At 50.3% G+C, this 141426-nt stretch overlaps 5 protein-coding genes and 1 long non-coding RNA gene across 10 annotated transcripts; 2 read left to right on the top strand and 4 right to left on the bottom strand.

Annotated features, from left to right (window-relative positions):
• Positions 1-3015: 3015 nt before the first annotated feature.
• LOC115642060 (C-type lectin domain family 10 member A-like) lies at positions 3016-14477 on the bottom strand. Of its 3 annotated transcripts, XM_030545435.1 has the most exons (7): positions 14301-14477; positions 13700-13798; positions 12815-12883; positions 11654-11799; positions 8470-8576; positions 7200-7316; positions 3016-3150 (listed from the first exon to the last, which is right to left on the bottom strand). In XM_030545435.1, exons 1-7 carry the CDS (start codon positions 14326-14328, stop codon positions 3120-3122), a joined length of 597 nt encoding a protein of 198 aa, XP_030401295.1. In that variant the 5' UTR covers positions 14329-14477; the 3' UTR covers positions 3016-3119. The 3 variants fall into 3 exon arrangements, with proteins under 3 accessions (XP_030401295.1, XP_030401298.1, XP_030401296.1); XM_030545438.1 differs by lacking the exon at positions 13700-13798; XM_030545436.1 differs by lacking the exon at positions 13700-13798 and having other exon boundaries at positions 12815-12875.
• Positions 14478-39654: 25177 nt separating this feature from the next.
• LOC115642080 (hepatic lectin-like) lies at positions 39655-50181 on the bottom strand. The gene is made up of 5 exons (XM_030545468.1): positions 50165-50181; positions 49401-49500; positions 47484-47629; positions 42735-42841; positions 39655-40036 (listed from the first exon to the last, which is right to left on the bottom strand). Exons 2-5 carry the CDS (start codon positions 49450-49452, stop codon positions 39889-39891), a joined length of 453 nt encoding a protein of 150 aa, XP_030401328.1. The 5' UTR covers positions 49453-49500; positions 50165-50181; the 3' UTR covers positions 39655-39888.
• Positions 50182-54774: 4593 nt separating this feature from the next.
• Positions 54775-75755, bottom strand: LOC115642079 (CD209 antigen-like protein A). Of its 3 annotated transcripts, XM_030545465.1 has the most exons (11): positions 75592-75754; positions 73924-74058; positions 73500-73535; positions 72605-72658; positions 71268-71393; positions 66033-66095; positions 60260-60325; positions 58323-58418; positions 57115-57266; positions 55993-56102; positions 54775-55885 (listed from the first exon to the last, which is right to left on the bottom strand). In XM_030545465.1, the coding sequence occupies exons 1-11, from the start codon at positions 75665-75667 to the stop codon at positions 55753-55755; spliced, it is 1047 nt and encodes a 348-aa protein (XP_030401325.1). In that variant the 5' UTR covers positions 75668-75754; the 3' UTR covers positions 54775-55752. The 3 variants fall into 3 exon arrangements, with proteins under 3 accessions (XP_030401325.1, XP_030401326.1, XP_030401327.1); XM_030545466.1 differs by lacking the exon at positions 60260-60325 and having other exon boundaries at positions 75592-75755; XM_030545467.1 differs by lacking the exon at positions 57115-57266 and having other exon boundaries at positions 58327-58418.
• An 8509-nt stretch (positions 75756-84264) lies between these two features.
• On the top strand, positions 84265-87514 carry NDUFB7 (NADH:ubiquinone oxidoreductase subunit B7). Its single transcript, XM_030545516.1, is given in 5 exon segments — positions 84265-84385; positions 86303-86397; positions 86399-86434; positions 86436-86473; positions 87339-87514. Coding segments are annotated over 5 exon segments (372 nt in total). The 5' UTR covers positions 84265-84273; the 3' UTR covers positions 87430-87514.
• Positions 87515-89878: 2364 nt separating this feature from the next.
• On the bottom strand, positions 89879-135327 carry TECR (trans-2,3-enoyl-CoA reductase). The gene is given in 14 exon segments (XM_030545416.1): positions 89879-91115; positions 91118-91162; positions 92271-92316; positions 94254-94342; positions 95262-95319; positions 95701-95744; positions 97349-97421; positions 97582-97687; positions 98338-98453; positions 98539-98642; positions 99151-99195; positions 100114-100165; positions 110832-110882; positions 135245-135327. Coding segments are annotated over 14 exon segments (924 nt in total). The 5' UTR covers positions 135260-135327; the 3' UTR covers positions 89879-91035.
• LOC115642047 lies at positions 115980-131693 on the top strand. The gene is made up of 3 exons (XR_003998143.1): positions 115980-116406; positions 129720-129808; positions 130163-131693. It is a non-coding gene; the product is annotated as an uncharacterized LOC115642047 (long non-coding RNA).
• Positions 135328-141426: the final 6099 nt, after the last annotated feature.

Raw genomic sequence — 141426 nt, 5'->3', positions numbered from 1 at the left:
AAACACCACCAAAACGAAGAGCACAAACAAAAGCCTCCCCCACCAAGATTTGAAAGTATTTTGTTCCCTTATTGGTCCTTTGGGTCAGGTGTCAGCCAGGTTACCTGAGCTTCTTAACCCTTTATAGGTAAAAGGATTTTGGTGCCTCTGGCCAGGAAGGCTTTTATAGCATTGTACGCAGGAGGGTTGTTACCCTTCCCTTCTAGTTATGACAAGAACCCTCTAGCAAAATCAGTACCTTAGTAAGCTATAACATCCTTTGTTATCCCTAAAATCTTTGGAAACATATTTTTTAAAGTTGAAGAAATTTCATAAACATGCCTATTGTTATGGAGATCACACACAGTAAATTAGTGTTCCCTTTTTCTAAAAGCAATGAACATTGTTATGAACACACTAAACCTCTGTGACTGATTAATTTAAAATAATGTCTTTGTTTCAGTGTGTTAAATATATAGTAATCTGGAATGATTACTTCATGAAGGTTTAAGAGTACATTTAAAATATAAAATCAACTTAGAAATACTGATTAAGAAAATGTAAAACAGAGAAGAACTAAATCATGTATTCCATAATATTTAATGTTGTATTCAGCAAGACAGCTGACTCACCCTTACTACAAAGTTTTTGCAAATAAATGTCTGACAAACTTCAGGGCATATAAAAAAGCTGTAACTGACATTTTATATTCCAAAGTTTAGTGCTTTTAATTAGGTACCTTCTGCATGTCCATTCTGCGTGAGGGAGAGGGTACAGGGGTCTCTGCGGGGAACTGTCACTCTCTGCCATTGTGACGCAGGCTGGGCATCTTGTTATTCTTTCTGCCTTGTCCCTCTGCCCCTGCCCCCGCTCCCGTCGGGCTGCAAGCTCAGGGTGCCATCAGGCATAGGAGCACCAGTTTAATAATACTGCACAGGGCTCCATAAATCCTAAAGACGGCCCTGGGGGCGCCAAAAAGAGGTGCCCTGGCTCGACAGGGAGGAGCCACCTTCTGAAGGCACTGGAAAGCCGGAGCATTGGCTTGTGAGGGCAGCAAGCCCCAGCCATGCAGGAGCCAGCATGGCACAGGGAGGCAGCAGCTCTGCAAAGGCAGTGGTGCCATTAGCGGGGAGCAGCCACACCCCCAACCCCTTCTGCCCAAGCTGCGGCCTTGCAGCCCCGCGGGGGAGTTCAGGGGGGAATCTGGTCTTGGCCCCTGCGGTCTATAAAGGTTCATTGGGATTTGCCCCTCAATGAACCGATGTTACCGGAGGGGGGCGGGGGCGCAAGGTGGAAGTTTGGCCTAGGATACAAAATATCATTGCACTGGCCCTGAATCCTGCTCCCCCCAGGTGACTATGGAGGACCAGGTACTCAAGACCCACTCCACGGTAACCACTAGATCTCACTCCCCTGCCAGAGCCAGGGATAGAACCCAAGAGTCCTGGCTCCGAGCCCATCTTTGCTCTAACCACTAGCCTCCACTCCCTTCCCAGGGCTGGGATAGACCCCAGGAGTCCTGACTCCTAGCCCTTTGTGTACACCACTAGCCCCTTCAGAGCAAGGGACCAGCTCCCAGCACTCTCCTCCCCTAGGGACACCTACACTGGTGTAGCTTTGTTATCTCCATGACAGAGGGGAGAAAGGAGTTGTAGTGTTGGATTTGGAAAGCGATGAGGGTTCAGTGAGGCTGGGAGATGGTAGGAGCCTGACACAGGCACCGGGGAATGATGGGGGAAGGCACTTTCCCTGGGAGCAGCAAATGGGGAGAGGAGCCGGGATACCTCAGCAGAGCTAGGATGTGGGTGAGATTCAGCCCTGGCAAAGGGCCAGCACAAGAGCCCTGTGACAGGTTTAGTCACAGAAATCCCCTTGGGACTGTCACCTGATGTGCTGAGATTATCTCTGAGCACGTTTTCCCTGCCAGTTTGGGACTCCATAACCCTGTCTTGTTGAGCCAGACATGCTAACGTGCTGCAACGCAGACCCAGGGTCTGGGCCACACCCCCATAGCTGCAGACTTTAACCAAAAACTGCTCAGCAGATCACCTATCTCCCGCACTTAGTCTAGGTTTATCAATAAACAAAAGTGATTTTATTATGTATAAAACAGGGGTAGGTAACCTATGGCACGCATGCTGAAGGCGGCATGTGATCTCATTTTCAGTGGCACTCACACTGTCCAGGTCCTGGCCATTGGTCTGGGGGACTCTGCATTTTAATTTAATTTTAAATGAAGCTTCTGTGACATTTTAAAAGCCTTATTTTCTTTACATACAGCAATAGTTTAGTTATATATTATAGACTTATAGAAAGAGAGCTTCTAAAATGTTAAAATGTATTACTAGCACGCAAAACCTTAAATTAAAGTGAATGAATGAAGATTCAGCACAGCACTTCTGAAAGGTTGCCAACCCCTGGTATAAAAAGTAGGATTTAAGTAGTTCCAAGTAATAGACAGAACAAAGTAAGTTACCAAGTAAAATAAAACAAAACATGCAAGTCTCAGCCTAATACATTAAGAAACTGGTTACAGGTAAATCTCACCCTCAGAGATGTTCCAATAAGCTTCTTTCACAGACTAGACTCCTTCCTAGTCTGGGCCAATCCTTTTCCCTGGTACTGTCCTTATTAGTTCCAGCAGGCATCTTATGTGAAAAGTCAGGGCTTTCTCAAGACTGGGAACCCACTTTGTTCTGTTCCACCCCCTTTTATAGCTTTGGCACAAAGTGGGAATCTTTTGTCTCTCTGGTTCCCCACCCGTCTTTCTAAATGGAAAAGCACCAGTTTTAAGATGGATTCCAGTATCAGGTGACATGTTCATATGTCCTGTGAGACTTCTAGTCTTCACTCTTCCAGGGCTGGCCCGCATGTACCCCGGAAGGTTTGCAAGTAAACAGAGCCATTTACAACCAATTGTTTTAGTCAATGGGAGCCATCAAGATTCTAAACCACCATTAACGGCCCACTCTTTGCATAATTACAATATATTCACACTTATAAACATATTTTTATAAAGCATATGGAGTGCAACATCACAAGCCTGACAGGATTATGTGCAGGCCATGAATGGCGCCCAGGAATAGCAGCAGGAGGATGAATTTCAGCCTGTGTTCGCAGCCAGGGGAAGATGGGGCTGTTTACACAGTGGCAGCCCTTTCACAGATCCACCTTGTCACGGAGTCACCGGGCGATGCTCTGGAACTACTCCCCACCAAGCCAGTCAGCACTTTGGGGAACCTCCTCTCCCTTGGAGCAGACTTGTTCAGGGCAAGAAGCTCACACAGCTTCACCTCCTGGGTCTCTCCTTGGAGCATTCAGCATCCTCTGCCCCTCCGTGCGCTTCCCACAGCAAGTCCACCCCAGCGGGGTCCTGGGGAAGCCACCGGGTTCTGCACCCCCACTTTGCAGTCAGACGTGACTCTCAGCCAGCCAGTAAAACAGAGGTTTATTCGATGACAGGAACAGGGTCTAAAACAGAGCTTGTAGATACAGCGAACCGGACCCCTCGGCTGGGTCCATTCTGGGGGGCAGTGAGCCAGACCCTCAGGTCTGCCCTCCACCCTCGACCCCAGCCAGCTCCAGACTAACAACCGCTCCCAGCCCCTCCTCTCTCCTCAGCCCCTTTCCCGGGCCAGGAGGTCACCTGATCCCTTTGTCTCCAACACCTTCAGCTGGCACCTTTGCAGAGGAGGGGCCCAGGCCATCAGTTGCTAGGAGACAGAGTGTCAGGCATTTAGGTGCACTGGCCCTTTGCTCTGCCACATACTTAAGAACTGCCATGGGGACACTGAGGCACCAACACAGTATTCAGAGAAAACATTAAGAACTTTCCTAGTTCGCCACATCTCTCCCCCCTTCGAGACCGAACTGAGCGAGGTCACTTTAGCCAGTGACCTGGGGAAGTTCGAACCCACCAAGGTTCCCATGGATGCCCCAGCATCTCTCCCATCCCTTGGTGTGAGTTACACCAGGACAGTCCAGTCTTACGCCCTCCCTTAGGTCGGGTGTGCTTGATGGCACTTGCAGGCCGCATGTGGGAAGGTTTATGTAGCCCACACCCTTTGCCACCCCAGTAGCCCTGGGGTTCAAGCTGGGATTGGGTCTTTTCCCAGCCCTCCGGTCTGTGATTCGGGCTCCCTTGTTTAAGAGCCCCCATCTTGGCTTTTGCCAGCTCTGGGCTTGGGCAGCCGCTTCCCACTTTGTGGCCCAGACACAACACCTCTGCCGTCCCCCCTTGCACTTTCCAGCTTTTACCGTCAGTCCCACCTCCTCGAGGCAGCCCAGCCCCCTCTTCACCTGGGACACCTGTTCCTCCCAGGTCTGGCTAAAGATGCACATGTTATCAGTGTCTGCCAGGGCCAAGTTCTCCATCCCTCTCAGCTTGTCTAGAATCTCCCCAGGCCTAGGCATGGGGTCAGCATCGGACACAGTGATGGCTTTAAGCTTCTGATAGCCCCCATAAAACCAGATCATCCTGTCTCGCTTGGGGATCAGCCCCACGGGTGAGGCCCATGGGCTGTAAAATGGCTGGATCCCATCTAAAACCAGCATGTCCCTGACCTCTCTCTCCAGGTTCTGGGCTGCTTTGCCAGTGACTCTGAATGGGGAACACCTGATGGGGAGATTGTCTCCCACCTCAGGGAAGAGATCCCCCCGGGGGTCTTACCCCTTCTTCATCCAATCCTCCCTCTTCAGGTTCAGGGGTCCCCTCACTCTCCTTCCATCCAGCAGCTCAAATGGGAAGAACCCTGTGGATTCCTGGGGCACCACCAGCCGTCTCCCGATTCCCCCCAGTTCTACTTCCCCTTGGGGAGCCCATTCCCGGTACAGGAATCCCTCCTCCTGCAGGACTCTGTCCCTGCAGCCTTCCCCAAGGGGGTTTGCAGCGCTGTGGCCAGCAAGTTCTCTCAGCTTCTCCAAGGAGGGATCCTTCTGCAGCTCGGTCTGGGATTCAGCTGCTGGGGCAGGGAGTGGGACCTGCTCCCTCTCGCTGGCTGGGCCTGGGGTCACAGCCCCCGAGCCCTGTCCCTGGTAGCTCCCTTCCTGCTGTGTAATCACTTCCCAGCAGCACGTCTGGACCAGGCAAACCGGTTTGGCAGCTGACCTGCCCTGCCCGGGTGTTCCCCCACTCAGCTGGGCTCTCAGCTCCCCCCGTGCTCAGCGCTGCCCTTGCTGTCCCAGTGGGGCCAGGCAGCGAGCTCTCTGCTCTGGTCACAGCATCAGAGCCAGTGTGAGCCCCCTCTCCGGTGTGCAGGGGGGCGGGGAGCATCTCTCCCTCCCACTCAGCCCCAGGGGGCTGGTTACAGGTAGGCAGGTATCCTGAGCCCAGCAGCCCCTCCCCCCTGCCAGCCAGGTTATTTGCATTTTCACTGACCATTTCCATCCTAGCCAATTGGTTCCCTGGATTTGAATTCAAACCCTCGGCCGTTACAGGAGTGGGGCCTGGATCCTGTCCCATGGGGAGACAGTCACCCCCCAACAGGGCCTCCCAGCCGATATCCTGGAGAACCCCAACTACCAGCCAGCCCAACCCCTTCTGGGTCTGCACAGGGATCTGGGCCATAGGCAGGGCGAGAGGCTTCACCCAGGACCTTCATCCAGGTCCCACAGTCCTCAGCATCTGGGCTGCACCACCACAGTTCTCTCTGTCCCAGGGTCTCGCCCCTGCAGGCATGTTTCCCAACTGACCCCTGAGCAGCCCCCTATGTCTCTCTGCTCCACCATCACCAGTCCACGCTGCTGCTGCTTCTCATGCAGCTTTTCCTCGGGCTCTTGCTTTCTCTCACAGTCCTCTCGCTCTCTCGGGGTCTGCTCCCACCCCATCCGTCTCCAATCTCCTGATGGGGAACCCAATCATGAAGACCCTCGTCTGAATGGGGACCAGACTCCCGGGGATGCCTGGCTGATGCTCCAGCTGCTCTCAGATCCTCTTGTAGCCCCATCTGGGCCAGGAATCTGCTCCTCAGAGCGGTGCTTCTCCTCCAACTGCACGATTAACTGTGCCTTGGTGAATTTCCCCATGTGTAACCCTCTCTTTGTGCACAGGATCACAATGTCCTTCTCAAGGAGATGGTGATAGGCCATCACTTCACCGTTCCCAAGTGGTTCTGGACTCACAGGCCTGTGTGCTCTTGGCTCCCCCATGGTTTCCAGGAAGAACCCCTGGTGTACCAGCCCTTCTTGTGATCACCACCTCTTTGCCAGGGTCGAGCTGCAGACTCCTCCGCCCCGGGACTGCTCCTGCAATCCCCCGGGGAACCCTGCTACTGCAAAAATCCTTCTCTCTCCCAGGGTCGAGCGGCAAGCTCCTCCGCCCCTGAGACTGCTCGCTGCAGTCCTCAGGGGGACCCTGTTACTCCAACAGTCCTTCTCGCTGGTCACACGCTCCCAGAGGTTAACTGCCCCCTGAAACCATCCCTCTCTGAGCCTTCAGCACGCCTGGTCCTCATTATCCCTCCTTTGTTTTACTGCTCCCCAGTCACTTACTGCAAGCAGCGCCATTCACGGGGTGCAGTACGTCCCGCCGCTGCCACCAGTTGTCACGGAGTCACCGGGCGATGCTCTGGAACAGCTCCCCACCAAGCCAGTCAGGACTTTGGGGAGCCTCCTCTCCCTTGGAGCAGACTTGTTCAGGGCAAGAAGCTCACACAGCTTCACCTCCTGGGTCTCTCCTTGGAGCATTCAGCATCCTCTGCCCCTCCATGCGCTTCCCACAGCAAGTCCACCCCAGCGGGGTCCTGGAGAAGCCACCGGGTTCTGCACCCCCACTTTGCAGTCAGACGTGACTCTCAGCCAGCCAGTAAAACAGAGGTTTATTCGATGACAGGAACAGGGTCTAAAACAGAGCTTGTAGATACAGCGAACCGGACCCCTCGGCTGGTTCCATTCTGGGGGGGCAGTGAGCCAGACCCTCAGGTCTGCCCTCCACCCTCGACCCCCAGCCAGCTCCAGACTACAAACCGCTCCCAGCCCCTCCTCTCTTCCTCAGCCCCTTTCCCGGGCCAGGAGGTCACCTGATCCCTTTGTCTCCAACACCTTCAGCTGGCACCTTTGCAGAGGAGGGGCCCAGGCCATCAGTTGCTAGGAGACAGAGTGTCAGGCATTTAGGTGCACTGGCCCTTTGCTCTGCCACATACTTAAGAACTGCCATGGGGACACTGAGGCACCAACACAGTATTCAGAGAAAACATTAAGAACTTTCCTAGTTCGCCACACACCTGTAAGAGTTACTACAGTGTTCATCATTCCATAGGCCAGTCTCCAGCAGGTGGGCGCAATCCTCGTCACTGATTCCATTCCTGAGCACGTTATTAGGCTCCCCTTTGTTCCAGTTCCTGAACGAGAAGAGAGAGATGAGCCCTCAGAGCCCTTGGCCCGCTGACTCCCTGTCCAAGAGGAGATACACCTACCTGTAAACTGGGACCCACTCTCAGAGTAACCTAGAGCAGCCCTGGGGTTCATTGAACTTATGCTCAGGCCCAGTGAAGTTCTGGAAAGCTTAGAACAGCCAGAGCCCGGCAGGGCTCGAGCCCCGCCCCTGCACCAGGGCTGTTGTGCCAGCTCTTCTCCAGCCCCTTTATGCTGGTTATATCCTGAGCGAGGGTGAGGGAGGAGATTAAATCTTCTTTAGAATCCCTCGATGCTGCCAGAGCAACGTAAAGAGCCCTGGAGCAATGGAGTATTGGGCTCATTCCATTGACTTTGGCAAGAGCTAGGGGGGATTAAAGTAAGTAGAGGGAACAATATGGCTGCCCATGATGCCAGGCTGAATACTCTCTGCATGGAGGGGAGGGGGGGGGGGGTTGAACAATTTGCACCCCAGTCTCAAGGGTTTGTGACATTCCCCCTAGAGGAGACAGAACTTTTATTCTGAAGTATCCAAATGAACATGGGGCCAGAGATAGCATTACCTGATCACAGGGCAGGCGTCTTGATTGGCCTACTAGAGGATAACAACCTGCTACCAACTAATGGCATAAGTGGGGGTGGGCTGTGCTGTTGAAGGCCCTGCTGCAGGGGTAGAGGCTGCTACCCACACAGGCCATGGTAGCACAAGCTTCCCCTCATCACAATGTCTCAGACCAGACCAGCCTTGGAGATACCATTCTGTAGCTTGAGAGGGGCACTTTGTCCCTGTGACCCATTTCATCCTCAGTCCATTGGCTGGGATGGCCAATGAGCACCCAGTGCGATCTGTGGATGCTTTACCCACTGGGAACTGGGCTGAGACCTGTCAAGCTCGTTTCATACAGAGGGCATCCAGCAGCAATGCCATTTGGTCACTAGAGACCTGGGCCAGATTGCAAACAGTGATCTGCGGGGGACCGATAAAACCTCAAGTCGTTCAGTCCTCAGGGCATGAAATCAAACCCGAGTGACTCCATCCCTGGCCTCAGCCTTGCAGCTCCTGAGGTAGAAAGTGCCCGCAGGGGCAGCTGGGGCAGGCCAGGACAGGAATGGGAGAGCAGAGGATCGCCCCATGCTTACGTAAATACCGCAGAAGTGTTGTCCACCCAGCGCCAGATGCCTTCAGTCCCTTGGTCGGTCAAGCCAATCCAGTGACGTACAGATACAGCTCTATGGACCAAGTAATTCTAGAGAGGATGACACACAAAATTGTGTGTTTAGAACTGAAGCCAGATCCTGAGGTGTCTCCCATGGCAGGAACTTACCCCAAGGGATGACCTGGGCACTCATGCTGCATATGCTAGAGGAGGAGGCAAGGAGCCCGATTCTCTTCTCCCTCCAGTAAGGGTGTGGGGGATGGAGAGACGTCAGTGGAGGAGCAGGGGTTGGTGATGGTCTCGGCCTGGGGTGGGGAGAGGAGGCCCCGGGCCTGGGGGATGGATGGTGTTGAAAGGAGGAAGGAGGGCATTGGGTCCTGCAGTGGGACAGAGGGGGCTGCGGCATAGATCACCCACACACAAAGCCAAACAGATCCCAACCCTACAGTCAAACTTGGGCACAACCCAGCAGGGAGGATAATGCACAGGGAGTCCAGGAGGGCTTGTTGTATTAATTTAGCTGGAATATACGGGACTAAGGTGTTATCAGAACTCAGCCATTGGCCGACATTAAACAGCGCTAACCCGGCCTGCTTAGTTCCCTTAAAAAACCCTTTTAACCTTGATCAAAGACAAAGAGGAAAGGGAAAAACCAGGGAAAGCCTTTGAACGGTAAAGCACTGAGCCAGGCTTTCAGTCCGCCAGTCTCCCTTGGGCCTGTCCTGTTGAGCTGCAGAGTTTTTACAAGGAACCCACCCCCCCTTGTGTGACAGGCTCTTCCCTGAGCCAGATTAATCATTTGTGGGCCCTGGCACCTGGACTGTGGCCCTGCCCCCTGCTCTGCCCATGCTTTGCTGCAAGGCCCCGCCCCTGCTCAGCCTTTTCCCCTCCAAGGCCCTACCCACCACTCGCACGGTTGGGAGGGAGCGGAGAGGAATCAGCAGCAGGCCGGGCCTCGGTAGGGAGAGGCCAAGTGGGGGTGGGTCACTGGCGCAAAGCGTTGGCAGAATGCAGGGGGCAGGGCTAAAGTCTGGGCACCAGGGCCCCTTCTCAGTGTGGGCCCGGCACCATTGGCACCATTGTAAATGAATTTGTTGGTCTCTGGGGTGCCACAAGGACTCCTCGTTGTTTTTGCTGATACAGACTAACATGGCTGCTACTCTGAACCTGAAAAATTTGGGTTTGTTTAGTCTGGAGAAGAGAAGACTGAGAGGGGCCATAACAGTTTTCAAGTACAAAAAAAATTGTTACAAGGAGGAAGGAGCAAAATTGTTGTTCTTAACCTCTGAGGATAGAACAAGAATCAATGGCTTAAATTGCAGCAAAGGCAGTTTAGGTTGGGAATTAGGAAAAGCTTCCTGTCAGGGTGGTTAAGCACTGGAATAAATTGGCCAGGGAGGTTGTGGAATCTCCATCATTGGGGATTTTTAAGAGCAGGTTGGACAAACACTGTCAGGGATGGTCTAGATAATGCTTAGTCCTGCCTTGAGTGCAGGGGACTGGACTAGATGATATCAGAGCTGGTAACAACCATCCTGCAGCTGAGACAGGCTGGAGCGGCTGTTGTTGTTACAGTCCGATCCGTTTCATCCCAGCTGGTGGTTGGGATTGGCTGGACCCGGTAGAGGCGACGCCATCTGGGTCCCTCTCTCTGACCTCATCTGGTCAGGACATTTCAGGCTCAGGATGACAAAGGTCTCGGGTCCCAGAAGATGCCGGGGATGGGGGAGATTTGATGGTGAAGTTCATTCCGGTAGTCTATTTTTCTCTTCCAGGGCCCCAAAAGGGAGCAATGAGTGGAACAGCCCATCGTTTCTGTGGCCACCAAGTAGGTTTAATCTCCAGCACTGGATTCACTCCTTTCTGGTCCCATGCGTTTCTTGTTAGCCAGGCATGATCTGAACCCAGTCGTTGAGTTACAGCAGGAGGCTCTTTCGTTTGGACTAACTCCGTCTGTCTCCCATTTGGGATCTTTTCCCATCAATCCTGGTTACTCTCAGTCATTGTACCATCTCAGGAATGCTCACAAACTTTTACAGCTGCGTTCACAGTGAGGGTAAATTTGTCAGGCCAGTTATTATGACCGGGTGCAACAGGAGATAAGGGTGAGCGTTACGAATGCACCGTCCGAGTTCCTCTTTCCAAAGGGCTCTTCCACTTTGAAAATGACTGTAAAAAGCCTGCCCCCAGATGGGCTCCCTCATCCCTGTGTCTATGAGCCAGAGCTGCTGGCCACAGGAACTAACCTAAGTTGTTCCTGCTTTTCCCTCCCATACGCCCAGCAGAACAAGCCAGGGCCTGATCGGGTTCAAGCCTCATTAGAATTGTCACCCAAGTTCTTGTTGCAGGATGTTTGGGCCGAATCCCCAGCTGATGTCAATCAGGATCATGCCGATGACAGCTGCTGTGCACCAGCCAGGCTGCTGGCCCATTCCTGGCACTGGAAAGCACCGACCAAAGGAAATACATTCACTACCATAGGCGCCGACGCTGTGGGTGCCCTGGGGCTCTCAGCACCCACCAGCTACCCGCCCATCAGTTGTTTGGCCACCCAGCCGCTGATCAGCTGTTCGGCAGCCAGTGGGAGGTGCTTGGTGGAGGGGAGAGAGCAGGTGTGGGACAAGGCAGGGCAAGGGCAGGGTCTTGCGAGAAGGGTGTAGTGTTGGCAGGGCTGAAGGGGGGTGGAGCACCCACCCGGAAAAATTAAAGTCAGCGCCTGTGGTACTGCAGTCGAGTCCTGGCTCTTCTCTCCCAGCAGATACCCCTGGCCTCTGCAGTCTGGTGGGAATCTTCCTCTGGCAAGACAGTTTCGTATTCCCAGCCCCCCAGGGAGTCTGGCTACCCTGCCCGGAAACCTCCTCTCTTATCTGCCGAGCAGCTCTGCTTTCCTAGCCCTCCTCAAACCTCCCCACCGTTTGCTCCACATTGTCCCCTGTGCTGCTGCCCCAAGCCCCTCCTTCCCCCGCCGAGGCAAAATTCACCCCAGGGGAGGGGGGCGGGGGGACAGGTCTAGCCCTTGTCACTGCTGGAATCCTGCTTCAGTCCTGCACCGGGAACTCCCACTGTTGCTTTCTTCCCATCAGGCCCAAACAGCACCGAAGCCTCATGCCGGCCCTCTGCCCAGGGGTCATTACACCCCAGGGAAGGGTGGGGCCGAGGGCTCGTACCTGCTCCCTTTGGTCATTGATCACCACCAGATCAGCATTCTGGGCTAAGCAGGAGTTTCTCGCTGCCTCCCAGGTCTGGTTAGTCTGGGAGAAAAGGTAGCACCTCCCTTGTTCCTGGCACCAGCCTAACTGGCACCTGGGAATGCCTGCAGGAGAAAATGCAGCTGTGAGCCCCTCCCCCCTAAGCACCAATGAGAGGCAGCTCCCCCCCATGTGCCAACGAGGCATGAATCCCCCCGACCTGCCAATGAGGGGCCGATCCCCACCCACACACCAATGGGGGTTCGATCTCCACCCCTCACGCCGATGAGGACCCAATCCCTCCCTTCCCATGAGAAGCTGATCCCTGACCCCTCTCATGCTGATTTAGGGGGCAATCGTTCCCCCCACGCACCGACAAGGAGCGGTTCCCCCAACCTCATGTGCCAAAGAGGGGCCAATCTCTCCCTCTCACGTGCCGACATGGGACTGATCCCCTCCCACATGCCGACTAGGGGCCAATGCCCCACACACATACCACCGATGGGTTGATCCCTCCCTCTTCAGGTGCCGATGGGGGACCGATCCCTGCCCCCCCACGTGCCAACGCTTCTCCCCACATGCCGACTAGGGGCCAATCCTCCCACCCCACATGCCAACAGAAGGCAGATCCCTCCCCCCAGCATGCCAACGAGGGGCTGATTAGACCCTCCTCACATGCTGACGCGGGACCGATATCTCCCCCACATGCTCCACTGAGGGGTCAATCCCTGCCCCCACACACACACATGCTGACAGAAGGCCAATCCGTCCCGTCACCACCACCCCATGCGCTGATGGAGCTCCAATCCCTCCCCTCATGTGCTGCCGAGGGGCTGATACCTCCTCCCCACAGACACAGAGCATAGGCCAAACCACAGCAGGTGTGGGTACTCCACGGGAAACCTAAGCCACAAGTGAGAGCAGAAGCTACAGGCAGAGACATGGGGCACAGGCAGCCCCTCCATCTATCCTTATGGACTCTGCTTTCACAGGGCAAGTGGCAGGGCCCCATTCCCAGGTTCCAGCCTCCACCCCTGGCACTAATGGGGGATTCTGCAGCCACACACCCCAACTAGGGGGGACTCCCCACCCCAGCTAGAACGTAACACTGCATTTGGATTCTCCCCACTCTGCTCTCACCTGCTGTGCTCCTCTGGGTTGTGAGGCCAGGGTCTCCTGGCTTGGTGGGAGAAGGAGCAGCCTGTGAAACTGAGCACGGCCTGTGTTAGTCTCAGGGCCATTGATAGGATACACCCCCCACCCTCGCAGGGTGCTGATCACCCCACCTCCCTGCACCCCAGAGGGTGATGCTGCAGCACCCCAACTCTGCCTAATGCCTGATCCCCTCCTCCCTGCACCCCTAAACCAGATCAAGACTTCCAGCATCTTTCTCCTCCACCTCATCTGCAGGCTGAACCACCCCTGATCCCAGAACCCCTAAATTGGAAGGAGACACTGCAACACCACCGACCCCTGTCCCTGCTGGGTGCTCATCCCCCTCCCTAAGCCCCATGTGGTGCCATCCCTGTTCTCAGTGCACAGGCTGGGACATTAAAGAAAGGAAAACTAGCAACATTCAAGAGGAGCTCAGAGAGCACCTCCCATTTACCCCTGTCCTCCAGCCCTGATCTTACCAGTCGCATGTGGGGAGCAGGAATCCCAGCGACGGGCCCCCTGGCCAATTGGGGCTCTCACCTCCTCCGTGTATGGATGAGCAGGATTTGGGGAGGGGGGAATCTCAAACCCTAATAATAATAATAACACCTCCCCCTTCTCATCCGTAGAGCACATGAAGCACTTTGAGAAGGGGGTCAGGCTCATGAGCACCATTTTATAGATGGGGGGAACTGAGGCATGGGGCACTGATGTGACTTGCCCAAGGTCACGCAGCTGGAATAGCACCCTGGTCACCTAAGGCTTAGTCCCATTCTGTCTCTACTAGTCCATGTTGTCTCAGAAGGTGCCGAGCCCTCACCAGACCAGGTCTGGTGGGGGTAGGGGGCCCAGGTCATAGTAAATACTCACAGTAGAGGAGATAGTGGAGGACCAGGGTCATCAGGAGCAGCTTGACGGCAATAATGATCATGGTGGTGATCACCAGCTGCCGGTTTGTGAAGGGGAGATCTGGAAAGGGGGGAAATGGCTCTGATAACCCTGTCCTGGCCACTTGCTGGCTCTTATTCTCACCACCACCGCAAGCCCTGAGTGGGACACACTTTGGATCAAGCCTGACAGTAATTGAAGGGACAGGGATCTGTGTGTAGCATCTTTAGCTGAAAGAGCTTTTCTCCCCGCTGCTTCTCAAGCATTTGAGTTAAATGGGCACCCGCAAAAATGAAAAGCATGAAACCAAAGGGCCAAACTCAGTTCCCCTGTGCACGGTGTGACTCTGTCAGTCCTGCCAGCTCCCCAGTCATCCCCAAGGCTTCCAGGGATGGCAGAGTAAGTGAGACCATCATTTCTGATCTGTTTTTGAAAAGAGGAAAAGCCAAACTTCTTTTTGAGCTTTCTTCTAGCACCATGAAGAAGCAAAAAGGAAAGGACACCGACTGCCACCCCCAGGAAATGAGCAACACTCAGAGCAGCAGGTTCCTCATCAGCCAGCAAACGAGCTTGCTTGTCTCACCGTGGGGAGGGGACAGACCCCAGCCCATGTTCCTGGGTCCTTCCAGTCCCACTGAGGTTCTCCAGGCGGGTTGGGCATCTGCTCTGCATCCCCTCAGATCTCTCAGTCGTGCAGGCGTCTTCTCCTTTGGGGCCAAGGGTAGTGGGCTGGGTGGGTTCCCCGTGTGCTCTGCTGTTATCTCCTTCTGGGCTTCTTATACATGCAGTGACTCAGACACTCCCGTGGTACAGCCTGCGTGGGCAATGTCAGAGCATCGCCCATCACCCTGCCTCCTGTGGGGGGCGGTGGTGACCCTGAGTGAGTCACAGCTTCAAAAAGGGAACAGCCCTGCTAGGTCCCATCTGGTCCATCGTCCCAGAGCAGCTTTGTTCTCCCCAGGCTAGTTTTAAAGATATCATAACAGGGTGGGTAGTTGGGATCAAACCCTGGACCTGAGGCAGTAATACTCAGACCTCAGGCGCCAAATTAGCACTCAGCATTACCCAATAGGGTCACAGTAGAGTGAATTCATGGCTTTGTTTACTAGAGGACTCTATGATGATATTTAAGCAGTATGTCAGTTTTATACATATATGTATTCTCAGCACACAATGACTGACCAAGTATCACTATTTTATTAACTGCAACTGGTTAATTACATAGTAAAAGCATCCTGGTAAGTTAATAACTTAGACTGGTTAATAATTATGGAAGCAAGGTCTGAAGCAGCTAGTGATGAGCTGCAAGGGGTGGGGGAGGTTTCAGGGCCAGACGATCTTTACATAGACACACCTGCTTGGCCTGGGTATCCAGCAGACAGAGCTGCTTTGCCCACATGATTAGTTTTGGTTGGTGCTGGGTTACAAATCACTTTAGAATGCAGGGGACTGAAATGTTTTTATCCTGATTGTGGGAGGAATGGGCAGCAGAACTGTGCTTAGCCGGCCCTGAATGACAGGGTCTCCCTCAGCTGAACGGAGCTCACAAAGCAGGGGATTGGATGCCAAAGCCCAATGTTGAGGGAGAAGGGCCATGGTGTCAAAGTGTTAGGTCAGTTTAACTACATTGCTCAGGGTGGTGGATTATTCACCCACATAGGTGGATCAGTCTGATTTTCTAGTGCAGACCAGCCCTTAATTTGGTGCAAGGTGACTCTGTCCCTGAGAAAACTCCCCTGGGTGTCCCTTTCTAAACTGCTGCTTCTTTTGTTCTGCCTTGTAGTAACTTTCCATTACTTCCAAGCCTCCCTCACCTTGGACAAGAGCAGAAAGCAGTATCTCCCACGCAGAGGAAACTCACTATCCCACGGTGCTTAATGTAATGTTGCATGCTGGTCCGTGCCCATTGTATCTGGCCTAGCAGAGACATTCTGACCCTGCTACCTCCTGGGGCATCCACACACACATAGGCATTCCATGGTACAGTATCATACAATCATCCAGATTTCAGAAGTAATACAACCTGATCCCTTACAAGGGAAAGCTGAGGCATGGGGAACTTGTTGCAGATGGCAATGGAAGGCAAGTTGTTGAGTAATTCAGTATTTTCTTGGTATGTGTATGTGCTGTGGGGCACTGGATAATCTAGTACACTCCGTGTGTGTGTGTGTGTGTGTGTGTGCACGCGCTCTTTCTAGAGCAAGTTTTTCGTTTCCTATTTAAAAAAAACACTAAGATGAATTGATTTAAATCACAGATTGTAATCATGATTTAAATCAGCAAGCAGAAATCCCTGATTTAAATCACGTTTTAATTGTTGTTTTGCATTTGTACTTACGTTCTTTTCCTAAAGAAAGATTGATTCTCATTTGTTGGTAACCATTAAAACATGTTGACTTAAAAACTCAGTACAGTCTTTATGCTAAGTTTGATACTCTTTTTTTTTTTTGCTAATCAGGAGGATACGCTATATCTCTATACATTTACTTAAGCAGTTTATATAACTTAATTTACATTTATTCAGATTCTTGATTTTTAGACATTAGAAAATTGTGAATAATGCATTTCTTATTTACTAGATAAGGATTAATTTTTTACTTGTGATTTGTGTCAAGTTCTGTTTGATTGGTAATTCAAATTCAATTAAAAATGCACAACAGCACCTTTTTTATTAAATAAAACTACTGTAAGTGCTGGAAACATAAGAAAAAATGATCAAATATATTAAAACACATTTTTCTTTCAAAGCTAACTGATTTATTAAAGAAAGGAAGTATTGTCTGTAGTTAGTTAATTAAGCTGATTGTTTCTGCATCACCATGTCCATCAAGGCTTTAGAACTAGTAGATCTCAGCCTCTCACATTTAGTTTTTATTCATAGATTGGAAGACGAATACAAGATCTCCTTTTTAAACTCCCAATTAGTTTAATAACTTTGAAGAGTAATTGAACTGTGTTAGTTGAGTGAACTGAAATGACAGGTTTTTTCCTGCACCTGCAAAAGGGAGGCAACTGCTGTCAAAAGCTTGTCTAGCACTTTGGCAGACTCTGGTTCTAGGTGCTCAGCAGTGATGTTCACCAGTTAATGGTTTGCCTTTCTTTAAAACTTGGCAACAAACATGTACAGCTTAATATTATTTTTTTGTATTTAATATAAATCATTTAATAGCTTATTGAAGTTATTATAATAAGGTTAGGCCTCCTCAGCATAGGTTGTCAATATGAAATGTAAATTTAAGTAGATTTATTTAAAAAAAAACCTGTATTTAATTTGAATTAAAAAGACATTTAATGTAATTAATTTTACACTTAATGTAAATCTTGGGATAGCTCAGTGGTTTGAGCATTGGCTTGCTAAATCCAGGGTTGTGAGTTCAGTCTTTCAGGGGGTCACTTAGGGATCTGGGGCAAAATCACTATTTGGTCCTGCTAGTGAAGGCAGGGGCTGAACTTGATGACAGTTCAGGGTCCCTTCCAGCTCTATGAGATTTGTATATCTCCATGTATTATTATTAATGTAACCCCGGTCTGCTGTGCTCCAGTCTGATGCCCTACCCACTAGGACACACTGCAGAAATATCATCCCCCCTAGGGATTCGGAACAACTCCTAGCTCCCAGAAAGAACTGCGTGATAGGGAGCATCACCAATAGAACATAGCTTGGGGAGACTGTTGATCTGGAGGAGGCAGGGCCTGGTCCCGCCAGTCAGCCCGTGGCTCAGGAAGAGCGTGGGCTGGCAGCTGAGCCAGGCTGTAGCAGAACCAGGGCTTTTTGCAGATCCAGTAGTCGGTCATGTAGCAGTTTATGTCATTCCAGCACCCGTCGATCGCCATGGTGCCATAGTCCTCGTTGCTGGAGTCATTGGGCTCCCCGGTGCTCAAGAAGCTGTGAAGAAGAGTAAAGCCCCATGAAGACCACAGCGAAGAGCAAGGGGTGGGGCAGGAGGGCATGGAGCCTTTCACCCCACTTACCTGAGTTTCAGAGGGGAGCCATCCACCCAGAGCCATTGACTTTCCACTTTCTGGTCACTCAGCCCCAGCCAGTACACCCGGGACATCGTGCGGTTCTTCACCAAGAACGCCTGCAATAGACAAAAACAGACTAAGGGGGTGAATGGGTGGGGGACAGGCCACACACTCTGCCAATGCCAAGAAGGATGGCCTGGTGAGCAGGCTGCTGGCCGGAGACCCAGGTTCAAGTCCAAGCTCTGCTACTGACTCCCAGCTCCCTGTATGGCCCTGGCCAAGTCCCTGCATCTCTCTATGCCTCAGTTCCCCCAACTGAACAATAGCTCTGCCCCTGAGGGTGCTAGCAGGATAACAAGATTGAAGAGTGTGACATGCTGGGTGAGTGGGGAAAGGAGCTTAAATGCCCTAGATGTATCACCACCTGAAATCCAGCAGCAACTGAGGGCTGTTCCTGGCTGGTGGGTGAAATGAGTGGGTGTGGTCTCAATCCAGCTCTCATCCTTGAGCACTAAGAGGCCTGAAGGGGGGGGGTGTGGGGCCTGAGCTCCTGGGGAGAAGTGGAGGGATGGTTGCCTGGAGGAAACATGAGCTGATGATGGGGGAAAATACAGTTGCTGAGGGTGGAGCCATGCTAGGTTTGTCTAGCTGATCACTTAGAAAACATCCCAGTAATTCCCCTCCCAACAGAAATGATAAAAACTCCAGGGGGAGCCCTAGAACTGTGGGGCTGGAAGGGACCCTGAGAGGTCACCTAGCCCCTCCCCCAGGACCAAGGAAACTGATCCCATTCCTGCTGGGTGCTTGTCCAACCTGTTCTTACAGATCCTCCCAGGTCCTGTGTAGGCATATGGAGACCAATCCACAGGGAATGGCTGTAGCCAGCAGCCTCAGTGGGCCTGAGGTTGGCTCATTGAATGCCCTGCCCTGCAGCTCCCACTGAGAACAACAGAGAATCCTGCAATGGGAGCTGCTGTGTGCTGAGAGCTCCCTTGAGCATCTGGCCCTGCGAGCCCATGTCTGCTGCCACCTCCCTCTGATTGCAGCCCTAGCATGGACATGGCAGCTGGCTCTGTGCTCCTCACCTACTCTTTTCTGTAATGCCGTGATCTGCTCTTGCATTTTATTGTGAGACTCCTTCACTGCGGCCAGCTCCCCAGACACCGAAAGATGGACAGCACCTGGATTGGTGGAGGAAAGGAAGTTAGCAGCCAAGGTGCAGCATAGTCATCTCAGAGCTTCTTGCACGGCTCCCAACATTGGGCCGCTTACAGGCGACATGGGCCCTTCTTGAAGTCTCTTCTGCAATGCCTGGAACCTGGGCTTCTGGCAACAGTCAGAGCAGCCTTTGGGCTGCTCTAACTCCCTCTCTGCCAGCTCTGGGAAGCAGAGAATAACCATGGTGCAGCACGCTCCAGCCAAGCCCCTGATCCATCCCTTACACCAGGGGCTGGGAGCCAAGCGGGTGCAGGGCTCTGACGCGAGCTCCACACTAACCTGTGATTCCCCCGCCCAGGGCAGGGGCAATTTCCATCCCCTTCACAATGTCAGTGTGGCGCAGTGTGACACAGGATCAGTCCCTTTAGGCGACTGCAGAGGGACAGTACCAGGCCGCTTCAGTCCTACTTAAAGACCCCAAATAGGGCTTTGGCAGCCTGGGCAGACAAACCAGCTACTCGAGAATTGGTAACAAAATGATTTTCTGTTCGTGTTTCTTTAAAAATAGATCTCTCTGAAGGGTTTTTAATTGCTTCAGCACTAATTAAACCATCAAATCTCTCCCCTAAAAGTTCATCTAAAATGCTTCAGGGCAGACACTGCTCAGCAGAACCCCACCAGAGGTGAGTGGGCACCAAACCTACAGAACTGAGCAATATGTGAAGGAGGCAGGGTCGGCCAGTGGATCAAGTACTGGCCTGAGGCTCAGTACCTCTGAGTTTGATTCCCAGCTCTGTTACTAACCTGCTGCGGGACCTGGGGCAAGTCATTTCCTCACCCCGTGCTTCAGTTTCCCCATCTGTCAAATGGGGATAATGATACTGCCCTCCTTGCAAAGTGTTTTGAGATCCACGGATGAACAGCACTATAGAAGCGCTAGGGATTCTGATATCTTCCTTGCCCTCTACTGTTTAGCTTTGTGTTGTTGTGACGTTGCACACCAGCCTGATGGATGCTGTTAGAGCTGCCACCTTTCTAATTGCTGATAACTGAACCCCTATGGAACCACTCCCTGCCCTGCCTCTTCCCCAAGGCCCCATCTCTATCACTTGCTCCTCTCCCTCCCTTCCCCTGCCCCCCATCGTGCGCTGGATCCTCTCAAGGAGCCTGCCTGCAGATAGGAGGCTGCCCAGCTGAGCAGGAGCTGGTGCTGGCTGAGCAGGGACTGGTCACAGTTAATGACCCGGTGCCTCCCCCTGCCCTGCGGTAACCAGGCATTTGGTTTGGGTGCCATTTAGGGTTGCCAAATCCCCAAAACCAGTCACCTGACAACCTTTAATAGCCCCCTGACAGAGAAGCCAAAAACCAGACTGTCCAGGTAAAAACCAGACAGGTGCTAACCCTAAACTACATGCCATGAGATTCAGCATAAGGATTGATTCATAGCTCCCAGCTACAAATGACCGGCAAATCTACTGCAAATGGGAGCAGCTCATGGTATAGTGGGTGACCCTTTAAGAGAGGCTTCAGGTCCAGCACTGCCCCATTCCTGCTTGCTGCCCAGAGTAGAGAGATTCTGGGAGTTCTAGTCTAGAGAGATGCATGGGAGTTAGAGGCTGACAAGGCATGCTGGGTAAAGTGCCGTGGGGATCGTGATGCATGGCAAGAAAGGGTTAAACATTCTGCAAAATAAATAACCCTCCAAAGACATGTGGGGAGATAATGTTTGTGGTTTTATGTATTTACAGATGTAAGCAGAGTCTGAATGAGCTCTCCCCTGACATCTAATGGTGAGCTATGGAAAAAGACTTCAGAAGCTGATTTCGTTTGCATGGACTATCCACCCACCCACCCAGCTTGGTGTGATGGGATTGCTTGCTCAAATGATCACTTCTAGCTGCTGTTGGATCCTCAGTCTCCTTGTTATTGGGGCAGGAGTAATAAAGGGTTGTTATCTTTGCTGTGTGAACCAAGGGCAGCAGAACTGTACCTGATATACCCCAATGGAGGGACTCACTCTCAACCGAATAATACTCACTAGGCAGGGGACATGGGTTCCAACTGCCAATGGGAGTAGGGTGGAGGGGTTTGTCTTATTTAATGCTCTAGATGGCCTTTGACTCATCTGTTCTTTTTAGTGTAATAAAAGTTTATTTAGACCCAATTGAAGGTTTTGTTACATGCTACAGAGTAGAAGTCACTGATACTTTGGTCTAAGCATTAGACTTAGGGTATGGCTACACTTGAAATTTCAAAGTGCTGCTGTGGGAGCGCTTTGAAGTGTGAGTGTGGTTGGAGCGCCAGTGCTGGGAGAGAGCTCTCCCAGCGCTGCACGTAAACCACATCCCTTATGGGTGTAGCTTGCGGCATTGATTACACTGAGGCTTTACATCGCTGTATCTTGCAGCACTCGGGGGGGTGTTTTTTCACACCCCCGAGCGTGAAAGTTGCAGCACTGTAAAGTGCCAGTGTAGCCAAGCCCTTACTTTAGGACAGTGTCTCTATTGTAGAAGATTGCCTAGTATGCACCAGCAGTGAGAATCTCATACTAACAGCTGAAATCACTGAGAGCTGTGGGAGAGGGTCTTGAAGATATCTTGGTGAGTGGGCATCTGGTGGAGAGGTGTGGCAAGAAGCCAGTATAAATGCTGGTGGAGAGGGTCAGAGCAGAGCCCCACAGATGCATGGCAATTGACCATTGGGGTGATGAGCAAGTGCCTGAGCACTGTGGCATTTCAGGTGCCTTCTTGCCCACCCCTGCATTCCACACAGGGTGAGAGATTAACTCTGCAGATGAACCTCTGAACTTGGAGGCTACACTGGCCAAAGACAGCAACTGTGAATAGGGTATGGAGAAGGGATGAGCACATTAAAGAGACTTTGGGGTTGCTGAATTTAAGACCCTGAGGGGAAAAGGACACTGCCCAGCTTACTTGAGGGTGGGTCTTTTGCTCATGGCTTGTGTTTATGAACCCTAGTTGTGGTGTTTTCCAAAATTAATGCTGAGTTAATTCCCTTCTTTTATTAAAAGCTGTTTGTTACCGTCAGACTCTGTGCTTGCAAGAGGGGCTGGTGTGTAACTGCCCCAGGTCACTGGGTGGGGGCTCGAGCCGGTTTTGTGTTGTATTGTTGAAAAGGAACTCCTAGATACCGAACCCGGTCCTTGTAGCTGCTGGCTCCACTTGGCAGAAGGCTGCTTGCTCCACCTGGCACAACTACTTGCAGTGAGAAACCAGCAGCTAGAACTTGAACAAAAGCAAAAAACAGCTGATATGGAAGGAGAAGCTGCTGAAAGACAAGCCTGTGTTTTGAACGTGAACAAAGAATGGCAGATATTCGATTGCAGGAACCAGAAGCTAAGGCAAAAGTGGACAGACTGAAGCTCCAACTCATGAGAATAAAGGAACAACAGGAACTGTATCATCCTGGAAAGCCAGCTCCTCTCAACAGCAAAGATGGGGATAAAATCTATCCAGTTTGTAACAATGTTGGTATTTTGTTTGACTCTAAGCAGTTCTCTGTGTGTATCCAAATTTACCCCATTTCCGCCTTTTATGTAAATGCTTTTACTGTGACCTCAGCTGAAGATAACCCTATAACGGAGAATGTGCAGAGAACGTAGAAGTCAATGGTAAAAGCTGTTTAGAGTAAATTACAGCTTCTAACATCACTCTTATTAAAGCCGGTCAAAGAGGAAGATTACTTACAAAATAAGAGTGTGAATATTGTGATCCTCTATGCGTTTACTGTACATGTGCCTTTAGCCAGAATCGCTCTTGAATGGAATGATGTTAAACATGAAGTTATAGCTGATGTAAGGAAGCTGTTGCCTAAGGATCTTTTGATTGGGGATGATATTAAAACATTGTTCAGTCAAGTTGATGACATAAACCAGTCACAGGAAAGACATAATCCTGAACCTGTGTCTACTAGGGGCAAGGATTTGCCTGTGGAGAGTTTCTCCAAATGTTTGTCTGAGGAAGATGGCTGCTTGTCTGTGCAAAGAAGCAGTGCATATATGGAAAAAAATTCTGAGTGTCTGTCTGGTATCTCAGATGTAAATCTGGCATTAGATAAGGCTCAGGAAGATGTTTCTCTGGAGCAAATTCAAATTGGTGGTCAGGTTAAAGCCCTAATAGAGGAAGAATGGCAACATTTGTTGTGTGTGATAAATTGTTGGCTAGTAAAGCTTGGGGAAGTAAGTCTGACCCAGGTAAAAGTGATGTGCTTAAAGTAACTCAGTATAATAAGACACTATTTGTGGAAAACAGCAGTTTATCTGTTAAGGGAGGGAAAGGCAAAGAGAGTTTAAATGAGCATAGGCAGCCTTTGTCTAATCAGCAGTTTGGGAAGGTAAGGTTAGTGCAACATGAGTATCCCTACACCTTACCTGTTACCAGAATGGAAAATTGTAAGAGTGAAGGCAATGTTCCTGTGTCTGTTAAGGGTAATGGCTTGCCTATGAAGGGAGCTACCCCAATCTCCAAGCAATCGTCCACGAACAGCCATGTGTGCTGGGACAAGAGAAATGATATCCCAAGCTGTGTGTCTGGTAAAGGGGAATGTTTCTCTGGCACGTTTCTGTCTGTAAAGCAGACAGAAGAAGCCTGTCAGCCTATGATGGTTAAAAATGTATCAGTTGACCCAGATTCTGGATACAACTAAAGCCCAAGAAGGAAGTAGTCCTGAATTTGTGTCTGCTAGGGATGATGATATTGTAACTACATTGCATCCAGTTAATGTCATAAATAACTCCCAGAGACAAGCAATTCTGATGCTTCTATTTTGCCTGTTGCTAGTGCGTTGCTGGGTAAAGATATGACAACCTTGTCTGATCAGGGCACAAGGAAAGCAAGAAGGTGATTTTACTATGTTACCCACTGACAGTGTGGAAACTTGTAACAAGGAAAAGAATGCTTCTAATCTTGTGACTATGAAGTCTAGCAGTTTACCTGAAAGGGGAGGGTTGTGAAAATCCTCCTGATGGGACAGAGGTGATTCTGGATTTAAATGAAACCCAGAAAGAGTCTGTTGTTGCTCAGGAAAATGTTCCTTTAGAGCAAGCCCTAGGTGAAAAGGGTAAAGGCAGAAATTCTGTGAAAAATAGGTTGTTGCTAAGAAAGATTCCTGAAGAGAAAAATCTTCAAGGTAGTTTTTGCAAACAGTTTGCTGCAACTGATGGATGTGGAAGGGATTGATTGAGTTAACTCAGGGTGAATCACTGAATAGAGAAAGCAACAGTTTATTTGGGAGACTAGTTCCAGTGCCTAACTGCCAGAGTCTGTCTGAGGTGTATAGAGCCACTGACTTTGCTTTAGAAAGACCCACTGTGGATAGCTTTGAAAAGGTTTCAAATGAAATAAAAATTGTTAGGGAATTTAAACAGCCCTATAGGCTTAACCAGCTTGTTGGGGAGACAGTGTTGTTGGAACATGAATGTCTCTGTGTTGATACTTTAAGTAAACAGTCTGTGACTCAGGTACAGAGGAAAGAGCGGGATACTGGTTACCGGGTTACAAGGATGCAGGGGAGAGCAGGCAAACTCTCATCTCTAGATATTTTGGATATGACCTGTAGTCTCTTAGTGGGCTTGACATCTGATTCCATGTGGAAGCAGAGGTCAGTCAGGGAAGACAAAAGAACCTTGAGTCTAACGTGCCAATGAAAACGGACAGAATCTCTTTAAGACAGAGTCCAGACTTGGAACTGGTAACACTTGAGCATCTGAAAAATGGTAAACAGGTGAGTGTTTGTGTTGATGCAAATTTCCTGACTGACTGTGGGGAGAAAGACATGCCTGTAGCTGTTAGCAAAAGGACACACCCAGCTGGCCAATGGATTCTGTTAAGCAAAAGAGCTCAGATTTTGACCCTCCGGACATGGAGAAAGGGGGACACGTTTATCATGCAGATAAAAGCCACAGATTAACCCTAAAATACCAAAACCCCAAAGAAGTGGTTAAACTGAAAGCCTATCTTAAGGAAGACCCTGAGGTAGAGGTGGATTTACAGTAAAACCCAGGGTGCCCTGGCACGGGGCCCGGAAACGACAGGGGGTTCCTGGGGCTCCTGCTACAGGCTCCGCATCCACCTGAAGCCAAGCTCCTCCCTTCCCCGCCTCTTCTCAGCCTCCTCCCCCGAGCGTGCCGCGTTCCCGCCCCTCTCAACCCCTCCCTACCATGGAACAGCTGTTGCTGGAGGAGCGGGGCAGGAGTGTGCAGGGAAGGGTCAGAGAAGAGGTGGGGCTGGGCTTGAGGAAGGGGGTGGAATCAGGGCAGGGCAGACCAAAGAAAGGGCCCCCACACTCTCCCTACACAACCCCCCCCCCCAGCCTCCTGCCATGAGCCGCTCAGGGCAGGGGGCTGGGGTAAGGCAGGGGGCTGGGAGCACCCCGATTGACCCCAGGCCACACTTCCAGCCCTCTGCCCTGACTTCTTAACCCCGTCACACACACAGCCCCCCTGCCCTCCCTGAATCCTGCACCCCCACCACATCCCCACCTGCACCCGTCGCACCAAACAGGAGCTGCCCTGGGTAAGCGTTCCATACCCCAAACCCCTTGCCCCAGCTCTTGAGCCCCCTCCTACACCCTAACTCCTGACCAGACCCTGCACCCAACCCCAGCCTGCTCCTGCACCCAAACTTCCTCCCAGACCCTGCAACCCCAGCCCTGAGCCCCCTCCCACCCATGAGTCATGGCAAGACCCCACACCCCAATGCTTTACATTTTTTTAATAAAACGCTCTTATCCAAAGCGCTTAACAATAGTTAGCTAACGGTACAAACAATATTGGAAAGTTCATTAAGTGGTCTGCCGAGCCCCTCTGCGATCTTCAGTGGTCTGTGGAAAAATAAGTTAGACTACAAAAACAATCAAAGTACCTCACTTTATTTTCATTTACTTCCTATTACTTAAAGGAGGAGGATGAAGAAAAAAAGAATGAAAAAACAGGAGGCGGGGGAGAGATAAGAGAGAATGTTCTTTTTCTTGGCTGGCGTTCCAAGGAGGGGCCCCAAAAGTGAAGCTGAGCACAAGGCCCCACTAACTCTAAATCCACCACTGCCAAGGTCCATTGTCAGTTAAGTGTTTCTTGATTTGGCACTTAATCTGAAACAGCCCTCTTTTCAATAAGAACTGGCCAAATGCTTCACTGATGCTACTTAGAATCAAACCCATTGAGATACAAGTACATAGCTAATATTCACAACCTCAAATACAAAAATGATACATATATAGACAGCATAATCATAACGAGAAAATTACAACCTTTTCATAGACACCTTGCTTGACCTCCTTTGTACACGATTTGGTGTAACTATAGGACCTTGGTTGCAACAGTGATCTATGCGGTCATAATTCATGTCAATAAACTTCACACCTCCAATGCAAAATTGATGCAGGAAGGGATGACACAAACATTGCTGACTGCATCCCAAGAGCTCCTCATTCTTGGTTCTGTTTTACTACAGCTAGTATTAGGTTAGAAGCTGTATCAGTGTATAACTGAAATGGTATATCAAAGTCATGTTTAATAACCTAACTGAATCTCTTTACAAACTGAAGGTAAAACTTGGTTAGAACAATAGTGGATTGGATCTGCTTTTGCAGTATGGTTCCTGTATGTCTCATGTGATTTTGCCAAGAGCTAAAGAACATAGCTACTTTATCCATACAAGCTCTGGCAAATATTTGGAACCCAATTAATATCAAGACAATGTAAATATTAATGTTGCCCATAGTATAGGAATCCTGGCATTTTGCCATGAAAGCAATCTAGTAGTGTGCCTTAGTTTCCCTTTTCATACAGCACATCAAGTCTGGAATGTCTTTTCTCCTGTGAAATGTTCCAAGACTGTTTACAGGCACTAACTGTGCAGCATCCATATCACAGTGTCTTTTAACACAAAGTGTGTTCTTATGTATCACTCTTAACATGTTCAAAGAATTAGGCACACTGTACATTTTTACAGTTCTTGGTACCAGCAACACATTAGTTACAAAAATTGCCATAATTTTTGTTATGCCACACCTTTGGCTCAATACCATTTGGATTTTGGCATTTTAGGGCTACCCTGTGGCTTCCTTTTGCAAAATTAATTTATCTTTTTTCTTCTTGTCCTGTAGGATCAAACCCTGATTTCTCTTGCTTATCATAATCCATTAGCTGGCTGGGCTTGTCCTCTTTGCTAATAACCACCAGCAAGTCTTTCTTCCCTCTGTCAGCCAGGTAATGTGCATCAACCCAGACACTAGCTTGTATATTAGTTTTAGATTCTCAACTGTTACCAATTTCAGGCTAGATCTTCTTAAAGAGATACCACACAAATTCAAAGATTGGGAGGTTGTATGCTTGCGCTCCCTGCATCCTTAAGCATTCATCCATAAAACTGTTCTGCTCTGAAACATCAGTAACCAAATCTGTCCTCACACCCTGAAGTGCAGACTGCTCACTTAAAAAATCATCATGGCTACATTCCTTTCCCAACACCCAACAAGCTGGCCAACACAGCCACTTGGTCATAGGGTTTTCAAATTCCCTGACAATTTTCATTTCATCTGATATATTCTCTCAGGGTTTGGCTACACTGGCAAGTTTAGAGCGCATTAAAGCAGCCCCAGGCACCCTAACCCCAACCCATCCACACTGGCAAGGCACTTAGACCGGCCGGACTCTACAGCTGAGTGCTCCTGGTAATCCACCTCCACGAGAAGCATAAAGCTTGCTGCACCTCAGCTGGAGCACCCAGGCATCAGTGTGAAAGAGTTGTTGCATTACTGCACTGTGATTGGCCTCCAGAAACGTCCCATAATCCCCTGAAGTCAAGTGGCCACTCCTGTCATTGTTTTGAACTTGGCTGTAGGAATACGATATCCCCTTCAAAGCTCCTTTCTGACAGCCAACTGCTTATCTGTGGAATGCTGCTTGCTCTGTGTGTGTGAGAGAGAGGCTGGGGGGGAGCGAGGGGGGTCTGAACTTGCAAAGACAGCATTCTGACACGCTCTCGGCACCCCAAAAAACCAACTCTCCTCTCCTCCCACATACACACAACACACTCCCTGTCACCCTCCACCACCCCCCATTTTGAAAAGCACATTGCAGCCACTTGAATGCTGGGATAGCTACCACAAATGCACTGCTCTCTGTGGCGTTGCAAGGGCTGCTAATGTGGTCACACCAGTGCGCTTGAATCTGACAGGTGTAACACGGCAGCGTTTTCCCTGCTGTGGGTCTCCGAAGGCTGGTTTAATGCCCCGCGCATCTAACATCTGCAAGAGTAACGCAAGCCCTAAGCAATCCACTCTGGATCTTTCCAAAGTAAAGTCATGTGATCCATTCACAACAGAAAACTTCTGGCTGTTAGGAGCAGGGCCGGCTCCAGGCCCCAGCGGGCCAAGCACATGCTTGGGTCAGCATGCCGCGGGGGGTGCTCTGCTGGTTGCCGGGAGGGCGGCAGGCAGCTCCGGCGGACCTCCCTCCTCTGGTCCTGCGGCTCCGCTGGAGCATCTGCAGGCACGCCTGTGGGAGGTCCACCGGAGCCATGGGACCAGCAGACCCTCCACAGGCACGCCTGCGGGAGGTCCACTGAAACCGCGCGACCGGCCAATGGCAGAGCGCTCCCCGCTGCGTGCCGCCATGCTTGGGGCAGCGAAATGGCTAGACCCGGCCTTGGTTAGGAGCTGAAACTTCCTCAATTAAATCACTTCCACACCCTTCAGTTGCAGCAAACTGCTTGCAAAGACTAGCCTGAAAATATTTCTCTTCTGGAATCTTTCAAAGCCCCAGTTCATCTTTACCTTGCTCCACAGGAAGCATTGCTCTCCTGAGCCACTACCAACTCCTGAGTTTCACTTACATCCAAAATCACCTTTTGCTTATCAGGCGGGGATTCCTACAACAATCCCCTTTCAGGCAAACTGCTAGATTTCATAGGTTAAAAGTTAGAAGCATTCTCCTTCCCTTTGCCACACACACAAGCGCAGGAATCTTTTCCTTCTTCCTACAAGTTTTCCAAATTGTCAGTAGTAACACAATGAAATTACCTTCATGCTGTTCCTTGTACCCTGGCTAGTAGGATATCACCCTGATTAGACAGCGTTGCTACAACCCATTTCCAGCACCACATTAGCAACAGGCAAAATACAAGCACCAAATTTGGTGTCTCTGGGATTTGCTAGGACACTAATAGGAGCAACCTAGTTACGTGCCATTCTCCCTAGCAGACACAAACGTAGGACCATTCCCCTTCCTGAATTTAAGTTGAATTCAGACCCAACTGCACTACCCTCAACCATCACAGCCTGAAAGTCACCTTCTATCTGCTCCACAGACAAAGAAGAGCTGGAGAAACCTTCCCCTCTACCAGACACACAGCTTGGGATCTCATTTCCCCTGTCCCAGCAGACAGGCTGTTCACAGACAACTGCTTGGAGACTGAGCTCCCTCCATGGGCCAGTGTGCTTCAAAGCTCTCCTTTTCAGTTCCTTTGAGAGAAGCTCAGGTGAAAGGAGCCAGAGGAGAGGAAGCATTGCTGAATCCTGAGGTAAGGGCGAAGCTTGGAAAAGGGAACTATTGGGGCAGTGGCCCAGGGAATAAGCAGTGTCAGTGGTGAGGAAAGCCACCAACAGCTGCTACCATTAGGGTCTCTGTGCTGGAACCCAGAGTACAGGGCAGGCCCGGGTTCCTCCCTTCCCCCCATGCTCTACAGAGAGCCCTTCGAGAGGGGAAGTAGACCTTGGTCCAGGCAGGAGGTCAAACTGCACCTTCTGAACTCTAAGGAGCAACAAAGACAGTGGATATTCCACCTTCCCACCTCCCATACTGGCTTGTGATGAAAATAGCTTCAATGAGCCGTGATCTTTGTCGCTAAACTGGGAAAGGGAGGGTCATGTTGAGGGCCTTAGCAAGTTTCTGAGGCCACTGAATCCACCTGGAAGTGCGGGACCCACCAATACAGGCTTGGAGCTTTGTCACAGCAGCTGGAAACATTAAACGATTCTTACGGCACAATCCTTCATATAACTCCAAGGGAAGAGCACCCCTGTAGGATCGTGCTGGGGGATTGCACTCAGCACTGATTGTGAGGGAAGAGTGCCCCCTACAGGCCCCCCCCTCCCTATGGCTTCAATGAATATGGCAGCCCTCAATGTTCGTGAAGGGAGGAGAGTTATTCAGTTGTTATCTGTATTACCGTAGCCCCCCTGATCAGGCCCCGTTGTGCCAGGCGCTGCACAGACGCAGAACAGAAAACGGTCCCCCTGTCACGAAGAGTGAGCCAAGGCTGGCGTGTATCTCACCGTTCCCTTTCTGCGCGGCATCCAGGATCTTGTAAGTCTCAGCCTTGATGTCATCTCTGTCATATTTCACTTTGGCCAGATCCCTGGACACTGGAAATAAAACTCTCCATCGTCATTGGGAATGGGGTCACATCCCTGTAAATTAGGGGTGGGCAGAACTACTGCCCGTTTAAAAAGCCAGCCTGTTTAAACTGGCCCATGAGCTCCTGCTGGGAGCAGGGTTGGCGTCTACACCACACAGCTCAGCCCTGCTCCGACCGAGGCGCTGGGTCATGGGCCGCACCACATGGCTCCTGGAAGCCACAGCATGGCTCCACTCCAGCTCCTATGTGCTCCAATGACCCCCTCCAGGGCTCCAATGGGAGCTTCAGTGGCGGTACCTGCAGATGGGGCAGCCCGCAGAGCCACCTGGCAGCACCTCTGCATAAGAACCGGAGAAGGGATATGCCATTGGTTTCCAGGAGTCACTTGAGGTAAGCACTGCTCGGTGCCTGCACGCCCTCAGCCTCTCCCCATGCCCCAAACCCCCTGCCCCAGCCGTGATCCACATCCCGCTCACCAAACCCCTCGATCCCAGCCCAGAGCACCCTCCTGAAACCTAAACCTTTCATCCCCAGCCCTACCCCAAAGCCCGCACCCTCAGCCAGAACCTGCACCCCTTCCTGCACCCTTGCCCCAGTCCTGATCCTCTGAACCCCTCTGTCACAGCCCAGAGCATCCTCCTACACCCCAAACTCTTCATCACCAGCCCCACCCTAGAGTCTGCTGCCCCAACCAGAGCCCTCACCCCCTCCCACACCCCAACCCCAATTTGTGAGCACTCATGCCCCGTCATACAGTTTCTATTCCTGATGTGGCCCTTGGGCCAAAATGTTTGCCCACCTCTGCTTTAGTTTAGGAGCCTCGAGTGGTGCTCACCATGTTCTGTGTGTCCGAAGCTGCCAGAAGCTAGCCAGGGCGCAGATGTGTGCAGCTCAGGCTGGCATGTCTGTGTACGGACTGTAAACACCAGGATTTGGGGCCTGACTGTGACACTGAAACGGGGCCCCTTTCTCAGCAGCGGGAGGCACCAAGCTTGTTACAGTCAGTCCGATACAGTCATTAGGGACTGGAGACCCAGCTGAACACTCCAGCAGGACTCCAACCTTTCACCAGGGTCAAATTTCTTCAGCTCAACCCAGCCTAGCCCAGCCTCACAGGAACAAAGGAAACTGGCCTAGGCAATCTCAAAGAATCTGTTGGACTCTTGAGTGAGTCAACCCCCTTCCTTGGTCAGTTTAGGACTGCGATGAGGTAATGCTCACCTGACTTGGGGGCTGGGTGGGGTGGGAGGGAGGCAAAGCCAAGAGGAAAGAAAGAACATGATACAAGGGAGATACTTTGTCAGGCTCTTCCTCTCTCTTCCACCTCCATCTACAGACATTGCCACTGTCAGGGACTCTAACCCAGACGGCAAAGTTCTTGTCTGACCGCAAGAGAGACAGGCAACACCAGCAAGGTCCGATCAAAAGCTCTTATTTGACAAGTGCACACATCAATAGAGCAGCTCGTCTCCAGAGAGAACCAGCCTGCCTCTTTACATCTTAGTATAGCCTAGATAGACAGTTCCATCGCGTCATAAATTATTCACTGGAGCAACCCCCCCCTTCTTCTAACAACTAGAAACTAGACACCTTTAGTATACATGCATGCCTAAGTTAGAAATGTAGGGATTAAAAACAAACAAAGAACAAAACCAGGGAGTGAAAACAAGGAGGCTGGGAAACTAGGGCTCTTATCAGTTCTTCGAAGGAGCTGCCCGAACACAGCACATCTGGTACTATGCCAGGAGTGCAGCTTCTCTCTTATCTCACTTTTTCCCAGCGCTTATGAGACATGCTGCTGCTTCTCAGTGTTTTCCACTCAGGGATTACCCACAAACCTCTGTTAGCCTGACTTTGGTCAGGTTGGCATACCTGGTTTTGTCTGCTATAATCTTTATTCAGGCCTAACAATCCCCTTTGTCCCTAGAGGACATAATGGGACTCTTGGGACACATATCCATTTAACAATGGTACGGGGGAGGCTAGTAAACCGTGACCCAAGGTCTGAGTGGAGGTCCTTAAAACTAAAAGTGTGATCAAGAGATTAAGCATGGAAAACAGACAGCAACAGTCTTAATAGCTTGTAAATCTTTGTCCAATTAAGCCAGAGTGATTAACAGCAAAGCAACATTTTCCCCGATGAGAGCACAAGCCCCTCCTAATTTAGCATTCATGGCATGTATCACACTCTATTTGCAAAGGTTACTTCTGCTACTTCATCAGTCTTTGTTGCAGACTTTTGGAAAGCGTCTATTAATGCATTCGCTGTTTTTTTTCAAGCTCTGCAGAAATATTTACAACTGCTCTCTTGGGCTTAGCCACCCACAATCCAGGAATGAGTGCACGGACAAAAGAGTGGAATCCTGTTTGTCTGACAACTAAGGGATTGGGGCACTGACTATAAATCAGTTAGGTATACCAAGTGGTCTAATTTCCCAGATGTTTCAGTGAATAATCCAGTCCCATGTGCATCCTTCCCATGGACCAGTCAGGATTCGGTATGTGGAAGCCCACACTCCCCAGTCCAAATGCTTGGAAGGAGCACTGTAAATGTTTACACTTCCACCCAGAAAGTCTTTAGTATATCTCCATGACCACAGATCAGATGGTACTCCTGATGTGTCTGTAAGGGCAGTGGGCCAAGTCTAGTACTCAAGATCACTCCGAATGGCCATCAGCTGGTCATTCAGGAAATTCTGAATCTCCAAACATATTAGATCCCACTGCAATGCCTTCCCAGCCTCAGTGATATTTAATACCATCTTTCCTTGCTGTAGTACTATATTACATTTGTTATTTAACTATTTTCAGGTACTTTTAAAAGGCATTGACATTAATAGCATAGGAGGGGGTTACATTATTAGTCACTGGAATGGTTTTAATACAGGTAAAATTTCCAGTGGCAGAACAAACTCTTCAGGTACTTGTTACTTAAAATCCAATTAGAGAGAGCAATACATGCTGAAGAATTTATTCAGAACACAGGGCACAGCCTGTAGAATAAACCCCAAAATCCAATCAATACCACATTCCCAAGCATGGGTCCCCACAAATTTTTCTGCCAGTGTATAATTCTTTGTTTCTTCTCAGGGTCAGTTCTTAATGTTCTTTCTAGTCAGGAATTCCTGGACTTTAGCAATTTCAGTGGAGTGAGTGTTCCTTCTTCTTTCCCAAAACAGTCGTGATGCAGCATCATATAGGGGAGAGGTTACTAGCACATCACCCTGTAATGGTTTTGCTTTTTCTAGAAACATTCAAAGGCACAGTAGATCTGTCAGTGGATAAGGGAGAGGTTACTAGCACTTCACCTTGTACTTTTTCCCTACTGTCCAGAAGGCACAGTGGAGCTAGAAGGTGAAATAGGCTAATCATCAGTAGGAGAATTCTCCCAGTGTGGAGGGGTCTTTTTGCAGTGAGAATCTTGGGTCCAAGCAGTCAGTCTTTGGCACCTCACAGCGGTGTTGGTAGTCATCAGGACTTAAGGGCCTTTCCAGCATGGAGCCAAGGCAGTCTTTCGTTGGTGGACCTTTACATCAATCCCGTCTCCTGGTTCCAAAGAGTGGCAGGGCTGCTAGGGTCTTTGGGTAGCGCTTCCTTACCTGTGAGAAAGAAAACTTAACACATTTCATTAGTGCCTGGCAGTGTTTTTCAGATCTCATAGCTGCATGGGCAAATTCAAGCCCTCCTTTTCCTGGTTGTTAACCAAGTCTTAACTGTGAGCAGTGTCCTTGAATGGAGTCAGTGTCTTATCTATAGCCTGAGCTTGCTATTTTATTTTATTTTATTTTTTCAGTTAATTCATTTTGTTCTTTGTCCTTCTTCCCTTCTTGGCTTCTTTTAACCTGCAAAGGAAACTTTCACTTTTTACTTATACACCTTTTTTCCAACAATGAACACCTACACATTGTCATTATACAGTACATTAGTCTTATTATTCAATATATGCCACACACACCCTTTTACTAAAATAACCTTATTACAGAGCTTTCGAGCAGCAAGCCAGGACAAGCACACCCACTTTGAGGAGTTCACTCAATACAACCTCTAGTCCAATAGCCTTCCACCATCCCCAGCCCTCTGGCTAGAAACCTGAGGTAACCAGAAAGATCCTATGTACAATATGGGGAGTGGGTTAACTTTTCATGTCCTTGCTTTCAAAGACTGTTGGTATGCAAATTTTAACAACAATTTTTGCAATTAACAATTTGACCAATAAAGTTTCTTTTCCTTACTTAAGGAAATGCATTAGACTTTAGTATATCACATTCTCCTGATTTATCTAAACACTTTGTATTCCAAGTTGAACAAACAAGTATCTGCATTTTAATTTAACCTTTTTGTTTGATTTTAAACTAGACTATTTATAAAATATTAAACACAAAAATTCCGGCCACAAGACAAACACCACAAGACAGAACATAGAACACAAAACATAATTTCTATTGTGCAGTAAATGCATGGTACGTTGAATGCTGTTTAGCTGGCATCAGTTTTCTCTGATTATCTGAAAGACAAAAAACAGAGGTCTACCCCTTCTGGGCAGACAATCATTGCTTAAAATAGACAAATACCCTTGTTGATTTCAGGAAAAACAGAGGAATTATCCCATATTTTATGTGTTTCATAGGCAGCCCAGGTTTCAGTGGCTCCTACCTTATCAGTTAGATAATTTGCATGAATACAGATGCTTTCTGGCTTGCTTTTTACTTTTAACTCTTGCTTTCAAACACTGAAAGAAAACATCACTACTTATAGTGCCCTTACAGCCTAATAGAATTTCAATTACCTAGCACTATATACATTCTTCAGCTAATTTAACTAAATTCTAAATGATTGCAATTAACAATTTCTTTGCCTCAATTTATTTACAAACATTTCAAAGACATCAAGAACTTTCCTCTTTAGCATTTTTACAAAGTTCAACTGCTGTTTCCTCCAGCAACTACAGAGTTAACTTCTCACTCTCCCTTAAATCACTTGCTTGTCTCCCAACAGCCACTTTTATCAACTCAAATCACCATTCCAAGTAAGTTCTGGGTATTTGAAATCCCCATACTTACACTTACTTACTCCTTCCTTCCACTACACCCTTAAAGTTTTCCAACCTGTTTTCCAATCTCTCTGTCTGTTGCCTGCCCGCCTGGGCCCGATCCTGCTTTTTTCACTGAACCGTCCCTTCCATAGGCACCAGCTTGTTCCACTACCAGTTTAGCTAGGAGGCTGGGCTTCTCAACTAGCCCCCCACCCCTCCTGGTCTCTTCCCTTAAACATTCTTACTCACAAGACTACCCGAGTCCTCCTTCATGAGGCTTGCCACCTAGATGAAGACACATGGCCCATTGGGCAAAGGCCATTTACTTAACATATAATTTGAAGGACTATTCTTAGAGGGTTTACCCAGAGACTCATTCATCTGTTTGACACTTAAACAGAAAAGAGAATTACACGGAGAGCAGAGGGAATTACAGTCTAAGCCAGACTTTCCCACTTCTGTACACTGACCGCTACAGGGGACAGGACAGAAGGATCTCAATTTAACCTCAGAGCTGTCTCGCACACATGGCTTCCACTCCGAGGAATTACGAACGAGAGGTTCAGTTCCGCCCACACTCCTAACACCCAAATGAACAGAGGGAAAAAAACGACAACAGTAACTGGTTAAATAGAACAGAACCAGAACCAAATAGTGTTTCCTTATCCTATTAGGACTCACTTTTACTCATGCAGTTCTCAGCATATAACACCAACAGTACCAAGCAAAGCAAACACAAAATAACAAGGGTAAAACAAATAGATGGTGTAAATTCTGCAGGGCTCCCCCCTTCTTAATTGCTCACCAAACTGTGACAAATTTCTGTTACCAATCTATCCCTCATGTCAGATGATCAGGCTGACACTACAGGATCGTTGGGGGAAGATAAAGAAAACACACCATATAACTGAATTTTAAAGCTTTATTAATAAAATAATAAAACAACAACGGAGAGTGTTGGGAACGCTCTCACATCACTCAGGAAAATATTAATGCCCCAAGCCCGAAGCTCCTTTCATACTTACACACGTACGTCCAGACTGGCCACTTCTGTGTATAATGTTCAGAGGAGGGGGAGAGGTGGAAGGGAGATTATCCTGTATACAGCTTGTCCAGAATTTCCAACATGCTTCTGCTCTTGGGAGGGCTGTTCTTTTACACCCTGGAATCTCCTGCGGCGTCTCTTTCAGAGATTCCAGTCCAGGTCGGCTGCCTGTGGCTTCTTTGGTGTCACCAAGCCACACCAACTCCAGGGTCACAAAGGCACACTGTTGGATCTTACTGGACAGTTAAGCTTTGCAAATGTAATTTCAGTTCTGTAACTTGTATTTCCTTTGCTTCGCCTCTGTCTATATTTTTTCCTTCACAGCCAGCTGGGGCCGAAAGCAGCCCCTCCCTGCACCAAGCACAGTCCGCGCCGATTCCTGACCCTGAACGCAAAGCACCCCCCTCCTTTCATCCCGGGGCCAAGATGATTTTTAAATTAACCCGTTCCTTATGTCTTTTTCTTTCTTTTTCTCTTTCCCATTAAACATTCTAGTAGCAATGCTAACTACTTCAGACAAACTTTTCCTTTGCGTACCATCTGGATGCTTTCTAAATCTTTTTGCAATATCCTTTGCACATTGTGACATGAAAACCATTTTAACCATCTCCTTTCCATGATCAGTTTCAGGATTTAAATTCCCATGCTTTTTAACTTCACAAATCAGTCGAGCACAAAAGTCAGAGAGGTGCTTATCTGGATGCTGAACACAAGCAGTCACCTTGCTCCAATTTGGAGTAGTCTCCCCTGCATCTCTAATACCATTCAAAACAGCTTTTAAAAATCCATCCAACTTTGTCTTTTGAGCTGGATTATTGGGATTCCAGTTAGGGTCAGTAATTAGCCAATGTGCATTCAAATGAGCTGCAGATTTTTCTTTTACTTTTTGTCTTTCATCTTCTGTCATGAGAGTATCTAATAACTGATTTACATTTGCCCAAGTGGGCACATGAGTGAAAAAGATTGTGCAGAACATTCTTTCCACTGCCTCAGGATTGTCTCATAAGTGAGGCATAGTGCACTGCCAGTTAAACAAATTTGAAGTTGCAAACAGGGTATGGGTAAAACCATCTCATGTTCCCCAGCAACCAGTAGAACCAGATAAGTTCTCAATGAGGCTTGTAATATCAGAGGTGTCTCAGAAACATTCTCCCTCATGGAGTTAAGTAACCTAGTGGGGGGGCCACAAGGGCAAGGACAAGGGCTGCTGTAATATTGGGGGTGTTTGAAAAGCAGTCCCTGACCAAGTTTGCAAAAGGCTGGCTGGAGGCTGCACAGAGGGAGTGAGGCTGCCTGATTCCTCTGAAGATGAGGGAACATCACTCTTAGCTCCCCCTTGATTCTCCTCTGTCCCTGAACTGTCCCTAACCTGCTTTTGAATCCTTGCACTCCATCAGACGGGGAAGAACAGGAACAAAATTGTCCTCCTCCCAGTGCGGCTCTTGTGCATATGGTGGGTGATTTTTTTACAAGAGCTCTCCATACAAACAGCTTCAAAAGCTACCCATCCCTCCATGGGTTTATAATTATACCATACAAACAAGTAATCCATTTGTCCCGGCCTAAGATCAACCAAAATATCCCTTAAGGAGTTCATCCTATCTGTGGAAAAGGTTTCACCCTCCGGCCAGTCTCTAGTTGGGGACAAATGAAAGGTAAATGATGGCCATTGGATCCAACACAGATTTCTCATCTTAAATTTAACTAGATCAGCTGTCTCAGAAATCTCTTTCCAATCTCTAAGTATCAGAGACAACGGGGCATCCCCCAGGCACTTACTGCCAACTTGTCCCATTTTAATGAAGGGACTCTAACCCCTCCTCCCCGAGTTGAGGTAAAGGGACTCTAACCCCCACGTCGAGTGCTCACTTACCTCTCCAGGGACTTGAACACCTGGACTGGGACTCAAACCCAGGCTGGGACTCTAACCCAGACAACTTGGATCCTGTGCAAACTTGGACTGGGACTCTAACCCAGACCTAAGTAGTCAGGGACTCTAACCCCGACAACCTGGACCCTACTCAACGGATAGGTGGATGTTGCTGGATTTCTAAGAGTTTCAGCTGGTTCACAGAACACGCCTTATCGCCAACGCAGAGATCAGATCACCAGGCAAGGCTCCTCTAAACTGGAGGATGCACGCTGCATTGCCTCAGGGTCCGATCCCCCTCCAGAGAGTCAGACGGGTCCCGGCGGAGTCGCCAAAGATGTCAGGGACTCTAACCCAGACGGCAAAGTTCGTTATCTGACCGCGAGAGAGACAGGCAACGCCAGCAAGGTCCGATCAAAAGCTCTTTATTGACAAGTGCACGCATCAATAGAGAGCAGCTCGTCTCCAGAGAGAACCAGCCTGCTCTTTACATCTTAGTATAAGCCTATATAGACAGTTCCGTTGCGTCATAAATTATTCACTGGAGCAACCCATCCCCTTCTTCTAACAACTAGAAACTAGACACCTTTAGTATACATGCATGCCTAAAGTTAGAAATGTAGGGGAGTTAAAAACAAACAAAGAACAAAACCAGGGAGCAAAAACAAGGAGGCTGGGAAACTAGGACTCTTATCAGTTCTTCGAAGGAGCTGCCCGAACACAGCATATCTGGTACTATGCCAGGAGTGCAGCTTCTCTCTTATCTCACTTTTTCCCAGCGCTTGTGAGACATGCTGCTGCTTCTCAGTGTTTTCCACTCAGGGATTACCCACAAATCTCTGTTAGCCTGACTTTGGTCAGGCTGGCATACCTGGTTTTGTCTGCTATATCTTTATTCAGGCCTAACACCACCAAGTGACTGAAGCACTGATCAAAGGGGAGAGCCTGGCTGAAGGGCAACCAGCCAGCCTGTGGTGAGACGCATCTAAGTTTGTAAGGGAACTGGAAGTGTTAAGATCAGCTTAGAATATGTTTTGCTTTTGTTTCATTTGACCAAATCTGACTTTTTCTGCTTTGACTTATAAATCCACTTAAATCTATCTTTGTAGTTAATAAATTTGTTGGTTTATTTTACCGGAAGCAGTGTGTTTGCTCTGAAGCATGTCAGAGACTCCCCTTGGGATAACAAGCCTGGTACACAACAATTTCTTTATTAAATTGACACACTCATATAAGCTTGCAGCATTCAGCAAGCATAACTGGACATTGCAAGAGGGAGATTCCTAGGGCTGTGTCTGGGACTGGAGATATTGGCTAGTGTCATTCGGTTGTGAAATCCAAGCAGCTTACATGCTGGAGGCTGTGCATGAAAAGCCCAGGAGTGGGGGTTCTCACAGCAGAGCAGGATAAGGCTGGCTCTCAGAGTCAAGGACTGGAGTGACCTAGCAGATCACCGGTCCAGATAACACCAGGGGAATGTCACAGGGGGCCCGTCCCAGGCACCGGGAAATGCAGGGGGAAGGTGTTTTCACTGGGAGCAACAAATGGGGAGAGAAGCCAGGATACCTCAGGCAGAGTTAGGATGTGTGTGAGATTCAGCCCTGGGCAACGGGTCAGCATAAGAGCACAACGAGCTGATGCACAGGCCTTGAGCTGTGCTCAGGCCTCCTGGCGGAGGGATGAATTTCAGCCTGTGTTCAGAGCGGGGGGAGAAAGGACTGTTTATACAGTGGCGGCCCTTTCACAGATCCACCTGTAAGTGAAACTACAGGGTCCATCATTCCACAGGCCGTTGTTCAACAGGTGGGCACAGTTCTCATCACCATTTTTGCTTGTTAACAGGTTATTGGGCTCCCCTTCATTCCAGTTCCTGAACGAGAAGAGAGAGATGAGCTCTTAACCCACTGACTCCCTGTCCCAGAGGAGAAACACCCCCAGTAAGCTGGGCCCCACCTTCAGTGTAACCTAGAGCAGCCTTGGGGTTCATTTAACTTATGTTCAGGCTCTGGTGGGGTTCTGGGAAGCTTAGAACAGCCAGAGCCCAGCAGGGCTCCAGCCCCTGCACCAGGGGCTGTTGTGCCAGCTCTTCTCCGGCTTCGTTATGCTGGTTATATCCTGGGCGAGGGTCGGGGAGGAAATTAAGGCTCCTTCAAAATCCCTTGATGCTGCCAGAGCAGTGTAAATGGGCCAAAAGCAATGGAATATTGGGCCCATTGTGACGTTGCACCCATATGATTTAATGAAAACATGCTAATGAGTGTGAATATAATGTAACTGGAATATGCTTCATGCAAAATATCTCTTGTAAGGATCATTACAAAGCTTATAACCTACTGAGTGTAATCATCCTATTTGTATAAATCTATCATTCTTGTACCTGAAACTAGAAATATGAAATATAACTCTGAGGGTTATTGTAATTATGCAAAGTGTGGGCCATTAATGGTGGTTTGGAATCTTGATGGCTCCCATCAATTAGGACAACTGGTTGTAAATGGCTCTGTTTACTTGCAAGCCTTCCTGTGAGTCAGGCCAGGCAGAATGAAGGCTTGGGGGATCTCGCAGGACATGTGACTATGTCACCTGGTACTGGCATCCATCTTAACCCTGGGGCTTTTCCATTTGGAAGGAGGGCTAGGGTCCCAGAGAGACAAAAGATTCCTGCCATGTGCCAAAGCCATATAAGGGAGTGAAACAGAACAAAGGATTTTCCAGTCATTAGAAATTGCCTAGTTACCACCTGAGCTGGAGCTAACAAGAACTGTACCAGGGGAAAGGATTGGCCCAGACAAGGAAGGAGTCCAGTCTGTGAAAGAAGCTTATTGAAACATCGCTGAGGGTGAGATTTTATCTGTACTCAGTTTCTTATTGTCTTAGGCTTAGACTTGCGTGTTTTGTTTTATTTTGCTTGGTAACTTACTGTGTTCTGTCGGTTATTACTTGGAACCACTTAAATCCTACTTTTTATACTTAAGAAAATCACTTTTGCTTATTAATTCATACCTGGGGGAGCAAATAGCTGTGCAGATCTCTCTATCAGAGTTATAAAGGGTGACAATTTATGAATTTACCCTGTATAAGCTTTATACAGAGTAAAACGGATTCATCTGGGGTTTGGATCCCATTGGGAGCTGGATGTCTGGGTGCTGGAGACAGATAAACTGTTTTCAGTTAAGTCTGCATCTTTGTGGCATGTGGTTCAGATCCTGGGACTGTTGGAGCAGACTGGCATGTCTGGCTGAACAATGCAGGGTTCTGGAGGCCCAACCTTACAGAGAAAATGGGCTCAGAGGTAGTCTCAGCACATCAGGTGACAGTCCCAAGGGGGTTTCTGTGACCGAACCCATTACACCCATTCCATTACTTTAATCCAGTGCTAGCGGGGATTAAAGCAAGTAGAGGGACCAATATGGCTGCCCATGATGGTCTTTGACTACTAGCAGTAAATATGCCCAATGGCCTGTGATGGGATGGTAGATGGGGTGGGATCTGAGTTCCTACAGAGAATTCTTTCCTGGGTGTTTGGCTGGTGAGTCTTGCCCACATGCTCAGGGTTTAACTAATCGCCCTAGTTGGAGTTGGGAAGGAATTTTCCTCCAGGGCAGATTGGCAGAGGCCCTGGAGATTTTTTGCCTTCCTCTGCAGCGTGGGGCATGGGTCACTTGCTGGAAGGTTCTCTGCACCTTGAGGTCTTTAAACCATGATTTGAGGACTTCAATAGCTCAGACATAGGTTAGGGGTTTGTTACAGGAGTGGGGGGTGAGATTCTGTGGCCTGCTTTGTGCAGGAAGTCAGACTAGATGATCGTAATGGTCCCTTCTGACCTTAAAGTCTATGATTCTATGATGCCAGGCTGAATACTCTCTGCATGGGAAGTGGGGGGGTTGAAAAATGTGCACCCCAGTCTCAAGAGTTTGTGACATTCCTCCTAGAGGAGACAGATCTTTTATTCTGAAGTATCCAAATGAACGTGGGGCCAGAGACAGCATTACCTGCTCACAGGGCAGGCATCATGATTGGACCACTAGAGGATAACAACCTACTACTAGTTAATGGCATAAGTGGGGGAGGGCTGCGCTGTTGAAGGCGCTGCTGCAGGGGTAGAGGCTGCTACCCACACAGGCCATGGCAGCACAAGCTTCCCCTCACCACAATGTCTCAGACCAGACCAGCCTTGGAGATACCATTCTGTAGCTTGAGAGGGGCGCTTTGTCCCTGTGACCCATTCCGTCCTCAGTCCATTGGCTGGGATGGCCAACGAGCACCCAGTGCGATCTGTGGATGCTTTTCCCATTGGGAACTGGACTGAGACCCGTCAAGCTCGTTTCATACAGAGGGCACCCAGCAGCAATGCCATTTGGTCACTAGAGACCTGGGCCAGATTGCAAACAGTGACCTGCGGGGACCGATAATGCCTCGAGTTGTTCAGTCCTCAAGGCATGAAATCAAACCCGAGTGACTCCATCCCTGGCCTCAGCCTTAGAGCTACTGAGGTAAAAAGATCCTGCTGGGGCTGCTGGGGAAGGCCAGGGCAGGAATGAGAGAGAAGAGGATCGCCCCATGCTTACGCAAATACCGCAGAAGTGTTGTCCACCCAGCGCCAGATGCCTTCAGTCCCTTGGTCGGTGAAGCCAATCCAGTGACGAATAGAATGAGCTTTAATAGCTAAGTAATTCTGGAGAGAATGACAAAGAGAATTGGGTGGTTACAACTGGAGCCAGATCCTGAGGCATCTCCCGTGGCAGGAACTAACCCCAGGGATGGGATGGGCACTCGGTGCTGCCTACACCAGAGGAGGAGGCAAGGAGCCCGATTCTCCTCTCCCTCCAGGAAGGGTGTGGGGGATGGAGAGACGTCAGTGGAGGAACAGGGGTTGGTGATGGTCTCAGCCTGGGGTGGGGAGAGGAGGCCCCGAGCCGGGGGATGAATGGTGTTGGAACCAGGGAGGAGGATATTGGGTCCTGCAGTGGGACAGAGGGGGCTGTGGCATAGATCACCTACGCACCGCACCAAACAGATCCCAATCCTGCAGTCAAACTTGGGCACAACCCAGCAGGGGAGGTGTCCAGGAGGGCTTGTTGTATTAATTTAGCTGGAATATACGGGACTAAGATGTTACCAGAACCCAGCCGTTGGCTGACATTAAACAGCGCTAACCCAGCCTGCTCAGTTTCCTTAAAAACCCTTTTAACCTTTGATCAAAGACAAAAAGAAGGTGGAAAAAACCAGGGAAAGCCTTTGAACGGTAAAGCACTGAGCCAGGCTTTCAGTCCGCCAGTCTCCCTTGGGCCCGTCCCCTTTGAGATGCAGATTTTTTAGAAGGAACCTGCCCCCCTTGTGTGACAGACTCTTAGCAGGGACAAATTAATCATTTGTGAGTCCTTGCACTAGGATTGTGGCCCCGCTCCCTGCTCCGTCCATGCTTTGCTGAAAGGCCCCACCCTGATCAATCTCTTCCCCTCCAAGGCCCCACTCGCCACTCACATGGTTGGGAGAGAGCAGAGTCAGCGGCAGGCAGGGTCTTGGTGAGAGGTCAAGTGGGGATGGGGCGTTGGCACAAAGCGTGGGCGGAACACAGGGGGCAGGTGTGATGAAGTGGGAGGTTTCTTGTTTTTTCCAATGGTTTGCCTGCAGAGGGAGTGGGACTCAGTTTCCTGGGTGTTACTGGTTTAACGAGGTGATGGAAGAGGGATTTTGTTGTTATAGAGGACCGGTGACTGAACTTGGGACCCTGGCCAATAGCCTGGAGAATGGATACCCCAGCAACTGGGGACCTGGGGTTGTGGTCACCAGGAGGCCCAGCTCAGAAGTCGCAGCTAGTTCTGGCCAGTGGGAGGACAATGGGCTGTGAAGAGAGGACACCGGTGACCTGACCAGGTGGTTCCGGGCAGAGGACAGGAGAGGAGAGGAGGCCCAGGCGACCCTGTTTTCCTGGAGATAAGACAATGGACAGAGGCGAGGCTTGGGGCCCGGTATATCCGATGCCCAGCTGGGAAGCAGGGGGGCTCTGGGCTGGAGAGAGAGAGCAGGCAGAGCCCACCTGGATGCAGGGGGGACTTGGATTTGCTGTGCTGAGGGAGGCCAGGCCTGAGGGCCATGAGAGTTTCCTAGGCTGTGTTCAGACGCTCAATAAACCCTCCTTTTTTACGCTGGCTGAGAGTCACTCTGGTCTAGAGAACAGGGTTGCATTATTCCCTCTGGGAGTGGAGGCCCTGGGGGTCCAGAGCGAGTGGACTCCCTAAGGGGGCCCACGGTGAGAAACAAGTGTGCTAAGCCTCAAAGAGGTGCGGTTCCAGGAGGTGGAGAGGCTTAATCCCTGAGAGAGACTGGACCCCCGAGAAGGGCAGTCACACTGAAGGGGGTTCCCCCAGGGACAGCATGGAGCCAAGAGAGGGCACAACCTGTGAGTCCGTGACAGCAAGACCACAGTCCGGGTGCCATGACCCCTTCTAAGTGTGGGCCCAGCGCCATTGTAAACCCGGCACTGTCTCTTAGATGATATCAGAGCTGGTAACAACCATCCTGCTGCTGAGACAGGCTGGAGCAGTGGTTGTTGTTACAGTCCGACCCGTTTCATCCCAGCTGGTGGCTGGGATCAACTGGAGCCGGTAGAGGTGACGCCGTCTGGGTCCTTTTCTCTGGCCCCATCTGGTCAGGATGTCTCAGGCTCAGGATGACAAAGGTCTCGGGTCCCAGGAGATGTGGAGGAGGGGAGAACCATGATGGTGAAGCTCGTTCTAGTGGCCTACTTTTCTCCCCAAAGTCTCTTTCAGGGCCCAAAAGGGAGCGAAGGGTGGAACAGTCCATCCCCTCATTCCTTTGGCCACCGAGTAGGTTTAATCTCCAGCACTGGATTCACTCCTTTCTGGTTCCACATGTTTCTTGTTTGCCAGGCGTGATCTGAATCCAGTCGTTGAGTTACAGCAGGAGGCTCTTTCGTTTGGACTAACTCTGTCTGTCTCCTGTTTGGAACCTTTTCCCATCAGTCCTGGTTACTCTCGGTCATACTATCATTTTAGGAACGCTCACAAATTTTTACAGCTGCATTCACAGTGAGGGTAAATTTGTCGGGCCAGTTATTACGACCGGATGCAGCAGGAGATAAAGGTGAACGTTACAAAAGCACCATCTTGAGTTCTTCTTTCCAAAGGGCTCTTCCACTTCGAGAATGACTGTAAAAAGCCTGCCCCCAAATGGGCTCCCTCATCCTTTGGGTATCAGAGCCAGGGCTGCTGGTTGCAGGGACTAAGCAGTTCCTGCTTTTCCCTCCCATACACCCAGTAGAGCCAGCCAGGGCCTGGTGTGACATTATTGATATAAACTGGGACCATATAGAACATGGGTTGCAACCAAGGTCCTGTAGTGGCACCAGATCTTAGGTAAAGGGGGTAATATAAGGTGTCTAAGACCAAGTTATGAGTTACTGGTTATGATTATGCTGTATGTATGTCTGTATCATTATGTAGTTGATGTTATAAGTATTGGCTGTATACTGTCTGTATTTCAAATTGGTGCTGCAGTTTTGGGAAACGCCCCAGACAAGTTGGTGTTAGCTCTGCTTAGCCTGCTTGATGGCCCATTAACGACCATCAGCTACACAATTGACCCATTGAGAGGAGGCAGATACGCCTTGTGACTCAGCAGGGTGTGCAGAAACTGGCCCATGTGACTGCAAACTCCATTTTGCTGTAATTTTCCACAGTAAGAACAAAGAAGTGTTCTTACACCTGGAAGTGCCTATAAAAGGCTGATGCCTCATCTCCATCTTGTCTTCAATCCTGCTTCTTACCTCTGGAGGGACTTTGCTACAACCTGAAGCTCTGTACAAAGGACTGAATGCCCCATCCCAGCTGGGGATGTTCTCCAGAGACTTGATTTGAACCTGCAGTTTACTCCATCACTGCTACAAGCCTGAACTAAGAACTTTGCCATTACTGTATGTAGTTGATTCCATTTAACCAATTCTAGCTCTCATCTCTATCTTTTTACTTTTATGAATAAACCTTTAGATTTTAGATTCTAAAGGATTGGCAACAGTGTGATTTGTGGGTAAGATCTGATGTGTATATTGACCTGGGTCTGGGGCTTGGTCCTTTGGGATTGAGAGAACCTTTTCTTTTACTGGGGTGTTGGTTTTCATAACCATTCATCCCCAGGACAAGTGGGACTGGTGGGGATACTGGGAGACTGGAGTGTCTAAGGAAATTGCTTGTGTGACTTGTGGTTAGCCAGTGGGGTGAAACCGAAGTCATTTTTGTCTGGCTGGTTTGGTTTGCCTTAGAGGTGGAAAAACCCCAGCCTTGGGCTGTGACTGCCCTGTTTGAGCAATTGGTCCTGATTTGACACTCTCAGTTGGGTCCCACCAGAACCACATCGTCACACCTGGTCTGGTTCAGGCCTCAGCAGAATTGTTCCTGTTGCAGGATCTTTGGGCTGGATCCCCAGCTGATATCAACCAGGATCACATGGATGACAGCTGCTGTGCACCAGCCAAGTTGCTGGCCCATTCCTGGCACTGGAAATCACTGACCTAAGAAATACATTCACTACTACAGGTGCCGACTCTGGGTGCTCTGGGGCTGGAGCATCCATGGGGAAAACTCAGTGGGTGCTAAGCACCCACCAGCCACCCATCCATCAGTTGTTTGGCCACCCTGCTGCTGATCAGCTGTTTGGCAGCTGGTGGGAGGTGGTTAGGGGATGGAGCGGAGCAGGGGTGGGATGAGGTGGGACAATGGCAGAGTCTTGGGGAAAGGTGTGGGGCAAGGGAGAAAATAGGCAGGGGGAAAGGCAGGGCCTTGGGAGAAGGGGTGGAGTTGAGGCAGGGCCGAGGTGGGGTGGGGCACCCACCTGGAAAAATTAAAATCATCACCTGTGGCAATACAGTCGAGTCCTGGCTCTTTTCTCCCAGCAGACACCCCTGGGCTCTGCAGTCCAGTGGGAATCTACCTCTGGCAAGATAGTTTCGTGTTCCCAGCCCCCCAGGGAGTCTGGCTACCCTGCCGAGTAACCATCTCTCTTATCTGCCGAGCAGCTCTGCTTTCCGAGCCCTCCTCAAGCCTCCCCACCGTTTGCTCCACATCGTCCCTTCTCTGTGCTGCTGCCCCAAGCCCCTCCTGCCCCCGCTGAGGCAAAATTCACCCCGGGGGTGGGGCAGGGCTAGCCCATGTCACTGCTGGAGACCTGGAGTCCTGCTCCAGCCCTGCACCAGGAACTCCCACCCTTCCTGTCAGGCCCAAACAGCGCTGAAGCCCCATGCCGGCCCTCTGCCCAGGGTTCATTACACCCCAGGGAGGGGTGGGGCCGAGGGCTCGTACCTGCTCCATTTGGTCGTTGATCACCACCAGATCAGCATTCTGGGCTAAGCAGGAGTTTCTCGCTGCCTCCCAGGTCTGGTTAGCCCTGGAGAAAAGGTAGCACCTCCCTTGGTCCTGGTCCCAGCCCGACTGGCACCAGGGAACGCCTGCCGCAGACAACACAGCTGTGAGCCCCTCCCCGGTTACTCGCCAATGAGGGGACAATCCCCTCTCTCACACGCTGACAAGGGGATGATCCCTCTGCCCCACGTGCCATGAGGGGCCGATCCCTCCATCACACGCACCGATCAGGAGCCTATCCACCTCATCTCACGTGCCAACAAGGGGCTGATCCCCCAACCCCAGGTACTGACGAAGAGCAGATCCCTCTCCCTCACGTGCCGATGCGGGGGCCAATTCCTGCCACACCAGGTGCCGACGAGGGGCTCATCCCTCCCTGCTACATGGCGATGACGGGCCAAACCCCCCACCCAACGTGCCAAGGAGGGACTAACCCCCCACTATGTGCCGACAAGGGCCTTATCCCACCCTCCGTACGTGCCGACCAGCAACCGATCCCTCGCCCCACACGCACTGCTGAGGGGCCAATCCTTCCCCCTGCAGACACAGAGCACAGGCCAAACCACAGCAGATGTGGGTACTCCACAGGAAACCTAAGCCACAGGTGAAAGCAGAAGCTACAGGCGGAGACATGGGGCACAGGCAGCCCCTCCATCCATCCTTATGGGCTCTGCTCTCACAGGGCGAGTGGCAGGGCCCCATTCCCAGGTCCCAGCCCCAACCCCTGGCACTAATGGGAGATTCCTCAGCCCCACACCCCACCCAAGGGGAGCCCCAACCCCAGCTAGAACGTGACACTGCATTTGGATTCTCCCCACTCTGCTCTGCTCCCCCGGGTTGTGGGGCCAGGGTCTCCTGGCTTGGTGGGAGAAGGGGGGGGCCTGTGCAACTGAGCATGGCCTATGATTGTCTCACGGCCATTGATAGGACACAACCCCCCCATCCCCGCGGGGTGCTGATCACCCCACCTCCCTGCACCCCATAGGGTGATGCTGCAGCACCCCAACTCTGCCTAGTGCCTGATCCCCACCTCCCTGCACCCCTAAACCAGATCAAGACTTTCCATCATCTTTCTCCCCCACTTCATCTACAGGCTGAACCACCCCTGATCCCTACATTCCTAAATTGGAAGGAGACACTGCAGCACCCCCAACCCCTGTCCCTGCTGGGTGCTCATCCCCCTCCCTATATCCCATGTGGTGCCATCCCTGTTCTCAGTGCACAGGCTGGGACATTATGGAAGGGAAAACTAAGCACATTCAAGAGGAGCCCAGAGAGCACCTCCCATTTACCCTGTCCTCCAGCCCTGATCTTACCTGCCAGGCTTCTCTTGGTTGTGGGCCTGGGGTCCCCGGCCATGTCTGAAGATGGGACCATCTAAGAAACTGAGCAGAGCCCCAGTGTGAGCCTCAAGGACATCACATGCCTCTCCCAGTGGGTGGGTTGGCAGCTTCTCAGTCCGGTCTGTCAACTCTGTAGTTGGGTGGGGCGGGAATCCCAGCAAGGGGCTCCCCCAGCCCATTGGGGCTCTCACCTCCTTGGGGCAGGGATGAGCAGGATTTGGGGAGGAGAGAATCTCAAACCCTAATAATAATGCCTCCCCCTTCTCATCAGTAGAGCATACAAAGCAGTTTGTGAAGGGGGTCAGGCTCATGAGCACCATTTTATAGATGGGGAAACTGAGGCACAGGGCATTTATGTGACTTGCCTAAGGTCACACAGCTGGAATAGAACCCTAGTCTCCTCAGACTTAGTCCCGGTCTGTCTCTACTAATCCATGCTGTCTCAGAAGGTGCCTAGCTCTCACCAGACCAGCTCTGGTGGGGATAGGAGGCCCAGGTCATGATGGCTACTCACGGTAGAGGAGGTAGAGGAGGACTAGGGTCATCAGGAGCAGTTTGATGACCATGATGATCAGGGTAGGGATCACCAGCTGCCAGTTCGTGAGAGGGGGGATCTGGAAAGGGGGGACATGGCTCAGATAATCCTGCCCTGGCCACACCCTAGATTTTACCCCACCCCAGCACTGAATGGGACACACTTTGGATCAAGCCTGACAATAATTAAAGGGCCAGGGATCAGTGTGTAGCATCTTTAGCTAAAAGAGCTTTTCTCCCCACTGTGTCTCAGGCATTTGAGTTAAATGTGCACCCACAAAAATGAAAAGGATGAAGCCAAAGGGACAAACTCTGCTCCCAGTTACACCAGTGTAAATCTAGCCTGAAGGCAACAATGTGACTCAGGATTTACACTGGTGTAAATGGGAGCAGACATTGAGTCAAATAGTTTCCAAACCTTTGGAGGAAAATAATCACGTCACTTGCCAGGCAGTGACGTTTCCCCAGATGTGACCCTGTCAGTCCTGCCAGCTCCCCAGTAACCCTCGGGGCTTCCAGGGATGGCAGGGTAGATGAGACCCTCATTTCTGATCTGGTTTTGAAAAGAGGAAAAAAACAAACTGCTTTTTGAATTTTCTTCCAGCACCACAAAGGAGCAAAAAGGGAAGGAACTCAACTGCCACCCCCAGGAAATGAGCAACACACAGAGCAGCAGGTTCCTAATCTCCTAGAACTGGAAGGGACCTTGATCAGCCAGCCAGCAAAGGAGCTGGTTTGTCTCACCACAGAGAGGGGACAGACCCTAGCCCATGTTCCTGGGTCCTCATGGACGTGCTGAGATTCTCCACGAGGGTTCAGCATCTGCTCTGGGTCCCCTCAGATCTCTCAGTCATGCAGGCGTCTTCCCTTCTGGGGCCAGGGGTACCGGGCTGGGTGGGTGCCCCGTGTGTTCTGCTGTTATCGCCCGCTGGGCTTCCTGCCCCATAAGGGAGTGTCTTATACACGCATGACTCAAGTACTCCCGTGGTGCGGCCTGCGTGGGCAATGTCAGAGCACCACCCATCACCCTGCCTCCTGCACAGGGCAGTGGTGACCCTGAGTGAGTCACGGCTTCAAAGAGGGAAGAGCCTTGCTAGGTCCCATCTGGTCCATCGTCCCAGAGCAGGACTGTTCTCCCCAGGCTAGTGTTAAAGATAACATAACTGGGTGGGTTGTTGGGATCAAACCCTGGACCTGAGGCAGTGATACTCAGACCTCAGGGGTTCAGGAGCCAAATTCGCACTCAGCATTACCCAAGAGAGCCACAGTAGGGTGAATTCATGGCTTTGTTTACTATAGGACTCTATGATGATATTTAAGCAGTATGTCAGTTTTATACATATATGTATTCTCAGCGCACAATAACTGACCAAGTATCACTATTTTATCAACTACAATTGGTTAATTACATAGTAAAAGCATCCTGGTAAGTTAATAACTTAGACCGATTAATAATTATGGAAGCAAGGTCTGAAGGAGCTAGTGATGAGCTGCAAGGGGTGGGGGGAGGTTTCAGGGCCAGACGGTCTTTACATAGACACACCTGCTTGGCCTGGGTATCCAGCAGACAGAGCTGCTTTGCCCACGTGATTAGTTTTGGTTGGTGCTGGGTTACAAATCACCTTAGAATGCAGGGGACTGAAATGTTTTTATCCTGATTGTGGGAGGAACAGGCAGCAGAACTGTGCTTAGCCGTCCCTGACCGACGGGGTCCCCCTCTGCCAAACTGAGCTCACAAAGCAGGGGGTTGGATGCCAGAGCCCAGTGGTGAGGGAGAAGGGCCAGGGCTGGGCCAGGCCAGTTTAAAAATAGAAGTACCTAGACTTCATCAGGTCCAAGGGCTGCTTAGATCTGTTGTGGGGCAGCATTTCTGCGGAATAGGTGGCTCGGCCTGCACTCGTGGTGAGGCTCCCCCGCTGAGGTCACAGTAGAGAGGCAGGAGACAGCAGAAGGGGACGGCACAGGGCCAGCAGCGACGGAGCAGAGGATGGCACAGTGTGGTGAACGATGATACGAACAACAGCAGCAGAGTGAACGACGCAGCAGCAGCAGCAGGCAGTGAAGGCATTGCTCAATTCCCCCGCCCCCGTGTGAACTCACATGAAGCCAGCGCTGGGCTCTGGGTCTCCACAGACCAAGGACAGCAGCTGTGACTGGGGTGTGACAGAGGGAGCGAGGAGTGCATGGTAGAGGAACATTCATTTGTTGGATTTTCACACCATGGTGAAAAACAGAGGCAAAGGACATGGCCCAGTGTCCTCTGGGGTGGGAGTTTTGCTCATGGTCAGATGTGTTTGAACCATGGTTGTGGTGTTTCCCCCAGTTAATGCCAGGTTCCTTCCCTCTTTTTATTAGATGTTCTCTGCCACGCATAGACTCAGTGTGTGTGAAAGGGGAAGTGTTGCCTCTTACAGGCACCCTGCAGAGTTTGATTTTCCCAGATTACTGGGTGCGGGCTGTGGATATTAAACCTGGCCCTGGTGGCTGCCGACTCCAGCTGGCAGAAGGGCACAGTTCAATCACACCCTGTTTTTCTGAGTAAGGGTTGCCAGGTGTCTAGTTTTCAACCGGAAAGTCTGATCGAAAAGGGAACCTGGCAGTGTCCGGCCAGCAGTGCTGAGTAGCCCCAGACACTCCAGTTAATGGCAATAAGCAGCCTCCGCCACTGGGGGCAGGATGAGCAGAAGCTGCTGGAACCTGAAGGCGCATGCGGGAACGGGGGAGCGGGGTACTGGCAGCTCCCCTGTCCTGCCCATTCACTCCCTGACCGCAACTTCCCTGTCCCCATCCTGCTCTACTCACCCCCAACCCCAGAATGCAGCTCCTCCTCCCCCGTCTTACCCCACTCAGCCCCCGATCCCCAGAGTGTGACTCCCCCTCCCTCATCCTGTCCCACTCACCCCCAACTCCAGAGTGCAACTCCCCCTCCCCGGCCCTACCCTACTCAGCCCCCGACCCCCAGAGCATGGATTCCGCTCCCTCATCCTGCCCCACTCACCCCTAACTCCAGAGTGCAACTCCCCCTCCCCGGCCCTACCCTACTCAGCCCCCGATCCCCAGAGTGTGGCTCCCCCTCCCTCATCCTGTCCCACTCACCCCTAACTCCAGAGTGCAACTCCCCCTCCCCGGCCCTACCGCACTCAGCCCCCGACCCCCAGAGCATGGATTCCCCTCCCTCATCCTGCCCCGCTCACCCCCCAATCCCCGAAGCATGGATTCCCCTGCCCTGTCCTTCCCACTCACCCCCCAACCCCAGAGCGCAGGTCCACTTTCCCCATCCTGCCCCTCTCACCCTCAACCATGGGGCAAGGCTCCCCCTCCCCCATCTTGCCCGACTCACCTCTTCACCCCTGGAGCGTGGCTCCTCCTCCCCCATCCAGTCCCAATCACCCCCCATCCCTGGAGCAGCGCTCTCTTTGCCCCGTGCTGCCCCACTGACCCCCACCCCGCAGCCCTGGAGCATAGCTCTTTGTGCCCTGTCCTGCCCCACTACACCCCCTGATCCCTGGAGCATGGTTCCCCCTCCCCCATCCTGCCCCCTCTCACACCCCCCGACCCCTGGAGCATGGCTTCACCTCCCCACTCCCAGAGTGCAGCTCCCCCTCCCCTGTACTGCCCCACTAACCCCCCACCCCTGGAGCATGGCTTCACCTCCCCACTCCCAGAGTGCAGCTCCCCCTCCCCTGTACTGCCCCACTAATCCCCCACCCCTGGAGCGTGGTTGCCCCTCCCCTGTACTGCCTCACTCACCCCACCCGCCCGGCCTCCAGAGCATGGCTCCCCCTCCCCCACTCACTCCCTACCCATGGAGTGCAGCTCGCCCTGCCCCATTCACCATACACCGCTGGAGCACAACTTGAACGATGTATTGCCAGGTGTACGGGGCAGGGGTGGAAGGCAGCAAAGTCCGGGTCCACCCTTGCCCGAGGGCTGGGCGAGCGGAAGTCACCCACGTGCAGATGGTGAGCGCTGCCACTCGAGGAAAGGGCCACCCACTGGGACTGCTCTGAGGGGAATCCAAGCCTCTGCACCTGCATCTCCGAAGGGTTTCAAGCTCCGGAAGTCTGAACAGACACCAGCCACTGCCCCAAGCCTGGGGTGCCTGGGCTCACTCTCAGGGCATGGATGTTCCCTGTAGCTCCCCCTTCTGAGCGTTGGACCCTGCTGTCCAGCTGTCTGCCCCCCTCTGGCCACAGCGCTGACCCTTCAGACTCCTCTGTACTTAAATCCAGCCTCCCCCAGAACGGCGCCCAAAAGGTGTCATGCTTCTGACCTACAGTTTAACCCTCTCAGGGACACGCCTCTGTTGAGAAGCAGTTACACACACACACACTCTCTCTCTCTCTCTCTCTTTGTTCAGTCTATCAGCTTTATGTTCATTATATTTAATCATGTAAAGCCCAGGAGAGCACAACTCACACAAAGCAATGAGAAACGGGGGGGCGAGGTTAATATCTTTGACTGGACCAACTTCTGGTACAAGCTTTCGTGCAACTCTGAGCCCTTCTTCAGCTCTGGGGAAGGAGGCAGACTGAGTAAAATACAAGCTGGCACAGATCGTTAAGCAGAAGGGGTGATACGCGGTGGGGGTGGTCACTGGAAATGAAGTGGGCAATTGGGGGTAGAGTGTTATGCATAAAGGGTTTGAGGCGGGCAGCACGATGTGTTACAAACTGTTGTAATGAGCCATAAAACCAGTGTCCCTGGTAAGTGCATGGCTTTTGATGTCTAGCAGACCTGCCTTTTGAAAGTGTTGTGCCGTTTGCCTTTGAGGACAAGTATGGAAAGGTCAGCTCTGGAGCGATTGCTTGGAGAAAAGCATTCCCACACGGGTGATATGGTGGTTTTGCCTTTGATCATTTGTCTGTGTGAGTTCATTGGCGAAAACGAACAATACACATATAAAACAGCTTAAAAGCAGATGCTAAATAGTATAGTCAATTGCTTGCCCACACTTTGGCTCGTTATGAAATATATTCAAGAGACCAAACAATCATTACCAGTCAAGTTTATTGCTAAAAGCCAATAATCATATAGACGGGTTTCAGAGTAGCAGCCGCGTTAGTCTGTATCTGCAAAAAGAACAGGAGTGGCACCTTGTGGCACCTTAGAGATTAACACATTTATTTGGGCATAAGCTTTTGTGGGCTATAACCCACTTCATGGGATGCATAGAATGGAACATCTAGTGAGGAGATATATATACACATACAGAGAGCATGAAAAGGTGGGAGTTAATTGGCCTCTCAGAGTTGGTAAGACAACTCCCACCTTTTCATGCTCTCTGTATGTGTATATATATCTCCTCACTAGATGTTCCATTCTATGCATCCAGTGAAGTGGGCTGTAGCCCATGAAAGCTTATGCTCAAATACATTTGTTAGTCTCTAAGGGGACACAAGGTCTCCTGTTCTTTTTGAGTAATCATATACTACAGGAAGAAAGGTTGAACAGTATTACCAGTTTCTGGACAGCCATATAATACAGCACCGGGATGGGTTATCCCATCACTAGAGGAAATCCACCTCCCCGAGACAGGTAGCGCTAAATCAGTGGAAGAATTATTCCACCGACCGAGCCCTCCACACTGAGTGTTAGGTCAGCTTAACTACATTGCTCAAGGCAGTGGATTATTCACCCACGTAGGTGGATCAGTCTGATTTTCTAGTGTAGCACAGCCCTTTGTCTGGTGCAAGGTGGCTCTGTCCCCGAGAAAGCTCCACTGGGTGTCCCTTTCTAAACTGCTGCTTCTTTTGTTCTGCCTTGTGGTAACTTTCCATTACTTCCAAGCCTCCCTCACCTTGGACAAGAGCAGAAAGCAGCGTCTCCCAGGCAGAGGAAACTCATTGTCCCACGGTGTTTAATGTAATGTTGCATGCTGGTCCGTCTCCGTTGTGTCTGGTCTGGCAGAGACATGCCAACCCTGCTACCTCCTGGGGCATCCACACACATGTAGGCATTCCATGACCCAGTCATTTCATGGTACAGTGTCATACAATCATCCAAAATTCAGAAGTGATACAGCCTGAGCCCTTACAAGGGGAAACTGAGGCATGGGGAAGGGAGTTGTCCAAGGTCCCAGGATGAAGCAGGGAAGAGAACCCATGTGTGCTGTGTTCCAGCCTGCTGCCCTACCCACTAGGACACACTGCAGAAATACCATCCCCCTAGGGATTCAGAACAACCCCTAGCTCCCAGCAAGAGTTATGCAATGGGGCACATCACCAAGAGAACACAGCTTGGGGAGACTATCGATCTGGAGGAGGCCGGGCCTGTTCCCACCGGTCAGCCCGTGGCTCAGGAAGGACGTGGGCTGGCGGCCGAGCCAGGCTCTAGCAGAGCCAGGGCTTTTCGCAGATCCAGTAGTCAGTCCAGTAGCAGTTTATGTCGTTCCAGCGCCCGTCGATCGCCATGGTGCCACAGTCCTCGTCACTGGAGTCATTGGGCTCCCCAGTGCTCCAGAAGCTGGAAGAAGAATAAAGCCCCATGGAGACCACAGTGGGGAGCAAGGGGTGGGGAAGGGGGGCATGGAGCCTTTCACCCCACATAGACTCATAGACTCATAGACATACCTGAGTTTCAGAGGGGAGCCATCCACCCAGAGCCATTGATTTTCCACTTTCTTGTCACTCAGCCCCAGCCAGTACACTCGGGACTTTGTGCGGTTCATCACCAAGAATGCCTGCAATAGACAAGAACAGACTAAGGGGATGAATGGGTGGGGGACAGTCTACGCACTCTGCCAATGCTAGGAAGGATGGCCTGGTGAGCAGGGTGCTGGCCTGGGACTCAGGAAACCCAAGTTCAAGTCCCAGCTCTGCTACTGACTTCCTGTATGGCCCTGGCCAAGTCACTACATCTCTCTATGCCTCAGTTCCACCCAACTGAACAATAGCCCTGCTCCTGAGGGTGCTAGCAGAATAACAAGATTGAAGAGTGTGACATGCTGGGGGGGGCTTAAATGCCATAGATGTGTCACCACCTCAAATCCAGCAGGAACTGAGGGCTGTTCCTAGCTGGTGGGTGTGGTCTCAGCCTGAGCTTGGGGGGCAGATGGCTGCACAGAAGAAACATAACTTGGTGTGGGGGGAAGGCTCAGGGTGGAGCCAATTAAGGTTTGTCTGAGTGATTGCTTGAAAACACCCCTCCAATTCCCTTCCCCACAGAACTGGCAAAAACTCCAGGAAGATTCCTAAAACTGTGGGGCTAGAAGAGATGCCAGGAGGTCACCAAGCCCCTCCCTAGTACCAAGGAAACCGATCCCCTCCCTGAGGAGTGTTTGTCCAGCCTGTTCTTTCAAACTCTGCCCCCTGCTTATATTTTCCAGTTCTCGCAGGTTTTTCCACGCTAGGCTTTTGTTTTGTTTTCTGGTGTGCTCAGGTGTCACTACTCCTGTGCTGGGAATATTAGTCCAAGGTGGTCTCAGAGCTCACGCTGGGTTGGTTAACACACAGCATATTTGCAGAGTGCCGGGCTCCCTTTGAGACCCAGGCCTGCTGGTGGCTTTTGAAAAACCTGGTGACCCTTAAAAGAGCCGTGTTTTAAGAGCCAGGCCCAGTCGATCTCACCTGCTCCCTGGTCACCTGGGTCCCACCCATTAGGAATTCCCTGGGTAAACCTGCTGCTATTGCTGGGTAGCTGTGCAATTCCCTGGCCTGGTTGGGGTACACCAGGAGGGTGGCAGGCGGCTTTACCTGCTCCTCCTTGGTGTTAATGATCACCAGGTGTGCCCCGTAATCCGAACAGAACTGCTTGGCCTCATGCCAGGTTTTGGTAGACTCTGAAAAGTGGTAACAGGTTCTCTGGAACCAGGCCCAGCCCCATGGGCAATGGCCGCAGACAGAATCTAGAAAGCAAAACCCAGAATAATCCAATTCAGGGCCAAGCAGGGAATCTGGCAGAGCCAAGAAAAGGACCCAGGAGTCCTGACTCCCAGCCCCGTGTTCTAACCCCTTCTCTTCCAGGGCCCAGGGGCCCGATTACAGCCCCAGCCACAGCACCAAAGCAATAGCCACATGGCTCTTTTTAGCATGCCAGAGCGAGCCCTGCTAGCACCGCTCTGCCGACCCAGATGTGAGGCTCCCGCCCCAGTCCAGTGTAGACACACGGAGAGCGAGCCACAGGGGATGGCTGTAGCCAGCAGCCTCGGTGGGCCTGGGGTTGGCTCAAAGAATCCCCCATCCCACAGCTCCCACTCAGGGCCGGTGCAACCTATTAGGCGACCTAGGCGGTCGCCTAGGGCACTAGGATTTTGGGGATGGTATTTTCTTCAGCAGCAACCACAGCAGCCGGATCTTCGTCCGCCCAGTCGCCGCCGGCATTTAGGCAGAGGGAGCTGGAGCAGGGAAGTGCGGGGAGGGCTGCCTGTGCTACTCCGCCAATCAGGTTAGGCACCGCAAGCCTGGGAGGTGGGAGAAGTGAAGCACCGACAGCGTGCTCGGGGAGAGGCAAAGCAGGGTGAGCTGGGGGGCAGGGCTGCCACGAGGGGGGCACCTCAGGGCGGAGGGGGGATTGGGAGCTGCTGCAGAGCTCAGGGAGGGAGTGGAGCAGAAGTGAGCTGGGGTGAGGAGCTGCTGCACGGCTCCCTGGGGAGGGAGCTGCCGCAGGAGTGTGCCTCAGGGTGGAGGGGAGGAGCTGCTGTGCGGGGGCACCTTGGGGGGGGGCAGGGAGCCGCCGCAGGGCTCGGGGACAGGGGAGGGCCCAAGGTGGAAGTTTCGCCTAGGGCTCGAAACATCCTTGCATCGGCCCTGCTCCCACTGAGAACAACAGAGAATTGTGCAAGGGCAGCTGCTGTGTGCCGAGAGTTCCCTTGAGCATCTGGCCCTGCAAGCCCATGTCTGCTGCCACCTCCCTCTGACTGCAGCCCTCACATGGGCACGGCAGCTGGCACTGTGCTCCTCACCTACTCTTTTCTCTAATACCGTGATCTCCTCTTGCATTTTACTGTGAAGCTCCTTCACAGCGGCCAGCTCCACAGATACCAAAAGATGGACAGCATCTGGATTGGTGGAGGAAAGGAGGTTAGCAGCCAAAGTGCAGCATTGTCATCTCAGAGCTTCTTGCACAGCCTCCAACACTGGGCCGCTTACAGATGCCACGGGTCCTGCTCGAAGTCTCCTCTGTGATGGTTGGAACCTGGGCCCCTGGCGACAGTCAGAATAGCCTCCGGGCTGCTCTAACTCACGCTCTGCCTCCTCTGGGAAGCAGGGAATACCCATGGGGCAGTGCACTCCAGCCAAGCCCCTGATCCATCCCTTACACCAGGGGCTGGGAGCCAGGCAGGTGCAGGGCTCTGACGCCAGTTCCACACTAACCTGTGATTCCCCCTGCCCAGGGCAGGGGCAATTTCCATCCCCTTCACACCGCCAGTGTGGCCCACTGTGACACAGGATCGGTCCCTTTAGGGGACTGCAGAGGGACAGTATCAGGCTGCTTAAGTCCTACTTAAAGACCCCAAATAGGGCTTTGACAGCCTGGGCAAATAAACCAGCTACTCAAGAATTGGTAACAAAACAATTTTCTGTTCGTATTTCTTTAAAAATGGATCTCTCTGAAGGGTTTTTAATTGCTTCAGCGCTAATTAAACCATCGAATCTCGCCTCTAAGAGTTCATATAAAATGCTTCAAGGCAGCCACTGCTCAGCAGAACCTCACCAAAGGTGGGTGGGTATGAAACCTACAGAACTGAGCAATATGTAAAGGAGGCAGGGTGGGCTAGTGGAGAGAACACCAACCTGAGGCACGGGACATCTGAGTTTAATCCCCATTTCTGCTACTAACCTGCTCAGTGCCCTAGGGCAAGTAATTTCCTTGTCCTGTGCCTCAGTTTCCCCTATCTCTCAAATGGGGATAATGATATTGCCCTCCTTGCAAACTGCTTTGAGAATTACTGATGAACAGCAGTATACAAGAGCTAGGGATTATTATATCTTCCTTGCCCTCTAGTACCCTCTACTGTTTAGCTGTGTGTTGTAGACCCTATACTGCTGATGGAGATTCTCCTTAAGATCTGCCCTACTCCAGCCTTTGTTTTGGTATAACTCTTTCGTTTAAGGATATAATTCTTTTTTAAACTGGTCTAGTTTTACCAGTACAACTCCTAGAGCAGATCCAGTTATACCGAGTCGAAGATGCCTTTTACAAGTCGAGTGTATTCCCTCCCTGTGTAGGAATGGCTGTGTTGGTGTAAGTACATTTATACCAGGATAACTGGATCTCCACTAGGAGGGTTGTACTGCTTTAAATGGACCAATATAACTTGAGTAGCACAACTTTTGTGTGTAGCCCAGGCTCAGCTGGAGTGGTAGGGACTGTGCTTTCAGAGCAGAAAGGAGATTCATAGAGGGGCAGTGCATGGGGAAAACCCCTCCTGGCTTCTGGGGGGCCAGGATTTCACCCACAGATTTTAAGGCCAGAAGGGACCGTTCTGAGCATCTGGGCTGGCTCCCTGCAGACCTTCTCTGCATCGTCCCTGCAGTGTTCTGAGAGCCCCAGCTGGGCAGGCCAGGGACAGCCACAGAGCCTTCAGTGGCTACAGACTCTCCATGCCATGGACACCTGGCTCCTGAGAGGTGACTTGCTTAGGCTGAAAGCATTTTGGTCTGTGTTTGTACAAGCTGGGGCTTCTCAGAACTACCGTAAAACACCTAATAATGTACAGCGCCTACCATACTGGGGTCCTGAGCCATGACTGGGTTCCAAGGAGCTACCATAATACACCAAATAAAGAACTCACCCAAGTCCAGAGCCCCAGGTAGACACAGAGCCCACAACCCTGACCTCGCAGCCCCTCACTCTCACTGCTGATCAGAGGCAGAAGCATCTCTGTGATTCTCTCACCTACTGTTTTCTGCAGTGCTGCAACCTCTGCTCTGATCTTCTCCCAATCTGCTTGGTTCTGGGACACTGCAAACAGAAATGCTCTTGGGATCAGGAGAGGGGAAAGGTCGCCACAACCAGCCTGAGTGGCCATGTGCAGTGTGGGGAGCCCGCCTGTAACGCTAGGGGATGGCAGCAACTGTCTGCCTTCGCAGAGAGGAATAATTTGGTAATGGAGGGGTTTGTTTCTGACTGCCAGCTGGTGTGTGGCTGGATCTGTGTGAGTTCCCAGTGTAGCCATTTTCATGCTGGGACCCCACATCAGTCAGTCAAAAAAGCCTGAGGGATGCTATTAGGGTTGCCACCTTTCTAATTGCTGGTAACTGAACCCCTATTGCACCTCCGCTGCCCCACCTCTTTCCCAAGGCCCCATTGCTATCACTTGCTCCTCTCCCTCCCTGTCACTTGCTGGATCCTCCCACCTGCAAATAGGAGGTTGCCCCACCTGAGGAGGAGCTGGGGCTGGCAAGGGTTAATTATAGAATCTTAGGGTTGGAAGGTCATCTAGTCCAACCCTCTGCTCAAAGCAAGACCAATTCCCAACCATCCATCTCTAAATTGCCCCCTCAAAGATTGAACTCACAACCCTGGGTTTAGCAGGCCAAAGCTCAAACCACTGAGTTGTCCCTCCCCCTCACCCTGTGACAACCAGGCTTTTGGTTTGGGTGCCATTTAGGGCTGCCAGGTCCTGAAAACCAGTCACTTAACAACCTTTAATAGGCCCAGCACAGAAGCCAAAAACCAGACTGATCAGGTAAAAACCAGACAGGTGGTAACCCTAGATGCCATGGGATTCAGCATAAGGATTGATTCGCAGCTCCCAGCTACAAATGACCAGCAAATCTACTGCAAATGGGAGCAGCTCATGGTATGGTGGGTGGCCCTTTAAGAGAAGGTCCAGCTCTGGCCCATTGCTTCTTGCTGCCCAGAGTAGAGGGATTCTGGGAGTTCTAGTCTAGAAAGATTCATGGGAGTTAGAGGCTGACAAGGCATGCTGGGTAAAGTGCCGTGGGGATTGTGACACACGGCAAGAAAGGGTTAAACATCTTGCAAAATAAATATCCCTCAAAAGACGTGGGGAGATAATGTTTGTGGTTTTATGTATTTACAGATGTAAGCAGAGTCTGAATGAGCTCTCCCCTGACATCTAGTGGTGAGCTGTGGAAAAAGACTTCAGAAGCAAAAGAGCTCAGATTTTGACCCTCTGGAACAAGGAGAAAGGGGACAAGTTTATCATGCAAATAAAGCCACAGGTTAACCCTAAAATACCAAACCCCCAAGGAAGTGGTTAAACTGAAAGCCTATGTTAAGGAAGGTCAAGAAAAAGCTGCAAAGATTCAAAAGGGATATTGAACAAGCTGACCTAAAGAATGATTTGTCTAAACCAAAGACTTGGCACAACAAAAATGTTTGTAAATGTACCCTTGTGACAGAACTGATGTTAATATTTGTCATAACTATAAAGGGAAGGATAACAACCCTCCTGTGTACAATACTATAAAATCCCTCCTGGCTAGAGACACCCAAATCATTTTACCTGTAAAGGGTTAAGAAGCTCAGGTAACCTGGCTGGCACCTGACCCAAAGGACCAATATGGGAACAAGATACTTTCAAATCTTGTTGGGGGGAAGGCTTTTGTCTGTGTGCTCATTGTTTTGTGTTTTCTCCTCTTTCTCGGGACGAAGAGGGACCAGCCATCAATTCAGGCTCTCCAAATCTTTCTCAACTAGTCTCTCATATTTGAAACTTGTAAGTAACAGCCAGGCAAGGCGCGTTAGTTTTATCTTTGTTTCCTCAACTTGTAAATGTTCCTTTTGCTAGAGGGTTTACCTCTGTTTGCTGTAACTTTGAACCTAAGGCTACAGGGGGTTCCTCTGGGCTCCATGAATCTGATTACCCTGTAAAGTTATTTTCCATCCTGATTTTACAGAGATGATTTTACCTTTTCTTTAATTAAATTCTTCTTTAAGAACCTGATTGATTTTGTCATTGTTTTAAGATCCAAGAGTTTTGGATCTGTGTTCACCAGGACTAACTGGTGAGGGTATGCTCTCAAGCCTTTCCTTTTCACCCAGGAAAAGGAGTGTAAGGATTTAGGGAGGGGGGGGAATTAGTCTCAAATCTGCCCAGGAAAGGGGGGGTTAGAGACCTGGGAAATATTTGGGGAAAGGCAGAGTTCCAAGTGGCTCTTCCCTAAGATTTGGAACACACTTGGTGGTGGCAGTTTACTGTAAACCTAAGCTGGTAAATAAGCTTTGGGGGCTTTCATGCGGGTCCCCAAATCTGTATCCTAGAGTTCCCAGTGGGGAAGGAACCCTGACAATGTTATTGCTAATGATTGTAACTAACTTGTTGCTGATACCAAGAACTGTAAAAATGTACAATGTGCAGGGTCTTTTGGAAAAGCCCTGGAACATGTTAAGAGTGGTACATAAGAGAAACCCTTCTGATTATGCTGTTTGGCTCAACAAGAACACATTTTGTGTTAAAAAGCCTAACAACATTGAGGCTTCACAGCTAATGCATAGACATGTTTCTAAAACTTTCCACAGCAGAAAAACCACTACAAGCTTGAACTACACGAAGGGAAACTGAAGTACAACAGCTAACAGCCTTCATGGCTGAATACCAAAGTAAGGGCTCTCTGAAGAACAGTAATGGCTATGTTAATTTGGCCTTACAAAGAATTCAGTGTAAACACAGCTCAGATCATGTGGGGAGATCCTTAAGGTATATCCAGGAGCTCTAATTTTAACCTTTTAAAATAAAAATATTTAAATATATGGAGAGAACCATATCTCATAGAAGTCATTGGGTCCAACCTCCTGCCTTCAATACTAGGACCAAGTACTGATTTTGCCCTAGATTCCTAAGTGGCCCCGTCAAGGATTGACTTCACAACCCTGGGTTTAACAGGCCAATGCTCAAACCACTGAGTTATCCCTCCTGCCTTCCCCACCAGTCTCATGTTGGGGGTGTGACATGAGGCTAGACAGGGTTAAACATTCTGCAAAATAAATAACCCTCAAAAGGCATGTGGGGAGATAATGTTTGTGTTTTTGTGTATTTACAGATGTACGAGTAGGGTGGACAATGTAATTAACAGTCTCTGTCTGTGCTGTATTCTGATAATTCAGAGGTCAAAAGAATATCCAATCATGTAAATGAATTGTAACCACAGGCCATCTCAGTAGTCATCTCTCTTTGAAATGGACTATGAATGGTGGAGGAACAAGCAAATGGCCTTACCTTAATTTGTATAGCTAAGTACAGGTGATGGACCTTCTTCAAAGTCATCCTAATTACCTTTTATTCCCAAAAGAATTCCAGCTTGTCAAAGGACATGAAATTGTATAAAAGAGCCTTGGATCCTGATTTTGTCATCTCAGATCTGCTTAAGCTTCATCAGGGGAAGTTTGAGTCATAAGACTGAGGTCCCAGTTATTCTAGTATGCCCTGAATATGAGATTTGGACATTGGACTATAATCTACAAACTATTTCTGAAAGAACTCTTTGCCAATACAAAGCTCACCATCTTGGCTGTGAATCTGCACCTCAGTGGATTGAACTCACGTTTGTACGTATATTGATCTTCTAACCATACACTCTCTCTCTTCCATTACATGCATCTGAGGAAGTGGGTATTCACCCACGAAAGCTCATGCTCCAAAACGTCTGTTAGTCTATAAGGTGCCACAGGATTCTTTGCTGCTTTTACTCTCTCTCTTGTTTTTTATATATTTTAGTTTAGTTAATAAGGATTGGCGGTAGCATGTACTTGGGGTAAGATCTGAAACATTCATTAACCTGGGAGGTGATGTGTCCGAACCTTTGGGATTGGTAAAACCTTCTCTTTTATGTGATGAAATAAGATTTTCAGAAATCATCATATTGGACATGGGTACCTGGATGGAGGCCTGAGGCTGGATCACTTTAGGGGAACTGTGTTGTTTGGACTTCGGAGTAACCAGTGAGGTAATAAAGCAGCTGTTTTGCGCTGACTTGGTCAATCTAAGTATTGGAATGTCCAACAGCTTTTGGGGTTTGGCTGCCCCATTCTGTGCAGTTCACCCTAATTGAGTGACCCCAGCTGGCTCCCCACTAGACCCCCGGTCACAGGGATACAAACTGAGCCTGACCTCTCAGAGCAGCAGGAGTTACGGAGAGGTCTGTCCTCAAATGGTGCCTTTGGAGGGAAGCTTATTGCTGGCTTATGGGTGGTGCGTAAGACAGTCACACATTTGGGTCTATGATGGTGAGAGTTGGGATACAGAACTATTTACTACAGCTGATGACACTAATAGCAGTTAGAGCTGGTTACAGGTTTTCATTTGATTCTGTTAATGAAAATTAGCCTTAAAAAGTAGAAAACTTGGGGAAACACTGAAATGTTCATGAAGTTTTCTAATTTCTTAACTGAAAATGTGTTTTCAGTGTTTGGCTACTTGAGGTCTGGTGTGAACATGCCCATGTGCCCCCCTCTGGTGTCTCTTACTCACCCACCCCCACCTGACTGGCCACGTTAGCTCCTCTGTGGCATTTCTTGAAAATCAAATCTTTTTGGCTTTGGAAAGTGAGGGTGTTTTTCGTTTCTAAGAAACCTCTGAGAGACAAACACCTTGATGGGAAAACTACTAACATGGAAACAAAAAAACCCACCAGTTTCTGTCTTTTTGAAACCCAGTGAGAATTTCAAAACTCAGACTTTACATTTTTTGTAACTTGCATGAAAAGCCTTTCATAAACAGATAGTTAAGGGTTAATGCATCTTTCACCTGTAAGGGATTGAGAAGTTCACCTAACCTAGCCGACACCTGACCAGAGGAACCAATGGGGGGACAGGATTTTCAAAAGGAAGGAGGGAAGTTCCCTTTGTCTTGGTCAGTTTCAGTTTTGGCCGGAGTGGAAAAGATCAAGGAACCGGCCTCTTATCAGAGTTGTAAGTTTTAGAAACGAATAAATAGGTTTGTTTTCTTTTGTGACTTTGTCTTTGTGCAATTAGAGGAATAATCAAATTGGGAATTCTTTTGTGTACTAATTTTTGCCCAGGGGAACATCCTCTGTGTTTTGAATCTGTTGTCTGTGAGAGTAGCTGGGATGCAAATCTCTCCCAGAGGTTTTTTCTTTTACCTTTCTTTTCTTTAATTAAAAATCTTATTTTTAAGAACCTGATTGATTTTTTTCTGGTGTTAAGATCCAAGGGGATTGGATCTGGACTCACCAGGAATTGGTGGGGGAAAGGAGGGGAGATGGTTAAATTCTCCTTGTGTTAAGATCCAAGGGGTTGGATTGGTGTTCACCGGGGGCTTGGTGAAGAAGTCTCTCAAGACTACCCAGGGAAGGGAGTTAGTACTTGAGAGTGGTGGCAGCAAAACCAGATCTAACCTGGTAATTCAGCTTAAGGGTTCACATGCAGGTCCTCATATCTGTACTCTTAAAGTCCAGAGTGGAGGTGAAACCTATGACAAAGCCCAAACCTCACCCAGTGTTAATTACAGCTATAGCCTTTAGACAGGGGCCTCCTGACCCTGCATTGGATTCTGATCCCCGTCACGCCAACCAATGGTTATTCCAGATTTCCATGGCTGTAACATATCAGAATCTGGCCTGGTGTTGCAGGCTGCTAAACAATTCACTGTAATAAAATGATCAGCTACAGCGACCTCACCCAGCCAGCGTCTATGCTGAGCCAGAGACAAGCATGCTGGGCTAGCTTGGGAGCATTTACTTACCATTAGCTGCCCTCTGGGGAAGGTGGAAATTTGGCTCCTCTGACTCCTGCTGCAGCTCTGGGCCTGATAAATGAACAAATAGCAAACAGCAGAGCTGTGATCTGCCGGGGCATCCTTTACACTAGAAATTGCTCCAGCCCCCAATGGCTTGGATTCTTCTCATGCTAGGGGAATCGGTTTGATGGGGAGGGAGGGGAATCACTTAGTGCTGTCAGTGAGGGATTTTCCAATGCCAGGTGTTCAAAAAGTTATGAATCATGCCTCCCCCCAAAAAAACCCATTAATCTTTTAAAAAATAATTTTGGGGATTCTTCTTGTTTGCCCTCTGGTCTCTTGAGCTATTAGTAATCATGTATACAAAAGCAGTGCGTAGGGACCAGCCACAATCGCCACCCTGCTGGACTAGGCACTGCACAAACACGGAGTAGACAGTCTCTGCCCTGAAGAGCTTACAATCTACATAGCCAAGAGAGATGCAGAGTAGGGGGAAAGGGTCTAATGCACAAGACCCCTTAGTGAGTGTGTTTTCCAGCTATTCCCTTCCCAGCCATGAGGGCTAAGCATTTACTGGTTTGTTTTGAAATGAGCTAAGAGTGTCCCATCATCCCAGGACTCCAGGAGCTGGGGCTTTACGGAAAAACACCAAACATAGTGAGCATTGGCAGCACTATTAACACCACCCCCTTACTCTTAGGTGATGATTCCTCACATTCATAGATCAAGTGCTGAGTGGAATAAATCCAGAGTTACTCCCTTGCTGTTACAGTTCCTTCTGCTGCACTTTGCTCCGCTGCTGCTTACCTCAGGTGCTGATCCTTTAGGGTCTGGCCCTGCTGAGTGCTTCCCTTGCAGGTTTCGGCTCTTCACTTTGGAGCAAGGACCCATCCTGCCCTCTGGGCCGGATTCCAATCACACTCCTGGCATCGCTATTCCACTGATTTCAGCGGAGTGACATCTGACTTTCATCAGGGCCAGTGAGAGCAGAATCGCAGCCTAACAGTTTTGGGGTACAAATTCTCACCCTGGGGCAAAGCCTCCGCTCCTGAGATGCAGAGTTGCTGGAGATTCATCCCCCACCCCCTTCAGATCTGGTGATGCCCAAGTCCCAGTGGCCTTGTCTGTGGACAGAGCTTGCTAGAAAATGCCAGACTTGTCCCATAGACTTTTTTACAGACATACACACACAAAAAACCCTTACTTTTTTACTAAAATTCATGGAAAATTGATTTTTAAGTCCTTTTTTCTTCCTATGTTGGAAATCCAAGTACTGAAAAACTTTGATTTGGAAATTCTGCCCTGGTATCTTATGGGAGTTGTAGTTTGGATGCCTCATGCCCTCTTCCCCAGTAGGGACTTTTCTCCCCACCCAGACTTCATCACCCATGATGAACCACCACTGGACCCCATGATGCACTGGCTGCCCTCTCCAAGAGGGGAGACTGTCGCACATGAGATTTAAATGGTCCAACCAGGGAGCCTTCCCTAGACCAGTGACTAGGACCATGAGGTATCTCTCCCCCATGACGCACTGCAGTCTCCCCTCTTGGAAAGTGGAGGCAATGCATCATGGGAATCCCTGGCAGGGGTGCATCCTGGGAGGTGTAGTTCAGTTGGCATAAGGAGGAAGGGTATTGTAAATAACAGACTAACAGGTGATGTTAGTGGTAGAATGTCTGTGCCTAACAGGGTACAGAATGTGAGTGAAGCCAAACGGGCAAAAATTAAGATGTCTGTACACTAATGCGAGGAGCCTAGGGAACAAAATGGAGGAACTAGAGCTACTGATGCAGGAAGTGAAACCAGATATTATAGGGATAACAGAAACATGGTGGAATAGTAGTCATGACTGGAGTACAGGTATTGAAGGCTATGTGCTGTTTAGGAAAGACAGAAATAAAGGCAAAGGTGGTGGAGTAGCATTGTACATCAACGAGGAGGTTAACTGTAAAGAAATAAGAAGTGATGGAATGGACAAGACAGAGTCTGTCTGGGCAAAAATCACACTGGGAAAGAAAGCTGCTAGAGCCTCCCTGAGATAGTGCCTGGGGTGTGCTACAGACCGCCGGGATCTGATTTGGATATGGATAGACACCTCTTCAATGTTTTAATGAAGTAAACACTAATGGGAAATGTGTGATCATGGGAGACTTTAACTTCCCAGATATAGACTGGAGGACAAGTGCTAGCAAGAATAGTAGGGCTCAGATTTTTCGGATGTGATAGCTGATGGAGTCCTTCACCAAGTAGTTGAAGAACTGAGAAGAGGGGATGCCATTTTAGATTTGGTTTTGGTGAGCAGTGAGAACCTCATAGAAGAAATGGTTGTAGGGGACAACCTTGGTTGAGTGATCATGAGCTAATTCAGTTCAAACTAGATGGAAGGATAAACAAAAATAGATCTGGGACTAGGGTTTTTATTTCAAAAGGGCTAACTTTAAAGAATTAAGGAAATTAGTTAGGGAAGTGGATTGGACTGAAGAACTTGTGGATCTAAATGTGAAGAGGCCTGGAATAACTTTAAGTCACAGCTGCAGAAACTATCGGAAGTCTGCAACCCAAGAAAGGGGAAAAAAAACCATAGGCAGGAGTTGTAGACCAAGCTGGATGAGCAAGCATCTCAGAGAGGTGATTAAGAAAAAGCAGAAAGCCTGCAAGGAGTGGAAGAAGGGTGGGATTAGCTAGGAAAGCTATCTTAGTGAGGTCAGAACATGTAGGGATAAAGTGAGAAAGGCTAAAAGCCAAGTAGAGCTGAACCTTGCAAAGGGAATTAAAACCAATAGTAAAAGGTTCTATAGCCATATAAATAAGAAGAAAACAAAGAAAGAAGAAGTGGGACCGCAACACCTGAGGATGGAAAGGAGGTTAAGGATAACCTAGGCATGGCCCAATATCTAATAAGTACTTTGCCTCAGTCTTTAATAAGGCTAATGGGGAGCTTAGGGGTAATGGAAGGATGACAAACGGGAATGAGGATATGGAGGTGGATATTACCACATCTGAGGTAGAAGCCATACTTGAACAGCTTAATGGGACAAAATCGGAGGTCCCAGACAATCTCATCCGAGAATATTAAAGGAACTGGCGCATGAAATTGCAAGCCCGTTAGCGAGAATTTTTAATGAATCAGTAAACTCGGTTTGTACCGTACGACTGGAGAATTGCTAACGTAGTTCCTATCTTTAAGAAAGGGAGAAAGAGTGATCCGAGTAACTATAGGCCTGTTAGTTTGACATCTGTAGTATATAAGGTCTTGGAAAAAATTTTGAAGGAGAAAGTAGTTAAGGACATTGAGGTCAATGGTAATTGGGACAAAGTACAACATGGTTTTCCTAAAGGTAGATCGTGCCAAACCAACCTGATCTCCTTCTTTGAGAAGGTAACAGATTATTTAGACAAAGGAAATGCAGTAGACCTAATTTACCTCGATTTCAGTAAGGCATTTGACACGGTTCCACATGCGGAATTAGTCGTCAAATTGGAAAAGATGGGGATCAATATGAAAATTGAAAGGTGGATAAGGAACTGGTTAAAGGGGAGACTACAACGGGTCATTCTGAAGGGTGAACTGTCAGGCTGGAAGGTTACTAGTGGAGTTCCTCAAGGATCGGTTCTGGGACCAATCTTATTTAACCTTTTTATTACTGACCTTGGCACAAAAAGCAAGAATGTGCTAATAAAGTTCGCAGATGACACAAAGCTGGGGGTATTGCTAACACGGAGAAGGACAGGGATATCATACAGGAAGATCTGGATGACCTTGTAAACTGGAGTAATAGTAATAGGATGAAATTTAATAGTGAAAAGTGCAAGGTCATGCACTTAGGGATTAATAATAAGAACTTTAGATATAGATTGGGGATGCATCAGTTGGAAGCAACAGAGGAGGAGAAGGACCTTGAGGTATTGATAGATCACAGGATGATTATGAGCCGCCAATGTGATATGGCTGTTAAAAAGCTAATGCGATTTTAGGATGCATCAGGCGAGGTATTTCAGCAAAGGTACCGTTATATAAGGCACTGGTGAGACCCCACCTGGAATACTGTGTGCAGTTCTGGTCTCCCATGTTTAAGAAGGATGAATTCAAACTGGAATAGGTTCAGAGATGGACTACTAGGATGATCCGAGGAATGGAAAACTTGTCATATGAAGGAGACTCAAAGAGCTTGGCTTGTTTAGCCTAACCAAAGAAGGCTGAGGGGGAATATGCTTGCTCTTTATAAATATATCAGAGGGATTAATATTAAGGAGGGAGAGGAATTATTTAAGCTTAGTACAATGTAGATACAAGAACGAATGGGTATAAACTGGACACTAGGAAGTTTAGACTTGAAATTAGACGGTTTCTAACCACTAGAGGAGTGAAGTTCCGAAACAGCCTTACAAGGGGAGTAGTGAGGGCAAAAGACATATCTGGCTTTAAGTTAAGCTTGATAATTTATGGAAGGGATGGTATGATGGGAGAGCCTAATTTTGGCAATTGATCTTTGATTATCGCCAGATAAGTATGCCCAGTGGTTGGTGATGGGATGTTGGATGGGATGGGATCTGAGTTACTGCAGAGAATTCTTTTCTGAGTGCTGGCTGGTGAGTCTTGCCCACATGCTCAGGGTTTAGCTGATCGCCATATTTGGGGTCGGGAGGGAATTTTCCTCCAGGGCAGATTGGCAGAGGCCCTGGAGGTTTTTTCGCCTTCCCCTGCAGCGTGGGGCATGGGTCAACTTGCTGGTGGATTCTCTGCAGCTTGAGGTCTTCAAACCACAATTTGAAGACTTCAATAACTCAGGCATAGGTTAGGGGTTTGTTATAGAAGTGGATGGGTAGGGTTCTGTGCCTGCTCTGTGCAAGGGGTCGGACTAGATGATCACATTGGTCCCTTCTGACCCTAGAATCTATGAATCTATAAGTTGAGGAGCTCAGCCCAGAGAGGAGAATGGGGACACGTGCTAACTGAACTCAGCTCCTTTGAGGCACCATGGCAGCAATTCTGAATCACAATATTTCTTCTTTCCGGTGTTTGGTTTTTCTCTGGAAGAGGCAAAAAATGGCTGTGGAAACCGACCCATGTTTGTGAAATTTAGTGGAATCAAAACCTCAATTTTGTGGCCTAGAGTCTCAATGAGAAATTCCTGAGCAGCCCCGTCCCCATGAGGAATCGTTCCTGGCCCGGAGAGCCCAGCCCACATGACCCCACTTGCAGCTGTCCTGACACCCCCGGGACCGCCTCACACTCACGTTTCATGAGGGCCAGGACGAGGAACACGCTGCACATGAGAAAGCAAACCCCCAGCAGGATGTAGGTGATCAGCAGAGACCTTTCAGGGAAACCTCTCCGTGAGGCAGGTTTAGGGAGGGGAAGATCTATGGAGAATAGCAGCAGTTAGCTCTTTGCAGGGAGAAGGGATCAGGACAGTGGGGAAGTTAAGCAAGGAGGGCTGGGTAAGGCAGGATATAGTGAAGGACTCTCCCTCCAGTGGGTGACTCTGAAATGTCGGCAGGAGGTACCTGCTGCTACAAATGGGTTTATGAAAAGGAGGAGAGATTTACAGGGCATCCCACCAGATAGCTGGGTAACTCCACAGAGAGCACCTCCATTTGGTGAGAGCAAGAAGCCGGACCCCCAGTTCCCTCTGCCCAGCTGTGTCCATGCAGGGATCGCTTCTCCCAGCACTTCAGTGCAGCCACCTCTGGGGTGGAGTGCTGCGGCCATTGGAGAGTTGTGTAACATAGGGCCCGGCTGGAAGGAGAGTTCCCTGAGCAGTTGACAGGGCAGGAGGAATCCAGGGAGAGGGAATGGAATTCCCCTGCAATGGGCAGGACCAGGACCAGCGCTAGGGGTTTGAGCGCCCTAGGCGCACGGCCATTTCACCGCCCCGCGAGCTGATCCCCCAGCTCGGCAGTCCTGGCTGCGGACGGTCGGCTGCTCCCGCGGCTCTGGTGGAGCTGCTGCAGTCGTGCCTGCGGCAGCTCCACTGGAGCCGCGGACCAATGGAGCCTCCACAGGCACCATTGTGGCAGCTCCACCGGAGCCGCCTGCCGCACCACTCCCCAGCAAAATGCCACCCCCTAATAATGCTGGCACCCTAGGTGATTGCCTAAGCCACCTAAATGCAAGTGTCGGCCCTGGGCAGGACACTGGGGTGAGCATCCCGACTCTACCTGTAACTGCCCCAGGAGCTTGCTAATTGGCTGATTGTATGCCTTGCCTAAAAGAGAGCACAGTGCCCCCTATGGCACTGGAGCCAGCACTGACTGCGGGGAGAGAGCCCCCTAGCGCTGCACTGTGGTATTGGGGGTCAGTATTGACAGTGAGGGGAGAGCGCCCCCTACTGAGCCCCCGTCCCACTCCCTGCAGCATAGCGTCCCCTAGTGCTGCATTGGGGTCAGCTCTGACCAGGAGAGAAGAGAGCCCCTAACTGAGTCACCCAATCCAGGACCAGCGTGAATTTTCCTTCACTCTCCCCTGCAAGTCCGGCCTGGTTCTGTTCAGCTTCAGGCTCCTGTCACACGCACCCTGTGCCCCGAGCCAGGGGTGCTGAGGGCGCCCCCCTGCCCTGGCAGACTCTACTCACCTCCTCCTGGGGACTGGAAGGCAGCTGCCACAGCTGCGGACGACAGGTCCAGCCCTGGGCGTGGAGGACAAAGAGCATTAAATCTGCCAGCTCTGCTGCAAAGGCCACGAAATCCTACTCTCCATCCTGGGCTGCAGAGGGCACACACAGCCCCGACCTTGCTGGGCTTCACCCTCCCCACTCACTCTGGCTGGCTGCTCTGGGCCAGTCTGTGCCCCTACTGGGGTGCTCCTTCTGGGACCCCCCATCTCCCCAGAGCTCAGCTACCCCCACCACCCAGGAAGCAACGGTGGCCCCAAGGGATTGACTAGCCGGGATTGATAGCCCCAGGGAACAGACTGCAGGGACAGCTCCTGCCTGCCCCTGGGCCAGGGTGGGGGGAGCAGGGGGCATTCGGCCGCAAGCCGAGCAGAGCTCCGAGTCCTCACCGAGCTTGGCAGGCCTAGGACCGGGTCCCCCGAGATCACTGAAATGGCCAGGTCTGAAAGGAACAGGAGGGATTATACCGTGTGAAGCTCCCAGCGCAGGGATGGGGGGTTGTGTGGGGGAGGGGCAGCCCTGAAACTGTGGGGCGGGGGGTGTTCCTTCCAGTGCCGTAGTGAGAAACGGGGGCCAGGAAGGTAAAGCCGGTGATGTCCTGGAATGGGGGGGAGGGTGGGGCTGCACAGCTGGGACGTGTCAAAGCAGCTCAGGAATGTGACGCTGCCCCCTGCTGGCCGGGACATGTCACAGCTGCGTTAGGCCAGCAGCGTGGGAACAGAAGGTCACGAGTTCTGTCCCCCAATGCTGCCATACGTGACACACTCTCAGCTGTGTGGAACAGCAGCTGGACGGGGGCACTGCTCTGTACCCAGGCCTCACTTGCTCCCCAGCAAAAAGCTGGAATGCTTCTCACCTGTTTTGGGGGGTCTGCCTGGTGTCGCTGCCAGACCTGGAGAGAAGAGAGACGGGTGAGTCTGGCTGGTGGCGCCTAACAGAGGTGGGCACCCGAGTCTGTGCATCTGGGGCAGGAACCCGGGCAGTACCCAGGGGTCAGGAACTGAATCCACCTGCCCACAAGTGAGCCACAGGCCTGGCCTTCCCCTCCATTTAACCAGCCTGCTTGTTCTGTGTTACCACCACCCACTGTGGGCTTGCCCGGCCATTCCCAGCCAGGCCATTTGTGAGCAGCCAAGCCAGGCCCAGATTCACCAGCTCCCATGGACCCAAGGTGGCTCGGGGCTGGAGGCTAAATTCTGTGCTGATACCCCCTCCCCAGCCCCTGAGCAGTGGGGCAAGAGCAATCCGCGCGGAGCGGGGCAGCTGGGGCTCCCTGGTACCTGCTGCTCCTTTGTCCTTCCGGTTTGGCGCGGCCACCTTCACCTTCTTCCCACGTGGCAGGGGCGGGGGCTTGGGAGAGTTCTCCAGAGACACATTCTCGTAGTCGTCCTCATTGTCGGACTCAGCAGCCATGCCTGGAGATTACAGAGCCACTCAGTCTCACTGGGACAGGCTGGGCCAGCATGGGGGCAATGGGAGATCTCCACAGGAGGGAGCTAGCTATGGGAAGAGAGGCCGGCTGGTCAAAACCCTCCCTTGGGTGGGAAGGAAGAGGGAGGGTGGGGGCTCTTTTTGGGCAGCAGACGAGCTGGAGGAGGGGGCTGCTTCACCCAGGGTGGGAGTGTGCTCACACACATTGATACAGTCTCTTGACTCTCCATTTCATCCCAAGGCACTTCATGGGCTCTGGGTGTATTTCTATTGATCTATCACCTCACTCATGCCTGAGATGCAGCCACCTCTGGAGTGGGACATAGGGCTCTTTATATAAGGCTCTCTCACCCAGTGCTGAGATGATGCTGCTTCTCGGGTGTGGCATAGAGGCAATTTATACAGGGATCCTGCAGCCGCCTCTGGGGTGGGGTGTAGGGCTATTTACACACAGAGATCCTTCATCCAGCACTGAGGCCTAGTCTAAACTGGGGTGTGTGTGTAGGGGGGGGGAATCGATCTAGGATACGCAACTTCAGCTACGAGAATAGCGTAGCTGAAGTCAATGTATCTTAGATCGAATTAAAATTACTTACTTTGTGTCCTCACGGCGCTGGATCGACGGCCGCAGCTCCCCCGTCGACTTTGCTTCCACCCCTTGCACTGCCGGAGTTCAGCAGTCGACGGGAGAGTGATCAGGGATTGCTTTATCGCGTCTACACTACACACGATAAATCGGTCCCCAGTAGATCAATCACTACCTGCTGATCCAGCAGGTAGTGTAGACGTACCCTGAGATGCAGCCACCTCTGGGGTGAGACCAGAGTTGTCTATACAAGGCTCTCTCACCCAGCACTGAGATGATACTACCTCTAGGACGTGGCATAGAGGCTGTTTATACAGGGATCCTTCATCCATCACTGAGATGCAGCCACCTCTGGGGTGGAACTCAGGGGCTATTTACACAGGGATTCTTCACCCAGCACTGAGATGCAGCCATCTCTGGGTGGGGGCACTGGGGCTATTTAACAGCTAGGCAGGGTGGGAAGGACAAATCCAGTGTTCAGTTGAACCACAATGGGGCTTTTGGGGGTCAGTGGGAATTGCCTAGGCTGGAATTTTGCCAGGACACAATGGGTAACACCCTGACTCTTATGGAAGGGGCCAAGGGATCTTTAACAACCACATGTGGTCAAGACTTTGGGTATACAACTTGTGGGAAAGGCAGCCCTGCACCTTCTAGCACCATGCTGGGGCATTGGGGCCAAACCCTGACAAGGTGGGCGAGCACCCATCCTGCAACACAGCATCTCCTAGCACCCTGCCGGGACATCAGGGTAGCACAGACTAGCAGGGGAGAGAGCTCCTACTTATTTCCCCACCATGATCCCGGCAGCAGCCTGGGTTTTCCTCTGAGGCCTCCTATCCCATTAAGTAGCTAGTACGTAAGATCTGCCAAGCCGACAGCCCCCGGAAGGCCCAGTAGCCAGGCCTCCATCAGATCACTGGCCATTTACCTCTGCGCTCCACTGGCTTCTTGCCTCTTGACTGCAAATGACCCATCCAGTTCCCGTAGTCGCTCAGGTGAGCCATGCTGATCCCCCGCGGATGGACTCGAAGGACGTCTGTGGGGACCAGCAACAGCCTGGCTCTGTCAGGAGCTCTGTGATTTTCACATGCCTGTGACTTCCTTCCTCCCCCACCCCAGCCATGGGTCACTGCCCACATTATCATATGTACCACGCCCGACTCCCAGCTGTGGGCTCCGTTAGCAGAAGAGGAACCCAGCCCACAGCCTTGCCCTTTAGGTGCCAGAAAACAGAATGACTGAAGGTGAGTCCTACTTTGTGAGGCTTGGGCTGCGGGATTTCTTATATGGCAGCTGTTGTCTTCTTTTTCATCTTCTACCAAGCGGTCAAGGGCTCGTCTAAGAATACATTTCCTTGGCATCCATGCAACAGGCCCAGACCACGTCAGCCTTCTTCTCAAATGATTGGCTTTTATGGCTGTTGGCCAGGCCTTTATGACACAGTAACGTTTGTTATGATTTCCCACCTGTGGACCCCAACTATTCTCCGCAAGCATCTCTGATGGAATATGTTGTTTTCCTACTGGGGGCAGCTCACCTCTCCCAAGTGCCAGAGGCATATCCCTCTGTGGATATCACAGCCATATGGTACATCTTCATCTTGGGTCTTGGGTCAAGCTCCTTGTTTTCCCATATATTTGCCAGTTTCAGAACAGCTCAGCTGCCCTTTCTAGATGTTACTTCCACCTCCTTGGCCATCAACATGGGTTGTGCTTCCAAGATATACAAACTTGTTAGCCATGTCATATTCTTCACTGTCAATCACAGATGCCCCATCATTGCTGGTTCCCTTTCAACTCGCACAACTTTTGTTTTCTTTTGGCTAATCTTAATCCTGCCTTTGGCGGCCTCATGTTTGACTTTGGGGAGGATCTATTCTGTGGTGTCATCACCTGTGTCCCATGGAACAAAATCGAGATCCTGAAGTTTTCCTCTGCTAAACATAACTCCTGTATCTCCCTTTGATGCTGCATTTCACTTTTGCATCACATAATCTAGCATCATGCCGAAAAGAAGGGGTGAAGAGATGCAACTGTGCTGTACTCCAGCAAAGATAATCAGCTCAATCGATCTCCCCACTTTCTGTCCTTACCTAGCGTTTTACCCTTTGTGCAGCATTGTAACTACTGATATTATCTTTCTAGGAAGCCATATTGTTGCAAGATCTTCCATTGCAACTCTGTCTGAATGCAATCAAAAATGTTGATGCACTCTATGAAATGCAAGACTAATTTTCTCTGCCAGGCAAGCCCTTTCTCCGTCGTCTCAGGGCAAATCTTTGAGCTCCACACACTATTTTTTCAGTCTAAAGCCTGCACGCTCATTACTGTTTTTCATATATGACCAATTTCATTCCGTCCAACAGTAGACAATAAAACACTTTTCAGGTACTGAAAATAATGTTATTTCTGGCCAGTTATCAACACCAAGTAGTTGCCTTTCTTTGGTAATTTACAGATCACACCTTTCTTCCAATTGTCTGGGTAAAATTATTTCCCTCAAACTATATTACAAAGTTTACAGGCTTCAGATATTACCACATTCTCACCGGCTTTGAGTTTTAAAGGTTCCTCTCTCTGAAAGCCCCGGCAGGTGGCAAACATACCCACAGGGACTAGAATAAAAACCCCACCAACTGCAGCCACCATGCTTCAGTGGAGGGGAGACCCTGGTTTGCGGTAAACACCTGTTTTACAAAACAAGTGCAGCTCATTAGAAGCCAGGCCTGAGGTGTGGGCACTGGGATAGTCTCAGCAGGATTGGGGTGGGGGTAGGGGGAAAGCGAACTGGTAAAAGGCCCGTGGCCACCTCACCTTGGACTGAGAGCTCATCAGATCCAACAAGGCTGGGTCTAAAGATCTACAGACTCCCAAGAACAGGCGGGGTGCTGGGGGAGGAAAGAGGGGCAAAACAGATGGCCTAATGGGGGTGAGGTTTTGTCTAGTTAACCCAGATGCCAATGCCCAAGCATGGCACTAGAGGGCGTTCTGAGGTTGCCTCAGTAATGGGATCTGAGAAGGCTGCGTTTCAATGCACGAAGAGGCATTTTTCCACAAAAGTGTCTAGGAACCTCAACTCTGGACCCCAAACCCCATAGTGCTAGGCCCCGCATGTATTTATTAGCTATATTATGGTAGTGCTCAGGGCCCTGTAGTCCTAGGCCCCATATGTTATTTATTAGGTGTATTACAATAGCGCCCAGGACCCCGTTGTGCTAGGCGCTGTATATTAGTTATTAGGTTGTGACGTTCCTCTGGTGTTATCTGGACCAGTGATCTGCTAGGTCACTCCAATCCTTGACTCTGGGATCCAGCCTTACCCTGCTCTGCTGTGAGAACCCCACTCCAGGGCTGTTCACGCACAGCCTCTGGCATGTAAGCTGCTCCTCGGACTGTGCAACCGAATGACACTAGCCAGTATCTCCGGTCCCAGGCACAACCCTAGGAATCTCTGTCTTGCAGTGTCCAGTTATGGCTGCTGGGCACTGCAAGCTTATATGAGTTCATCAAGTTAACAAAGAAATTGTTATGTACCAGGCTTATTATCCCAAGGGGAGCCTCTGCCATGCTTCAAACCAAACACACTGCTTCAGGTAGAATAAATAATCACATTTATTAAATATAAACATAGATTTTAAGTGATTATAAGTCAAAGCAGAACAAATCAGATTTGGTCAAATGAAATAAAAGCAAAACGCATTCTAAGCTGATATTAACACTTCCAGTGCCCTTACAAACTTAGATGCGTCTCACCACAGGCTGGCTGGTTGCCCTTCAGCCAGGCTCTCCCCTTTGATCAGTCGCTTGTTGGTGATGTGTGTTGATGGAGGTGGAAGAGAGAGGAAGAGCAGGCAAACATCACTCTCTTTTATCATGTTATTTCTTCCCTCTTGGTTTTTCCCCCCTCCTTTCAGAGTCAAGTGAGCATTACCTCATCACAGCCCCTAACTGACCAAGGGAAGGGGGGTGACTCACTCGAGAGTCCAACAGATACTTTGTTGCTGCCTAGGCCAGTGTCCTTTGTCCCTGTGAGGCTGGGCTGGGTTTGTCCCACACATGCCCTGATGAAGTGTGAACTGCCCCTCTGTTCCTGGAGAGGTTTTGCCTGGGCTTGTTTTAAGCCATGAGGACACATTTTCAGCCTCATAACTATATACATGAAATTACAACCTATAACATTGCTATAACATCATTATAACAACAATTCTCAGTGCATCATGAGCCTTCCGAAAACACGTGACTTGACAAACTTTGCACTGGATACCGCACAATCATTCTATAAGGATGAACATGCGGGGTGCAGGATATTCCCCGGAGGCACAGAGAATCATGTAGGTGTATTACAGTAGCACCCAGTGCCCCATGGTAGTAGGTGCTGTACGTTAGTAATTAGGGGCATTCTGGCAGCACCCAGGGCCCCATGGTGCAGGGCAATGTATGTTATTTATTACATAAGAACATAAGAGTGGCCATATTGGGTCAGAGCAAAGGTCCATCTAGCCCAGTATCCTGTCTTCTAACAGTGGCCAATGCCAGGTGCCCCAGAGGGAATGACCAGAACAGGCAGTCATCAAGTGATCCTTTCCCTGTTGCCCATTCCCAGCTTCTGGCAAAAAAATGCTAGGGACATCATCCTTGCCCATCCTGGCTAATAGCCATGATGGACCCTATCCTCCATGATCTTGTTTGCAGGGGGGCAACAGTTGGGGTTCATTTGCCCGGTGTGCATATCCCCAATGACCACACGGAGTGGAGAAGCAAGTATCTTTATTTGAGTCAAATAAGGTGCAAGGAGATATAAAATCTCAGATCATGCACGCATCACTATCCGTTGCCATGTTCTCTATACCTTACTTGTTTACAAAGATGTTCACAGGTGCTACAATTCATCAATTACAATTCATTAACTACGGATCTTTTAATTAACTATATCCTTAACCCATACTACAACCCCCCCCCCCTTTGATCGATTACATCTTGCACCATTATCTAGTTCTCTTTTTTGAACCCTTTTATAGTCTTGGCTTTCACCATATCCTCTGGCAAGGAGTTCCACAGGTTGTCTGTGCATTGTGTGAAGAAATACTTCCTTTTGTTTATTTTCAACCTGCTGCCTATTCATTTCATTTGGTGACCTTTAGTTCTAATGTTATGAGAAGGAGTAAATAATACTTCGTTATTTATTTTCTCCACATCAGTCATGATTTTATAGACCAGGGGTTCTCAAACTGGAGGTCGGGACCCCTCAGTGAGTTGCAAGGTCATTACATGGGAGGTCGGGAGCTGTCAACCTCCACCCCAAACCATGCTTGCCTCCAGCATTTATAATGATGTTAAATATATTTAAAAGGGTGTTTAATTTATTAGGGGGGTCCCACTCAGAGGCTTGTTATGTGAAAGGGGTCTCCAGTAAAAATAGTTTGAGACCCACTGTTCTAGACCTCTATCATATCCCCCCTTAGTTGTCTCTTTTCCAAGCTGAAAAGGCCTAGTCTTATTAATCTCTTCTCATATGGAAACTGTTCCATACCCCTAATAATTTTTGTTGTCCTTTTCTGTACCTTTTCCAAGTCCAATGTATCCTTTTAGAGATGGGGCAACCACATCTGCATGCAGTATTCAAGACGTGGGCATACTATCGACTTATATAGAGGCAATATAATATTTTCTTTCTTATTATTATCTATCTCTTAATGACTCCAACATTCTATTAATTTTTGACTGCCGCTGCATACTGAGTGGATGTTTTCAAAGAACTATCTACAATGACTCCAAGATCTCTTTCTTGAGTGGTAACAGCTAATTTAGATCCCATCGTTGTACATGTATAGTTCGGATTCTGTTTTCCAATGTGCATTACTTTGCATTTATCAACATTGAATGTCATCTGCCATTTTGTGCCCAGTCACCCAGTTTTGTGAGATCCCTTTGTAACTCTCACAGTCAGCTCTTGGACTTAATTATTTTGGGTTGTTTTGTATTAACTTCAATTTTTGCCACCTCACTGTTACCCTTTGTTTCCAGATCATTAGAATGGTTGAATAGGACTGGGCCCAGTAGAGATCCCTGGTGAGAGACCACTATTTCTCTCTCTCCATTCTGACCATTTATCCTACCCTTGCTTTCTATCTTTTAGCTAGTTTACTGTTCCATGAGAGCATCTTCCCTCTTATTCCATAACAGCTTACTTTGCTTAAGAGTCTTTGCTGAAGGACCTTGTCAAAGGCAATCTGAAAATCTATGTACTCTATATCCACTGGATGCCCTTGTCCACATGCCTGCTGACCTCCTCAAATAATTCTAGTAGATTGGTGATGCATGATTTCCCTTTACAAAAAACATGTTGACTATTCCCCAACAAATCGTGTTCATCTACATGTCTGACACTTCTTTTCTTTACTATAGTTTCTACCAGTTTGGCCGGTACTGAAGTCAGGCTTACCAACCTGTAATTACCAGGATCACCTCTGGAGCCTTTTTTAAAAATTGGCATCACAATAGCTATCCTCCAGGTTACATATCACAGTTATTAGTTCTGAAATTTCACATTTTAGTTCCTTCAGAACTCTTGGGTGAATACCATTTGGTCCTGGTGACTTATTACTGTTTAATTTATCAATATGTTCCAAAACCTCCTCTAATGACACCTCAGTCTGGGACAGTTCCTCAGATTTCTCACCCAAAAAGGATGGCTCAGGTTTAGGAAGCTCCCTCACATTCTCTGCAGTGAAGACTGATGCAAAGAATTCATTTAGTTTCTCCGCAATAGCCTTATTGTCCTTGAGTGTTCCTTTAGCATCTCCATCATCCAGTGGCTCCACTGGTGGTTTAGGAGGCTTCCTGCTTCTAACGTACTTTAAAAAAAATTGCTGTTATTTTTTGAGTCTTTGGCTAGCTGTTCTTCAAATTCTTTTTTGGCCTTCCTAATTATATTTTTACACTTCACTTGCCAGAGCGAACAGAATGTGGCGAATCATTAAGAAAGGGATAGATAATAAGACAGAAAATATCATATTGTCTCCATATAAATCCATGGTTTGTCCACATCTTGAATACAGCATGCACATGTGGTCACCCCATCTCAAAAAAGATATATTGGAATTGGAAAAGGTACAGAAAAGAGCAATAAAATGATTAGGGATATGTAACTGCTGCAATATGAGGAGAGATTAGTAAGACTGGGCCTTTTCAGCTTGGAAAAGAGATAACTAAGGGAGGGTATGATTGAGGTCTATAAAATCATGACTGGTGTGGAGAAAGTAAATAAGAAAGTGTTATTTACTCCTTCTCATAACACAAGAACTAGGGGTCACCAAATGAAATTAATAGGCAGCAGGTTGAAAACAAATAAAAGGAAGTATTTTTTTCACACAAAGCACAGTCAACCTGTGGAACTCCTTGCCAGAGGATGTTGTGAAGGCCAAGACTATAACAGGGTTCAAAAAAGAACTAGATAATTTCTTGGAGGATGGCTATTAGCCAGGATGGGCAAGGATGATGTCCCTAGCGTTTCTTTGCCAGAAGCTGGGAATGGGCAACAGAGAAGACTTTGGTCTCACCCCACTGGCTAACCATAAGTCACACAAGCAATTCCCTTAGATACTCCAGTTTCCCACATCACCACCAATGCCACTCGTTATGGGGACGAATGATTATGAAAATCAATACCACAGTAAAAGAAAAAAGGTTCTCCCGATCCCAAAGGACCAAGCCCCAGACCCAGGTCAATATACAATTCAGATCTTACCCACAAATCATGCTGTTGCCAATCCTTTAAAATCTAAAGGTTTATTCATAAAAGGAAAAAGATAGAGATGAGAGCTAGAATTGGTTGCATGGAATCAATTACATACAGGAATGGCAAAGTTCTTGGTTCATGCTTGTAGCTGTGATGGAATAAACTGCAGGTTCAAATCAAGTCTCTGGAATACATCCCCAGCTAGGATGGGGCATTCAGTCCTTTGTTCAGAGTTTCAGTTTGTGACTTCCTGAGTCACAAGGTGTGTTTGCCTTCTCTCAATACGTCAATTGTATAGCTGATGGTCCTTAATGAGCCATCAAGCAGGCTAGGCAGCGCTGATGCCAAATTGTCTGGGGTGTCACCCAGAAGCATAGCACAAGTTTGAAATACAGAGAGTATAGAGCCAATATTTATAACTTTAAATATAAAAATGATACGTGCATACAAATAGCACTGAGGTAGGCAACCTATGGCACGTGTGCCGAAGGCAGCATGCGAGCTGATTTTCAGTGGTACTCACACTGCCCAGGTCCTGGCCACCAGTCTGGGGGGCTCTGCATTTTAATTTAATTATAAATGAAGCTTCTTAAATATTTTAAAAACCTTATTTACTTTACATACAACAATAGTCTAGTTATATATTATAGACTTACAGAAAGAGATCTTCTAAAAATGTTAAAATGTATTACTGGCACGCGAAACCTTAAATTAGAGTGAATAAATGAAGACTCGGCACACCACTTCTGAAAGGTTGCTGACTCTTGAAATAGCATAATCATAACCGCAAACCAAAACCTTGTCTTAGACACCATATTTGACCCCTTTTATCCAAGATTTGGTCCCACTACAGAAGCTTGGTTGCAGCAATGATCTATATAGTCCCAGTTTGTTTCAATTACATCACATCCTCTTACTATGTTTTTAATTTGGGGTATACATTTAAGCTGAGCCTCTATTATGGTGGTCTTTAAAAAATTTCCATGCAGCTTGCAGGGATTTCACTTTTGGCGTTGTACCTTTTAACTAGCTTCCTCATTTTTGTGTAGTTCTCCTTTCTGAAATTATGCTACCGTGGTGGGCTGCTATAGTGTTTTCCCCACCACAGAGATGTTCAATTTTATTACATTGTGGTCACTGTTACCAGTGGTGCAGCTATATTCTCCCCTTGGACCAGATCGTCTGCACCATTTAGAACTTAATCAAGAATTGTCTCCCCTCTTGTGGGTTCCAGGACTGGCTGCTCCAAGAAGCAATCATTTCAGGTGTCAAAAAACTTTGTCTCTGCATCCCATCCTGAGGCAACATGTACCCAGCCAATCTGGGGCTAGCTGACATTTATTAGGTGTATTACAGGGCCCTGTTGCGCTAGGCGCTGTACATTATTTATTAGGTGCACTGCGGTAGTGCTAGGCACTGTATATACACAGACAAGGAGGGGGCTCAGCACAGGCAGCAGAGCCTTGCGGACCCTGGCAGGGGCTTTCACCCACCGCAGCCTGGGGTGGGGCCACATAACAGGCCCCTTTTGGCCTCACCCACCATGAGGCCCATGTCCTATCGCAGGAGCTGTGGCAGCCAATAGGATCGTTTCATGCAAATTTACCCCAGCAGAAGCGTGGTGATTGGCTCCTGGGGAGCGGGAACACACCTTCCGGGGGACGAGGCGCAGGAGGGAGGGGCGGAAGCCGGGATCCCATGGGAAAAGAGGCGGGGTTAACTGAGGCCCAGAAACCGGAAATCCTCCTCCCTATCTAGGAACTGCCCTGTGAGCTCTATGGTCCTGGGGGGCGGAGCCAGTCCTTCACGTCCGGTTCCGGGGGTGGGGGAAGTGCTTCCGGGGCAGCGCGGCCCTGAGGTGACCGAGGCGGGGATGGGGGCTCACCTGGCCCGGCGCTACCTGGGCGGCGCGGATGTGGAGCCGGACCCGCTCCGCATGCCGAGCTTCGACCCGGGGCTGGGCTTCGCGGAGCGCAAGGAGCGGGGTGAGCCCGGGGTACGGCCCCGCCCCCCCGCCGGGTTCCTCAAGCTCGGAGGCTCCAGCCCGGGAGCTTGGGGGGCTCTGCCTCCTTCAGGGGACTGGGGAGCCCCGAATGCCGGGGGGCGGGGCCGGGCGCTTGAGGGTCACGGGGGTGAGTCCCCAGGGGGAGGGGCGCGGGTTGAGCCGGGGGTGGGGTGGAGGTTCGGGAACCTGGGGGGAGGGGCCGGGGTTGGGCCATGGGGGCGAATCAGATACCCCGGTGGAGGTTCAGGGCCCCGCGGGGGGGGGAGGGAATCAGGGACCCCGGGGAGGTTCAGGGCCGCGGGGGGGGTGTTGTTTCACATCAGTGGAAGCTCTGTGGGCAGAGACTCTCTGCTCTGTCTGGGCAGCGCCTGGTCAAGGCTGGGGCTTGGGCTTCTAGGTCAGGGGCTCTCAAACTGGGGGTTGGGACCCCTTAGGGCGTCATGAGGTTATTACGTGGGGGGCTGCCAACTGTCAGCCTCCAACCCAAACCTCGCTTCGCCTCCAGCATTTATAATGGTGTTAATATATAAAAGTGTTTTTAATTTATAAGGGGGCAGGGTGTTGCATTCAGAGGCTTGCTATGTGGAAGGGGGTCACCAGTAAAAAAGTTTGGGAATCACTGTTCTAGGAGCTGCCACAATACAGATAATTACTGGGAGGGGTACTTAGGCAAGCTCAGGATCAGAGACCTGGTCCTTGCGAGTCTCCAGTGTACTGTGCCCCCACACACGACAGGCTGAGCCCACTGTTTGATGTGTTGGAGCTGGGAATAGACCATGAGGGACCAGGCCTGCACTGGCCCTGAACATGGGGAACAAGAGAAGGAGTGATTGTCACCAATTTAGGGCCTTATGTTTGGGGCAGGAGCCTCCCATGTGGCTATTTCCTTGCAAAATGCCTTGGTGGAGGCTGGTGCCTTTGAGCCTATAGATTCAGCTGATTTCCCCTTCACCCCTTGTTCTGTGTGGGTGTTTAACAGCTGCCTTGTCCCATCCCAGAGGTGGCCACGTTTCAACACTGGAGAGTCAGGGGGATGAGGCATTTGACTTGGGAGGAGAGGCTGAGGGAATTGGGGTTATTTTGTCTGCAGAAGAGAAGAAGGCTGCCTATCAAATCCCCCCTCATTCAACTAATTGAAGGGGGTTCCAAAGAGGATGGAGCTCAGCTGTTCTCAATGGTGGCAGATGACAGAACAAGGAGCAATGGTCTCAAGTTGCAGTGGAGGTGGTTTTAGGTTGGATATTAGGAAACACTATTTCACTAGGAGGGCAGTGAAGCACTGGAATGGATTACCTAGGGAGGTGGTGGAATCTCCGTCCTTAGAGGTTTCTAGAGCCCGGCTTGACAAAGCCCTGGCTGGGATGATTTAGTTGGGGTTGATTCTGGTTTGAGCAAGGGGATGACCTGAGGTCTCTTCCAACCCAAATCATCTTGATTCTCTGAACTGTCCATACAAGGGTCAGTCAGTGAACTGTGTAAACTAAGATCATTATATAGTGGAGGGCAGTCGAACCCCTGCCCTGTGTAGCTGCCATAGATCCTGAGACAAGTGTAAATATTAACACATGTAACTGAAGTGAATAGAAAGAGAGCTTGGAGCCAAAGACTCCTGACTTGTATGCCTAGCTCTCCCTCTGTGAGCCTGGACAGGTTGCTTCCTGTGCCTCAGTTGCCCCATGGGGCTTCATCAGAAGGACTCATGATAGGGTGTTCAGAGTCCCACTCTGTGCCCGATCCATGTAGGCTGTTACGGCCCTGTGACAGAGCCTGGCTCTTTGCCCAGGAGGTGGAGGGCCACTTGTGCTTTTAGCTCTGGAGGTCCAGGTTCAGTTCCTGGTGTGTCGCGCCCGTGTCCTGGTCCCAGCCTTACCTCTGCCCCTCCTCTGTCCCCCGCCAGTGATGGTAGCGACGCAGCAGCAGATGAATGATGCTCAACTGCCGCTGGAGCAGCGCGACTACTGTGCCCACTATCTCATCAAGCTGATGAAGTGCAAAGCGCGACACCTTCCCCAATTTCCTGGCCTGCCAGCTACGAGCGGCACGAGTGGGACTACTGCGAGCACCTTGAGTATGAGGCCTGCCTGTGCTTGGGAGCTCCTGGCACCATCTGCAGGCTACTTCACTCCCAAGGCCACAGAGCTGGGGGTGGCAGCCCTAGGGGTAGAGAGAGACAGTATGGCCTAGTGGAGAGAGCACAAAGGAGATCGGTTCTATTCCCAGCTCTGCCACTAGTGTGGTGGGTGACCTGGGGCCAAACTGGCCTCCTTTGCACAGTGCTTTGAGATCTCCTGATGAAAGGTGCTGCCGAGCTCGGTGTGATTGGCACCTGCCATTCCCACATAGGGTATTTAAGCGTAAGAATGTGCTGATGGTCCCTAGTAACCAGCTACGGCAGGCGCTAGCACAGAAAATGAAATCAACTGTCCCCTCCCCCTTACTTTGCGGAAGGCATCCTCGGAAAGCAGCATTCTGGGCCATTGGCTGATCCTGGGCCCCACTGGTGCAGCTAACGCTGCAGGATGGTGATGAAACATGCGTAGGGCCCTTCCCACAGAGGGTCAAGCCCTGGGCCAAGCAGACCCCAGAGAGTGAAGGGAGGGGTACTAGGTGGAACATGGTTATGGAGCTGAACTGGCTGTGTCACTGTGGGGATTGTGGGTTGGAGGAGAGATCTGGAGGGGGGAAGCTGTGGGGCAGGACAGGGGCCAGAGATCATAGGGATTGGTTCAAAGCAGTGACTCTAATTTCAGTTGAGGCCCCCCCTCTAGGAAAGTGGGGCAGTCAAACAGCTCTGAGATCGGCCTGTGCCTAATGCAGTGCGTGCCAAGCCTGCCCCCTGCAGGGTGGGGTGGCAGCATGCTGGGGGGAGGGGGGAGCTTGCACCTGTTGGAGATGCAGGTAGACCCCCTGACTGGTGTCTCCCCTCGACCCAGCTACGTGATGCGTATGAAGGAGTTTGAGCGGGAGCGGCGCTTGCTGGTGAGGAAGAAGAGGTTGGAGCAGAAGGAGGCAGCTGGAGCATAGCAAAGCCCTGAGTCCCCATCCGCGGAAGAGGCTGGAGGAATCCTCTCCTGCTGTCATGTGTAAGGGAATAAATATGGCTTGTATGTGTCTGGATCTAGAGTGGGGAACGGCAGGGCATGAGTGCGCGCACTGAGGCTGTAATGCAGGTGCTGGGTGTGATAGGGAGCCAGGGTGAGTGAGATCATCGCTCTTACTGGACCAGACTTTGGGGCTTCTTCAGACTTGGACCTGAAGTTATGGGGGAGCAGTGAGCGGTGGCATGTCCTAGTGGTTTCAGCAGGAATCAGGACTCCTGGGCTAAGTTCCCATGAAGCTGCGTGGCTGTGCAGCTACCTATTAATCCTTGCTCAGGGCTGCGGCGGGAAGAGGTGCACCTCCCCACTGGCCTCAGCCCGGACTTTCCAAGGCTGGAGGAGTGCCCCTCCCTCACCCTGTCCAACCCGGCCCTGCCGCAGCTGGGGAAAGGCGCCTCACCCTGGGCTGCTGTGGCAAGGAAGAACGGGTGGAGTCCTCTCTCCCCACCACAGCCTGGGGGCAGCCTGCACCCCAAATGCCTCATCCCTGGCTCCACACCAGAGCCCACACCTAGTCAGCCCTCACCCCCGAGCTCACTCCAAACCTCTCATCCCTGGCTCCACACCAGAACCTGCACCCCCAGTCAGAGCCCTCATCCCCCCGTACCCAACCCTCTGTCCCAGCCCTGAGCCCCCTCCCACACTCCCACCCCTTGGCCTCACCCTACATGAATTTTGTGATGTGCACCGATCACCTCTATATTTGTGCACACTCACGAATTCATTCCGCACATGGATGTAAAAAATTGGAGGGAAATGCTGCTCCCCTGGTGCTGTTCCTGCTCTGGGAAGGGGATAGGGTCTAGTGACTAGAGCCAGGCATCCCTGGGCTAACCCCACGCTCTCTGTGAGCAGGGGTGATGCTCTGCTCCTTCCCAAGGTTGGAGTGTGTGTGGATGTGACGTGTGCAGCCCCTATGGGGGCCGAGTTCTGACCCTCAGCACGGCCAAGCTCCGCTGGGCTCAAAACAGCGCCAGACACACTTGGGCTCTTTGCTGAAAGTTCCAGCTCCCACGGGTGCTTGGCTCAGTTCCTACCCTGGCAGCCAGTGCTGGGAATCTACCGCTGCCCCTTCTCCTTGCGTGGCACTGCTCACAACTCGCTGTCTGCTCTCCGTGGTGGGGAGCCGTTTGGCTGAGGCCCTGTCTGTGCTGCCATGGCACAGCTTCGGCCCTGTAACCCCACAGCGGCAACACCACTCAGCCAGGGGAAGGGTTTTATGGCACCCATCCTGCCGAGTGACAGCACCATTGTGTCCACAGCGGGGTTAGGTTGGCATAGCTATGGTGTGCGGGGGCAGGAATTTGTCCCCACGCTGAGCCCAGCTTCCCTGCCCCTTGAGGGCAGCACCCTGGCAGCTGCTTGGACTTCTACAGCTCTGGAGAAGCTAAGGGGTGCTGCACCTGCTCATGGGGCTCTGTTCTCGCTCTCGTGGGTGTGTGTGTGTGTGTATATATATATACACATACACACACACCACACACCTCATCTCTCTTCTGGAGAGATGCCAGCAGCAGAGGGCAGAGCTAGTCCTGCTTCAGCCTGCGTGCAGAGTGCCTAGGGCAATGGGCACGAGTCACTGCTGTGTACAAAGAAGCTAGAACTGCCCCTCCTCAGCTGTGCTGCATGGCTGGATGCAGGGGGAGATGGAGGGCACCAGCCCTTAGGTGGGGTGCAATGTCTGCCATTCAGTGACAGGGGAGTGCCCATGCAAAGAGCACCCCCTACACCTAAAGCCCAGCTGATCACCTGTCGAGGTGGGGGGAGCAATGAGCTGTGACTGGCTTGGTTTATCGCTGTGACTTTGACAGGGAGAACGATCCCGGACGTGTGCTTGGGCAGAGGCTCATTGCAGCTCCTGTGCTGGGGCAGGGCCGTTCTCAGTCCTACTTTCGGTAGCGGTTGCTGCTTGGGGCGGGGGCAGCTGGAGCTAAGAGCTAATACGCTATTTCAGCTGCCCAAATCAGAGCCCCTGAGACAAACCAGCAGCCCCAGGGAGCGAACCTGGCTCAGCGGCAGGGAATCCTGTGCACAGGGGCAGTGATGCATTTATGCTGCAGTGAAAGGTGTGGTGGCACCCAGGGCAGCCCCTGTCCTAGGCACAGCACCCCTGGGAGACTCAGAGCTCCAGGGTAGCCATTCGAGAGGAGAGCCTGGCCCATGGCCAGTCCCTGCCCCTTGGTTTCTCTCCTAGGGACCCCAGGGCCTTCCCCAGGACTCTGCCCAGTGATGGGTGACCTAGCCCAGCCCTCCCCCCAGGGGCCCATGCCTTGTCCAACACGCACCAAGTCCCCAGGGCAGGGAATGTAGGGCCCTCCCCTCCCCAGCAGTCACACAGATAAGAGCAAAGGAGACAGAAGTTGCCAAGAAGCCAGTGCAGGAGGGAGCTGGACTGGGCCCCAGAAGGGCCTCAGCCCACGTCTTTATTAGAATAGCCTGCTCTGCCCCCTGCATCCCAGCAGAGCCAGGCTGGAGCTACAGCCTGGAACGGTGGCCGCTCAGCGGCACAGGGAAGGATGGAACAGAAGAATGGTACAAAAGACAAACTTTACTGTGCTTACAATTAACCGTGCTGGCTTGAGTCCAGCAGCTGCCAGCTGAGCTCCCCACACATCCCTGCTACTGCACCTCAATCCTGTCCCTGCCCCCACAGCCCTGCCAGTGCCCTGCAATCCTGACCTGCCGCCCCTGGCTTTCCCTACACAGTAGTGCTGTTCCCCTTCCCTTTTCGCCTGTCACCCTACTCCTGGCTCAGTTCTGCCCCCTACCAACATGCCTCAGTTCTGACTCCTGCTTGTGCTAGCATGAGACCCTGGAGCATCATTCTAAACAGACTGTCCATGGGCCCAGCAGGGCACAGGGGAAAAGCAGCCTGGGGCTGGGGGCCTGACCAGACCCTGCCAGCCTCGGCTACCAACCTGCCCTCTTCCCATCAGCCTGGGGTGCAGGGCAGCAGCCCCGGGCAGCTTTCGAAGGAGAGAAGTGCTCAATAGGGCCCATGCCCAGCCCAGTGCTCGTCCTGAGGCCCTGCCAATAAGTTTCTCGTCCTGCTCAGGAGCCTGAAATAAGGCTCCTACGATCCTGAGCCAGTACCTGGAGAAAGGGGCCTGGTCTCCGGTGCAGCTCAGCACCTGCCACTCCACCAGCTCCACTGGGGGCACAAGCACTCGGCTCCTCTGGGATCGGGCAGTGTTGGCAGGTGCCTGGGGCCAGGGTCCTTCCTCCAGGCCACAGCTCTGAGTGGTTGCATCCAGGCAGAGGCAGCTCCAGCTTCTCCCTGGGTTAGTTTCCAGTTCGGCAGGAATTTAGATCTGGGTGCATGACGCAGCGGGAGGAGAGCACGGGACCTGGCTCTGAGTAGGGCTGGGTGTTGGCTTCCCTGGGGGGCAGGGCAGTCCCCAAGTGAGCACAGGGGAAGCTGCAGAAACCCAGCAGCGGGTAGTTGGGTGAGTTTGCGCAGCTTCCCCTGAGCCCTGTGCCAGCTGCGGGGGGGCTCCTCCTGGACTGCACCAATACCCGAAGACCCCACGGCTCAGAGCAGGAAGGGGACAATAGGCGATGCGCAGGGGTGGTAGTCCCGGAACTCCTTCAGATAGCTGCGGTGCTTCCCTTCGCCCAGATGGTCATTTGGATGAAGCCGACCAGAGAAAACAGGGCCACTGTGGGCAGAGAGGAAAGTGGTGAGAATTGGGGGGGGCACTCCCTTAGTGCCCCCCCGATCCCCCCACCCTACAGCCCTGAGGGGACCCTACTCCAGGGGTTGGTTAGGGAAACAGGACCTTGCGGATCAGCTCTCCTCTTGCCATGGGGGGTTGGCATGAGTGTGTGCCCTGCTCCTGTTGGCCACCTCGCTGTGCTGTGCTGTGCTGTGGGGGCACCCACGAGTCACAGTGCCTCTCCCACTGCAGCAGGGGCTGGTAGGACCCAGGTTCACAGTCATGGTGCCAAGTGCCAGAGGCGGCAGCGGCACTGACTCAGGTTCAGGGCGAAGGGTCAGGCTGGAAAAATGACTTGACCCGCTCGGGCTTGGATCTGGTTCGGCTCAGGCCTAAAATGAGAGCTGCCCGCTTGGGCCAGCCCCCACCACTGGCTCCCCTCCCCCTGCCTCCAAGGGGACCAAGAACCAGATATTGCACAAGATGAGGTGCCTGCATCCCTCAAAGGGAACAGCAGGGGGCTCCCGCCTCATGGGCTGGAGATCCCTGGGCGCTGCCACCCCTGGGAAAAGGCAAAGGCAGCCAGCGGATGCCAGGGAAAGCAGCTCACACCAGGGCAAATCATCCAAAAGCCTTGACTGCAGGGCAGCTCACGCTGCCATCTTTGCTTCGCCAGCTCCCTGCAGACAGGACGAGTCTCTTGGTGCTGGGCACCACGACGAGCCTCGAGCGCAGGGAGCCTGGGGAGGTGGGCTGTGAACCCAGCTCACCCTGCCAGCCAGGAACTGGGCTGACACCCACCAAACTCCTTGAGTGTGGTCACGTGAGCAGGGCTGGGAGTCAGGATTCCTGGATTCAATTCCCAGTCTACGACAACTCAGGCAGGTGCTGTGGCCTGCCCATGTCTCAGTTTCCCCGTGAGAGGGATGATCTCTGTGACATGCTGGGAGCCCTACTACTGGCCATGTAGGGGCTTATTGTTCCCACAGACCAGGGAAGGGTAGCCCTGACATCAAGGCAGCAAGACCCGCCTGGCCTATGCCACCCAGACATTGTGGGGAGACAATGTGGCATCCCCACACCCTGGCTCCTTCCCCCACACTGCGCTCACCTGGGAGACACTGGGTCATGATGGCAAAGCCGATCCAGGAGCCCACCTGGAAGAGAAACAGCTGCAGTTAGTGCTGGGGAAGCCAGGGGCTGGGCAGAACCCTCCCTTGCATGGCACAGGAGAGGCCAGGCCTGGCGAGTGGCACTCACTCACAGACAGGGGGCGCTCATTCAAGTTCACTGAGCCATTTGCAGCACAGCAGCAAATCTGGCCACCCACTAGGGGCGCCCAGCTGAGCAGCCCATGTCGGGTACCTGACCCTGAGGGGGGCCAGAGGTGAAACACATTGAGCTGTGCAATCCAAGCCCTGGGACATGGGGGAGGGGCATGACGACACTGGCTGCTGAGACTCCCTGCACTCGCCTCCACGCAAAGGGCCCCTGCCAGGCCCCAGCTCCGATGCCTTCATGGGCAGGGATAATGACCGTGGAAGATGGACTGGCCTCTGGCACATCCTGAGCTCCAGCAGGGCACCTCAGCCTGCTGCCTCGGCACCAGCCAGGCATGCATTTAACGCTGGCAACTCCCTTCCAGTGCCACCTGCTGCCCCTGCCCTGGGCTCTCCCCCCCCCCCCGAAGCCCTGCCAGTGCCCCTCAACCCCAACCCAATCCCCTGCTATCCAAGCCCTGGGTTCCCTCCACTGCCCAGCTCTGCCAGTGCCCCTCTATCCTGACCTGCAACCCCCTGCTAGACCTCAGCTGTTGTGAGCAGGGGCCTGCAGACCCTGTGACACAGAGCAATACCCTGAGCCATTAATAACCCACAGTGCCCCAAGCCGCGTGCCCAGAGCGTACGTGGCAGTGGGAGGCAGGGATGCTGGCCCAGCCGGTGAAGGGTTCCCTCTGAATGGGACCCAGCACGCCTGCATCCACTGCATTCTCTGTGCGGAGCCTGCCATGCCTTAACGTGGACTCAAATGGCAGGGGGGCTGGGCCCGCCCAGACCCTAAGAGCTGAGCCATCTCAGACCCTCCTGGGGAGGGACTGTCCAGCACTGGGGGTGCAGGTGCCTCCCTGAAGGGGTATCCTAATGCCCAGGGGCTGGAAGGAAAATGGAGTCAAAGGGGCCAGTTCCCAGGGGAAATTTTTCCCCCACACTGTGCCCCTATGGGGAGGGAGAGGCTAGGGCAGGAATAAGGGTGCTGGGCATGATGGGACTGGCAGGGAGAGCTTTCACCCCCTCACCTACACCAGGGATTGGTGGAGGGCAAGGGTTCCCCCAGCTGAGATCAGGGCAGTTGGGGGACCTGGTCTCCCCAGCTATGAGGAGTCCTCAGCCCTGGCAGCAGCTGGGTTGGAGGATAGGTGGCTGGGCTCAGGCAGGGGCACTCTTCCTTCTCGGTCAGGGCTGACCCCGGTGTGGCACTGGGGGCAGGGGGCATCTGGCAGGGAGTAGGGTGGGAAGTTGAGTAGGAGGCACTCTCCCTTCTCAGTCAGGGCTGACCCCAATGTCTTAGCATAGCACTAGGGGTGCGAGGTCCCAGCTATTTATCACTGGTACTTTTCCCAGAAGCAGGGCTGTTAACTCCCAGTTTCCCAGCCAAATTCAAGTCCTGCCACCTTCTGAATTCCCCCTGCAGTTTCAGTTAGACAAGGGCATTCTCCTTGGCTTCCTGCCCTAATGGGTTCAGCTGTGTGGCTGTTAAGCCACTGCTGAGTTCCACTCCAGAGACAGTTGCATTTCTGGGGTGAACAGTGATGTTCCAGTAGAGCTGAGATCATACAGAGACAGACAGTTTGTGGAGCCTGGGGCCCCCCATGTGGATGAGGACACAAGCTTGTTATTAATTAACAGCAAACAGGAGGCAGCTGGAAGGTCACTCTAGCTGCCTGGCTCAGAGAGGCAGCTGCAGCTCATAGAGACGCTTCCAGTGAGACCAGGAACAAGATCTGCGGACCAGGGTGGGCTGTTGCCAGGCAGCCCTCGGCTCAGGGAACCCACCAATTTGCTGCTGGTGGGGGGACTGGTGGGGCGGGGCTCACCTCATAGGTATAATTAGGACATGACACTAGCAGGAAGAGCCACGTGAAGGGGTTCTTGGTGGGATATGGGATCTTCCTAGTCTTGGAGCCTGGGAAGGAGAGAAGCAGAAATCCAGCATGATTTATTGCACAGGAGCAATGAGACCCCCCCGGGGAGCGGGATCAGCTTTCCACAGGAACTGGGGAGACAACCCTGTCAGACACCGTTCTCCAGGGAGATGCTGCTGCAGCACCCCAGTGTGGTGCGTCAGATTTCCACTCACCCACTGGCCAGGGCTTCCTGCAGCCCACTGGAGCCTGAGCCAATGGCATGTTCCCCCATCCCTACCCTGCTGCACCGGGCACCATCAGGGCTGATGGGGCAGTAAAGAGGCAGCGTGCCAGGCTGACCAGGACTCATTCAGGGTTCCCCCACTCGCACTCCCTCCCCTGCTGCTGGGACTACACACATCTGGGACAGCCATATCCCAGTCAGGGTGCCACGTCCTGCCCAGAGAGGCTGAGGCCTCTACGGTGGTTGTGCCTGGAGACCAAGGATCTGCCAGCCAGGCTGTTCCAGACACTGCTATGAACCAATCACTGCAGCCACCAGCGCCCAGACAGAGGTGTCTACACTGGGAACGCAGGTGTCCTCCACAACCCAGGAAAGCCATGGCAGTTTAGAGAGACACTTGTCTATCGCTGCCCATCTCTGCCCCCGAGGATGCTTACAGGGGGCCTGAGGAAGAGAGGGGGGTTTCTCCTGTGTTTCTTACATTAAACATTAGCAAGACTCTGGGGAGCTGGGAGGATGGAGACCAAGGAGGAGACCCCTCTGTGAACGGGCACCAAGGGCATGGGGGGATAGATTCTCCCTCAGACTAAGCCCCGGACCCAGAGCGCGCTCCCAATCCCCATGGGGCAGGCCTCGCCCCCACCCTCAGGCTGCCCTCAGACTGACCATCCTTGCCCAGTCACCCCTGAGCAACTGAGGCCCTGGAGGGCCAGCGGGGCCCCGCCCCCACTCACCCGCCGGCCGCAGGTTCCGCAGAGCGATGTGAATGGAGAAGTTCCCCAGCTGGCAGAACTGGGGAGGAAGCAGAAGATCGATCAGTGCCCTGGGTCCCAACAACCCCCTTCCCTCTCCCTGGCCTGGGGGTTCAATCCCTCTTGCAGTGGCAGGATCCCCTATCAGCTTAGAGGGGCATGGGCCTGGAAGAGCATTGGCCTGGCAACACTCTTGCAGTGGCAGCAGAAAACTGTGCCACACGCCACCCATCCTCCTGGCAGCCTCATCCCTCCCTCTCCCCAGCCCCACACTCTGGCACCCTCATTCCCCCCCCCCCTTTGCACACATGCCCATCTCCAATGGGCACACCCCCGATACCCCCCTTGGCACTCCTGCCCAAGCCCAGCTAGCTGAGCAGCCTCCTTCCCTGCTCCCCTCCCTGCCACTGGCAGCTCTTACCAGGAATATAATGAGTGCCAGCTTCACCTGCTCGTCGCCGTAGGCTGTGGGGGAGGGGAAAGGCAGAGGTTAGCCCGGCATGGGGGGCGGGGGAAGAACACTCATCTCACGGGGCGCTAGGGGTGGGTTTACAGGGTCAGAGCCTGGCGTTTGCATAAGGAACAAGCTAGCACATGGTAAGCACGGGGAGCACGCGGCTTTGGTGTTCGCAGGCCCTACGGCAATAATGGCTTGGAAAGAAACAAAAATTCATAGCAAGGGTGGGGTGGATCTGTTAAGTGCCCATGAAAGATACCAGATGAACACCCCTAGGGCTGGTGCGTATCCAGAGCCACAGCACAGGGACCTTCCCTGCTCATCCCACCTCTCTAAGGGTGAGGGCAGGGCAGTCCCAAGGGGGGCCACTTCTTCCAGGGTCAGAGCCAGCTGGAGTAATGGACAGGAACGAGCAAAGGGGAGTGAAACTGCTGGGCAGGGGGTACGATACAAGACGCCGTAGGGCGGCTGGACCACACACATCAGCGCATGGAGATACAGGGAAGGAATCGAGGTTATAGGCTGCTGCAGGAGTGGAGGAAGGTTTGATGGAACCTGACATGCAAAGCAGGAGAGTGTGGGCTTGTTCAGTTGGGTTTTTAACCCCTTGCGATGCAGGAAGGGACAAAAGGCCTTTAATAAAACAAAATACTGGCTGCTGCTTGTCTTTTACACTAGCAAGTCAGGTCTGATCCCCAGGGGGGCGCTGGGGACGGCTGGGGAGGGAGGCAGTTTACGACTAGAGATGCTGAGGAAATGGGACTGAGGGGGAAACAGTTTTCTGCCCATTTGTTTAAAACTGATGGCTCAGATTTCAGGGCCAGGAGGAACCATCCTGCCCATTCAGACTGACCCCTGCCTAGCCCAGGCCAGAGACCCTCCCCCTGCACCAGCACCTGGCCCAGAACCCATGGCCGAGCTAAAGCGGAGCTTTGAGAAACTCGTCCAAGATTTGAAGTCTCCACATGCTGCTGAGCAAGCTGTTCCCCCCTTGTTAAACGTTTGCACCCTATTCCCAGGCTTGAGTTCAGCTCCCAGCCATTTACCTCGGCTTGGGCTGTGTTTGCTGTAACTCACAGCTATTTAATTAGCACATTAACCCCTGTGTTAACAATGCAGCTCCCCTCATTCAGGGCTACGGTGCTCCGACCTCCGAGTCACCACTACATCCTGCAGAGACACAAGCCAGACTAGCCTGAAGTCTGGACTTGCCCCATGTCGCTAAGACCTTGGCTATGCTAAGAAGCCGTGCCAGGGACAGGTCTGTCGGCACAGTGCTGCGACACCACTATCTCTGTGGCATGTGGTCACACTCGACTGCTTGCATTGGTGCCTTGTGACCACATGGCTGTATCAGCAAAAGCATGGTGCACGGTGGGTAGGATCCCAGTGTTTCCACGTGCCACGCAGACACACTGCCTTGCGGGAAACTGAGTGTTGTGCAGCAGCCGTTGTGCCTTGTGGGATACCTGCAGGCCTCTCGTGGAATCGGGGGCAGGGGGGGGAAGGGCTGAAGCAAGGCAGTGGAAAAGGAAGGACAGCCCCTCAGGCAAGCTGTCTGTTAGACAGAAGATCTGGAATCGCACGTCAAGAGTGGCAAGGGGTCACTTACTCGGTGGGGTGTACAGCGGGTGGTTGATGTAATACGCCATCCAGGCTGCAAAGCCCCAGTAGTATGTGCAATTCTAGAGACAAATCAGGAAATGCTCTTTTAACACGGGCTCCACTAGGGAAACGAGTCAAAAGGATCCCCCAGGCAGCCGCTGCCCCAGCCCCCGTCCCTCACTTCACTTTACCTGCCCCCAGGCCCTGCCCTCTGCCCGGTGCTGCCTCCAGCCCACTCACCTTGAAGATGTTGCGCAAGGGCATCGTCCCATGGGAAAACCGATGGACAAAGATGGTCTCCAGCAGACGCTTGACATAGTGGAACGAGTGGCAGATGCAGGCCAGGCTGGAAGGGAGGCACACAAGGGTGCTAGTGGGTACCAATGGCTCTAGGACACAGGCTGGGGGTACATTTCCCACTAGGGAATTGCTCTGAGCAGGCAAGTCCCCTGTGTCCTAATAGAGAGCACCTGCCATTTCCCCCGAAGGCTGCTCACCAGCAGGGCTGGATGGGGGCCGTGCTGGAGCCTAAAGCAGAGCTCCCTTGCTGAGCCACAAGGAGATGCTCTGGGGATCGTAAACTGTTCCCTCCTGCCAGGAATCAACCGCTTTTCCAGTGCAACAGCTCAGAGCACTCGCCAGCCCCTAGTCCCTCTCCGTGGCCTGCCCATTGCTGAATATCCAATGGCTGCAATGACGGCCAGATCCCAGCCTGCCTGGAGACACCGGCAGGGAATCCGACCAGCATGACGTCCCTGTAGGGGTGAGATTTTCTCTTCCCCACTCATCCCACTCTGGAGAGGAGGCCAACCCGGGGGCTGGAGGCCTGGTCTGGGAGACAGGGCCCCTCCAGGAGCGGGATCCATGTCCCATCTGTTTGTTTTCCTAGGGCTCGGGTGTTCTACAGGGTCTTTGCCCCCAACAACTCAGGAGAAGGCCCAGATCCCAGGGCACGGCCCCAGCGCAGGCTAAGCAGACGCAGTCACGGGTACTCACTGCACGACCGAGTGCTTGCTGGAGGTGAAGTCGTACTTGGGGCCATAGATGAAGGGCACTCGGAAGTAGAAGAGCAGGTAGATCAGCAGGGGTCCAGCATACTCGGTAAGGAAGACCTGAAAGGCAGGAGCATGCGGTGAGCACAGGGGGGTGCCTATGGGCAAGGGGGGCTTTCTCAGGCAGACCTTTGCCACCGCTCACCGTCACCCAGCTGATCTGCGCACCCAGGTCCCGGAAGTACAGTGTGGCTGTGGTGCCCACCGGCAGGTTCTGTAGCACGTCCTCATCCTTCAGGGACTTCCCCTCTGGAAAGAGAGCGGAGACTCAGAGAGGGCAAAGGGGGGGAGGAGGGGGCGCCAACCGGGATGCCAATGCAATATGCTACCCTGGCAATAGTTCCATGGGAACGTGCCCGAGTGACCCCAGCTCCCTGAAACACGGCAATGCTCCCCTGTTCGCTGCAGCACAGCGACACCCCCGTGAAAGCCATGTGGAGAATGCACCACCGCCCCTGCTGCAGGTCAGAGGACTGTGATCTCGGAGATTCGCTCTCCCCTGTGTACAAGCTGGGAAGCCCACAGGGCCCTTCCCCAGAAATCTGGGTTTTCCTAGAGCCCTAGTCCTTTGGTGGTTGAACTGATCTCTTGCCCTCCGGAACAGCGTCAGCACCTGCCCCATAGGCCCCTGGGGCTCATGTTCCCCTCGGGCGCTTTCCCCACCCACGGGGCACCCAATCAGCAGCAGCAGCAGCGAGACGCCCCTGGGAACAGACGCAGTGACAGCTGTCAGAGCCCACACAGCGCTCTAACTTACTGGGGTCAAGGCGAAGGGACTGTCGGGCTGGGTACCACTGGGGATCTGCAGAAAGAAAAGCAGAGACAATGGCATCGCCCCTGTGGCTCCAAAATCCCTGACTGTGCCACTGATCAGCACCAAAGCACGCTGCTGTTATGGAAACTCACGAGGCTGAGCTGGGCCTTCAGGCACCTTGCTAAGGGCAGAAGGCGACAGGCTGACTCCTGCCTAGGTGGCTCCCGCTCTTGATGGGTCTCCAAGCCCACTGGCTAAGCACTGAAATGCCAGGGGATGCCCCCCCGTGCGGGCAGCCAGCACAAGGCCCAGACACCTGCTATGCCCCATTTTGAGGACTCCTGTGGGACACAAGCAGTGCCTATGCTTTGTGCTGGCCTGCTGCACACGAGGAATTTCACTCACAGCGATCTCAAGGCCAAGATGCCGTGGTGACGGGCTCACTACGAACGCCGCAGGCTGCAGAGGTTTCTCACCACCCACTAGGAAGCTGGTCAAAGTCTGCCATCATAAACTGGCTGTTAGCAGAAAATTGGATTTTTGACTGAACAACATTTTCAGGAGAAGTGGCGGCTTCCCGTGGGAAGCTGTTTTTTCTTACCCTCCCCTTTACCACCCTGAATACTCGATACCGTCCTGCGTTTGTGAGGCGTATGGCACAGCCTGCTCCACCGCCGCACAGGCCAGGCCTGGAGCCCAGCAGGATGACACTAGACAGCACTGGTGAGAAGCAAGGTCAGGAGAACCACAAGGGGCCCCATACGCCCATTGCAGCTGAGCCCTGGCTCTGCTCTAGCGCATGGGACATGCCAGGCAGCTCGGGTGCAAAGGCCCAGTGTTGCATCCTCAACTGCCATGGAGGTCGGTGCTTGGCGGGGTCAGTCTCACGGGGGCAGTGAGCAGAGGGTGGGAGTCTGATGAAGAGGGTGGGCAGGGCTGACACAAGCGAGCTCATGCCATACGTACGGGACTTGGTGAAGAGGTTCTTGATCTCGGCGATGGTGGCATTGGGCTCCACCTGCAGAGAACAGACAGTAGTGATCACAGACCCAGGGGCACAGAGTGAGGGCCCGATCCTGTGCCACGGACATTGGCTGGGAAGTCTGTAGCCAAGCTCCTGCCCCCTAACCTTACACCCGGGGTCTGAGAAGAGACTCCGTGAACTCTGCCAAGGTTCTGCTGGACCCTCAGGGCTCTGACCAAAGGGACAGCGCAGCACTGGGGTCCCTGTGTTTACCCCTGGAGCTTGCCGATACAACAGGCTCTGTTTCATAGTTTTCTCTCTTTGCTGCCGCACCACAAATGCCCGGCAAGCTTCGCAGGTCGAGCCAGGCTCCCCATGGGCCTCGCACTGCCCTGGGAATAGAGATTCCCGGGTTGGAATGCAGCTAACAGTTTGGATCACGGTGCACACACCGGAAAGCGCTCGACCTGGCCGCCAGTCCAAAGCAAGCAACAAAACCCTAGAGGGATCCCAGTGGCAGCAGCCAGGCATGGCTCAGCAGCAAACTGCTCCCCAGGGGAGGGTCTGATACGGCAGGGAGGTGCCCTGATGCTTTGAGCTTCTGTAAATAAAAAACAGATACACAAGCTCTCCCCCAGCTGCAGCACGATACAGGCAGCGCGTGGTACAGGCAGCACGGGCTAGTGAACAAGGTGGGGACACAGGCCACCTGGGTTCTATTCCCAGCTCTGCCACTGACCTGCCACATGACCTTGGGCAGTCACTTACCCGCTCTGTGCTCTTTTCCGCCTCATCCAACCTATCTTGTTTACTTAGACTGGAAGCTCTTTGGGGCAGGGACTCTCTCTCCCTCTGGGTTCATGCAGCACCCAGCACAATGGGGCCTTGATCTCTGCTAGGGCCTTTTGTAATAATTGGGCCTACAAATGCACCCTAACTGGGAGCTCCTCTCCAAAAGGGGGCGGAAGTTCATGAGATGTCACAGTAACCTACAACAATGTGTGCTGATGGGAAAAGGTGCAAAAAAAAAAAAAAAAAAAAAAAAACCCCAGAAACAGACACTGACTTATCCAAACAAAAAGGCCTCCTGAGGTAACTCAAGGACAGTTAAGATCATGCCTGGGAAACATGAAAAGTGAGGGACCAGAATTCAGTGAACCAACTACATGTAACCATTGGACAAAATAATGAGGGGCTAGGCTATTCTACCCACCACTCCCTTTGGGGTCCTCAAAGATTTTGGGGAGAAAAAAAATTGGCTATTGAGTGAGCTGCCACCCACATCATCTCCTGGGACTCCGGATCCTGAGAGATGTCCTGACTAGACTACGCCAGAGAGGAGCAGCCAGACAACATCGCCAATTCCACCAGCTCTGGCTGAATCCCAAATACCACCTGGGATGTGACCCTTTGTCCCCCCTCCCCACTTTATCTCTTCTCTTTCCCCTCTCACTTCTTTTGCCTTCTGTCTAATAAGCATCTGGCTTAGCTGGCCACAACTGCTTGTTTTGCAACACATCACGAGTCTGTGACCAGAGAGAGGCAACTAAATGCAATGCCCTGAACTGCCCGATGCTGGTACAAGTCTGCCAGGTCTCGGAGCAGCTAATCAGACCATGTGCTGAGCCCATGTGTCCAGCAGTGACACAAGTGAGAGCCAGCCCCAGAGACCAAAGCTGCATTTTCCAGCTTTGCTGTTCTTCTCTCTCCTCTTTTGTCTGTTTGTCTTGTTTTGGTGTCAAGGAAATGAGATCAGGCTTCACCAACTGCTCCAGCCCATTCTTAACTCACTTCTTCTCTTCTCCCCCCACAGGACGGTTATCACCATTTTGATACCATCTAAGAGACAGTCAGACAAGAGGGTTTTTCCTCCTAAAAACTCTCCGCTAAAGGGGACAGGAACAAGGGATGCTGTTGAAACGAAAGCCTGGCTTACTACTTTACATTTCAAATGCTTTAACTGTTTTTCCTTCTTTTCTCTATCTTTAATACAACGTTAAAAGGATTGTTAACGGCGTTTGCCAGGGTACTATGCAGGCTGAAGTCTCTGCCAAACCCCACTCCTTGTTTAACATTGTTTACTGCTGGACAGTGACAGGTCATGTTAATACCTTTGATTCTTTGGGCCCCTTTATTCCATCTAAATTAACACAACGGGCCTCTCGCTGCTACCATTATACATCTAATAGCTGTCAGCACCAACTCAAAGGGCTCAGGAAGGAACCTCTTTCAAGGGCAAGTAATTCCACTGGGGTGTTTCCTCCTCCATTCTCTGAAGCAGCTGGGATGCTGGACTAACTGGGCCATTTCTCTGATAGTCCTTGTACATAGGTCGAAGCACAGCTGCTGTCGGGGTTTGCATGACTCCGAGTTAGGAAAATGGTTTCAAAGGGAAGGGTTGTTCTCCCAGGCTAGCTCTGGGCCCGATCCTGGCAGGCATGGAGTCCACGCCCGGCTCCCCAGTGGGGCAGATGCAAGGCAGTGCTGTGTATTACTGTGCACACAGCACGTTAGCAGCTGGGTGAAGCTGGTCACAGATCAGCACTCTGCTGCTCCTGACACTGGTTCATCCGTTTCCCTCACAGAGTGACGGCTTTCACACACAGCTCTTGGGAATCTTCTGTTCCTCTAGGACCCTTCTCACCTCCAGTCCCAATGTCCTTCCTGAGTGGATCCCAAAATGCTGACAATGCCTGGGCTAAAGGGTGTTATAGACTCATAGACTTTAAGGTCAGAAGGAATCATTATGATCATCTAGTCTGACCTCCTGCACAATGCAGGCCACAGAATCTCACCCATCCACTTCTATAACAAACCTCTAACCTATGTCTGAGGCCTTGGCTACACTGGTGCTTTACAGCGCTGCAACTTTCTTGCTCAGGGGTGTGAAAAAACACCCCCCTGAGCGCAGCAAGTTACAGCGCTGTGAAGTGCCAGTGTAAACAGTGCCCCAGCGCTGGGAGTGCAGCTCCCAGCGCTGTAAGCTAATCCCCTCGAAGAGGTGGAGTACCTCCAGTGCTGGGAGAGCTCTCTCCCAGGGCTGGCACCGCAACCACACTCGCACGTCAAAGCGCTGCCAAGAGAGCGCTCCCACGGCAGCGCTTTGGAGTTTCGAGTGTAGCCAAGCTCTGAGTTACTGAAGTCCTCAAATCGTGGTTTGAAGACCTCAAGCTGCAGAGAATCCTCCTGCAAGTGACCCATGCCCCACGCTGCAGAGGAAGGCGAAAAACCTCCAGGGCCTCTGCCAATCTGCCCTGGAGGAAAATTCCTTCCCGAATCCAAATATGGCAATCAGCTAAACCCTGAGCATGTGGGCAAGACTCACCAGCGAGCACCCAGGAAAGAATTATCTGTAGTAACTCAGATCCCATCCCATCTGACATCCCATCACAGACCACTGGGCATACTTACCTGCTGATAATCAAAGATCAACTGCCAAATTAATTGCCAAAATTAGGCTACCCCATCATACCACCCCCTCCATAAACTTATCTGTGAATCACTGCAGGACCAGACACTTACATTTAAGGAGGCTGTGCCCACTGCAAACCCAGCTAACCCAAACGGGTGCTGGTGTAGGGTGTCTACAACAGCTGATGGCCACTCCCACAGTGGGGAGACCTGGCTCTCGCCTGAGAAAGCTCTGTCAGTCAGACAATGTAAATCAAAGGAAACCAAACAAACAGAAGCTGCTCAGAGCAGAACTGGGCTTGTGCGTTTCGTTGTGGGGCCCGGAGGAGTCATTCTGGCCCTCACGGGACTGTGCTGCAAGTACTCCAGAGCGTGGGCCAGGGGTTTACATCCTGCGACAATGGCGAGAGCCCAGCCTGGCTGAAAGTTTATGTGGGATTAGACTCAGCCAGGCTAATTAAATTTACAAGTCAGCAAAGTGCCTAAGCATCAGAGATCCTCCTCCTATGGACAAGGACACTCAGCACATCGGCAGCGCACCCTGTCTGCAACCAGGAATTAGTCCTCGCAGCACCCTTGGGAGCTGGGCGGGGCAGCGTCAGCAGACACATTTCACCAGCGGGACACCAAGACACAGGGAGGGGAAGCAGGTACAGAGTGAAATGGTGGCAGTGCCCTGTCCTGCCTCAGATTGACTTCTGTGTATCCAGACAAAGGGGGCACAGAACAATCAGGACAAGTAAAATAAAGCTGCACTCAGCGCAAGGCAGAATGTGCTGTGGGCACTCGTGGGTTCCTTAAAGCCTTCTCAAGCACATGGCACAGTGCAAAAAAGAAAAGAATAAAGTAAACGGGGTACTGGCTAGAGGACCGAGCCAACCTCCATACCAATCCTGGGCAGAGTGCTCGGCTATAAGGCTATCTCCTGCCCTAGCTGTGTGGGCAGGACTGCCGTTGAGGTCAGTAAGAGACTGACACCCACAGAAAGGACAGATCTGCTTTGAAAAGGGACTCTAAGATGGCCCCCATGCAGCCGCACAGCCACCATCTCTCTCTCAGCAACTCTAGGTCCAACAGGCTCACGGCACAAGATGGCTTTAGGCCCCACCTCCTGGGATCAGAGAATCAAGCTGGTTCTTCCCTTCTCATGCATCACTACTAGTCATTGCGACTGCCCTCAGCAACACCCACGCCAACGCATTAGCGGTTTGTCCAGGCGTGAATGATTGGAACAGTGCTGGTGACGATGCACAAGACAGACTTCAGCTGCCTCTCCCGCAGCTGTGACTCTTGAGGGGTAAGAGGACCAAGAAGCAGCCAGAACTTATTTTTGGCAGGAGCTCTGACTCCGTCCGATACACACACAGGGACAGCTGTGCAGTACGGAAAGGCCGTTTTTACAGCCAATTTTCAGAGCAGAGCCTCCCTTTTAAATTACACTAAGATTTACTCCTTAGTCCTTTGAGGGCATGGTTAGCTAGTGGTTAGAGAGCAGTGGACTGGGGGGGATGGGCAGGACAAGAGGACTCCTGGGTTCTTTCTCTAGCTCTACCACTGACTCATTGTGCGACCTCCTCTGCGTTCCTCGGTTCTTCCACTGTAACATGGTGATCGGCCCCTGGCCAGAGGGCTGGTAATTATTGCTGGCAGGGACCTGCTTGAAGTTCTCTCTCTGGAGGTGGCTGATGGCTTCACTGGCCTGCTTCCTCCACAGCATCAGGATGTTCCTGGTGGATCACTACTGCTACTTCACGGTGCCCTGCAGAAAGTCCAGGGCAGGCTAAAGGAAGTTTCAGACACTGTCCTCCCCTGTCTTAGTTTCCAGTGCCGGGCTGCTTCAAGTCTGTGCTGCTCACAGAGATGCTGGGAAGTGGAGGAATCACTAGGTTCCTTTGCAAAAGATGGCAGGAGTGACTTTCAATCATACTTCCCCCCTCTCCCCAAAAAAACTGTACAGCTAGGGTCACATCCAGAGCACCCACATGCCAAGTGAAAACAGTAAACCATGGGAGACCCCCAGCCTCCCCAGCAGCCTGACACTTCGGAAGGTGGCAGTATCTGACGAGCTAAAGGGAAAGCACTGGGGTTCGCTTCTCTAGAAGGGATAAAAATGCTCTGAAGGGAGTTTTATTTGTTTGTCTTAAATAAATTTTCTGCCCTTTTTAAAAAAAAACCAACATGAGGCAAGGCAAGACTGCTTTTGCAGCAAGTCCCAGCCAGCAGCCTAGGACAGAACAAGAACCCACACCTGGAAGCTGTAGCCAGACAAACTCACATTAGAAAGGAGGCACCATTTAACTTTAAACATGGTGGTGGGAGAGCCACTGGAACAAATTCCCAAGGGGAGTGGCGGATGCTCCATCTCTTGATGCCTTCACTTCTGATCTGACGCCTTTTCTGGACGATGCTTTAGTCAGACACAAACTGACTGAGCTCATTATGAAGAGAACTGGATGACGTTCTCTGGCCTGTGTCATACAGGGGATCAGACTAAATGATCTAATGCTCCCTGTTGGCCTTAATATCAATTAATCTTAAGAGCCAGGGCTGCTGAATCTTTGGCCATGGCTACACTAGAGAGTTGCAGCGCTGGTGAGGGGGTTACAGCGCTGCAACTTAGGATGTGGTCACACTTGCAAAGCACGGCCAGCGCTGCAACTCCCTGGTTGCAGCGCTGGCTGTACACCCGGTCGAGCCTCGGGTGTAGCGATTCCAGCGCTGGTGATCCAGCGCTGCTCATCAAGTGTGGACCCCACCAGTGCTTTTATTGACCTCCGGGGTATAAGGAGGTATTCCAGAATTCCTGTCCACAACAAACCGGAAGAAAGGGAGAGCTCGGAGTTCAGCCAAACTGCTTATTTAAAAAACAAACACAGCTCCTGTTTGCTGAGCGAGCGGAGGCAGGCAGGGGAATTACTTTGGAATGTTCACAGCTGTTTGCTTGAAGAGAGAAACAGCACGCTCACACGGCAGAGGGGGAGGGGGAAGTCCGTGTTGAGCAGATGCTTATCTGGTCTGACGGCTATTTAGGAGTGCATAATTTGCATTTAGTGAAAGAGAGAGGGGTGGGGGAAGGGGTCAGAACTTTTAAAATCATTGAAGGTAGGCACTGTGTGTCTTCCAGTCCTTAGAACTTGCAAGGCAGGGAGCTGAGAACAATGTCAACTCCAAAAATCCATTCTGTCTGTCTCCTCCAGGCTCCCTGTCACATTCCACCCCACCCCCCTCTTTTGAAAAGCACGTTGCAGCCGCTTGAATGCTGGGATAGCTGCCCACAATGCACCACTCCCAACAGCGCTGCAAATGTGGCCACACTGCAGCGCTGGTAGCTGTCAGTGTGGCCACACTGCAGCGCTGGCCCTACACAGCTGTACGAACACAGCTGTAACTACCAGCACTGCAGAACTGTAAGTGTAGCCATGGCCTTTGAGGAAGAGATTTTATTTCTCCCAAATGGCTCCCTTGAAGAGGTATTCACAAAGCCAAAGACTTTTAAATAGTCTAGGAATTAATTCCCCTCTCTGTTAAGCAGATTTCACTTCCTTGATACTTGTCAAAACGCCCACAGAGCCCCAGTAAGCCAGAGTCTCCCAGGGTGGATGAGATCTGAATCTTTTAACCCATCATTCAACTGAACAGAAACACCCTTTCATTAAAAGCAGCAGAGAAAAGGGGTCCTGCCCATTTCCCTTTGCAAGGCGCTTTTTAAGACTGCACTTTAGAGAACCCACAAGAGCCAAGTTTGGGATCCCAGTCACTGAGCCTCTGCAAGGTATGGTGGCTTGCACGGTACAGGAGCTCCTGGACTGTTGATCCCTGCTGTGTTGCCACATATGCAGGCATGACAGAGCGAGATCTGAAGCTCAGCGCTTCCCAGCTTTGGTGGGTGATCTGCAAAGGGAGCAGTGAATTCCCAGGTGCCACCGCCCAGCCCAGAGCTCAGCAGAGGGAAAAGATTCAGGCCTTGCTGCTGAATGTCCCTGGTAGCCCTTTGGGCAAAAAGCACACGAAGGAGTTCTGATCACTCCCATCACAGGATTATTTTAATCACATCTTTATATTTAGTTTTCCCACTTCCTCCTTGCCAGTCTGAACAGATTTACAACTCACACTGGGTTTATTCAGAGAGGGGCATCATACTCAGGCACAAAGTTAAACCACCAGTGCCAGTTTGCCCACAGGATTGGGCCTGGAGAGAGTTGGCATGGGGGCCCTGCGGTGCCATGTGCACAGTTGCTGACCTCAGCACTGCTGCATTTCCAAGTCTGCTGAGTTTATGGGGAATCTTTCCTCTTTAGCCCTCCCCAATAGCTAGCCAAAGCACCTGACATCAAGGGAGGCAGTGATGCCTAGTGGATAGAGCACTAGACTGGGGCTCATCTGTGGGTTCTACTCCTGGTTCTGACACTAGCCTGCTGAGCAACCTTGAGTGGGTGACTTCGCTGCTCTGTGCCTCAGTTTCCCCATGTGTAAAATGGGGGTGGTGCTCCCAATCTTCCTTTGTAAAGTGCTTGGAGATCTACACATGAAAAGTGCTAGATTAGAGCAAGGGGTTGTTATAACACCCACTGCTCCCAAGACACTTCACAGCAACCTGCTTTGGCAGGAGAGCACCTGAGCTCATGAATTAATCTCTCCTTTGCTTGAGCACAGAAGATGCTGCAAAAGACGAGGGGAAGCTTGCTTCAAAGCAGCAACGCTAACCAAGTCACAGGGTTGGTGCTGGCCGTGGTGCTGGCCGTGTCTGGTGATCCCCAGATGGCAACCAGCAACCAGGAGACACCCCATCAAGGTGACAGATTCAGTCAGCACGGCCAGCAGGGTGGCTCTGGTTCTGACCGAGGCCCTTCCCTCCCCGAGGCAGGGGAAAATCTGTCTTCTAGCAGCGGTGTCAGTGCGACTGTGCAGGTGTCACAGGGGCAACCCCTGGGGAACGCCAAGCCTTCGCTGATGCTCTGGCAGTCAGTCCATTCAGCTAGGATTTGGGGGCATGGACAAGGCTGCTCCCTGCTTTGGGATTTAGCTTGGTAAGGGCAAGCACCAGTGATTGATGGGTGCCAGCAGAGAAGTGGGGCTTGAAATGGGAAGCAGCTAGGTGGGCGGCAGAAACAGAGAAGATCTGCAGTGGCAGGACAGAAAGATTGGTCTCCAGAGGGAAAGGAAACAGCTCAGATCAGGCAGGGGGGAGGCACAGAAGTGAGTCTCACCAGATCTGGGAGAGCTGGTCTCTGATGCTGGGCAGCTGACACCAACTGCTATGAACGAATCAGCACAAAGGTTTGTTTGGGCAGCTCTGGCATGTCTCGTTAAACGCTGCAGCTTCTTTGCATCTGGTGATGGGGCAGAAGAGGTATTTACACCTAGGCTGCTGCTGCTGCTGCAGGTCGTGTGAGCACCCACAGGCTGGAAAGGGAACAGCCGCACAAGTGCAGTGGACGGCACCTTTGGGCCTCCTTCCTAGGCATGCTGTGTGAGGTGGCAGTTCTCGGGTAGAGGAGTTTCTCACAGACCCAGCCCCCTGTACTGCCCACACAGCCAGTCACCTCCTTCTAGTAGCTGGCCTGGAAGGAGACTCCATGCGTCCTCCTGGTAGGTGGCCCAAAAAAAGGCCACAGGATCATAGATTCATTCGTAGATGTTAAGATCAGAAGGTACCATTAGATCCTCTCATGTGACCTCCTGCCGATCATAGGCCAAAGAACGGCAGCCAGTCACCCTGCACTGACCACAGTAACTTGTCTGGGTAAAGCATCGTCCAGAAAGGCAGCCTATCTCGAAGACACCAAGAGACAGAGAATCCACCCCTTCCCTGGGAGCCTGGTCCTGGGGCTAACCCCTGCTAAAAACATGTGCCTGTCATCGTTACTGCTGTTCATGCTGCACCAGCACCCGGGGGCTACAATCAGGATCAAGGCCCCCATTGTGCTAGGTATACAAACCACACAGGAAGGCACTTCCCTGCTCCAAGGAACCGGCCTCCACCTTTGCACAGACCAAGGTACTTTCTGAAGGCGAGCAAGTAGCATTATCCCCATCTTATGGGGGGATACTGAGGCACACAGTGGGGAAGGGACTAGCCCAAATCACACAGCAAGTCTTCAGCAGAGCTCCGGTTAGGACCCCGGTCTCCATCCCAGGTTCTAACCATCAGATCCCGCTGGCTCCCCATCTCATTTGATAAAGTGGCTGAAGGACGACACACTGCAGGTAGAATCAGCACAAACGGCCACACTGCACGAGGCTTCATTCTGTGTAACTCCACCAAGCATCTCAGCCTGCAGGCACTTGTTAAACTAAAGAAACCGAGAGTTTGTGTTTTGATCTCTAAGAAAACCCCCAACACACACCGCCAGCTCAGTGCAAATTAACCCATATGTGTAAACAGATCAGGCCTGAAATGCATGCAAAGTCAGCAGGCAGGAATGTAGTTACTCTTCTTCAGAATGAGAATTCAGCCCTGGATGTGGCCCAGGTGCCAAAGCCACATGGCTGGAGGTCCCTGCACCTGAGCCTGCACCAGGTGGGAGTATTTTGTGTTACATTAAGGCTGCCGAAAGATGCTGGATTTACACTCTGAACGCCTGTGTGTACTCACAGCCTAGGCTGCACCAGGGCAGCATGCAGAGCGGAGCTTGTTCCCACGCCAACACCCCCTCCCTCTCTGCTAGGGCTGCCAGCGAGGGCCACTCCCACTGGCAGCTCTTTGGGATGCGGGTGCCTGTCTGCTAGGCACTGGGCCCAGACCCAGCAAATTCAACCAAGGTGCGCAACGACTGCCAGCCTGCAAAGGGCTCCAACTGTCTGTGTCCCCCACGGTCAGTCCCCTGAGCCCTCCGCTCCCACGGCCCTTTGAAAGTCCATCCCTACCCCTGCTGGCTCGCTCTGAACACACCGAAAACCCCTGTCACCGCTCAGCAAGGCAGTGGGGTTCCCAGCCCTGAGCAGAGGCAGCATGCACCTCTCAAGGCACATAAGGGGACAAGGATAAGGGCCTTGGTGCACCAAAGGATCTTCCTTCTTCTGGGACACGGTGGCCAAACCCTGCTGCTCAGAGGCCCAAGGCTGAGACCTGGCTGTACGGTGTCATTGCTCATGACCACTTGCCTTGGGGCTGTAGCTGGGAGGCAGATGAGGGTCCCTGAACCCAGGAACTTCAGGATGGCTTTAAGGGAGGGGAGACCATGCTTCACTCTGGAAAGGACAATCCCACCCCCCACTGAAAAATGACTCAGGGCCCAGGGGGCATCTTTACAATAACCACAGCAGCCACCACCCCTCCCAGCTCCCAGGGCACAGGGCAGGGCCCTACCTTATCCAGGAAGCACAGCTTGTCCCTGGTCTTGGCATCCAGGATCTCCACCTCAAAGAAAAGAACAGCCTTTTTAGATTTCATGGCCTTGGGGTGACGCTTGAGTCCGATGCCGTTCAGACTCATCAGGAGGGGCTGGCCCCCTTCCAGCGGCACCACGTTCGTGTCCATGCCTCTCCACAAGTTTTACAAGCAAACCCCAGGAAGCGTGTTGAGCCCGGGACTCAACCCTGCAGCTTTGCCCTGGCTGACCCAGTCAGCGGATTCCTAAGGGAGCTGCTTCTCCAAGGCTCAGCGAGGTTCAGTGAGATCTCCCTTTGCTCTGGGAGGATTCCAGGGGCCGCCCCATGAACCGGACCCAGCCGGGAGAGCAGAGGTCTGCTCTGCAGGCTGATTCACAGGCACAACCTGATAGCACAGGGAGGTGAATCACTACGGTACCCAGCTAAATATAAAACTGAGCCTAGCTCCTCACAAGCAAGCAGCTCCTACCAGGGAGCTTTTTAAAGGCACTGCCATCACCTCAGGGGATAAACGCCCCCCCCCCCCCCCCGCATTCACCCGGATTTGTTAATCACATTCAGACTTTGCAGTTGTTAAATGGGCCACTGCACGCTACAGCATACCCAGCCTGGTGAAAGTTTCTCTGTCCTGAAGTACCCACAAGCACCCAGGAGCTGATCGGGTGCTAATCTCACAACAGCAAGAGTTTGCGTTCCTGTGAGATGTATCCGTCAGCATTACAGCAATGCCTAGAGGGCCCAATCTGGAAGGAGGATCTATCGCATTAAGTGCTATACAGATATGAACTGAACAGTCATCTCCCCTATGGTGCTCGGTAATGGTTTCGTTTGTATCAGCCCCACAGACTGATGGATTTCCCTCTGCTACTTAAAAAAATAACATCCATAATTCATCTGCGGAACTCTCTGCTGCAGGATATAATTGAGACAAAGGGGCCAGCTGGTTTAAAATACACAGCTCGGCATTTATAAGAGTTGTCTTTGAAACTACAGTGGCTAAGATAAAACCTCCCACTTGAAGGCAAAAGCTGCTCATTGCATTCACAGACATCTCCATCCCCATCACCAGGAAATGGCATTACAGTAGGTATAGTATAGACAGCTAGCACTAGCCAGCTTCAGTGACGTGACCCAGGACTAGATGGACTCCAGGTCTGCCTCAGTCCAGCAATTCCTGAATTCCCAGGTGCACACATGACAAGCTCGGCCCTGGCTTTGGGGAGATCTTCTGCTGGAAGGACTTATTCTTCTCACTGCATTTTAAATGCAGTATATTTTTTTTACTGTAACTGCATTCTCTCGATTTCTCTATTCTCCCCTACCTGTTCTTAATGCACCCCCTACCACCACCTTCAACAAATCAAAGCGTAGAAGCTTTGTACTGACAGATTAGAGCCTCGACTCAACCAGGGAAATATTATAGCAATACCACTGTTGCAGAGCTGGGCTGCCACTGCCATTTCATCACTAAACACCTTAGATCACCTCTGAGCAGGGTTAGAAGAGATGGTGCTTAAAACACACTCAAACCAGCCGACAAACCATCTCCACTAGGGCTCTGGTGCAGCTAACACAGGTGACACTGACCCTTGGCTTAAGCAGAAAGGCCTAAAGCTAAGCCTGGTTAGGGATTTTTCCCCGAAAGAAGAAGTATTTGTTTCCTACTCTTAAGGGTGCGGGATATGACATTGTGCGTCAACTAGCCTGTCTGAGACTAGCCTGCTAGAAGCACAGATGCCTACAATATTTCAACACCCAGTCTGTGAGCAACAGAACAGGGACTGTTCTTTGGAGAGCAAAAATGAAATGTCGTTACCATACGAAACATGCCCCACCCTCTCCCCAGGCAATTAGGTAAACTTCTGAGAACTGGCTAAAAGTTAGAACTGGCTTGCACAGAAGAGTGAGAAGTCTGTGCGCAGTTCACACTTGAACTAACACTGCATTTTTTAAAGGAGCTGCAGAAGGCCTGGTTTGAGTTCAGAGCAGGCAGCATGGGAACTGGGCTCCAGGAAGGGAGGGAGCTTTCAGATCTTGGGTGATGTCCAGCCGTTAAGTTTTAATCATTCTGTTGGAGTAGCTGGGAAACTTGCAGATCAACTCATAGGCTAGGTCTACACTGCGGGGGAGTCGACCTAAGATACGCAACTTCAGCTACACGAATAGCGTAGCTGAAGTCGGAGTATCTTAGGTTGATTTATCTGGCCGTGAGGACAGCAGCGAGTCAACCGCTGCTGCTCCCCCGTCAACTCTGCTTCCGCCTCTTCCGCGCGGTGGAGGAGTTCTCGATGGCAGAGCGATCGGGGATCAATTTTATCACGTCTACACTAGACACGATAAATCAATCCCCCAACAGATTGATCACTACCAGCCGGATAGACATACCCTCAGGGACTTAAGGAGGTGGTAGTGATCTCAAATGTGGAGAAGATACAGCACTAGTTATGTGTTTTAAATAATGGCGATAGATCTCTTCCTCTCCCCACTTGGTGACCCCCAACCAACCTGGGGATCACAGAATTACAACACAGCCAAGTTTGTCCCTGAGAGTTATAGGTCTAGTTTTCAGAGGTGCAGCCACCTGCAACTCCAAGTGCAGTCAATGGGAGCTGCAGGGGCTCATGGCCTGTGAAAAGAAGTCTGACCCTCGGGTCATATTCCTACCCATGACAAACTCAGTGCTCAGTGTGCAACCTATCTTGAAGGATAATCCATCACTCTCACAGATCTTGGGAGACAGGCCAGTCCTGGTTTACAGACAGTCCCCAAACCTGAAGCAAAATACTCACCAGCAACCACACACCACAAAACAAAAACACTAACCCAGGAACCTATCCTTGCAACAAAGCCCATGGCCAACTCTGTCCACATATCTATTCCGGAGATACCATCACAGGACCTAATCACATCAGCCACACTATCAAAGGCTCATTCACCTGCACATCTACCAATGTGATATGTGCCAGCAATGCCCCTCTGCCATGTACATTGGCCAAACCGGACAGTCTCTATGTCAAAGAATAAATGGACACAAATTACATTCAAGAATTATAACATTCAAAACCCAGTCAGAGAACACTTCAATCTCCCTGGCCACTTGATTATAGACCTAAAAGTTGCAATATCACAACAAAAAAACTTCAAAAACAGACTCCAATGAGAGACTGCTGAATTGGAATTAATTTTCAAATTGGACACCATTAAATTAGGCTTGAATAAAGACTGGGAGTGAATGGGCCATTACACAAAGTAAAACTATTTCCCCATGCTTACTTCCCCTCCCCCCACCAGTTCCTCACATCTTCTTGTCAATTGCTGGAAATGGGACATTTTCATTACCACTACAAACAATTCTTTTTCTCTCCTGCTGATAACAGCTCACCTTAACTGATCACTCTCCTTACAGTGTGTATGGTAACACCCATTGTTTCATGTTCTCTGTGTATATATATATTTTTTTCCCTACTGTATTTTCCACTTCATGCATCCAATGAAGTGGACTGTAGCCCACAAAAGCTTATGCTCAAATAAGTGTGTTAGTCTCTAAGGTGCCACAAATACTCCTGTTCTTTTTGCCGATACAGACTAACACGGCTGCTACTCTGAAATCAGAGCACATGGTGGAAAGAGATAAATAGAGAAAATCTAGGCAGGTCTCCTTGGAACACAGCAAGGAGTTAGTACAGGAGCTTCTACCTTTGGTAGCTGCATGAAAGGATTCCCAACAGCCTTGAACCAAAAAAGGCATCATCAGCAGTGAACGCAGCAGGATGCCCGGAGCAGAGATCACGTTATCAATTCTCTCTGGGGTGAAATATTACAACCACAGTCTGAAATCAGCCATCAAGGAGACCTGGGTTCTATTCCTTGCTCTGTCACCAACCTGCTCTGTAACCATGGGCCAGATGCTTCCAATCTCTGTGCCTCTGTTTTCCCTCCCTCTGTCTGTCTGGTCTATAGATTATCTGGGAAGAGGAGGTGTCTTATTATGGGCAGGTCTACACTTAAAACGCTGCACCAGTGCAGCTGGGCCACTGTTGCGCTTCAGTGGAGATGCTATCATGCCTATATGAGAGAACGTCTCCTGTCATAGTTAAATCGAGCTCCATCAGAAGCAGTAGCTATGGCAACGGGGTGCTGTCTACACCATGGGTTAAGTCAGTACAACTGCATTGCTTGGGGTGTGGATTTTTCACACCCTTGAGTGACAGATACACCAATGTAAGTTCATAGTGTAGACCTGGCCTCAGCATCTGTACATGGTTTAGCACAATGGAGCCCTGATCTCAGCTGGAGCCTCTAGGTGTTACTATAAACACAAATAAGAATAAGCCAATTTACTGGGTGTAAAGGCTTTAGGGCCTGATTTGTAGTTGTTCTGAATCTGCCTCAGCTCCCACCGACTTCAACTAGACTTGCAGGTTTTCAGCACCTCAAGGAGAAAAAAAAAGCCTTAAATGCCCATGCAAAGATTATAGGGTTACAAAAACTAGCAGACAGTTTCTCTCCTTCTCCTGCTGCTTCTGCTCATTGCCATTCTGAACCATTAATTATTATGAAACAGTTCAAAGTTCACAGCTGTAGGGGGGTTCAGTTAGCACTCTCCCAGCCATCGGGGAGTTCTGGGTATCTGCAGAATTCAGAGGGCAGAAAGTACCATTTCCTGCGGCTCTTCTCGGAGAGCTGCGAGGGACACTTGGGATTATTTTCACTTTGCATTCAAGCGCTGGAGAAGGTGACAAATTCCTGAGCTTGTGGATTCCTGAAAACTGCCCCCAGACAAGCCAGGAAAGAAAGGGACAGGGACTGTGTCACATGCACCTGGAGGCTCCCCAACATGTGAACAACTCATTGTCTCAAAGGTAACACAAACAGTCTGTGCCTCAGGGGCCCTGCTGCATGGACTGGAAAGGCTACAAAAATCAGATCAAAATGGCACAGAGGTGCACGTGAGCAAATGTGTTTGTAACTCATCCTTTCCCTCCCCTGCCCCCCACCCTCAGAACCCCCTTCCCAGCCACATCCACAAACAGAAGGGGAGAAAGCCTCTCTCCTTCCTGATGGGTCTCCGTGAAGCCGTGGCTCTGTAAGGATGCGGCCCATGGCTGCTTGCAGGGGGCAGGGAGTACGTGTTCTGCACTCTCAGCAGATCGGAAGGACTGAGTCCAAGCAGGTGTATTAATAGAAGCTGGGCTCTAGAGGCTAGGGTGGTTTATCATATGCCTCTAAACCCTGGAACAACAGGAATCTCATGCAGGGGAAGCAGCAGGAGAGATACGATTGAGCCAGTCAATATCTGAAAACACAAAACAGCCAATCCTGGACGTGAGGGACAGACTAGGAGACTTACACCAGAAGGGGGTCAGGCAGAGGCACAGAACAAGAGAGCTTAGATCAGCAAGTGGTTGGAATCAGAGAGATCGAACTCAAACCACCACGACCCTGCAGGCCCCCATGGGATCCCCGCAGGAAAGAAAAGGCTCTCCACTGGAGACAGAGCTTTTCAAGAGCAAAGCAGAGGGCCAGTGGGGCAGCCCATTGGCCACAGAAAGGTAAGGGACATCCCTGCTAAATAACTCCATGCTACAGAGGAAAAGTTGCTAACTGTAACACAGTCAGGGTGGGTTATGCGGCACAGACTGAGCTCACCAATCTGGGTACTGAGAAAGTTTACCCTGAGTCTGGACTAACTGCCTGAGCTTCCTTGCGAGAACCTCAAAACAGGTCTAGCAGAAGACAGAAACAACAGCATGTGGAGAAAAGCCACTGGTATGTCGCAGGGTGGCTATCCCTAGCAATGAGACAGGCTAAAATGTTACTAGCAGGATCAAATGGGCACATGTAGTTATTTCTCCTTTTGCACAACTTCTCCCAAGAGATCCCCAGTCACAGGGCCGCTTGGAGCGGATCAGAAAGAAGCATGCGCCATCTGAAATCCAGCCACTGGCTTTGGCCTTTTAACACCAGAGGGACACAAGCAATTATTAACTTGCCAATAATCAGACACATCATGATCCCAGGGCCCAAAACTCTGCTTGCTGTAATTATTGAAAAGCCCATCGGTGGGCATAGGGTGAAGCTGTTCTGGTGTAAGTGGCACATGCCATTACTGTACAGATGGACTGCGGTTTTCCAGCAATAGCTGACACTATGACTCAGACTCCAAAGTCCAGGCTGGTGACTAGGAAGGACAAACAGGTGTCTGGGAAGGAGCCAGCTGCCCCATAAGTGAAGACAGGAATTTTCACCTAGGCAGCATTTTTCATCTGAGAATCTCAAAGGTGGGTCAGTATCATTATCCTCATTTCACAGAGGGGGAAACTGAGGCACAAAATTACATACTCACGGTCTCTCAGTCCTTCAGGGTGGGGCCACAAACAGAACCCAGATTTCCCAACTTACACACGCACACACACGCACACACGGCTCTAACCACTGGAAACAGTGCTGCTCCCTAGGACGGAGACAGCAGAACTGGCACATGCTTCAGAAGGGAGCGTCTGGTATGTGGGCTTCTGAGAGAGATTCGCTGCTGGGCCCAGCCAGCATGCTCACTATGTTGAATCTTAATCCTCCCAGGACCCAGAGAACGGAGATTCTTAGGGAAGGACAGAATCCAGACATGGTTGGGGAGAGGCTGGAGCATTCCCACGGACACTGGTTGGAGGGGGATCATAGGCTCAGCACACAGTGTCTGGAACACTGCGTGCTGCATGGCAGAGAGCCAAAGCCCTCAGGAAGCTGTGGGCTGCTTCAACCGTGTTTATACGGAGAAAACTGGCCAGCAGTGGAGGGCGTGGCATGTGGTAAAGCGTCAGGCAGCTGCAGCTCAGTGTATGCTGGGAGCAGAACCCAGAATCCACGTATAGTCTCAGAACCAGACGCAAAGCTCAGCATGCTCTTGTCTGTGCTTAAGGGTCAGCTACACCAATTGCTGAACTGGGGCTATTCCCCAGAGTGGAGACAACGCCCAGGACACAGCCGGGATGGGGAGGGAGTTCTATTTCCCCATTTACCAGGCTCTCTTCTAGTCAACACTGAATGAAGAGATGAGCTGATCATATTCCTGTAAGAAGCACGAGCTATCTCCGTACCGGTGAAAGGTGCAGGGACTTCTGGGATATGGACTGGATCTCGTGGCCAATGCATGTGGGGGCTTTAATATAGGGACAGTCTCATCCGCACAGGGGAAGTTCTCCTAAAGGAGCAGCATTCCCTTTGCTGGGTACCCTGCGCTGGACAACGAAGGAACCCTTCTGCTGGAGGATTGTAACCGTCAGCAGCTAGTGGGGGTCAGTACAAGTTATAGCTACCATAGGGCAGGAGATGCTCCCGCCTGAAACACAGCTTCACCCCGGCCGCTTTTAGCATGCCGTGTCCCCTTAGGCTAGGGAGTGTGGTGCACACTTAGTGCTCGTGCACAGGGCTGTTTGGCCATCAGGAAGCTGCATCTCTAAAAGCCTCATTTACCCTGATCTGCTAGAGCAGAGGGTCCCAGAGGCAGTTCCACTGAACTGGAGACCCCAGGATGGAAGGGGCCCCATCCATGGGAAACCCAGCACTGGGTAAGGCCTGCTTTGGCAGGCTGACTGCAGAGCACCTGCGGAGCTGCTGTTTCTAGGACATTCTTGACAGCTACCAGAAAGGGTGTTCTAACAAGGATAGAGACAGCCAGCCACTGTCGCTTTAGTGCTGTGACAACGACTGCTCAGAAGACGCCTCACTAGCTGTAGCACCAAGCAGACCTTAGCAGCGGGCAGACCTTAGCATCGAGAATCAACTAGAAAAGCTATGACCAATCTATATAAAGTGCTGGGTTCAGGAGACACTTTTTGGTAAATTAACTGGAGGCCAGATTCCCCCGGAGGAGTCTCCAGCTCTCCCTGCCTTGGAAGCTCCATCATGCATGACATCCCTCCTGGCAGCAAGGGGGACTGGTCAAGGCGCCCCTCCAGAAGCAGCCTCAGCAGTCCTTGAGTTGTTCAGAGGCCAATACCCTAAAAGGGACCTACACCACAGTCACCCTTCTCTAGGTTGCTGGATAGCAGTGGAGTCAGGCAATGCTCGATTCCCAAAGCCTCCCTTGCACAGATCCTTCCTTCCACCATTCAATTCATTTTATCACCGGTTGCACCTATCCCGTAAGAATCTGGTTTTAAGGGGCTACAAAGACCAAACTGAAGAGCAGAGGCAGAGAGAAGTTGAAGGCTGAATGTGGGGGTGCAAACCCAAATATCTTCCTCCACTAGCAGAGACCCCAGAAAGATCAGCTCAAATGAGGAGAGAGAGCAAAAGTTGTAGAAGACAATGAATCGAGTATATGACAGAAAAGGAGGATGGAAAAGTAGAGACTGGAGGTACATGGCTTCTTTAAAAGGAAAAAAACAGGGTGTTAAATTAACAATAGAAGTTTGGGTCTAATCTACCAGCTTTTCCTGGAAGACACAATGGATGGAGAACTTGTCAGAGGACTACATCACAAACACCAAGGATGTGAAACCTGAGCACGGAGAAATGATTTGCATTCAGCCCACTGAAAATGTTGCTTTTGCGCAACAGCAATTTAACGTGAAAGCTGAACAAAGAGTGGGAAGTAACATTCTTTGGTAACTGTTTGGCACCTTCATCCAAAACCCCAACCTGTTCAATGAGAAAGCTCCCAGGTTAGCTCTCTGGTCCTCCGTGAGGACTGCAGCATAAGACAGGAAGAGAAGGCTAGATAGTCATGATATTTGGGGGGGGGGGGGGGGGGTGAGGACACTAAGTGGGAAAAATAACATGTTAGATAAACTTTCAAAGAAGCAAACAAAGGCACAAGCCCAACTCCCTCCCAATCATCCCCACTTGCAGATCCCTGTTAAGTGACTCATCAGAAGAACGCAGCGGAGCTGTTTATAAGGAAGATCCTACAACATGGCCATGTTAGTACAGGCCTGATGCCAGCAAACAGTGGGCACTGCAGCCTTCAAAGCACTAAAGGAAGGGCCACTGGACTTCAGCTCTTTCCTACTTGCCTTTGCTAATGCCAGTGGGACGCGCATTGCAAAATCCACAAGCCCCAAAGGGCATGGAGCAGAAAGCAGGGAAGTGACACACATCAAAAATCCTTGTCTGCGAGAGCCAGCCACGGCCCACAAGGCAGACAGCTGCAGCAGGGGCCACTCCCTCTGTACAGGGTGAGCTCAGAGATGGGAGACCTCTTCTGGGGCAGACTCAGCCCCTTTCCCCCTTCAAGGGTAACCACATACAGCACTGGAATGTGGGAACTTTATCCCTTAACGCCTGCTAACTGGGAACATAAACAGCCTCAGTCTGTGCCTGACCATCAGATGCTCCTTGAACTTCTGAACCTCAGAAATCCCCTCCCCTGCGCAGAGGGGGGCTCACAGCAAAGGCCCGGGGTTTGTTTCCAAGACAGACATCATCCTGTAATCTGTTCCACCATGTGAGGTATAACAAGCAGCACAGTTCTGCATCCCATTCGCTCAGGGCCCACGATAGCGTTTTTCACTCTGACTCAAGTTTGCTTCTCCTCTCTCTGTGCTCAGCCCACATGTGGAAAGCCACAACCACGCTATGGTCTCAGTTACATCATTGCAAACCCACTGGAGCCAGCAGGATTATACTAGATTTACATCTGTATAAGTGAGAGCAGAATCTGGCCCACGTTACACATACGCAGCCTGTACAAACTTGGAACTTGGGATCAGAATTACAGCACGCTGGACATGTTTGGGGACTTGCAGTGATCTATATCTTGGCAGGTGGATGGCACTTATCCCAGACACATATTGGCAGTGAGAGTTATTTTCCCATCCCCTGTGGGTGCGTTTGAAATAGCAGCAGGATAGAAGGAAGAGCTATAGACACCCAAATTAGTTCTGAAAACTCGTCCATTAAAACAGGAGAAAAAGAAGTTATTTTTAGAGGACAAAAGCATCATAGAACAGTAGAATCATCAGCCAGTGGAGTGAGGAAGGTGTTTGAGAAAAGAGCCGATACAGAAAAAACTTGTGCTGGAATTATCTTTATAAAAGAACATATAAGAACAGCCCTGCTGGGTTGGGTCAATGCTGCATCTACCCCAGTAGCCTGTCTTTTGACGGTCAGGCAGATAGTTTCTGACAGGGTGGATAAAAATCAATGATTTTAAAAAGAAATATTTTTTAAAAATTCAATTTTTTTATTTTAATTGGATGTTTTTGATAAAATGCTTTTTGAGGGAAAAAAACCTATCTAAAGATAGTTTTAATTAAGATACATTATAGCTCAAAGATCTCTCTCATCATGGAAAATGGATTATAAATTCTATAGTATGAGACAATATATTCATGTATTCATGTTTAAGAACATTTTTGTAAATGAGTTATAATATGTTCATGGATTAGGGACCCAATCTTATGAGGTTCCAGGGGCTTCTGTATAGATTATTTAGGTTAATCTTTCTATCTACCCACTGGGACTCAGTGCTCAGTCTAGAAGATACCATCAGAGATGCTTAGTTTTGCAGTTCTCAAACTGTGGATTTGTGTCTCCAGGGGTAACATGCTTGTTAACAGCAAAAATGTTTTTAAATAAATCAATAATATAGCGAGGTGAGAAAACAGACCTCAACCCTATTGTCCCTCTGCAAATTTGTGTACACAGAGTCAATTCTTTACGTCACTCTGTAAGTGCAAAGTTTCAAAAAGTTCAAGGAATAAAAGATTGTTGGGGGTGGAGTAGATCTGGACAAGGAGAAGAAGTCTGGAGATAAATGTGAGAAGTGAGGGACATATGCTTGTTTTGTTAAAATATTATGTTTGCGGTTGAAGAAAAAAATCCAGAATACTTAACATTGTTGTTATAGTTAAATAAAACAATTTAAATATCTGTCTGGTGATGTTCTCCTCCTAATACAGCACGGCAAGAAAATCCTCCAAATATTAATGATGAATTGGAGATAGTTCACCTCCCAATGACTTCATAAATATCTGCTTCAATTACCTTTGGCAAATGAAATAACCAAACAATCATTCATTTTCTGATATAGCTGTAAAACTCATCTGAAAGATTTTCAAAATAAATCACAGTTTAAAAATGCATAGTATGTACCTCCTAAAAATGAAACCTACATCTTATTTCTGAGTTGTGAAAAATATGCATTAAGGTTATAACAACCAACACAAATGCACTTTTATGTAGAAAACCATGATTAAAATTGAGTCTTCCTGACTAGTGATTTAAATCAAATCCACCCTGGTTGCTAAGGGGCGCAAGGAAGGGATGAGCTTGGGGCTAAAGTACAGGAGTGGGAGACTGCTAGGTTCTACTCCCAGATTTGACATTGATCAAGTCCCTTCACTGCTCTGTGCCTCAGTTTCTCCCTCTGTAAAATGGAGGTGGTGATACTGAACTAGCTCAAAGGGTTGAAGTTTAATTCATTAATGGCTGCAAAGTGCTTTGAAAGCATTATTGCAGGGCCAGATTTTCAAGAGCTCTTACTGTGACGCTACACCCCCTATACTCTTCTTAGAGATATTGTTATATACGATATGATTATAGCATAACTAAAATGTGTTCTACGCAAGATGGGTGATCTGAGAGATCATTGGAAAGGTTATGATTTACTGAATATGATTATCCTATTTGTATGCATGTATCAGTTTTGTATCTGAAGTCAGGAATATTGTCTATGCATCTATAATAAATGAGTTTACACCTTGGGAACGCCCACTCGACACAATGCAATCAGTCTGGACACCGGCTTGGGAAGAGCCATTAGGGAAAACAATAGGTCTTTGAAGATGCTAATCTCCCACCTTCGTGGGATGTGGCAAACAGCCTCTGAGTTATGGCAGCAGGGACATCTAACCAAGTCACTTTGTACTAGACTCCATGATGATACGAGTGTTTTTCCACTGACTGGCAGTGGGAATCACACTGTTGAGATTATTTTTCCCAATGTGCATTATTTTTCACTTATCAGTGTTGAATTTCATCTGCTATTTGGTTGTTGCCCAGTCACCCAATTGTGTGGAATCCCTTTGTAACTCTTCGCACTCAACTTTGGACTTAACGGTCTTGAATAATTTTGGATCATGTGCAAATTTTGCCTCTTCACTATTCACTGCCTTTTCCAGATCATTAATGAATATGTTGACCAGCACGGGCCCCAGTACAGATCTTTGGGGGACCCTTAATCTTAATCTCTCTCCATTATGAAAACTGACCCATTTATTTCTACCCTTCATTTCCTATCTTTTAACCAGTTACTGATCCATGACAGGACCTTCCCTCTTATTCCATGACTACTTAGTTTCCTTAAGAGCCTTTGGAGAGGCACTTTGTCAAAGGCTTTCTTAAAATCCAAGTACATTATATCCCCTGGATCAGCCTTATCCACATGCTTGTTAACGCCCTCAAAGAATTCTAATAGGTGAGTCATCACTTCCCTTTACAAAAACTGTGTTGACTCTTCCCCCAACAAATCCTGTTCATCTATGCATCTGATAATTCTGTTGTTTACTATAGTTTCAACCAATTAGCCAGGGAATGAAGTTAGGTTTACCAGCCTGTAATTATCAGGATCACCTTTTGAGCCCTTAGCTACCTTCCAGTCATTTGGTACAGAGGCTTGTTTCAGTGATAGGTTACATACTACAGTTAGTATTTCGCAATTCTGCATTTGAGTTCCTTCAGAACTCTTGGGTGAATACCATCGGGTCCTGGTGACTTCTATTACTATTTATCAATTTGTTCTAAAACCTCTGCTATTGACTCACCAGTATGGGGGCAGCACTTCAGATCTGTTGCCCAAAAAGGAGAGCTCTGTTGTGGAGATCTCTGCTATGTCCTCTGTAGTGGCCTTGTTTGTATTCCCTGAACACTCCTTTAAAACTCTGGTCATCTAGTGGCCCCACTGCCTTTTTGGCAGGCTTCTGTTTCTTAAAAAAAATTCTTACTGTCAGTTTTTGCATCTTTAGCAAGTTGCTTCTCAAATTCTTCCTTCCCCTGTCTTCTTATACTTTTACACATCCCCTGCCAGAGTTTGTGCTCCTTCCTATTATCCTCACCAGGATCTGAGGGCTTGTCTACATCAGAAAGTTGCAGCGCTGGTGAGGGAGTTACAGCGCTGCAACTTTGAAGGTGTACACATCTGCAGGGCATCACCAGCGCTGCAACTCCCTGTTTGCAGCGCTGGCCGTACTCCCGTTTTGTCTCGGGTGTAGAGGATCCAGCGCTGGTGATCCAGCGCTGGTAATCCAATGTAAACACTTACCAGCGCTTTTCTTGACCTCCGTGGAAGGAGGAAGCCTCTGGTAATCAAGCTGGTCTCCTTTCCCGGTTTGCTCTCTCGTTCCCGGAACCCCGAGCAAGCAGGTAAGGAGAACCGCTTGCTCGACGGTTCGGGGAACGAGAGAGCAAACCGGGAAAGGAGACCAGCTTCGCCGCGGCTTGCTCTCTCGTTCTCGGAACCCCAAGCAAGCAGGTCTCCTTCCCTGCGGTTTGCAGGGTGGCTCCGGGAACGCGAGAGCAAACCGCGGCGAAGCTGGTCTCCTTTCCCGGTTTGCTCTCGCGTTCCCGGAACCCCCCTTGAAGCCGCCCAACAGCGCTGCAGTGTGGCCACATCTAACACCACTTGCAGCGCTGGTTGCTGTAAGTGTGGCCACTCTGCAGCGCTGGCCCTATACAGCTGTACTAATACAGCTGTAACAACCAGCGCTGCAAAATTTTAGATGTAGACATGGCCTGAGTTCCGAGTTTTAAAAGGTGCCTTTCTGGGTATGTCTACGCTGCAGTTAGACACCCACAGCTAGCCCGTGCCAGCTGACTTGGGCTCACAGGGTTCAGGCTCATGGAGCTGGTTGTGGTGTAGACTTCCGGCTCAGGCTGCCCAGAGGTCTGGGACTGTCCCACTTTGCAGGGTACTAGAGCTGAGACTCCAACCCGAGCCTAAACATCTACTCTGCAATTAAACAGGCCCTTATCCCAAGCCCCATGAGCGTGAGCCAGTTGGCATGAACCAGCCGCAGGTTTTTAACTGCGGTTAGACATACCAATAGCCTCTAACAGCCTTCAGTACTCCACTGTTTAGCCATGATGGCATTTTTTTGGTCCTCTTAGTCTTTTGTGATTTGGGATATATAGTGAGTCTGAGCCTCTATTATGGTGTTTTTAAATAGTCCCATACTGCTTGCAGGCATTTAACCCAGTGACAGCGCCTTTTAATTTCTAACATGTGTCTTCATTCTTGTGCAGTTCCCCTTTTTAAAGTTAAACATTACCGTAGTGGGATTTTTTTGTATCATCCCCCCTACAGGGATGTTAGATTTAACCACTTTATGGTCACAATTACCAAGCGGTTCAGATGTAGCTGCTTAGACCAGATCCTGTGAATCAAGAATTACCTCTCCCCTTGCGGGTTCCCAGGACTAGCTGCTCCAGGAAGCTGTCATTTATGGTGTCTAGAAATTTTCTCTCTGCATCATGCTTTTAGGGGACATTTACCCAGTCAATATGAGGCTAGCTGAAGTCACCCATTATTACTGCACTTTTTGCTTTTGTAGCCTCTCTAACCTCCCTGAGCATTTCACAATCATTGTCACTCAGTCTCCTCAAGACCAGACTCATTTCCCTCTGAAGTCCTGTCCTGTACTGTCTTGAGTTCTTATTTTTAGAGCCAGAGTCTCCTCTCATTTAGACCCTGCAAAATCTGACGCAACTCCATGATCTCCAGCAGTTACCAAAGATTAAGAAAGCAGAATGTGGCCCTCGGATTTGCACTGTATCTTTCTAGCTGCACAAAACATCATGTCCAAAATTTACAGGACCTGCCGCAGTTAAACCTTGGTTTTAAAAATCTCTCTCTCTCTCTCTCTCTCTCACACACACACACACGGCTCCAAATAAGTCATTAATCCAGCCCCTTAAATTGCCCTGTGATTATTGTAACTGACAGCAGAGCTTGATTTTGCATGCAGTGAAGTGGCAGTGGCAGCTCTTTTAGACTGTGCTTTATGATGTTTATTTAATAGCAGTGCTGGCTCTCAATTTACAGCAAGCAACAGGTGTTTGTCTTGACAGAGCTTGGGAGCTTTGCCTGGGAGCAAAGCACAGTTACATGACTCTGCAGAGGGCAGCAATAATGGAAACCTCCTCACAAGCCACAGCCAGAGACATTTTCCAGCAAGAGGGTCTTTCTGAGCAATCACATAACTGATTGTGGAAAGAGTCCTGAAGTCCATGGTAAGCAAGGGGTGGGGAGACATCTTATCTGGTACTTATCTGGCCCTGTTACCATGGTACCCCAGCATCTCACAATCTTTAATGTATTTATCTTCACCATCCCCCTGTGAGGCAGGGCAGTGCCATTATCCCCATTATACAGATGGGGAACTGAGACACTGAGAGACTAAATGACTTGTCCAAGGTCATGCAGAAAGTCAGCAGCAATGCAAGGAAATGAAACGGGGTCTCCAAAGTTCTCGGCTAGCTCCTGCCACCGCTGGACCACCGATGCTCAGGATGATTTCAGTGGGCACCATGGCAGGGCAAGGGAATAGGGTGCCTGCCTCTCCAGCTGGACTCTACTGACAGGAGAGGACTGGATAAGTGGGGGGGGGGTCTCGGGTGGGAGAGAGCAGCAGGTTAACATTTAACAGGCTTTGGGGAAGGATGCATTCCTGATAGGTATAGGTGCTCAGCCAGTCAGTTGTCAATTTCACCAGCTAGCAGCTCCTTTAGGGGGTATGAAAACCAGAACAAACAGAGCCAGCAGAGACGGGCCCTGGAACAGGGGCAGTCCTGGTGTTTGGGGAGACAATGGGCTCAGAGGCTTTGTAAGATGTCAGAATCCAAGCGTGACTAACATATGGAGATATACGTATCTCATAGAACTGGAAGAGACCCTGAAAGGTCATTGAGTCCAGCCCCCTGCCTTCACTAGCAGGACCAAATACTGATTTTGCCCCAGATCCCTAAGTGGCCCCCTCAAGGACTGAACTAACAACCCTGAGTTTAGCAGGCCAAATGCTCAAACCACTGAGCTATTCCTCCCACCTGTATTTTGGAATTAGGCAGCTGTGTCCACCCCCCAGCTTCAGCCGCACCCTACTTTCTATGGAGCCGCTGATCCCAACCAGTGCAGATAACCAAAAGCACGATTAAGTTGCAACATAAAAAAAAAAAACCCAGGCCCGTCTCTACAGTTTACATAAATGCTTATCAAGCTGGGCTCCTGTTTCAGGAGGGCTTTTATTGCTAAATACCATGCTAAGCCAGGGCATGATAGGACCTAACTGAAAATAGAATATATCAAAAAACATCTGATTGGCATCAAACAGCCAACAGCACCCTCTTGCGTCCACATGACTGACCTAGTGCTAAAGGGACTCCAACACCCTCATCTGGATCTGAGGAGTAATTACACACTAACCTTCTCATCACATCACTGAAGTAGTAGCACCACTAGAGGCAAGGCAGAGATATTCTTGGCTGGCACTGCAGTACATAAGACCCCCACTGTGGTTGGCACTCTACAGACACAAGCGAGAGACAATCCCTGGCTGGGAGCACTTATGAAACAGCCAGTGACACAAGGCCCAACCTTTTAAATATGATAACAACTAGCTTTTTATATAAAACTTACAGAAACATGGAAACATTTTATGTTAATTAAAGTGCAAACAACTGTTTTAAGAATGGTTTCAGAGCGGTAGCCGTGTTAGTCTGTATCAGCAAAAAGAACAGGAGTCCTTGTGGCACCTTAGAGACTAACATATATTTGGGTATAAGCTTTCATGGGCTAAAACCCACTTCATCAGATGCATGCAGTGGAAAATACAGTAGGAACACACACACACATTTTCTCAGCAGGAGAAAAAAAAAAAAAAAAACTTTTGTAGTGATAAGCAACAAAGAATCCTGTGGCGCCTTATAGGCTAACAGACGTATTGGAGCATAAGCTTTCATAGGTGAATACGTCGCATCTGACGAAGTGGGTATTCACCCACAAAAGCTTATACTGCAATACATCTGTTAGTCTATAAGGTGCCACGGGACTCTTTGTTGCTTTTTACAGATCCAGACTAACACAGTTACCCCTCTGATACTTTTGTAGTGATAATCAGGATGGCCCATTTCAAACAGTTGACAAGAAGGTGTGAGTAACAATAGGGGAAAAATTAGCATGGGGAAATAGTTTTTAATTTGTTAGCCTCTAAGGTGCCACAAGTACTCCTCGTTCTTCTTGTTTTAAGGATGTGCATCACCGGTGATGTTTGCAACCCAGCCATTGCTACTAACCACCTGAAGATGAAAGCGACTATATGAACAGCACAAACTGATTTAAATCACTTTTGCTGTCTGAGTAACAAGAAATGCAAAAGGAAACAGAATAGAGACAAGTGCAATTTAATAACATCTTCCGGGGGAAGTAATAACAATGAGGAAAAGACCTTTCTGTTTACAGCACTTATTTAAAAACAAAAAACAATTGAGAGTGTGTCCCTCTGATTTACCAAATTCAAGGTCTCTCTGCTAGGAACAAGCACATGAAGTTTACCAACCCCCTGCTGGCAGGTTGATTCACAAGGCACCCACCCCTCTGCTTGCAGTTCCAGCGTCGGCAAGAGGATCAGAGATGAAACATGGACAGGAGCAGAGCACTGAGGGCAACCACAGAAAGGGACGTCACTTGATCTTTATTTGCTGTGGGGCAACTGCATTAAAAGAACAGCATCCTCCGAAGAGATGTAAGCCAGACCAAAGAAACATGTCTGGCTGTGGGCACCATGTTTTACCTGCTCTATCAGACTAATCTCCACCCATGAACAGGGCACTGATATTTACAAGCACCCTCTCCTTGTAGATTTCCAAGAAGCACATGGGGATCACAAATCAAAACAGAACCCTTTGTTTGCCCAGGTGGGATCCCATCCATTGTGCATCGCTCCTTTCCTTGAGGAGCTGATCAATATTTTGGATACAGGAGGAGTGGGGGATTTAAAAGTTAGTTTTTAGAGCAGGCGTTTTGGACAATCTCACCCCAAAAACTCCAACCAAATTCTATTAATAGTTGGCACTTAGAGGGGCTTTACATCGTGGGATTGCAGCACACTTTACAAAGGTCGGTACTGTTATCCCCATTTAACAGATGGGTAAATGGAGGCAAGAAGACAGTGAAGTGACTGGCACATGAGGAGTCAGAGGCAAAGCCAGTCTCCTGACTCCCAGTCTGGTGCCTGATCTCAAATTCCACACTGGTCTGCAGAGTTTCTGACTGGCTACACTAACAATAGGACAGAGACACTGGTTGAAGCTTCTGGGAGAAGTAATACAAGTTGAGAGTTTGTCTTGAAACATCTCATTACTCTACTGCATTCCTAGCGCCACTTACCACATTAGTTCTAGCCTCATCAGCGGCTCTCTCCATGAGCAGTGGCATTGCACTGGCTTTTGAAGTCACATTGCTAAGGCAACCGCTGCAACCCACAAGCAGGTTACTCCTTCGGCAGCATTAGCAGGAGCTGTCGAACGTGGAGCAGCTAGGGAGAGGCTACCAAGCAGCACTTCCATCAAGAAATTCCAGAATTATTATTATATTCTAGCCACAGAAAAAGATTAAAATTGCCTTCTCCAGAACATTCTTCAAGGTGACCAGAAAAGAGTGGGGGAAATGTGTGTTCCCTTTGTTTCTCTGGGATGTAGAGACACTGAAGGAGGCTCTGTCGGGTTTTAATATTACAAGTTAGGTCATTTCTACTAAGAAGTGTGGAACAGGGCAGATGAGGACTCCACACATACCAAAAAAGAGAATCCCAACTGACTAATAGGGGCAGTAATTTTTATTCTGACGGTTGGTCTCTTTAACATCTTCACACAGGAATCTTCAAGCTCCCCATTTCTGGGACCAAAAGTGAGTGCTCAAGCAAAACCAAGGGAGACCAGACAGACGTACCCAATACTTTGAAGGTAATAGAGTATTCAAAAAAAAAAATCCAACTCCAACACAAAACCTCCTGACCTTCCAGGCCTTTACACACCGCAAAGCAGCACAGAGAGAACAGATTCAATGTTTGGAAGACCCTTTGCTTCTTTCATCTAGAGCAGAGTTAGACACCCAATTCCACACTTAATAATTTGGTATCTTAAGCAGTTTCTCTCTTTAAAAATTTTTTAAAACCCTTGCCATGCACTCTGAACGCTGGCTTAGGGGAGGGGTTGTTCAAGGAATACAAAGGCAAAGGGACCATCAGTTATCTGTTAAAGTGACAGTGTTTGACAGTTGTTTGCACACTGTGATTCATCCAGGACTTTAATTCCCAGGCCACTCAGCAAAGAAAGTCCTTGCAGGAAGCGCCATGATTCCTAGTACCCAGGCACTGGACCTTCGCATGCTGGGGAGTTTAAACTTAGCTACCTAACTGATGACTCCAAAGACTGTGGAGGTCAGTATATGTTACCACCGCTCATCAGATGTATTTATGTTATATACTGGATATGCTGTCCTCCTGGAAGTGTGCTGTCCCACCTAATTTTTGGTCCTCTATATACATTGCTACATTCAGGCCTAGTAACAAGTGCTTTATGTTGTTTGCAAGCTGAGATCCCCAGACCATCAGCTTTCAAATGAGATTTGATATAACACTTCCTTCCACCTCTAGTTGGTCAGGAGGCATTAACCTTGGAAGTCACATCATTCTGATTACCCTCCAGCTCCTCCCCACACTACTTAACTCCCATATGCTTTGACAGCCTTACCACAACAGCTATTCCTTTACATTGTCTCTAAGAGGTGAAGCCGGCAGTACATTAGTATGCAGAAGTGGGAAGTAGTGCACTGATTGTTAGCTCCAGAAGACTTCAAATATTAGCTGGTAAAGTCACGTAGGCAGCTTCACCACTAGAATTCCCTGGAGCTAGATCCAACTGTGCAGTGGGTCTGATGTGCCCAACTGACAGCCTCTCTGTCCTGACAAGCTTGTCTTCTAAAGACACAAGAAGATAAAACACAGACCAGGAAGTTTCATAGTTTCAGGCCAAAAGGGACCATTAGATCATCCAGTCAGACCTGGAGAGCACAGGCTATTCACTTCACCCAGATACCTCAGTACTGAGCCCAATGATTTCAGTTAGACCAAAGCACTTCAGTCCTCAGGAGACCAAGAGAAACCAAAGTGCTTGTGATGGCAGCAAACTGATTAGGTGAGCTAGGCCCAGCTGATCCTAGCAGGCGATCCAGCATGAAGAGGAGTCTCCCATCAGAAGGCTCGCAAGGGGGCTACAGAGCCAACTAAAGCTCAAGCACGCACGCATAACAACCTTTCCAGGGCTCAATGGGCCATCTCCCCTCCTCCAGGCCTGACAAGCCACCCCACATGCCCAGCTCTCACCCCCTCCCTGTGGCTCACAGCAGCAACAAGACTCTACTGGTACAAGAAACAGGACATTCAGAAGAGATGCACTAGTTTACACACACATACACACGCCTGGCCAAGGTGGGAAGTCTCCCCATCATGAGTGCCTTTGGCTGGGAACTCCTCATTTCCATTGACAAGTCTTCCTAGAGATTAGGTTACATTTTGAGCTCCTCTGGCATGAAAAAGGGCTAGAGACATCTTAAGAAATGAAAAGCTTAAGTCTTCTCCAGCAGGCACTGAATGATCTAGACCAAAGTTGGCGACCAGCAATCTACAGAAAGCTGCACACTCGAGAGTAAGAGCTTACTAACCCCCTGAAAGTAGATTTTAAATGAACTCAATTGATTTGGTCACTAGGTCTCATTGAGGGGAGTCCAGCCAGCCAAATTGTTTCTCTCCTGCTTTTTGCTATGAAATGGCACAAAAAATAAAGACTTTTTGAACTCTGAATACCTCCTTATCATAGAAACCCCATTCAATTCACTGCCAGTCTGGTAGAAAAGTTAAACTTAAAGTCACGTTGGCCCCATATAGTAAGTTACTTGGTAGATTTTAATGGCAAGGCCAAAAATGCAAAGTCAGCTGCAACTTTAATTATGGAGCAATTACCACGCCTCTACCATATTGCTCCACTCTTAGCAATAACAGGAGAGAGAAAGAACGCTTATTGCAAAATCTAAGCTAGCCTGGGCGATCCCTTTACGCCATTTATACACTGGCAGCATGAGTGAGATGTGCTGAAGTGTCACCTTGAAGAAGGAAGCAAGATTCAGTATATTTCAAGAATTTCATCAGTAACCAGTGATATAGATTGTTTTACTGATTACCTAGTGCAAGCCCTCACAAACGGACCATTACTGGGAGCTCTTCTCCCTCTCCATACATCCCCTCAGCTCAAAGCAACCACACATTATATATATTGTGCCAGGACCTCGCAGCCTTAGTCCTCCCAGACCAGGACTCCTTTGTACTAGGTGCTACACAAACACAGAAATAAAAGCTCCAAAGAGCTCACAATAACCTCGCAAGTTCCACATTCTCAGGGACGCTCAAAGTTTGCCTCTCTTACGAAAAAGGTAGTTTGAACTGGTGTTTGAGAGTTTTCATTACCTAACTGACTTCTGCGGGTTTCCCTGATCCTTGCAGCACAGTCAAGTGCTGACTCAGAACAAGAGTAAAGGAACCTTGAGATTTTTAAATACACAATTGTTAATGAAGCACATTTTGTGCTACTGTAAACGTGCCCTGAACAGGCCTGGCAGTGGCACTGCAAGCTTCCCTCTCCTGGAAACATCCTCAGTCTTTATTTGAGACGAGAAGGGAAGTCAGTTTTCTGCAGCTGATTTGAATTATTTTGGGGACTTTCTCTGGCCTGTGTTCTACAGGAGCGCAGATTAGATGATCACGGTGGCCCCTTCAGACCTTGGAATCTATGGATCATTGCTGTCTCTGTTGAGGATGTCAGCTAAGGCACCAGTTAATGTCCATATGGGGGTCAGTGACATGGATGCTTGACTCGTGGGAACTGGAATGTAACCCAACAAATGTGTTTCACACACAGGTCACTAAAAGCTAGTAAGATGGCAAATAAGATTTTTTCAGTCACTACCAACCAGGGCTGGATTTAAACCAGTCACCTAGGAGCACAAGACTCGATCTTCTATTATCACTCCCCTACTGAATGTTCTGCTAGCTATAACATGCAGGTGGGAGAGTCCCTTACTCCCACTGACTTGGAGAACAAGACTCACTAGACTAGAACAGTAACAAGCGTTTTCAGGGCTGCAAAGTAATAAGGAGCTCCCATCGTATATTTAGAGGCCCTGATCCGATTAGTCAGATCACACGCCACACCCAATCCAAGCAGCCTTCCACGATTTCTCCCAACTCCTCTGTGGTGGGAGTAAAATCAGGGCTTAGAAACTAGAGACTGACACTATAAATACACAAGATACAGCAACAGAGAAGGCGCCTCAGGCTATTTCTCCCTTGGTGTGGAATCCTTCCACTGGAAGAGCTGTGACAGACTCCATGTGCCAAAGGTCCCTGCACCTCCCTTCCATGTTTGCTGGACTCCGTGGTGCCCATTAACATAGGTTGGGAACCATATAAAAAGGTGTTTAGTGGCAATCCCACTGAGATAATCTACAGTCAGAGGACACAAGCCAGGATTCCTGAACTAGTTCCATGGGGCGGACAGAAAGTAATGCACAGGTACCTGTTTTCTGAACTGAAAATACAGGTGGTCTTTTGGGGAGTCCTCCTTGCCAGGGAAATCCCAGAACCCCAGGCTTTGGGGAACAGATGGATCTTCCCTTTTCTATGTTCAGGGAGGTGACCCAAAGGGCACAGAGCTGTGATAAGGCAATAAGACAAGCAAAGAACTGCCCACACAGGTCTGATGCAGGAGACCTTTGTCCTCTCTGATATGCATGCAGATAGCAGCCCAAACTGCTAGGAGCAGCACAAATCCTACACCTCTTTGTGTAGCTTTTAATTTTCACCATGTGGTTGTCATCTCATTCCTAGGTGTGCCTACAGCTTTCAAATACCTGTATCCTTATTAGTATAACTACCAAGGATCATTAAATAGGCATAAACGGTTCGGCTGCCATTGTCAGTAGAGGTAAAGAGAGGGTGTTAAGACACAACTGACATTAGCTGACCTGCACGAGGTAACCAGCTCTGGCCTTGTCAGCAAATGAGGAAGACCATGTCCATGCACACACATCTGTCCTTCAGGATGGGAAGAGACAGGAGTACACTGTTCAGTTTGCAGGATGGCCTGTCGCACTCCAGATTCTCCTCCCAGATCAAAAGAGCAGATGTGGGTGTTATTAAATCTTCCCGTACTTTATGCCCTACATTCAATATTCTAGTGGGACAGTTTGCCCTGTGAAGTGTTTGACAAACTGCTGAGCTTGCTGGGAGAGCTGTACTTACAGCCAATATTAATAGCCCTGCATATCTGGGTATATATCTGTTTACAAGGTAGGAGCAAGAATTGCTGTGACCTCCTCTCCCCATAGCTGTCTGAGCTGATTTCAGCAGCCTGTCTTTGTAGTAGCTCAGAAAGTTTACAGAAACCTGCTCCTCTTCCTGAGAAAAGGTACACTTTTTATTGGAAGAGGGCGGGGGGAGGTAGGTCACAGGGTTGAGACACTGGATGGTTCAAGGGAACATAAGCAGAAATCCAGCCCAACAGAGATGCCAAGTTACCATCTGATGTGTCCCCAAGGCCTGAAACAGCCACAGAGCCCAAAGCCCCCTCTACACTGGTAAGGGAAGATCCTGGAGAAACATTGAGGCTGCCAGTGCTGTGCCTGCTTAGGGGTCAGGGGCGCCTAGTGCTGTCCAGCCAGCACTGAATGCCGCCACACGCCGAGGATGGTTCCGAGCGATACAAGCGCCCTGTCAGTGAGTTAGCTGGGCAGTGAATGAAAACAGGCTCAATCAGCGGTGGAGCCAGCAGGAACCTGTGACTCTGGGGATGCCCCCGCTGGGGGAAGGGGTGTGCAGAGAGTGGCACGTGCACGCAAGCTGCTAGCAACTGCGACAATCAAGGGCAAGCAGCCTGCGAAGGACGGGGGGGGGGAGCGCTACCCCCACCACTGTGCCCCTTGCCAGCGCCCCCCCTTGCCTGCGAGAGAAATACAGCTATCCAGCGCATGCCCACGTCCCTTTTCCCACCATGTGCGCATGCGTCCTCTCACCCGTCCCACCCACACCATTCGCTAAGCGCATGTGCATACACCAGCTCGTCTCTAGATCAGTTAAGCGCATGCGCACTCCCACATCCCGGCACATTCTTCGCGCTTTACGCATGCACATTAGCGCCTTCTGGCCGACCGGGCGCATGCGCATTGGCCGCCCACCGCCTCTCAGGGCGGAGCGCTAAGGGGCCGGTTCTCTCCGCTGTCGGGCTGCGTGAGGGTCCGCAGAGGGGGGCCCCTACGGTCGAGCGTTGCGGGCACGGCCGCCTCCTCACCTCGTAGTGCTTCATAGCTCCTCACGCACCAACCGCCGCTGCCACCGCCTGGCACCCGCTCCGCTCACGTGATTTGCCCCCAGTCTCACCTGGGGGGCGGGGTCCGACCAGTCGGAACGGCCAATCGCAGAAGCCAGGCCGCAGAGATCCAGACAATCAGCGCTTGGGCAGCTCGACTTCCTGCCCCTCTGCTTATGAGCCCGCCCCAAGCGTCCCCATGGAAACTGAAACGCGTGACAAGGCTCCGACCAATCGGAAGCCAGCCAGGTGCGCCGGAATGATGGACATGCGCGCCAATCCCCTCAGAGCTTTGCCCTCCTGGAGCTCATCAAGACACAGGCTCGCAGTCAATTACAGGGAAGGGCCCGCTACTCACCCACGTGGTCTTGAAACAGCCCCTCTCCGTTCCTGGCAGTGACCTCCTGGCCTTGCCCCGCCCGCCGTTTTCCTGGGTCCTGTGGCCCAAGGGGCTCCCGTAGCAGCACCGAGGGGTGCTGGGAAGGGGGCCTGGGAGGGCTTGGGGTCATGGGGGGATTGGCAGGACGGGGGGGGGGGGAAGGATGGGAGGGCATTAGCAGGGCTTGGGGAGGGGAGGGGACAAGAGGGCATTGGCAGGGCTTGGGGAGGGGACCGGGAGGGCATTGGCAGGGCATTGGCAGGGTTTGGGGAGGGGACCGGGAGGGCATTGGCAGGGTTTGGGGAGGGGGCTGGGAGGGCATTGGCCTGGCTTGGGGAGGGGAGGACCCCAGGAGGGCATTGGCAGGGTTTGTGAAGGGGAAGGGGCCGGGAGGGCATTGGCAGGGTTTGGGGAGGGGAGGGGAGGACCCTGGGAGTACATTGGCAGCAGGAGGGGAGGGGGCCGGGAGGGCATTGGCAGGATTCTGGGAACTAGGAACTCGGTCCTTCCTGGTGTCGGGGCCTCTAACCCAGACGGCAAAGTTCGTTGTCTGACCGCGAGAGAGACAGGCAACACCAGCAAGGTCCGATCGAAAGCTCTTTATTGACAAGTGCAAGAGCAGCTCATCTCCAGAGAGAACCAGCCAGCTCTTTACATCTTAGTATAAGCCTATACAGACAGTTCCATCGTGTCATAAATTATTCACTTGAGCAACCCACCCCCTTCTAACAACTAGAAACTAGACACTTTTAGTATACATGCATGCCTAAAGTTAGAAACGTAGGGGAGTTAAAAACAAACAAAGAACAAAACCAAGGAGTGAAAACAAGGATGCAGGGAAGCTAGGGTTTTTATCAGTTCTTCAAAGGATCTGCTCCTAACACAGCACATCTGGTACTATGCCAGGAATGCAGCCCCTTCCTTATCTCACTTTTTCCCAGTGCTTTGTGAGACATGCTGCTTTTTCAGCATTTTCCACTCACGGATTACCCAAAACCTCTATTAGCCTGACTTTGGTCAGGTTGGCATACCTGGTTTTGTCTGCTATATCTTTATTCAGGCCTAACACTGGTATTGTCTGAGTCAGCACTAAGTCACCTGCTAAGCTGTGATCTCGCAGGGCATAGCTAGCTGTAGGTACACCCTGAGACTCAGCTATGTGATGGGTACACCGGGTGAGGAAGGTGTAGAGGAAGCAGAGCCAGGCAAAGAAATCAGAGTGGCTAAAAATCTGTTGTTTTTTTCATTTAAGTCAGATTTTTTTTGATAAAATGCTGTGTGAGGAAAAAGCCTATCTAAAGATAGTTTTAATTAAGATACATTATAGCTCAAAGATATCTCATCATGGAATAGGGATTATAGAGTCTAATTCTATAGTATGAGACAATATATTCATGTCATGTTTAAGAAAAGTTTTGTAAATGAGTTCCAATAGTTCATGGATTAGGGACCCAATCTTATGGGGTTCCAGGAGCTTCCGTGTAGATTATTTAGGTGAATCTTTCTATCTATGCAATGGGACTCAGTGCTCAATCTAGAAGATACCAGCAGAGATGCTTAGTTTTGCAGTTCTCAAACTGTGGATTTGTGTCTTCAGAGATAACATGCTTGTTAACAGCAAAAACTTTTTAAAATAAACAAATAAATAATATCTGGAGGTGAGAAATAACAGACCTCAACCCTATTGTCCCTCTGCAAATTTATGTACACAGCATCAATCCCTTACCTCTCTCTAAAAGTGCAAAGTTTAAAAAAGTTTAATGAATAGAAGATTGCTGGGGGCGGAATAGATCTGGACAAGAAGAAGTCTGGAGATAAATGTGAGAAGGGAGGGACAGGCAGTAGAAACAAAAGTGAAACTGTTTGAGCAGCATATTCCAGAAGTCTTGAGGTCTTTCTGAGAGTAGCCTTCATTGATTTGAGATCTACCGTACAATTTTCTCACTAGAAGGGGAAGCCTATAACGGCAACATGCTGTAAAAGAGACCCAGTTTGGGAATAAGAACCATTCAAGAAATGTTTGCTGATGATGATGTTTTAAAGAAAGGCTCATCAGTAAACTGGTGGAAGTCACTTAAACCCTTGGATTCAGAGACTGTTGAAGTGCTAATCTCACTTTCAACAGCAGTGACTTCTGCTGGTGTAGAAAGAATATTTTCTTCCTTTGGACTAATTCATTCCAAATTGAAAAATCCTGAAAAAGCAGGAAAGCTTGTTTTTCTTTTCCAGATTATGAACAAACAGGAAAATAATGGTGAAGATGACTGAGTTAGCTGCAGAAGCCAATATTTTAAGTTTCTCATGTTGACTTGGCTAACGTAGATGATTTAATTATTGTTTTGTTTTTTAAAAATATTTCATAGATTCATAGACTTTAGGGTCAGAAGGGACCAATGTGATCATCTAGTCTGACCTCCTGCACAAAGCAGGCCACAGAACCCTACCCATCCACTTCTATAACAAACCCCTAACCTATGTCCGAGTTATTGAACTCTTCAAATTGTGGTTTGAAGACCTCAAGCTGCAGAGAATCCTCCAGCAAGTGACCCATGCCCCATGCTGCAGAGGAAGGCGAAAAACCTCCAGGGCCTCTACCAATCTGCCCCAGAGGAAAATTCCTTCCCGACCCCAAATACGGCAATCAGCTAAACCCAGAGCATGTGGGCAAGACTCACCAGCCAGCACTCAGGAAAGAATTCTCTGCAGTAACTCAGATCCCATCCCATCCAACATCCCATCACCGACCACTGGGCATACTTATCTGCTGAAAATCAAAGCTCAATTGCCAAAATTAAGCTATCCCATCATACCATCACTTTCATAAACTTTTCAAGCTTAGTCTTAAAGCCAGATATGTCTTTTGCCCTCACTACTCCCCTTGGAAGGCTGTTCCAGAACTTCACTCCTCTAATGGTTAGAAACCTTTGTCTAATTTCAAGTCTAAACTTCCTAGTGTCCAGTTTATACTCATTTGTTCTTGTGTCTACATTGGTACTAAGCTTAAATAATTCCTCTCCCTCCCTAATATTAATCCCTCTGATATATTTATAAAGAACAAGCATATCCCCCCTCAGCCTTCTTTTGGCTAGACTAAACAAGCCAAGCTCTTTGAGTCTCCTTTCATATGACAGGTTTTCCATTCCTCGGATTATCCTAGTAGCCCGTCTCTGAACCTATTCCAGTTTGAATTCATCCTTCTTAAACATGGGAGACCAGAACTGCACACAGTATTCCAGGTGAGGTCTCACCAGTGCCTTATATAACAGTACTAACACCTCCTTATCTTTGCTGGAAATACCTCGCCTGATGCATCCTAAAACCGCATTAGCTTTTTTAACGGCCATATCACATTGGCGGCTCATAGTCATCCTGTGATCAACCAATACTCCAAGGTCCTTCTCCTCCTCTGTTGCTTCCAACTGATGTGTCCCCAATGTATATCTAAAATTCTTATTATTAATCCCTAAGTGCATGACCTTGCACTTTTCACTATTGAATTTCATCCTATTACTATTACTCCAGTTTAAAAGGTCATCCAGATCTTCCTGTATGATATCCCGGTCCTTCTCTGTGATAGCAATACCCCCCAGCTTTGTGTCATCCACAAACTTTATTAGCACATTCCCGCTTTTTGTGCCAAGGTCAGTAATAAAAAGGTTAAATAAGATTGGTCCCAAAACTGCTGCTTGAGGAACTCCACTAGTAACCTTCTTCCAGCCTAACAGTTCACCCTTCAGTACGACCCATTGTAGTCTCCCCTTTAACCAGTTCCTTATCCACCTTTCAATTTTCATATTGATCCCCATCTTTTCCAATTTAACTAATAATTCCCCATGTGGAACCATGTCAAATGCCTTACTGAAATCAAGGTAAATTAGGTCTACTGCATTTCCTTTGTCTAAATAATCTGTCACCTTCTCAAAGAAGGAGATCAGGTTGGTTTGGCATGATCTAATAAAACCATGTTGTAATTTGTCCCAATTACCATTGACCTCAAAGTCCTTAACTACTTTCTCCTTCAAAATTTTTTTCAAGACCTTACATACTACAGATGTCAAACTAACAGGCCTATAGTTACTTGGATCACTTTTTTCCCCCTTTCTTAAAGATAGCAACTATGTTAGCAATTCTCCAGTGTATGGTACAACCCCTGAGTTTACCGATTCATTAAAAATTCTTGCTAATGGGCTTGCAATTTCATGCGCCAGTTCCTTTAGTATTCTTGGATGAAGATTGTGTGGGCCCTCCGATTTTGTCCCATTAAGCTGTTCAAGTTTGGCTTCTACCTCAGATGTGGTAATATCCACCTTCATATCCTCATTCCCGTTTGTCATCCTTCCATTATCCCTAAGCTCCTCATTAGTCTTATTAAAGACTGAGGCAAAGTACTTATTTAGATATTGGGCCATGCCCAGGTTATCCTTAACCTCCTTTCCATCCTCAGTGTTTAGCGGTCCCACTTCTTCTTTTTTTGTTTTCTTCTTATTTATATGGCTATAGAACCTTTTACTATTGGTTTTAATTCCCTTTGCAAGGTCCAACTCTACTTGGCTTTTAGCCTTTCTCACTTTATCCCTACATGTTCTGACTTCACTAAGGTAGCTTGCCTTGCTAATCCCACCCTTCTTCCACTCCTTGTAGGCTTTCTGCTTTTTCTTAATCACCTCTCTGAGATGCTTGCTCATCCAGCTTGGTCTACAACTCCTGCCTATGTTTTTTTTCCCCTTTCTTGGGATGCAGGCTTCTGATAGTTTCTGCAGCTGTAACTTAAAATAATTCCAGGCCTCCTCCGCCTTTAGATCCACAAGTTCTTCAGTCCAATCCACTTCCCTAACTAATTTCCTTAATTCTTTAAAGTTAGCCCTTGAGACGTCAAAAACCCTAGTCCCAGATCTGTTTTTGTTTATCCTTCCATCTAGTTTGAACTGAATTAGCTCATGATCACTCGAACCAAGGTTGTCCCCTACAACCATCTCTTCTATGAGGTCCTCACTACTTACCAAAACCAAATCTAAAATGACATCCCCTCTTGTTGGTTCTTCAACTACTTGGTGAAGAAATCCATCTGCTATCACATCCAGAAAAATCTGAGCCCTATTATTCTTGCTAGCACTTGTCCTCCAGTCTATATCTGGGAAGTTAAAGTCTCCCATGATCACACATTTCCCATTAGTGTTTACTTCATTAAAAATATTAAAGAGGTCTCTATCCATATCCAAATCAGATCCCGGCGGTCTGTAGCACACCCCAAGCACTATCTCAGGGGAGGCTCTACTAGCTTTCTTTCCCAGCATGATTTTTGCCCAGACAGACTCTGTCTTGTCCATTCCATCACTTCTTATTTCTTTACAGTTAACCTTCTCATTGATGTACAATGCTACTCCACCACCTTTGCTTTTATTTCTGTCTTTCCTAAACAGCACATAGCCTTCAATACCTGTACTCCAGTCATGACTACTATTCCACCATGTTTCTGTTATCCCTATAATATCCGGTTTCCCTTCCTGCACCAGTAGCTCTAGTTCCTCCATTTTGTTCCCTAGGCTTCTCGCATTAGTGTACAGACATCTTAATTTTTGCCGTTTGGCTTCACTGACATTCTTTACCCTGTTAGGCACAGACATTCTACCACCAGCATCACCTGTTAGTCTGCTATCTACACTACCCTTCCTCCTTATGCCAATTCTTCTGTCCACAGCTGTATCCCCTCTTACTTTGTTTACTTCCCTCTCAAGGTTAAATTCCGGCGTGGAGATCTCCTGGACATCTCCCAACCATCTCCCCC

The sequence above is a fragment of the Gopherus evgoodei genome, unplaced genomic scaffold (genome assembly GCF_007399415.2).
Source record: "Gopherus evgoodei ecotype Sinaloan lineage unplaced genomic scaffold, rGopEvg1_v1.p scaffold_37_arrow_ctg1, whole genome shotgun sequence".
NCBI lineage: Eukaryota > Metazoa > Chordata > Testudines > Testudinidae > Gopherus > Gopherus evgoodei.
This window is presented reverse-complemented; position numbering and strand designations above follow the sequence as displayed.

Bases quoted from the DNA above. Each gene is read 5' to 3' on its own strand.
- LOC115642079 (XM_030545465.1), bottom strand. From the start codon at position 75,667: ATGGCTCACCTGAGCGACTACGGGAACTGGATGGGTCATTTGCAGTCA. The intron at 74,059-75,591 runs GTAAATGGCCAG...TGTAATCTCCAG, and splicing joins GAAGCCAGTGGAGCGCAGAG to GCATGGCTGCTGAGTCCGAC. The intron at 56,103-57,114 runs GTAAAGCCGCCT...TGTCTATTGCAG, and splicing joins TTAACACCAAGGAGGAGCAG to GCATTCTTGGTGATGAACCG.
- LOC115642060 (XM_030545435.1), bottom strand. From the start codon at position 14,328: ATGGGCTGGGGTCTGTCCCCTCCCCACG. The intron at 13,799-14,300 runs GTGAGACAAGCA...CCCCCTTTCCAG, and splicing joins GGGTCTGTCCCCTCCCCACG to ATCTCCCCTTCACAAACCGG. The intron at 12,884-13,699 runs GTGAGTATTTAC...GGCCGTGCTCAG, and splicing joins CCTCCACTATCTCCTCTACT to TTTCACAGGCTGCTCCTTCT.
- LOC115642080 (XM_030545468.1), bottom strand. From the start codon at position 49,452: ATGGTCATCAAACTGCTCCTGATGACCCTAGTCCTCCTCTACCTCCTC. The intron at 42,842-47,483 runs GTACGAGCCCTC...CATTCTCTCCAG, and splicing joins TCAACGACCAAATGGAGCAG to AATTACTTAGCTATTAAAGC. The intron at 40,037-42,734 runs GTAAGCATGGGG...CTTCTCGTTCAG, and splicing joins AACACTTCTGCGGTATTTGC to GAACTGGAATGAAGGGGAGC.